This window comes from Denticeps clupeoides, chromosome 7 (genome assembly GCF_900700375.1).
Source record: "Denticeps clupeoides chromosome 7, fDenClu1.1, whole genome shotgun sequence".
NCBI classification, from domain to species: Eukaryota; Metazoa; Chordata; class Actinopteri; order Clupeiformes; family Denticipitidae; genus Denticeps; species Denticeps clupeoides.
The window spans coordinates 9,296,597-9,427,403 of record NC_041713.1 but is presented as its reverse complement, the minus strand read 5'-3'; the positions used below and the strand labels follow the sequence as shown (position 1 = coordinate 9,427,403).

At 46.5% G+C, this 130,807-nt stretch overlaps 11 protein-coding genes across 17 annotated transcripts; all 11 read left to right on the top strand.

Moving 5' to 3' along the window:
• Positions 1 to 6,660: 6,660 nt before the first annotated feature.
• LOC114793421 (homeobox protein Hox-B13a-like) lies at positions 6,661 to 7,752 on the top strand. Its single transcript, XM_028985163.1, has 2 exons — positions 6,661 to 7,327; positions 7,505 to 7,752. Exons 1-2 carry the CDS (start codon positions 6,661 to 6,663, stop codon positions 7,750 to 7,752), a joined length of 915 nt encoding a protein of 304 aa, XP_028840996.1.
• Positions 7,753 to 30,826: 23,074 nt separating this feature from the next.
• Positions 30,827 to 32,434, top strand: LOC114793793 (homeobox protein Hox-D9-like; the record flags this gene model as incomplete). The annotated part of the gene is made up of 2 exons (XM_028985924.1): positions 30,827 to 30,923; positions 31,813 to 32,434. Coding segments are annotated over 2 exons (345 nt in total), but the record flags the coding sequence as incomplete, so codon positions are not given.
• Positions 32,435 to 36,392: 3,958 nt separating this feature from the next.
• On the top strand, positions 36,393 to 40,403 carry hoxb9a (homeobox B9a). The gene is made up of 2 exons (XM_028985172.1): positions 36,393 to 37,032; positions 39,472 to 40,403. Exons 1-2 carry the CDS (start codon positions 36,519 to 36,521, stop codon positions 39,705 to 39,707), a joined length of 750 nt encoding a protein of 249 aa, XP_028841005.1. The 5' UTR covers positions 36,393 to 36,518; the 3' UTR covers positions 39,708 to 40,403.
• A 5,394-nt stretch (positions 40,404 to 45,797) lies between these two features.
• On the top strand, positions 45,798 to 47,553 carry hoxb8a (homeobox B8a). Of its 2 annotated transcripts, none has more exons than XM_028985174.1 (2): positions 45,798 to 46,687; positions 47,240 to 47,553. In XM_028985174.1, the coding sequence occupies exons 1-2, from the start codon at positions 46,282 to 46,284 to the stop codon at positions 47,551 to 47,553; spliced, it is 720 nt and encodes a 239-aa protein (XP_028841007.1). In that variant the 5' UTR covers positions 45,798 to 46,281. The 2 variants fall into 2 exon arrangements, with proteins under 2 accessions (XP_028841007.1, XP_028841006.1); XM_028985173.1 differs by having other exon boundaries at positions 47,237 to 47,553.
• Positions 47,554 to 49,168: 1,615 nt separating this feature from the next.
• Positions 49,169 to 52,418, top strand: hoxb7a (homeobox B7a). The gene is made up of 2 exons (XM_028985184.1): positions 49,169 to 50,022; positions 51,665 to 52,418. Exons 1-2 carry the CDS (start codon positions 49,713 to 49,715, stop codon positions 51,922 to 51,924), a joined length of 570 nt encoding a protein of 189 aa, XP_028841017.1. The 5' UTR covers positions 49,169 to 49,712; the 3' UTR covers positions 51,925 to 52,418.
• A 1,715-nt stretch (positions 52,419 to 54,133) lies between these two features.
• Positions 54,134 to 101,792, top strand: hoxb3a (homeobox B3a). Of its 5 annotated transcripts, none has more exons than XM_028985148.1 (5): positions 54,134 to 54,557; positions 80,176 to 80,430; positions 92,296 to 92,362; positions 98,073 to 98,673; positions 99,640 to 101,792. In XM_028985148.1, exons 4-5 carry the CDS (start codon positions 98,181 to 98,183, stop codon positions 100,401 to 100,403), a joined length of 1,257 nt encoding a protein of 418 aa, XP_028840981.1. In that variant the 5' UTR covers positions 54,134 to 54,557; positions 80,176 to 80,430; positions 92,296 to 92,362; positions 98,073 to 98,180; the 3' UTR covers positions 100,404 to 101,792. The 5 variants fall into 5 exon arrangements, with proteins under 5 accessions (XP_028840981.1, XP_028840979.1, XP_028840980.1 ...); XM_028985146.1 differs by having other exon boundaries at positions 80,173 to 80,430; XM_028985147.1 differs by lacking the exon at positions 54,134 to 54,557 and adding an exon at positions 66,570 to 66,691 and having other exon boundaries at positions 80,173 to 80,430.
• On the top strand, positions 56,929 to 61,636 carry hoxb6a (homeobox B6a). Its single transcript, XM_028985177.1, has 2 exons — positions 56,929 to 59,800; positions 60,685 to 61,636. Exons 1-2 carry the CDS (start codon positions 59,365 to 59,367, stop codon positions 60,945 to 60,947), a joined length of 699 nt encoding a protein of 232 aa, XP_028841010.1. The 5' UTR covers positions 56,929 to 59,364; the 3' UTR covers positions 60,948 to 61,636.
• hoxb5a (homeobox B5a) lies at positions 61,628 to 65,756 on the top strand. Of its 2 annotated transcripts, none has more exons than XM_028985170.1 (2): positions 61,628 to 63,633; positions 64,511 to 65,756. In XM_028985170.1, exons 1-2 carry the CDS (start codon positions 63,045 to 63,047, stop codon positions 64,756 to 64,758), a joined length of 837 nt encoding a protein of 278 aa, XP_028841003.1. In that variant the 5' UTR covers positions 61,628 to 63,044; the 3' UTR covers positions 64,759 to 65,756. The 2 variants fall into 2 exon arrangements, with proteins under 2 accessions (XP_028841003.1, XP_028841004.1); XM_028985171.1 differs by having other exon boundaries at positions 61,766 to 63,627.
• Positions 75,495 to 77,812, top strand: hoxb4a (homeobox B4a). Its single transcript, XM_028985175.1, has 2 exons — positions 75,495 to 76,138; positions 76,947 to 77,812. Exons 1-2 carry the CDS (start codon positions 75,727 to 75,729, stop codon positions 77,243 to 77,245), a joined length of 711 nt encoding a protein of 236 aa, XP_028841008.1. The 5' UTR covers positions 75,495 to 75,726; the 3' UTR covers positions 77,246 to 77,812.
• A 2,146-nt stretch (positions 101,793 to 103,938) lies between the features above and the next one.
• On the top strand, positions 103,939 to 107,078 carry hoxb2a (homeobox B2a). Its single transcript, XM_028985156.1, has 2 exons — positions 103,939 to 104,837; positions 105,655 to 107,078. Exons 1-2 carry the CDS (start codon positions 104,417 to 104,419, stop codon positions 106,362 to 106,364), a joined length of 1,131 nt encoding a protein of 376 aa, XP_028840989.1. The 5' UTR covers positions 103,939 to 104,416; the 3' UTR covers positions 106,365 to 107,078.
• A 9,214-nt stretch (positions 107,079 to 116,292) lies between these two features.
• Positions 116,293 to 118,431, top strand: hoxb1a (homeobox B1a). The gene is made up of 2 exons (XM_028985193.1): positions 116,293 to 116,974; positions 117,393 to 118,431. The coding sequence occupies exons 1-2, from the start codon at positions 116,339 to 116,341 to the stop codon at positions 117,717 to 117,719; spliced, it is 963 nt and encodes a 320-aa protein (XP_028841026.1). The 5' UTR covers positions 116,293 to 116,338; the 3' UTR covers positions 117,720 to 118,431.
• Positions 118,432 to 130,807: the final 12,376 nt, after the last annotated feature.

Sequence of the window (130,807 nt, the reverse complement as noted above, 5' to 3'; positions counted from 1 at the left end):
CTTAGCAGGAAAAGAGGCTGCAACATGTCCAGGTCGGCAAGTATACCAAGAACATATTTAATGAAGGCCAGATGAAGGCCAGCTTTTAAACATGAGGGATTTTTTTTTCCTTCGAAATGATGTCATTCAGGCCTAATTAAAAGTCAGCATGCCCTGCAACACACACCACTGACTCGGTTTATGGGCGTGTTATGCTTTATGCAAATCATTAGCAGAGAGAGGTGAGTGACAGTTACTGAAACTGAGGCAAAGTGTGGCATCAGTACTGAAATGTGTTGTGATTGCTTCGAGGAAACCGGGCCACTTGGCATGCAGTGGGATGGCGAAGGCTGAAACAAGGACAGCGTTGTCACCGGTAAACAAGGTCACCTGTATGAGGTACCAGTATAGAACCTGCGCTCATGGCTTTTGGGGCTGTCTCTGTTGTCTGGAAGCGTAGTTTGTTCATTTAACGACGCTTGGCGGCCGTCCCCGGACCTCTGCCTGGCCTGGGCCAGATGTACGTTACAGGTCGAAGGTTTGGCCTCACTAATCTGTGGCGGTTTTAGAGACTAAGATGGCGGCCAATCCCATGCAGGAAATATATTTAGTATTTTTTGTAGCAGGAGAAAGTGAAGTATGTTTGATGAATCTGTTTCTTCAAAGTCGCATCTTTTATGAATGCTTCATGAATGCTGTGTTCACTAATGTCATCTGCACAAGCCGCTTCATGTGCACGCTTTGCACGTATGAGGTCCCACGTTCAATCCCTGGTATCTCTATGACTACCCATTAGCGTAGCAGTCTCTTAATATTTTGGGGCAGTGGTGGCCTAGTGGTTAAGGAAGCGGACCCGCTAGGACAGAACAATAATACACTCCAGCACTTTCAATCACTTCAGGACTCCAGAATCTTGCACTAATTTTTTTACTTTACTTTCACTTTACACATTTGCACACCTTCAGCCTACCTGTTACCAATATTTTATATTAAAAACATAAAGGTGTAATATTTGGTTATATATGGTTATATAATATATGTTTGCAATATTTGCATATTGGTTCACTGTATACTTGCAATATTTGCAATATTGAGGTCTATAGCAGTCGCTAAATCATTTCACTGCATATCATACCATTTATGACTGTGTATGTGACAAACAAAATTTGATTCGAATTTGTAATCACTGAGCAAAGCGCCGTCCCCACACACCACTCCCCTGGGCGCCTGTCACGGCTGCCCACTGCTCGCCAAGGGTGATGGTTAAAAGCAGAGGACACATTTCATTGTGTCACCGCGTATGCTGTGCTGCAGTGTTTCACAATCACTTCACTTTCATGAGAAGCTCATTAACATGAGAAAATGAGTAAGAAGGTGTTCGGCGTAAACCTTCGTTGTCTAACATGAGACGGTGGTAAGAAGACAAGACTGTGAGATGCTGCCATCACAGCAAATCCTCTTTTTTTGCCCTTTTTTTGTTTATTAGCCCTGTGTCTTCAGTCTTGATGTAAAAAAAAAAATCCAATGCCCGTAAATGAGCAGGTGTGCCCAGACTGGTGCCTTGTAGTGCACACACACGTACGCGCAGCAACACACCCCAGTAACCGCATGCGAGTTATTTTGGACTGGGACGGTGGCTGGTCATGGTGCACAGGGGCCAGCCTGACTGGAAATGCTGACACTACCTGCTGCATGCCCCTCATGGCCCCCGGGGACCGAAGCAGGGCTCTGCGGTCATTCACAGCGGCACTACTGTATGCCGGGTCCTGTCTGGGGTCCGCCTGCTCACACAGAACAGTACAGCGCATCTGGTGCGGCACGAACTGCTTCCTTAACAGCCGCTATAGGGTGTGAAAAGGTTGCCGTGTCGGTGATAACATGAAGCGTCTCATTTTAATTTATTTATGCTGAGTAGCAATGAGAGGAGTTCGTCCTCATTTTTCTTGTGATTCATAAACTTGTGCCAAAGCTGAACATCCGTTAAGTGAGAACAACGTGAAAACGATGGAGAGGAAATCTGACCTTTAGTCCTTTGGTGCTGACAGGACTTTACATTACGAAAAAACTCACTGCATTAGTTTTCATAGTTTTTTCCATGGGCAAATTAGGAACTATTCAATGTCCAAAATAAAAATAAAACCAATGCAAATTTTTGGAACACACTGTACATACGATGCCCACTTATAAGTTATTATGAGCATTCAGGCAATATTTTAAAAAGCCAACCTTTCAGCTGCAATCTTTCTCTCTGTCAGAATATTGTTCCGAAAAACCGTGCCACGGATTTCCACCCTATACTGTACTTGTAATAGCAGGTTAAGTTAATAAATTCTAATAAAACCAGTACAGTGACATTTTTCCGAGTGTGTAGGTGGGGTCCAAATAGGATTTTAACCTAACTTTTGGGGGGGGTTTTCATTCTTTTTTTTCGAGCATCCCCCACAACAACAAAAAAAAACAAAACAAAACAGATTTTTCGTCATTTGAGACCCTCACACTATGCACGTAAACGTGCAAACATCGCGGTGCCACGGTTTTGGGAGATTATAACGACCGCGGCATCGTGTTTTAGTGATGAGATCCGAATTTGCCCCCCAGAACATCTCCGGGCACGGAGCCACCCGCCTTTAACGGGGCGCTTGGGTTACAGGTAATTATTTTGTTACCTGCCCGGACTCCTGCCGCTGCCTTCGTAAACGCCTTTTATGACGCGCATGCGCAGTCTCGCCGACGACGGTTCTGCGCCAAAGCAGGCTGGGCTTATATCAAAAATAACGATATGAAGTTGAAAGCTTGTCTGATGCAAGTCTCATCAGTCAAGCCCGAGGACAAAAATGCACGAATTTGTCCTATTTCATTCGGATTATAGTTGCCGAATAAGAAATGTGACGCTTGTCAACTATCAATCGTTACACGAAATTGAAGAATTAAACAATTGCGATTAACCACTTTATGTCTAAATAAATGAACCACTTACTGTGTAAATAAAATAATAAAAGACGCAAACTGCCCGTTGGGTTAAACCGTCCACGCAAGTTTCCTCCTCTTCAATTACCAATCGACCGTGTTCACCGAACTCCACGCGAAACCTGAAGAAACCGAGTCCGCACCAGACCAAACACCCCACGCGATCATCCCGGTTCGAAAGCAGAAAGCAACTCGGTACAGCGTTCGACTGAGTCTCCGGAGATTTAGACTTCTGACATTTGAATAATTATTGGCAGGAAAACTTGATTAGATTCGCCGCGCACCTGGACACGTGTCCAATATTTCAAAATCGCTCACACACGCACACACATATATATATTCATAATATATATTTATAATATATTCCTATGCGTTGGATACCTGCCATTTAAAAGAATTATACCTCACAAAGATCGAAAAGTCATTATTACAAAAATACGTGTTGTTTCACTTTAACGTTCCATAAAGATCTATTCTATGCTGCAGAAAATGCACATGATAATATAAAATAAATATGGCGACTGCGAAAGACTTTTTTTGTAGTGCAGAGTTGTAATGCAGACTTATTTGCTTGCTGAGGAAAATAAAAAAAGTTTTTAATGTCCCCAGCGGGCTGTCGCAACATCATGCTGCCGGAGCGACAACCGGGCCACCAGAAGGACATTTTTTTAAATCTCGCTGTTCGGCGTGAGAATCGACGAGAGGACGCGCATTGATCGCGAGCTGATCAGAATTTACGAAGAGGGGGACTTTTTATTGCAACGCTGGCCCGAAACTCGTCACTTCATTATTACAATGAAATGATTTCATTTCTTCTCGCTATTTCTGGACGAAGACTGTGCGCTCTCATGAACAGGACGTCCGGCACCGTGACCTGTTCGTTTTGAATCCCTCCGACGGCGCGTCCCCAAAAGCTGCTCCGCGTTTACAAGGCGGTATTTTACGGGGAGAGGGTCCGACACACAACAACCACAAAATTAAGCTGTTGTTTCGCGCCTTGAAGTATTTACGCACGCCGCCGCCCTCTTGGCTCGCTTTTTTTTGGCGTCTTTAGCTGCGCGGCGCGACGCGTTTGTAACTCCAGCAGGTTTATAACGCGGCGCGGTCACGACTGGGGCCAAGTTCAAGTGGCGCGGAGTGACTGGCAGCGCGCAATCAATAAATCGATCCGGGATCACCAAGCACATGAAAGGCAAACAGCATAAACCGCGCGGCGCACAAGGCCAAGGTCACCAGATAACAGGCACGGACAGCTCCTGTTTGGTCACAGTGACGCCGGTTCGTTCCCCGCAGACGCCAACGTCGGAGTCGTAAAGAAATCATTTATATAAGACAAAGCAACGTTTTACAAATGTTTTACATTTCGTGCATACATTTTAGGACTGATTAGCACAGACGCGTAAAACAACACACCCAAACACCCACCTGATTATGGATTATAATTCCGGTTCTAATTACAGAAACATCTAAAACCCAACTGGAATCATAATGTGAGGAAGATGTTTAACCCTTTATCTGTCGTTTTTTATAAAAAAAACAAAACAAAAAAGAACTGGAAATGCGCGTGTGCAACAGCTATTTTAAGTAATAAAGGAATGAAGGCCGTGGACTTTTCAGGATCCCTCTGAGCTCTCGGTGAATGATGATTGTATGTAAGCCAACTCACATGTAAATACATTATACACACTCTATATGACGTAGACACACGCACACACACACACAAGGTTGGGCCCGTGTGCCGTTAGTATAGTTTAGTAGTAGTTAGTAGTCTCAAGTGGAGAGGTGATGTTAGAACCTTCTGGAAGAGGGGAGGTGTGACTTGGTCCAGGAGAAAGGAGAGCGCAGGACTGACCTTTCCCGCATAACTCGAACACTCCCGGTCCTGTACCTGGTCTTGAACCCACGTCTCTCACACCGCCGCGCTACGCGCTCAGAGCCAGGATTTCCGCCACATCCGCATCGACGGTAACACTCACTCAACACAAACAAATAAAACTCACCCCCCCCTTCTTCTTTATTTTTTACTCCAGCCTTGCGACGAACCCGTAGCCCCGCTTTTCGTCCCGTGGATTGCGCCCCGCGCCGCGCCGTGGAAGTTGGGCCCGGACGTTTAACGAGCGGGCAGGAAGTTTCCCGGCATTTCCTGGGTACAGTAGCCTCGGCGGCGCGCTCATCCCCTCGTAACGCACAGGATTCTGGGGTCACGTGACCTCCGCCGTGCACGCAAGACGGCGGGGACGTTTTTATTTTTTTGAAAGCTATGATGTGTTCGAGCATTGGGAGACGAATCCTTGCAGATCACTTTTTTTTTTTATTTCCACGCGCTCACACGTGACTCTGTTCACCTCAAGGACCCGAAGAGATGACAGTGTTGTGGCCTTGAACTTGAGAGCGTTTGCTCAGGGTGGGACCCAACCGAGGCAGCGCGACTCATCAACAGCAGAGCCTTCTGGGAGGGCCAGACTCTCCGCTTTAAACTTGGCCTTGACCTTCAGGGCCCCGTCTGACCTGTGTGTATAAAGACAGCCCGTCTGGACTGGCTTTCGTGTGTGTGTGTGTGTGTGTGTGTGTGTGTGTGTGTGTGTGTTTTAACGAGGCGGGGAGGGATGGCATTGACACACCGGGAGAGAAAAGGTTCCTGCTTTCTTCTCTAAATATCTCCCACAGTCAGTTGTGTTCTGTTCCACGTTACAGCCTTCGCTTATCACTCACCCCCATAAAGACGCGCCGCGTTTATCCCGCACAGTTCAATTCACGCGAAATATGTTTCAATCTCGAACACTGCGACAAAAATAATAATAACAATAAATAAGAATAATAATAAATAAGCCTTTGTCCCACTTGAGGTGTTTGTGGACGAACTCCCACTTGGGTGACTCGGGTCTACCCTGAAAAAAGGTTTCAGGTCTTTCTAGACACTTTCATATGTTTTTTTCTCGTCAATATTTCAGAAAAAAATATCTAATTTAGATCTATATATGGTCAGGAACAGCAATTACATTTATAGATTGGCTTATAACACACATTTATTGTATCCTTACCTTTAGCGGATTTTTTAAAAGTACATCATTTTTGACAAACCCACGTCGAATGTGTGAAAAAATATCATTACAATTCTTTTTTACGGCTACGTAATTTTTTTTTAAGTCATGCATCTGGCCTGGACGGTTATTAGGGCTTTAAAAGTGTCTGAACTATAGAGAAATATTCCGATTTTAGACCACCTACGTAAATTTTCCAGGCCGAATCGCGTGTGCTGACTGACGCTCTTCACTTTCCCCTATTTATTGTTGCCCGAGCAATACAGAGAGAGAGAGAATCTGCTCCAAAAAAACTAGATAATAAAATGAAATATGTAAACTTTTTTAATTTTCAGTTTTTTTACATGAGTCCGGTCTACGTGATCCGTGGAAAGGTCTTGTTCTGTTGAAATATATTATCGACAATTTATTGATATAATAGTTTGTAACATATTATGAGCAACGAGGTCTTGTGCCTTCTCCTGGTGTCGGTACCGTCCGATTCTGCACCGATTCGCGTGTCCCTCCGTCCCGCTCGTCACGGTTTTCTGTTGTGCACGTCACGTGACCCGCGGCCCGCCCAATCGGATCGCGGCCCTGCGGATACAAGAGCGCTGCGTCAAAAGCGCCGTGGGATGTAACCGAGTGTCCGGCGCCGGACTCCGGGACTCTCCGCGGGCGCGCTCGGCGTGATATGACCACCTCCCTGGTCCTGAATCCTCGCTGGCCGGACACTGTGATGTTTGTGTATGAGAACAACCTGGATGAGCTGAACAAGAACATGGAGGGCTTGGTCGGGGGCGGCAATTTCGCGGCCAACCAGTGCAGGAACCTGATGGCCCACTCTGCCTTGGGGGGTCACCCCTCCGGCCTGGTCCACGGCTCCGGCTACTCCGCGGTGGACGTGCCCGGCTCGGCCTCCGGCGACGGCGGCAAGCAGTGCGCGCCCTGCCCGGCGGTCCCGCCGAGCTCCTCCACCGGCCCTCTACCCTACGGGTACTTCGGCAACGGCTACTACCCCTGCAGGATGGGGCGGGGCTCCCTCAAGTCCTGCACGCAGCCCGGGACGCTCAGCTACTCCGCGGAGAAGTACATGGACACGCCGGTCACGTCCGAAGAGTACCCGAGCCGGGCCAAGGAGTTCGCCTTCTACCACGGATACCCGAGCCCCTACCAGTCGATGGCGAGCTACCTGGACGTGTCGGTGGTGCAGACCCTGGGCTCGGCGGAGCCGCGCCACGACACCCTGCTGCCGATGGACGGCTACCAGCCGTGGGCGCTCACGAACGGCTGGGGCGGCCAGATGTACTGTTCCAAGGAGCAGAGCCAGGCTGGGCATCTGTGGAAGTCCGCGCTTGCAGGTATATATGTAAAAAAAAAAAATATATATATATATATATATACATACATATATAATAAAATAGATTAAAATGCATTTTTAAAAAGACAAAATTAATACAATACAAAATAATAATAATATGAGTGGACCACAGCAACGAAAGTTCTCGGCTTTTCATTGCTCCCCTCATTCGTTCCAGATGTGGTGGCCCACCAGCACGACGGCAGCTCCTTCCGCCGCAGCCGGAAGAAGAGGATACCGTACACGAAGGTGCAGCTGAAGGAGCTGGAGAAAGAGTACGCGGCCAACAAGTTCATCACCAAGGACAAGCGGAGGAAGATCTCGGCCGTCACCAACCTGTCCGAGAGGCAGATCACCATCTGGTTTCAGAACAGGAGGGTCAAGGAGAAGAAGTTCGTGGCAAAAGTGAAGAGCAGCGCGTCGTAGGCCGATTCCGATCCAGACTCTGTTGTCGTTTCCCCCCCCTTCTTCTTCGCCGTCTTCATCTTCCTCCGAGACTTAAAACTGAACGAAAGAAAAACGTCCACGTGGCGCCTTTTTTTTTTTTTTTTTTACCCCGTCCGGGAGTTTCGGGGCTCCGTCCTGCTCTCCGGCCCCACGCAGTCGCATTTACTAACATTAAAACATTTTTAAAAAGTGACCGTAGACGGATTCGGAATGTCCACGGGCGGCTTTTGTATATATACAGCATGTGCCTGCGCTTTTTACACGGACTCCACGGCATCCCAGTGTTAGACGTGTCAGTGTTGTTGTTGCTGCAGTAGTTTAGAATCTCTCTCTCTCCCCCTCTCTCTCTTTCTATCCATATATATAATATAAATATATATAAATATATATGACGCTGTCAATCGTATCCATCATTTGTCCGTAACGACTGTAAAACCCCATGGAAGCATAACGCCATGTTTAATAAATTGTTTTTAATCTCACGACGCTCGTTATGAAGTGCAATTAAAGAGAAGTCGGTTCACTTGTTTTTCTACGTTCCACAGATATGTTTTGTCAAAATTGAGCTGAATTGATTCTTCTGGAACATTCTGTTTTTTTTTACAACTGGTGTCTAAAATACGTTGTATTTGTACGACGTTGTTTTTACGTGCGTTAAGAAAGTCGAACGCGTTTCCTACTCGAACTCGGAAATGCGCGACGGCGACGTTTAACACCGCCACGGACAGGCTCTGAGACGCCGCGGTTCTTCGTCGATAATCCGGGTCGTTAGACGCGGGGAATGTGCCACGGACCCCAGTGTTGACCTTGACCTTGAGAGGCTCGCGCCGGCGTGACGTGGGGTGCTGCGCCTTTTCGTCCTTCGCCAGTGAGTGGGTAGCCATGTGCGCCGGGCGCGTTTTATCTCGGATGAAGAAACGGGGGCCGGTTCACGCTGGTGTCGCTCCGGGCGTCGCGGGGTGAAATTCTGTCACATCAGCACCCCCATCCTCGCTTTGTCCTTCAGGTCGAAGCCGGCGCGCCACCGACAACAGGCCGCAGTTTTCCAACCTGAATTCAGAACTTTTCTTTAGAAGCAGGGTGGACGTATGCGTCGCATACGTAAAGACGTCAACACGTCGATCGACGTAGGTCACAGTCGGGGTCTGCGTCTTAAAATTTGCCGCGCACGATAACTTAAAACAACACAAAATGCAGAAATGAACGGCGCTTCATAACGGCGCTTATAATACGTTGTACATCTGGGACCCTCGTTACATAAACCGACCCTCCGCGGGACAACGCGGGCCAGTAAAGTCTGGACGGCCTTCCTTCCACTTGTAGTTAACATTGAACTTGACAAAAGCGTCCTAACAAACGGCCCGTCTGCGCCGTGTTTACACTGAGATTTAATGGTACAGGCTCTCCAAAGACAGAAAGAAAGAAAGAAAGAAAGAAAGAAAGAAAGAAAGAAAGAAAGAAAGAAAGAAAGCGCGCAACAAGCGCCTCGTCCGGCAACACGACATAGATAGATAGATAGATAGATAGATAGATAGATAGATAGATAGATAGATAGATAGATAGATAGATAGATAGATAGATAGATAGATAGATAGATAAGAAAGACCATGTTTTTGCACCCTTGGCAACACCGCTATTCCAAACCACCACCAAACGAGCGGGTTTATTAAATACCTGATAAAATAAATCCTGTGTTTTTTTTGGTCGCGAAAAGGCGAGTTACGGGGTCAGTTTTGATGTTTTATTAAATGGATAATATGACGCGAAGACGTATCCGTTCGTACATAAATAAACAGTCCAATTGGGCAAAATAAAATATTGGGCTAAGCGCCCTGGCCGGCACGCGCACATTTCCCCGCGGCGTGGGGTGGTAGTAGCCTAGTGGGTAACACACTCGCCTATGAACAAGAAGACCCGGGTTCGAATCCCACTTACTACCATTGTGTCCCTGAGCAAGACACTTAACCCTAAATTGCTCCAGGGGGTGGACTGTCCCTGTAACTACTGATTGTAAGTCGCTCTGGATAAGGGCGTCTGCCAAATGCCTTAAATGTAATGTAAATGTAAATGCGTGGGCTCTGACGCGGATAAATCACGCCACGCTAACGCGCTGAGATCCGCGCCCTGCGCATCGGCGTTGAAATCTAAAGCACGTCTCCGTCTCCCAGTGCGCCTGGTCATGGGGGGTTTCGAGGTCTGTCCCTCAAGTTCACGTCCAGCAGACCCTGCTGCACCACCCCTCCCCCTCCAAACACACACATACAAACACACACACACACACACACACACACACATCCGCTGTGCGGACCGCCCCTCACCCACGTCTGCGTTTCGGACAGTCCTTTGTTACTCAGAGGACTTTGCAGTTGAACTTGAGACATCTTGTAAACAATAAGTAGTCTGGCCTCTGTCTGGACGGATGGTGGTGGTCAATGGACCTGCGGCGAGAAGGAAGAAGAGGGAACGACCCCCAGACTCCCACGCACGCGGCCCCCAACGTTGCGAACCAATTCATTTTACTCTTTTACATCTGCTCAATGTAAACAGTCACCATAGGTTATTTTATTAACGGTCAATATGAAGACAAAAAACTGATAGCATGCCATCTAATACAAACTTAAAACAATTTAAAACACGGCATATTTACATGCTTTGCATCAATATGTACAATATTGGAAAATATTCAGGCTGCTTATAAATATGTACATCACAATGTCTTTGGAATTCCCTAGAATTAGAAATATTAGTATATATCCATAAATATCCAACACTAGGACTAACACTAACTATATGTATAGTTGTATATATAGTTGTTTGTGCAGAAAATTTGTTTTTGAAGACTGTTAGAGAAGATTAATATGGAAATATTGCTGCACCTTTGTCTACAGGCCGGTGAACGACATCTGCAGATCAGTCGGTTCAACGCGGCTACGGTACCACGGGGCTGGGGACCTTCGGCCACCCGTTCGATGCAGCGCGGTAATTATTAATTAAGGAAACGGAATGGCAGCAGAAAAAAAATTACTACAAATTAATAAAGTTACAAAATTATTCAGAATAATTAACCAATCCACACCAATAACACAATAAAGACCTACACAAACTAGGCTTCGTGTCGAGATACAATCATTCAATATATGATCGAATACGGTTAATAATGTAAATAAGATGCATTTGTCCAGTGTTTATCATTTAAGCCACCATGACACCATTTAGAGTTCTGAGCAGAAGTTTTAGTCATGAAACCGATTTTTTCATCTTCCCAACAGCAACTCTGAAATAGTCCAAGAAAAGACGGAATTGTAAAAAAAAAGAAAGCACAATTTAATAATGGCGATCATTTCATGTTGCTATGTAGAGACGGAAATGGGACCAAAAAAAAAAAGGTCCGCGACGAACATTTTCGGCAAATCAGTCTTTGACCACGTTTACAGATCTGCTCACTGGCCTGTATTGGTGCCCAGTGCTGAATACATGAGCCAGAGGGACCCAGTGAGGATCGAGGTGCGTGTGGGGGGGGACACCGACTTGGACCCACCTGAGAAGAAAACCCAAACCAAAGCGTTGTTGAGAAGACCGCGCCAGTAAAATCACCAAAACTATTGGCAGGCGAACGCACAAGTCATGTGTGAAATTTTACGGGCCGCTACAGTTATGCCGACCTTATAAATGGAACCAGTGTTTTTTATATATATATTTCTTGAAATAATGAACGCACCGATTGCGCGCTGCGTGTTCGGATGAGCGGCTGGCCGCGTCCCGACGTCTGTGGGTGTGGCCCGTGGGTGACAACCCCCCCCCCTCCCCTCCAAACACCTGGACGCGCGGTGGATGTGCTCCAGATGTGTCGCGCCCGTGGGCTCATGCGCCCCGGTGCCCTCCGCGAGACAAAGGCGAGGCCGGAGTCGGGGCTCAATTGACCCCAAGGCCCGCACCGTGACGTGGGTGGTTTCTCGACACCTCCACCTTCGAGCACGAGCCCCTCGGGCCACGACTGGAGGGTCGCCGGGCGCGCAGGGCGACGGCGAAGGTCGCAGCCTGTGTCGGCGTCGCCGACCCAGATGAGTTCGTTTCTGGAGGGAGACCGACTCGGCCAACGTGAAACTGATGCGTATAAATAATCTTATAAATAAAAAAAGGCCGTGCAATCTACATGAATACCAAACTAGATTTTATTGTTAAAAATAAAGTGCGCATAAGTGTACACTGCACTTTATGTACATTCTCTATAGGATTTAGATTTTTTGGCCAAGTTATTGTACTGCACATTGTTCATCTTTACATACTTATAGACCTATGTACGTTCATACATATATTTATACTCGGTATATAAATGTATTTATTTATAAACAGTATAAACATATTTCATCCTTACACATTGTGGTTGTTTTTTGTTGTTTTCTTCTACTCTGTACATGAGAGACACCATCTACCGGAATCAAAGTCATTGGCCAATAAACACGATTCTGATTCTGTTGTACACAATTATTTTTTAAATGACAAAAGTTACCATAACAACTTTAAAGCTTTAAATAGTGGTCTGTAATAATAATAATTATTGTTATTCTGATGTAATAATAATAATAAGAATAATAATTAACATTGTGTTTTTAATGTACAACTCGACTACCAGCATTAAATATGAACATGCAGGTATTTTTGTTCATCACGTGACGGTGGGTATCTGTGCTTTTTAAATGCACGTTTTCGTTAATTAAGATATTTAAACGCGCGCATGATGCAGCCTGTAAAGCGGTTGTATGAAAAAAAATGTAATTGCTCTGTTTGATATGAATCCATCACGCCAGCCCTCACTTGGGGGGTTGGGTTCATAATCCGTGGAAAGTCGCTCGTGCGCCACCATCTGTCGACACGCCGACATTACACTGCATGGAATGCTGAGGACTGAAGAATGAATTTAAAATCAGACTTGAGAATAATTCGCACGAAACAGGGATGTGTGGGGACTTTAGATGTGTGTGTGTGTGTGTGTGTGTGTGTGTGTGTGAGACCTTTAGGCCTCTCACAGACTGGGGCAAATTCGGACCGTTTTACCCTTCGCCGAACAACAAGGTCACTCCGGATCTCAGAGACAAGCCGGATTTTTACGACCCCGAAAAGCCGGCGGTCTCTCAGTGACGACACCAGGCTGGTTTTACAGGAAGTCCCTTTATTGAACGGTTCTCGCTCTGATAGGCACCTGGGACTCAGGGCGTGTGTTCCCCAACTTAATTGTCTGTTGGCGGCAATAAAAAGTCGCTGAAATACACAACAATAAAAGACCTGAGCCATGCCCAGCGGTAAAGCCTGCTTGCCCGGTTTCATATAGAAATGAAATGGGAATGAAGGGGTGCTGGAAATTGCTTGGCCTGGCCGAGAGATCCTCCTATTGTGCTGAGGTGACGATTTCTTTTAACAAACGCGAGTGAAGCAAAAAGTCTGAAATGATGACTCCATGCGTTCAGAATCAGTTTGTTTGTGGGTTGAATATATTTAAAAACGGTGTGTGTATGTGTGTGTATATCTCTTACAGCGCATATTCACTGTAAACTGGTCCTCTATCATAATTCACCAGTTTAGTAAATGAAAACGGTATTTAAACATTCTTCAGGCAGCTTACTGGTTACCAGGTTGGAATTTTTTTTTTCGAATTTAAAGAGGTTTTAGCGCTTACGTCAGAGTCACGTGTACGGAAACAACTCCTGGCCATCTGGGTAAAGAAGATCTAGAAATAAGAGCAGCGACTATTCGTTGTGAATTCATATGTAGTGACGGACTGTAAATCTGAAGAGTTGAAAAGGAAGCATCTTTATTTTTCTGTCTTGGTTGTCTTAGGTTGTCAAAGGACAAGCACATTTCTAAAACCAAATATGTTGAGTGGACATCGTCGAGCTTGGATATTTTATAGTCTTGAGTTTTATTTAAATTTGACAATTGGACATTGTCGCCATCTAGCGTACTAGGGCAGGTAGAACAAACAGTTGTGTGTGTAATTACAACACTCCTGTAGTCTGCTTCTGGTTTTTGCCTTTTTCTGAATAAAAAAAGTTATTTTTGACTTTGTGGAAGAAAAACTTAGACAAAGTGTCTAATAATCAAATTTTCAAGATAATTGTTGTTAAAGCGTTCATAAAATGAATCGATTTAATACGAATCAGTTGGATCCAAATTTAATCTTAAAATTAAATAAAGGTCAAAGGTTATAAAAGTAATTTACAAAGCCAAGATCCTGCATTGTTTAAATCATTGGTCAGCCAAAGTGCGGGATGTTTCAGAAATGATTATCATTTTATTATTACTGAACTTCAAAAATCTAAATCTAAATCAAAAATCAAAACTAATAGTTTATATATATAAACACTGACCTATAAACATCTGCCCTTGCTAGTATGTGGAGACTAGGCTGTGTGGAAAGGTTGAGGTGCGTCTTCACCTCGACTATGAGCCTTTACCACCATCTAGTGGACAATATTGGTAGTACACTGCTGGCAGAAAAAAAATAAACGAAGGGTATATTAGTTAAACTTAAATGTGTTGCAAAAGGTTTGCTGAGTGATATGTGCACCTTCTCTGTCATCACTCATTACACTGCAAACAGTGGGCTCAGATTCAAGAGGACACCTTGTTTATACAGTGTCACAAAAAAATGAGTACACACTTCACATTCTTGTAAATATTTTATTAAATTCTTTATTGGGACAATATTAAAGACAAAGACACTTTGACACAACGTAAAGTAGCCTGTGTACAGCTTGTATAACAGTGTACATTGGCTGTCCCCTCAAAATAACTAAACACAGACATTAAGACCATTCGACACACACTGCAACAATGTTGTCCCAGAAAGACACGTCTTCTAAATATTATGCAACAGAAAACCCACAAACAGTTTGCTGAAGACATAGAGAACCAAGGACATGGATTGAATGGATTCCATGCCCTGTGGTCTGAGGAGACCAAGATAAATTTAGTTGGTTCAGAGCGTATGTGGCGGCAACCAGGTGAGGAGAACAAAGACAAGTGTGCCTTGCCTACAGTAGAGCTTGGTTGTGGGAGTGTCATGGTTTGGGGGCTGCATGAGTGCTGAATATGAATAACAACATATTCTGTGACACACTGAAGCAGAGCATGATCCCCTCCCTTTGGAAACTGGGCTGCAGGGCAGAATGCAACCTTGTCTGCAGACGACGCACTCGACCCTCTCCCACCTCGACAAAAAAGACACCTACTCCAGAATGCTGTTTATCGACTTCAGCTCAGCATTCAATACTGTCATCCCTCAGAAGCTTGTAATGGAGTTGGACCTGCTGGGAATAAGCTCTCCACTCTGCAGCTGGATCTCGGACTTCCTAACAGACATACCTCAGTTTGTGTCTATAGGAAATAACACCTCCAAGGTGAGTTACTACCATTGTGTCCCTGAGCAAGACACTCAACCCTAAGTTGCTCCAGGGGGACTGTCCTTGCAACTCCTGACTGTAAGTTGCTATGGATAAGGGCGTCTGATAAATGCTGTAAATGTAAATGTAAAGGTGGAGCAGCACAAGGTCTTCTAACATCCACCAGCACCGTCATGTTGCCTTGGAGGAGGATTCAAGTGGAAACCTGTGGAAATCTAGTAAACTTGGTTGCCACACAAAAAATTGACACTATGGGCACAATTTGGACATTTTCACCAGTGGTTTGGACCTTAATGACAGCAAATCTGCTTTACATTGTTTCAAAGTGTCATGTCAGTCATGTCCTAAGGAAAGATAAAATAAAATACCTATCCACAACCGTGATCCATGTAATTCTAAGAAAGTCAAATTATTCCGATTATCCATCAGCGACTGCTGCGTCAGATACAAGCAACATCTTCTATACCCCCTTTAATGGTTCATACATTTCATGCAACTGTAAAAGCCTCTTGAAGGGATCAAATATTCCTGCCAGCCAAGGGGAATTTGTGTAAAGCCCAGATGGCAGACTGGATGTAATTCTAGGTGAGGTGCTGCTAATGTAAAAAAAAAAAAAAAAAAAAAACGTGCTCATGATTTGCGATCTTACTATAAATCTCGCAATACTTTAGTGCATCCCATATGAAAAACATCAGCCAACGTCTCAATGTTCTGTCGTCCCGCTGAGCTGAATCTCCAGAGATTTGCAGGCCTCACCCCATCAATCACAAAAAGAGCAAGAATGCTGGTTCTGTGAAACCTTTTACTTAAACGAGTTTGAACAATAAAAAAAAAGCATAAAAGCTTCTATATGAAGATTTCATGTTTGTTTCCCATAAGTGTTTCAAATATAAAAACAGCTCCTCTAATGTCATTTTTGTGCTGATGCCCTCTGCTGGATCCATCTGTTTGCTGCCTGGTGTCTGTCTACAGTCATTTTCTGAATAGTGTCACCTTTTCCCACAATTCTTGAGGGCTGCAGAGTGGTGCAGCGACTAGTGCCGTGCCCTCACACCTCCAGGGCTGAAGTTTTAATTCAAGGAGGTTGCCCCCCCCCCCCCCCCCCCCCCCCCCCCCCCCCCCCCCCCTGTAGGTGGCTGTAGGTGTGAGGGTGAGAGCGAATGGAATGTGTGACCTGTGGTGGCTTGTTGGTCCCACCATGTGGGTCCCTGCCCTGTATCCAGCATCCCGCGATGAGCTCCGCACTTTGACCCACTGCAGATTAAATGGCTCTTGAAACTGAGCAAGTGTTTTGTTAATGAAATGTTTTTTTTTTTTTTTCAACAGATCCCAGATGTGCATGACAAGGTTTTTATATGCGTTGACACACAGGCAGGCTTCTTTACTAAAGTGTCTACATCGCCATATGGTGTTCATTTCAGCTCAAAAGGGAAAAATCTAAAATCCAATGTTATAAATACATAGGCTTTGTGAGAGCAATGGCACTTGCCTAGACCCAGACTGAATAGTAGAATAGTAGAGTAGGGGGCAGGATACTTGTCCTGGCCCTTAAATTGTCAACAGGATCATTCCGCCCTCCTTTTTGGAACCAAGGCTGACCCACATGACTAATTCTGTAGAAAAAGACTTGCTGTAGAGGATCCATGCAGCAGCAGGTCCACAGATCGGAGTATCAGAGAGTCTCTGATGGTCAGATGAGGCGGAGCTTGGCCAGCATGAAAGTGAAAGTGAAGTGATTGTCATTGGGAAACACTGCAGCACAGCACACGATGACACAACGTCAACCTTCTGATTACGGGGCTGCTTCCAACACTGCCACAAGTATGACATCTCAGTTCCTCTGGAACATTTAATGTCCTTCACTCATGTGAATGATAAGATTTTGTCCTACTACAAAAATACTAAATAGGGCTCTTGCATTGGTTTCTTCAAAATGGTTTGATCTTAGTCTCCATAACCGGCTCAAAGTAGGTGTGTCAAAACCGTTGACTGCTAGTGCACATCTGGAATACTCTGGCTAAACATCACTTGCATATCAATAATTGCAGACATTTCCGAGACAAATTCAGAATTTGCTCTCTTAAAACAATATCTAAAGTTCTAACAGTTGTTTTATAGATCTTTGCACAGATCAGCAAACCATGTTACAGGTTTTCCTACTCTCCATAAGTTTTGTTTTAATGTCTGCCCTCCAGTTGTGAAAATGAAAGAAGATGCAACTTTCATGACTTTCAAAGAAACTTTAAGCAACAAATAATCTCAGGCCAATAACAGACATTTAAGGTTGTGACTGATTGGTGTAATGTAATATAGTATTTATTAGTACATAATAATTTACAGATATAGATTTGACATGTGATCCCACATTTACATGTTCTGTGTGTAGAATCAAAAAGCAAATGTTCTACTGTGGTTTTGAGCCATCTTATTGGGTTATGTGACAGAAAAGAAAATCTTTGAACCCACTGAGAACTGAAATGTGTTTGTATAGTCTTGTGTTATTCTAGCGTAGTTCAATTTTTTTCATCACCATGACAGGAAAAGTCAATACAGATAAAAAATTATTGTGTTCACATATCCAGCCCTACTAGAGCCAACAGTGTTGTTATGTTGTCCACGTAAACTCAGCAAAATCCATGCAGTTCAGCAAACTCTTGGTCATGAAACAAATCAGCTGATTCAAACGTGATTTCATTATCATGGTTCCAGTTCATTATGCAAGTGGGCACAACTTTCTTTGTATTTCGGATCTTCCCAATGTTTTTTTTAATTTGCTACGCTTTTTGTGTTGAGGTCAAACATGAAGTACTTGATGAAGAATTTTACAAAAGCTAGAATGTGTAATATTGTGAAAAAGTTATTTGCATGAAATGCACATATTATTTACATGTAAATGGTTTACAAAAGCAAACAGTAAATGCCCAAACACTTTGTTGAACTGTGCTTAAATGTGATTTGTCATACTGCATTAGTTCTTTTTTCACAACCACTCCATAAACACACATTCTTTAGGTGAATAAATACGTTTGTAACGGTAAACATGGAAAAATGTAAAAAACGGATTTCATAGAGCCCTATATAAAGTTTACCCATCATTATTATTTTATAAAATTCTGGAAAAAAACAACATATGAATGCCTCATTCCAGTAACACTTCTGTAACTGTACGAGTATACTATAATTTATCTAATATCCCTTTGTACACACAAACAGTTTTATGCCAGATGGGTTGGCTGTAAAAATCCTGATACATTTATCATAATTAAAATATACATTGTAAAAATTATGTTACCTAATTTATTTATCCATATCTATACAGTGGTTGGGAAAAATCTGGGTCCATCTAGACTGTCAGTGTTGTTTAAGAACTGGGCAGTGGTGGCCTAGCGGTTAAGGAAGCGGCCCCGTATTCAGAAGGTTGCTGGTTCGAATCCTGATCCGCCAAGGTGCCACTGAGGTGCCACTGAGCAAAGCACCGTCCCCACACACTGCTCCCTGGGCGCCTGTCATGGCTGCCCACTGTTCACTCAGGGTGATGGGTTAAATGCAGAGGACAAATTTCACTGTGTGCACCATGTGCTGTGCTGCTGTGTATCACATGTGACAATCACTTCACTTTAATCACTTTAACTTAAGAATGTTTCTTTCATGTTACATTACCATGACACTTCACACACACACACACTATTGTTCACTTCTGTCACCATCCATAACTATATACACGTGATATACACCGTCTATGGGAGCGAATGCATTAGTAGAGCTGTCGTCTTGAAGCGTGGTTGAACGTGCTTAGAACCCCGTCCAAATATGGCAGTGGAATCGATGCATGCGGAGCGCTTGAATGTGACCATCAACTGTTTCTGTGGTCATCACTAAAAGCCATTTCATTAGCTGCTCATTAACATTATCATACACAGCAAAAGAGCCCTGCTTTGGAGGGCCTCAACTCTTAAACTTCTTTCTATTCTTATCATTTGTTACTTGTGTGTACACATTATAATGCGTGTTATTTCATAATCCTGTGCCTTCCTATATATATATGTGTGTGTGTGTGTGTGTGTGTGTGTGTGTGTACACTGCTCCAGGAAAAAAAAAAACACAGTGTAAGTCCAAGTCAGTCACACTTCTGTGAAATCAAACTGTCCACTTAAGAAGCAACACTGATTGACAATTAATTTCACATGCAGTTGTGCAAATGGAATAGACAACAGGTGGAACTTGGATGACCAAATAATTGTTCTACATAAATGATCACATATGTGTATAATAAAAAATATTTTTACAAAATGGTAGTATTATATGATATGGCAAGTCGTGTATGGACAATGATGTACAGAACAGGGGAATATTTATTCATTTTTATTCCGAAGGTTTTTGGTTTTAAGCGATTCCTTTTTTTTGACAAGCATTTTCCATCAGGGGGAGGCAACTTTGGAGGCAGACACAGTGGCATCGGAAAAGGGAGACAGCGAAGAAAGGTGTCATGATCCAGTCCGAAAGGGGTTACTCCGGTCCGGGATCTGGAGTTTCACTGTTGTCCTGTGTAATGTTCCCTAATAGTTTTCACCTGTGTCAAATGTATAAAGCTGCCCTGTTCGTTTCTGTTCGGCGTCAGGTCTTTGAAGTTATGTTCCATGTTCACCAGCATCTCTGATGTCTCCCCTGTCTTGTGCAACACCATTAAACCCCGGTTTTGTGATGTCATGTCGTCTTCTCGTCACCTCTTCGTCCTCCTACCGTGCACCTGCCTCGTCATGCCAACATGGTTGTGACAAAAGGCACCCTTCAGCAATGTTGAACTCATCCAGTGTTAAAAAGGGGACGTCATGTTGTAGCACAGCTAACACTGCTCCTACTGGCACAGTGGCAACCAAATGTTGCGGCATGAAATATGTTCTGTTCCATCTGGTCTCCTCTTCTTGCATTAGCGTCATTTTCTCCATCCCCAGATGAAGCTGCACTTGTGTAAGCTTCTCCTGTAAAGATACAAATAAGTAGGCCATTAAATCACTGCAGTAGGGACACAGACAAACTATTTGTGTTCTTATGTAATTGGAATAAAGGGAAAGAGCATAACTTAGCACTGGTGCTGCTTCTAAAGTAGCCAACCAGCTTCCTTGTTTTGGCCCGGATGCCAATGAGCACAGGGTGTTGGTCAAGAGCCTTCTTCGCAATCAGATTAAACGTGTGTGTGCAATGCAAATATGATGCTTCAGCTCTCTCACACAGGCAACCACAATCAGTGACCATACATGTCACCTTATTAGTGATTCCCCATTCCTCCATCAGGGAAGCTTTCACACAAGCTATATTTTCTGCAGTGTGTGATTGGGGGAATGCCTGCACTCCCAACAGCACTGAACTGAGCGTGGTTTTCTCACCCACAAAATGGCATGTTACAGCCAGGTAGGCATCCATGTTGTGGATGTCCGCATGTCAGACGTAAGTTTAACAGCAGCCACCTTTTCCACTTTAGCTATAGCCTTCTCCTTGCCTGACTCATACTCGGCCTCCACCAAGGCCTTCAGAACCTAAAAGAGTAAGTAAAGTAAAGTAAAGTGAAGTGATTGTCACATGTGATACACAGCACACGGTGCACACAGTGAAATTTGTCCTCTGCATTTATCCCATCACCCTGAGTGAACAGTGGGCAGCCATGACAGGACAGTGCTTTGCTCAGTGGCACCTCAGTGGCACCTTGGCGGATCGGGATTCGAACCGGGGCCGCTTCATTAACCGCTAGGCCACCACAAATATATAGTGCTGAATTGTGAGCCGTACAATAAAGTACTCATGTCTTTCATGCATCCAACCATACACACCTGCCTTGTAGGGAGAACATAATAGGGATCCAGTCTGGAAACAAATTTCCTGAATCCAATATACTGAAGGGCTGTTTATCCTTCACTATCATACAGACAAGGGCTTTATCCAGCTTTATGGCTGAGAATAAATACAATGTCTGTTACCTGTTTTTTTTGCACAATAATCAAAAGTCAACATGGACAAATTGTGCATTTGTAATATTGGAATTACGGTACATAGCGTAACATCACTGCATGAGACGGAGTCTACAACCCGCACAAGTGGCTCAGGAAGTGCAGCTCATCCAGGATGAAGGTTTGCTGTGTCTTTAAGTGTAGTGACCAGAGCATGGAGGCACTACTAGAATACAGGCCAGTACATCTGGAGACATCATGGAGAATGTTCTGCTGCCTGCAACATTCTCAACACTTTGGGTCAGTAATGGTGTGGGGTGGCATTTCTTTGAGGGCTGCACAGCCCTCCATGTGCTCACCAGAGGTAAACTTGACTCTTATGCTGGTGCAGTTCAAGAGAATTCTAGACCTCATGTGGCTGGAGTGTCAGCAGTTCCTGCAAGTCTCGCTCCATCAACCAACACCACATTGCACCACAGACTGTCCAGGAGTTGGTAGATACTTAAGTCCAGGTATGGGAGGAGATCCCTCAGCCACCTCTGCCAGACCATCAGCCTCCTCATCAGGAGCATGCCCAGACATTGCAGGGAGGTCATACAGGCACGTATAGGTCACATACACTACTGAATCTCATTTTGACTTGTTTTAAGGACAATACATTAACGTTGAATCAGCCTGAAGTGTGTTTTTCCACATTCATTTTTAGTGTGACTCCAAATCCAGACATCCATGACTTAATTAATTTAATTTCCATCAATTATTTTTGTGTGATTTTGTTGTCAGCACATGTAAAAATCAAAGTATTTCATTAGAATATTTTATTAATTCAGATCTAGGATGTCTTATTCTTGTGTTCCCTTTATTTGTGTATGTGTGTGTGTGTGTGTAGGGGGGGGGGGGGGGGGGGGGGGGGGGGGGGGGGGGGTAATGAGTAACATGTAACAGTTAATTTAAAAAAATGAATTACAGTTAAGATGCAAAAATTTTAACTACATCTAAATTTTGTAAACAAAAACTTGCTTATATATTTAATAATTGTGGTGAAGCAGGAGTGACATTTGTGTCAACCAGCAACCACTCAACGCCTATAAATATGCCTATATATGAGGCAGTGGTGGCCTAGCAGGTAAGGAAGTGGACTCGTAATCGTTAGGTTGTGGGTTCCAATCCCAAACCGCCAAGGTGCCACTGAAGTGATACTTCCACACGCTGCTCCCCGGGCGCCTGTCATGGCTGACCACTGCTCACCAAGGGTGATGGGTTAGAAGCAGAGGACACATTTTCATTGTGTGCGATTCACTTTCATAAAAATCTCTGTGAAGTTGACATTTGAACGTGACGAGCTGCCCGCCCTGAAATCGAACCTGTCTGTTCCTATGTTGGAGTTGGTCTGTTTGAGTGCGGTATCCTGCTACAGAAACGTTAGATTGCAAAACGTATGGTTGCAGTAAAACTCTGCCGAAACATAGAATAGCTCGATCCGCACGGACAAGGTGAAACACACACAAAATACCCAAAATGGATCATGGCATTGGACAACAAGAGAAAATCAGGTTTAACATTATTTTCTTTTTTTGTGGACACACTGCATTTAAGGATTTTTGCAGCAACAAATGACCTATAAATGTACCCTACATGAACACCATAGTTTCCTGCAATATGATTAAGATCAAACAGGTTTGCAGTAAAAAACTAAAGTTTTGACATGAGAATATTTAAGTACATTTGGCGTTAATGTGCACAGTAATCTGGTACATCAAGTACAACCAATTGGATCAGTCCATTTCTCAGAGCTGCCAACACATCTGTGTGTCTTCACACACTCTCCAATTCCTCAAAATCTATTTTATCTGTCTGATCTGGCTGCCCATTGAGTCAGGCCAAACACGATTGATCGATCAATTATGCCTTACACATGGCAGGCAGAGAGGTGTTCCCTCCTGTACACACTCCTCAATGAAGTGAATTGATTGTCATTGCGATACAAAGCAGCACAGCACATGGTGCACACAGTGAAATGTGTCCTCTGCTTTTAACCCATCACCCTTAGTGAGCAGTGGGCAGCCATGAAAGGCGCCCGGGGAGCAGTGTGTGGGGACGGTGCTTTGCTCAGTGGCACTTGTCGGCAGCTGTAGAAGCTGTGACTGGAAGTGGGATCAATCGGAAATTTAGGGGGAGGGAAAAAAAAAAAAAGAGGAGGGAGAAGAATGTTTTCGAAGTGTTGAAGATGAGTATTCCAAACAGGTTTGAAAATATGCAGGCCAATATGAAAGTGAAGTGATTGTCACACTTGATACACAGCAGCACAGCACACAGTGCACACAGTGAAATTTGTCCTCTGCATTTAACCCATCACCCTGAGTGAACAGTGGGCAGCCATGACAGGCACCCGGGGAGCAGTGTGTGGGGACGGTGCTTTTTTCAGTGGCACCTCAGTGGCACCTTGGCAGATCGGGATTCGAACCAGCAACCTTCTGATTACGGGGCCGCTTCCTTAACCACTAGGCCACCACTGCCCCAATATGTGGTATAGTCGTGTTCTCAAATTTACCCTGGTACCCTGGCGGATCGGGATTCGAACCGGCAACCAGGCCACCACTGCCCAATAGAAACATGCTGTATTACATATGTTTTGCAATTCAAAGCTGTAAGAAGTTGCTAATTGTCGGCTCCATGGTGTAATGGTTAAAATGGGTGGTAGTAGCCTAGTGGGTAACACACTCGTCTATGAACCAGAAGACCCAGGTTTAAATCTCACCTACTATCACTGTGTCCCTGAGCAAGACACTTAACCCTGAGTGGCTCCAGGGGGACTGTCCCTGTAACTACTGATTGTAAGTCACTCTGGATAAGAGTGTCTCATAAATTCTGTAAATGTAAAATTAACAGCAAAAGCTTTTTTTTTTTTTAACAGTAAAAGGTTTTTGGAAAAGATCTCTGGAAAAGTTGGCAGCACTGGTTTCTTTCGAATAAAGTCACTTCTATCACACTATCGACAGTGAAGACACGAAAACGCACGAAATTAGACGTCTGTAGGTAAGACGCGCCGATCGCCCCCGTGCGTCTTGGAGACGTGTGGGCGCAGACAGGGGTGCGTTTCCTTAAGTCTTTACACACATTCCTCTTCGCCCATGTTAGTCAACGCTGAATCCGCGGTCACCGTCAGGTCTTAGTCCGTCTCCGTCGCCGCCGCGACATCCATCCCCTGCTGCAACGTGTCTCTCCAAACTCGTCCACACCGCGCCCTCCAGCCGGAACGTGTGGGACGGGGAGCGCTCGGCCACGACCGGGGGTCTCGGGAGGGACGTGCTGCATAAGTCCTGGCGTCCCAGCACGCTCAGCATCGCCGCCACTTTCCGAAATGTCCACGTGTTTCCGAAAGTAGCTGACATTCCGACAGATCTCTTTATTCTAACGCGTTTTCATTGCGCAGTGTACACGTGCTCTCCGGTTAGCTCTCGGGTTACAGCGCCACCAATCGGCCTGGCGTGTAAATAAAAATGTAAAACAAACTATCCAGTCAGCAAGACCAAAAACTCTCTGGGACAACTTCCTATGTACGTGAAAACTCTGTGTTGATAGACAGCATTACAATGATGTCAATAAAGAACATCGTGTGGAATATGGTTGAATTTTACACATCCCTTGACATCTTTAAGTGAAGTGATTGTCACATGTGATACACAGCAGCACAGCACACAGTGCACACAGTGAAATTTGTCCTCTGCATTTAACCCATCACCCTGAGTGAGCAGTGGGCAGCCATGACAGGCACCCAGGGAGCACGGGGACGGTGGGGACGGTGCTTTGCTCAGTGGCACCTTGGCAGATCGGGATTCGAACCTGCAACCTTCTGATTACTGGGGCGCTTCCTTAACCGCTAGGCCACCACTGTCTACTACCTGGAGTGATGTGTGAACTGACATCAGCTTCCATGCCCTCTGCATGCCGCGTGTGCCTCATGTAGTATGGCTTCCATAAAGTGAAGAAGGAAATGAAACATGTGCTGTTGTTTAGTTAATAGTTATTAATGTACATTGCTACAGCATCCGATTAACTGTACACAGTGTTCTTTGATGTTTGATGAGCATGGGAAAGCATTTGCAATACTGAATTCCCTCTGATGTGACATCAAGTGATCTTCTTAGCCATATGGACTAAGTGTTGAGGGGAGACAGAATCTGTAGTACGATGGTACGAGGGGTACGATGCTCATGGGACTTCACTCTCGTCACACAATTGGGTTCAGACAAGTTGTTCCTAAAAAATGTTTCTGCTCCCACTTGACTCTCCATCTTAACTCCTTTAACAACCCGTAATCAAATCCCAAACCGCCAAGGTGCCACTGAGTAAAGCATCATCCCCACCCACTGCTCCCCGGGCGCCTGTCATGGCTGCCCACTGCTCACCAAGGGTGAAAGTAGAGGACACAGTAAAAGGGGACACAGTGGTAGTAAGTGAGGGTTGAACCTGGGTCTTCTGGTTCATAGGCGAGTGTGTGTCCCCCACTAGGCTACCAATACTCATGTGTGTAGTCTTTCATCAAGACACAATTCTGATGATGAAAATGGATTGCTATTATTTGGAAACAGAATTCTTCATATTTTGTTATGTCATTAAGCAACTGCAGCAGAAGCTTCCACACATGCTATTTCTTTTTCCTCTCACAGTTCTCACAAAAAAGAGGGTTAGGAAGAGGAAGATGGTCTAAATTATTTTTTATTCTTTTTAATTAGGAGGCTCATGCTCATGAATCATTAAAGTGTTTTTGAAAGGTGACTGTCTTATGGGTTATGATCCAAAAACAAAGTATTATCTCAAATAGTTGAAAGCAAATAGTTCCCTCAGTTAAATTTAAGATAAGCTCAGAGAATAATTTTATTCGTCCTACAAGTTGTTATTTATACTTTTTGTGTTGTTTTTCATGTTGGCAGATCCATATTCCATGTTGCTGCAGTAATCATTTCTAGTAAGTGAATAATAAAGGGAAATATGAAGGCATGTATCTTTGCTCTTACACCTTAATGAGCATCTCTCTACTAAAATGTTAAGACTAGAAAGCAGTGGCATTTAAATGGATGCAGCAGCATTTACATGCATGCTATTTGTATTTGCATGCATTGCACATTATCCAGATAATAAGTAAGTGCTGCAGCAAGGTTCAGGTGATGATTTTTCTCCGCTGGCCTTCTACCTGCATTAACATGTCGATGAGGGCATTCTTTTCAAAGTACACAGTGATCAGAAAATCAGAAAACTTTAATTACTGCCACAGCACACAAGGACACAGAAAGAGACAAAACACAGAGACACAATAAAAAAAAAAAAAAGGTCTAAATGAACACATTTAGAAGACTGTTGCACCTCATAGCAAATAATGTAGTTTTTCCACACAATTATAGTTTTAACCGATAATAAATAAATGTACCGCAGAAGCAGCAGGCTATTGCACAGATTTTTGTGCGTGACTGAATGAGGAGTTGTAGAGTTTAATGGCGGGGGGGAAGGAAGGATCTTCTGTGGCGGTCAGTGGAGCACTTTAAGCTGGTTAGTCTATGGCTAAAAGAAAAAGAATGGCTTTTCACAAGGTGAGCTACAAGTCTGGACAACGTTCATCAGTCGTGCTCCCTGTCGCGCGACTGTCATGGCTGCCCACTGCTCCCCAAGGGTGATGGTTAAAAGCAGGGGACACATTTCTGCAGTGTATAACAATGACAATCACTTCACTTTCATTTTCAAAAATTTAAAGGTAAAATGAACACGTCAGCCTCCCTGGGACTCACATTCAGGTCTACACAGCCACTTCATGTAGCTTCAGCATTAATTATTGACTCGCTGATTACTATCCAAAAATTAACACAGCAATTAACTACATTTACAGCATTTATCAGACGCCCTTATCCAGAGCCACTTACAATCAGTAGTTAAAGGGACAGTCCCCCCCTGGACTTAGGGTTAAGTGTCTTGCTCAGGGACACAGTGGTAGTAAGTGGGATTTGAGACAAGTGTCGTCTTTTGGGATGATGCCATAATATATAAGGCAGTGTCCACCATAAACAGTGAACCTGCACTACTTTAAATATACGAGCACCAGCAGGATTAGAAACACATGAAGCAGTATGAAATATGCACTGGTCCGGCTTTAACCCACTGCACCACGGACTGACAGAGTTCTCTTCTGAGCTTCACGAGTACAAAGACGACTTTAACTCCCTGTTTTCCAGCTTCTTGCATTCCATAGGAACACACCCAATTTTTACTTAACACGCATTTTAGGTCACGTCACCAAAAAAAGTCGGAGACGTCTTGAAGGGACTGATGGTTGATAATCTGCTGAGAAGCAACATCCCTGTTTGAGTTGTAATGAATACGTTATTCTGTGTAATGTTTAATTAAATAAATATGGATTCTTTATACTATAAACAGGAACAAAGGGCCGCCCGATCTTTTGAAACGTATTGCATGTATGTGGGGATTCATACTGCGCTACACACACACACACACACACACACACACACACCTTTTCACACTGTGTTTTTCCTCCTCAAAGATGCGAAAGGACGACTGAAATTAGATTTGAAACTGGACTGATTCCATGACCCTTCTGTGTTCGTGTGCACGTTGGCCTCAGTGTGACGGGCGAGGCCCAGGAGGATTTATAGGAAGCATGTGAACTTGTAATTGTTTGCAGGACGGGTTCTGGTGGCTGTCCCAAGTGGTGTCAGACACTCAGCCATTAATTTCATCCCGCCACGTTTGATGTTGACTTGCATTAGTGTACCAAACCTGGAATGCTTTGATACGACCTCCGCATGAGCTGCATCTGCAGCGTGTAATAATGTCATTGTGCCCATGCTGCAGGGAGACAGTGCTCCGATTCAGTACTCTCTGCTTGAGGATTTTGCAGCATTAGGTTAGGCCTAATGAACGCGTTTGTTCTTCGCTGCGAGATGGCGAGATGAGGAAACGGCGCCGGAAATGAACAGTATTTCCCCCGAAACAAGATGAGTTCATCTGCTGTGCACATTCAGAGTTGTGAATGTTCAAAGTTTTCGTCGTTTTGGAGCAGCCAGCAGCTCTTTAAAACAGCGACACGAGACACAATGCGGGCTTTGGAGGGAAAGATTCCAGGGGCATGGCATCGAGAATCCCTTTCTGCAGTAAAACTTTATTGCAACCGAAGGGGGCTTCGTCGTCATGGCTACGGTTATACGAGCTTGACTTAGATGGTCCGACCCCGGCGATTCTGTTTGTCATTATGGCGAAAGGAATGCGAGGAATATTCGTTCGTACAGCCAGGACCACAGCTTCATCCCGCAGATGTTTCAACGGCGTGACGGCAGATTCGCGGCGACAACTGTGTCGCAGGGCGCGCGGAAGACCTCAGGCCTGACGTCAGGTACGAACGGTCCAGCTGTTAATGAACACGATTTCACGGACACGGGGGATTGCACGTTGGTCATTATCTTGGGGAGATGGAAAAGGATAATTTGCTTGGAGAAATCGTAACTCGCGTGAACTAGAAGATTTACTTTAAATCACAGAATCGGCGCACGTGGAACAGTTTGATCCGTTTGAGCTTCTCAGCTTCTGAAATTGTATCTCGTAAGATGCGTCCTTGCTTGTTTGAAAAGTTCCGTTTTGGATAGAATTTAGTAAACCATCGTTTGTTTTATTGTTAGAATTTTAGTTATGTAGCTTTAATATGTCCGTGCGTCGGGAGGTAAACGCTCCGTATTTGTTGCTTAAAAATATACTAATGTAGAAACTAAATAATAAAAAAATCACTCGAATTTTTTGTTTGGTTACACATCCGAAATCGGAATCATTCAGGATTTGATTACTTTTACTATTTTACTGTAATTTTCATCTGTACATTTTTGTGATGCTGATGTTTTTTATTTAAAGGAAAATAATTTAATTCAATTTAAAAGCACGAATGTCCATTTAGAGCATTTCGTTTAAGTTGAACAAAACATTGTTGATCACTAATGAAATTAAATAAACGAAATAATAAAATATACACATGTAGCCACTGAAATTTTTTGCAGCTGATATTTAATCTTAAATAAGATAGTTTAAATGAGTATTGGCGAGTAAATCGGTTCGGATTGTCGGCGGCAAAGATTTGACTTTCAACGTGGATTTGGTTCAGCCGCAGCCATCACGTGGCTCACAGCGACACCTGGGGGTGACGGAGGGGATGCAATTCGACAGCAAACTTTCAATTTAGCTGATATTTCTTAAAATTCAAGAATGTATCCCCGAATACGAAACAGTCCAGATAATTATACAAAATTAAGTAAAAATCGGCATGACTGGGAGCAATAGAGCGTTTTTTAATGGTCTTTTTAGGACATATTTACGTTTTCCGCAATTTCACTCAAAATGTTACATTTCTCACAAAGGTTTATAAATGCTTAGTAGATTAGACCACGACATGTTCCTGCCTTCAAATTCAGTGACGAAACCAACGAAATACAAAAAAAATATGTACAGGCTGTGAAAAAAAAAACCCCGCAGTGCGTATATTAAGAGAATTCTATCGTATAATAAACCTCAATCACACTGAAAAAGTTTTTTTTTTCACGTAAAACGAGCTCGCATTCGATTGATTATCAGCGGAATAGTGTTGTTCAATGTAGTTTAAAATATTGGAAACCCCACACGGGGTTTCTTAAATTAAAGAGAATTTTTTTCACATCTTGTACATTTGCACAATGTAAAATATCAAAGTAAAACGCTAGAATAGCATCGGCGTGAACGTGAACGAGGAATATCGGGGTGACGTCATGTGTGTTTCGTTTTAGATTTCTCTGCCACAGTTTTTTTTTTTGTATTTTATCCATCTCGGGTCGGCTTGGCAATTACCGTTTTTAATTGAATCCGACAAAACCAAATGCGTCCTGCATGGGTGACATTTGACTTCGGCTTGTGCGCTTTTGTCTGATATTTTTGGTAAAGGATGCATTTGGACGTTATATTATATCGGGCCTATAGTCAAGCAAGCCTGCATTGCGCAACAGAATTAGAAAAAAAACGACAAGAGATGAACTAGTCACGGAACGTAAAAAAAAATGTGTCGAAATCATTTAAAGCGGATCGAGTAATTCCACGTGCGTGTTAGTGGCTTAGTGGGTTTTGTGAGCACGGACTTGCTGTGTCGGGAGCGCCGGAGCCTGGCGCCGCATGGGGAGGAGCTTGCCCGTGAACCCCGCGCGCCATTGGGCTCCTTTCACAGGAAGCAGCCAGCGGACGCTGCGGTGGTCGGATGGTGACAGCGACCCCCTCGTCCTCGTCAAAACATGCCCGGCAATGTCGTGCCCTGAAACCTCCGCCTTCGCCGCGTTCGCCGACGGGGTTCCCCCCGACCCGTGCGGACGCGTCCAGAACCCTTGGCTGTCCCCGTCCGGCCGCGACCCGAATTTCCTCCAGGCGAGCTGGCCCGAGCCGCCGCACTTGAACCCCGTCCAGGTGGACGCTTTCGGCGGCCCCTCCTCTTTCCATCTGGACTCGGACGCGCTCTTCCTGTCGCTGCCGGAGGTTCCGGTTCTCGCCGGTCCCGAGAATGGCGGCGGGGCTCCGTTTCGGGGTCATTTCCGCGAGGAGCCGCCCTGCACGGGTTTCCTCGCCCCCGCCGGATGTGACAGTCCGGACGTGTCCCCGGCCCGCGCGCTCACGGGCGGTGGCACCGGAAATCCAAAAGCACGGGGAGACACCAACCGAACCGACACCGAAGACTCGGACCCGAGCCCCGAGAACCAGGAGACACAGGAGCCCCTCGCCGAACTTCTGCAGGAGGCACAAGGTGGGTGAGTAAAAATCGAGGGACGTCTGGAGAGCGAGACACGCGCAGCGTGGAACAATAAATCGACACGGTTCGATACGCGCAGCCACACGGCCACGTCTGAAAAGATGAGAAGGACGGAAGGAAGTCGCGCGATTGTCGCCTTATATTGGGGATATAAAATCCCGCCACGACTGTTGCGTTTTATGCCTTTACGACGCGCACTAAAAGGCGGCTTCACAATGCTGTCCGGAAGCAGACATGTCCTGTCCAACAAAACGAAGAGGGGGGCAGAGAGAGAGAGAGAGAGAGACATTTTTATACCTTACAAACATTTCCGACCTCGGCTGTATTCCAGCAGACTGAAATCGATATTTTATCAATTGGCCACAACTAGCTTGGTCAGTGTTGTCCCATTTTTTATTCATATCGTAACGTTAATTTAAGCGCGCGCAGAGTCACGACGTCACCGTGCGTGAAAGTAATTTTAAGCGCAAAGGCTCTTGGTTTAAAGTCATTTGAAATTATTTTTTGTGACGTTCAATTTAATGGAAAGTGGGATTCTCTCCTCTCTCTCTCTCACACACACACACACACACACACACACACACACTCAGCACTGAATTATGAACAAATGCAGCTCAGGATCTACCTTTCAGTGGCAGATATGGACAGTTTCGTTTACAGAGCTGCATTTTCCACGTCATGTATATTCGTCCGTGTCTGTTTTTGCGTGGTCGTGGCGGTAAAGGTTCTGACTCCACATAGCGTAAATGATACTGTTGGTGCATTTCTTTCTTCCTCGGGTTGGAGTGATTATTATTTCCCGTCATAAAAAGATAAATGGCGCTCTGCTCGTGGTGAAACGAACCGCTCTCTCTCTCTCTCTCTCTCTCTCTCCCCTTCCCAGTGGGAGAAGACGCGGCTCCGTGGCTGTGCGCCCGGGCGGGCAGGAAGAAGCGCTGCCCCTACACCAAACACCAGACCCTGGAGCTGGAGAAGGAGTTCCTGTTCAGTATGTACCTGACTCGAGAGCGCCGCCTCGAGATCAGCCGCAGCGTCGACCTCACCGACCGCCAGGTCAAGATCTGGTTCCAGAACCGCCGGATGAAGCTGAAGAGGATGGCGAGGGAGAGGAGGACGCGCTTTCCCGCCTGACGGGATGTCGCGGGCCACGACCGAGCCGACCTGCTGCTTCTACTTCACAGCGATTGGCCCTGACGCGCGAAACCGCGCTGCGCGTTTTAAAACGCAAAATTCAATTTTGTTCAATTATTTCCCCGTCAGATTTACGGTTTCCAGAAGGTCGCCAGCTCCTCCTCCTCCTCCAACTTTCGGGGACATTTTTTTTTGATAAAAGGACTTGTCACGTGAGCACTATTTTATTTATTATTTAAGATGCATGGATGTGTAACAGAATGTCGTTTTTTATCGTATTATTACTGGAACAACTGAAGGTTGAAGCACAAATAGTGAAAAAAAAAAGTCAAATAAAACGTGAATATTTTGTAAAGCTTGTTTTGCGTGGCGCAGAGAGGAAGCATCATCCACGAGGAAACGTGTCGGTTCCCATCTTGCTGGAAACAGAATGAGAATTGGAGACCTGTTTTTCAATAAAGTAACAAATGTGCTTCAGACAGAAATTAACGTTTGGGAACGTTGCGCATTTTATTCTGTTCTTTTTGATTTATTTAACAAACATTTGAATATACCGGAAGTTTAAAGTTATAATTGGTATACTGTGGAAAAGAAAAGAAGGAAAAAAAGAATGGATGTCACGAGAAGCCTTTGAAATAAACGCATTTGGCTGCTGACGACAGGAAGATGAAAGATGGAAGATGGAAGATGAAAGATGAGATGTGAAAATCGTTGGCGGCAGTGGTGGTAATAGCAGGAGCCGAAAGTCAACGTTCACCCCGCAATTCCGAACGCCAACGCCTTTGTGCGCTTCGCGACCCCTGCCAACCGTCTGGCCTTCCGGGCCTACCGTGGGGGGTGGGGGGTCGGGGGTACCTTTGATACCCGATGTGACGTTATACAACCGATCAACGCAACACTTGTGTTGTATGTATTTCTACACTGAACACCGTTACGCTCCTGCTCGGTTTTCGCCGCCTGCGCCGTCCTGCCTGGATCTTGTGCTGCTCCAACTCGGCCTTTTCTCGTACTTTCACGCCACAAAGCAGCAGCAAGCACGCCGTGTTGAAACCATATTTCATAACCCGGCACGACGGGGGATCTGGAGGGTCCGGCGCAGCGTCTTCGACGGGGAAAATGTAAGAATAATAATTGTCTTTGTGCATCTGCTCCTGGGCCAGGAGGACGGAGCTGTTCGGTAATTTAGGTAGTTTCAAGTTGTTGGCCTGGAGTTTGAAATCGCAGGAACCTGAAACTGCCTGAGTTACTCCAGTGAAAAGCGCCCCCGCCCTCCCTCTGGGATCCACGCCGGACTGGGATCTGGTGAGGACCAGCTCTGGAAAAAGGTTTGTTCCCACCGTGATGCGTAATTCTCGACAGGTTCGTTCTCCCTGTCGAGCGGCGCGCATCTTAATCACTTCGACGGCCGGAGAGGCGAAGTCCCACGTTCCACGTTCCACGTTCCACGCACCGCTCCCTGGTAGTAAATTAGCACGCCGAGGACAAGGCGGCGCTGTTGTTATTCCCCTTTACTTCTTGAACTCGACGTTCCGGGCGCGGTTCTGGTTTTGTATATTGCACATTGCCCGTCTCAGACCATTTCCCCTGCGACACCCCAAACCGAGAGCGCACCCACACTTTCTCCACCGTGGAAAAAATGGGGGAAAAGTGAACTGTTTACGTGTTTTTATTGTGCATCTGCGCATATTAAAACCAAAACACAACATCACGGCCGAAGACCAATGCATTAAATACGAACACACCGCAGGCCGGATATTCTGATATCGTTTTTTCCGGTGAAGGTTGAGCTTCTGACATTGACATTAACTTTAGTTGTTGGGGTTTTTTTTCGTTGGATTTTAAGACTCTAAAAGCCTCGGTACCAACCAGGACCTCGTCTAAAACCTCAAAGAATATCTGACACGATTCAAAACGACTGATTTCGGGCTTGAGGTTAATTCGTTAATAACTCGACAGCCTCCCGATACTGAAAGGAAGGTCCAGGTATTCAATCAGAAATTTTATTTAGCAAAACAATGTCATATGTAACAAAACCAATAATAATAATAGTCATAACAATAAGAGCAAAAATACAAGAGGTTCTTATAAAACATTCATGTACAGTCCGGTGTAGCAGGATCCGACTGTAAGACGCTTTCAAGGGAGTCTGATAAATTCCATAAATGTAAATGTAAAAATCTTTGTTTTCCAGTTTTTCGGAAGGCGCGACAATAATTTACACGGGCAAGCAAATGCATCCATGCAAATATGCAGCAGTTAAAAACATTTAGTTTTTTATTAAACGGGATTATCGCGACGCCACGTGACAGTTACTTTTCGCTACTTGGCGTTTCATCTTCTGTCCTTACGGGATGTGTGAAGCAGAACCAGTTCTTTTTCCCCGGGAAACACACTTTAGGCCACAACAATGAATTTATGTTGGTCGGCTGGCGTCGTAAACTCGGGCCTTTTTGTACGCTGACAGCTGTATGGAAGCGAATATAAGGCCCTTCCCTGGGTTCGGAGAGCCGGTCCCACGCGCAGATGCGCACCTCGTTTCCAGAACATTCGAGAAGAGGGGACAGTCAGCCTGAACGAAGACGACACGAGGACATCACTCAATACTTTTACACACATATTCTATATATACATAAATGTATATTCCAACTGCTGACAGTTTTAACAATGCACCTGAAACATTATTCCACCGTTTGGAATACGTTGCCTATAGTTGATCAGAATTGGGCCAAATAAACCTGAGATTTGTCAAACCGAGGGCCTGTATGATTTATATAAAAAATGGCATTGAAATCATTAAAATATTTTCATATATGACATGACAATTATATGAACATACATATATATAATTTCAATCAGCTTTTGGGGTGAGTTGTGTAATTCGGTAATTGCTCGGTGTATGTGATTCTGTCCCCCGAGATCCTGCCCGGTCTGGAAGTGTTTTCCAGGCTGCTGAATACTTTTGGTCGGGATAATTGTAACGAGCGTCGCAGGCTGGATAATTTCAAGCCTTCTTTTTTGCGGCCCAGGCGACATTCCTGCAGAGTTTGTTGCAGAGATGCTTCTCATTACGCAATTGGCACGGTTTGCTCCTTGTTAATTGGGTGTGGCGAGTAAAATGATAACTGGCAGTGGAAAGGGTGCCGTGAAAAAGTGCGTGAGAAGTGCAACTAAGCGCTAGTGGGCTGATAACGGTGAAAACCTAGATAAATTCGGCTCGTGTTGCGTAAAAAAAAAAAGGTGCGTTGGCCATTCCCTTGATGAGACCATAAAAAGATAATCGTTGGGATCGAAAGGGAGGGGAAGGGGGTAGGCCGGCCACGTTCGCTGTGGACAGGGGTTCTGTAAGAAGTAACGGGCTTCTGTCTGCACCCCTGGCAGCACGACGTGGTGCGTCGATGTCTGTCCCCATATGACAAAAAAAAATAAAATAAATAAAGCCTGCATAAGAGCCCCATTTCGTTCCTATCGCTTCGCGCCGCGCACGCTGCTCGGAGAAGTCGATGGGAGGAAAAGCTACAGCCGAGTCGTTTACGGTCCCCGCCACAGGCAGTATATCAGGTCTATAAAAATCAAAGCTGCCTGATGTAGTACTTTATTGTAGTATTAAATGACCCACTCAAAAAAAAAAGGGAGCCCTCGCACTTCCTTCCAGAAACACGAGGGATTGTCGCCCGCCGGTGTTTAATGCTCTCGTTAAGCAGAAAATAAACACGCGAGAGTTAATTTCCCCAATAGGGGACTATTTTACCTCGCCGCTCCTTCCGCCGAGCCGTGCTTCGGTGACGTAGGGGGGGAGAGAACGATCTTGACCTGCGAATAAAATATCACATGACACAACGGCGGTTTATTAACATGGGAAGTATTCTGCAGTAAAGTTTTGATGGAGCGCGGCGAAGATGTGTTTATTCGTGAGCCTTTAAACTCGCGTTTAATTCGTAAGAGGGGTGAAGGGGGCGGAAAAAAAAACGGGGGTTGGGGGGCTTCTTTATTGCTATGACGTGGTAACACAGGGGGCTATGTGTCAAACTATCGGAGGAAAATCATGCGTTGTTCACGCGTTTAATGTTCTCACGTGGCCCGCAAGGTAGCGCCGAAAGTCGTGCGTAATTCACGCGCGGCTTTCGTGGGCCGGAATTTTCCTCGTTAAAGTCACGCCGCGATTATTGCACGTTTAATAAAAGAAAAGACAGAGAAAACGAAGAGCGGAAAATATTGGGTCGCGCCAGAGGAGGAGAGCGCCGCGCAACCCCTCTCGGCGGATTGATTTACGCCCAATTGACGCTTTATCAGGCTCGTGAAAAAAGTCTGACCAATCATTTCGCTGGAAGCTCACAACACAGCAGCCCGGCTCTACTTGGCGAGCGAGTTGAGAGGAGTAGCTCCCGGGGAAAAAAAAAACCCACTTCTGGCGCACAGCGTTTTCCCTTCAATGACCCGCGCGCCGTATAATGTCCGAGAATGTCTGTTTCTGGAACCCTGAGCAGCTATTATGTCGACTCCATCATAGGCCACGAGAGCGAAGATCCGACCTCGGCACGGTTCTCCAGCGTGCAGTACTCCAGTCCCCGGCAGCCCGGACCCGGCGAGCACCCCGAGTTTCCTTCCTGTAGCTTCCAGCCCAAACCGCCGGTCTTCAGCTCGTCCTGGAGCCCCTTCAGCCCCCATGCGTCCAACAGCTTGCCCACGGTGTACCATCCGTACATCCCGGCGCAGCCCGTGCCTTCCACGGACACCCGATACCTCCGCAGCTGGCTGGACTGCGCTCCGCGAGCCACGGAGTCCATGCCCGGCCAGGGGCAGGTCAAGATGGAGCCGCTTCTGGGACACCTCGGGGAGCCCCCCAAAATCGGCGGACACGAGTACATTCTGGAGTCCTCCGCGGCGCGGGACGTGAATTCCGGCCAGGGCTCGGGGTTCGAAGACAATAAAGACATTTGCGAAGGTAGCGAGGACAAAGAGGGGCCAGATCAAAGTAAGTTATAAAAGGAGGAAGTGGACAGTGTGTAAAGCGTTTAATGCTGTAATAAAACGACGAGAAGAACAACAACGGCGCTCAAAACGTGGCGAGTGTGCGCGGCGCGACGTGGATCTGCGAATGTTTACACTGCTTGTAAATTAATAATTCGGAATGCTGCTTGTAGACTGATCGGTTATGTACGTATAGCACTATATCTATCTATCTATCTATCTATCTATCTATCTATCTATCTATCTATCTATCTATCTATCTATCTATCTATCTATCTATCTATCTATCTATCTATCTATCTAGAAATACAGCATATAGATCGTGTTTTTTTTTTTTTTTTTTTTTACTACAGTTCAGTATAACGTTGCTACCCAAGCTGCTCACACCAGCGTCTATTTCTGTACCAAAAAAAAAAAAAAAAAAATCCGCGTTCAGCCCCCAGGTCTGGCTCCGCGGCGAGATGTTTTCCAATCTCCACGCAGCGTGATTTGTATTTAAAGAATAAAAAAAAAAACGTGCATGCACTTATGAAAACACATCACTCTTTCGGCTGGGTGGGTTAATGAAAGGAGAACACACGTCTCCCGTGGGTGGGGGATAAAATGACGGTGGTGGAAAGAAATCATATTGCGCTTTTTTTTTTTTTTTTTGAGGGGTTTTCCTCTTTGAGCGCCGCAGAATAAATCTGCAGGCGACTCCCGGGGAGACGCGCGTTTCTGGCCGAGACGAAGACTTATCGTCGGGATGTTCGTCATGGAGCCCGGGCGCTCCGGTGTCCGCGGTGGAGCGTGGGAGACCAGGAATGGTCCAGAGGGTTTTTTTACGTTTATAAACGGGCTTTGAGCTTCGGATGATTCATCGGACCTTCGGACCGGGCCAGACTGGGTCCTTATTCACAGACGCGTCTCACACAAAAGCTGCCGTGTGAAGCGGGAAAAAAAAAATCTCCATCCGCGCGGTTCAAGGACAAGAACATCACAAGCTGACAAAAAATAAACCCCGCCACAGGAAATAAATAAATACATTTAAATTGAATTTGCCCGTAGAGATAATGAAGCGAACATTGATTTGGTATCCGCGAGATGGGCTGAACACCCCCCCCCCCCCTCCTCTAATGCACCGTGCGCAACAGAAATCCCCTTTGTGTTGCCCTGGGCGGCATTCCAGAATAAACTACAGGAGGAGGCAATGAAGTTGGGAATTTGTGCGCTCTTTGTGCTCGCAGCGGCCCGCGAGAGGGAGAAAGTTATTGCTCTTGAAGTTTATTAAGTTATAAGAGGAGCCAACATCCCCATTAATTGTCGTATGTGGGCTCGCTGGGACAGCAAGGCGGGGAGAGAGAGCGAGAAGGAGATAGAGAGAGAGAGAGAGAGAGAGAGAGAGAGGGGTGAAAGAAAAGATAAAATACGACTGAGTCGTAACGCGGAGCAATAACCCTCCTGTTAATATGGAAGCTCAATTTCTGCGAGCGTTAAGGTGACGCTTCCGAGAGACGTCCCACGGTGGTGTCGCCCTGTCCCACTCGGTTTGGATCCCTTTACTGAATCTCAGAAGGGCCTCTGCACGTCACGTTTCTCGTCGGGGAAGCTCGTGTAGACACTTGATGTTGGTGTTGAAGAGCCTGTCTCGAGGCGTGGGGCGATAGGGTTTCCACGCGCCGCGCGCCTTTTCTCTTCCGGCCTTGGCCATAGCCTCCAGAACATTTCGTCTGAGTGATGGTGGCTTTCAGGAGCGGGAACAAAAGTCTCCTTTTTGCTCTGATAAATAGGGTTTTATGATTAAACCTCCCCACAGCACACAAAAAAACCCCCGTATTCAACACCAACCGTTGCGCTTTAAAATCGAATCGAAGTCGTTTAATAAAACCATACATCACTCTTATCGAACCATATTTCATCTCCAAAACCCCCAAACAGTTCATATTTCTTGTGGTTCGTGGACGCAGGTTCCGTGGAGGGATTTTTTTTTTTTGGTAGGGAGAGAAAATGAAAAGCGTGCGTAATATCGCTTAATTGCATTCGCATGGAAGTTGGTGAGTTATAGTCGAGCGGGTGGCGTGGCCATAATTGGCACCTTCTGACAGATACTTGGACGAGGCCGTAAAAAACAAGGAACCTCATCACATTTATAGATTTGTTTTCCCGTGCAGCAGCGAGTCTGAGGCATCGTCCCGGCGGCCTCGTCTGGCCGTGACTGTCCCGCTCGAAGTACAGTTGGTGGCCTCTGGTCGCGTCCATGTCACGCACGGGGTAAAGAAACAAGCTGGACATCTACGTTAGTGTCACGAAACGGAGCGTTTTCTGATGGTGTTGGGAGGCCGTGGGTCCGGAGGTGGACTGATTTACCTCCTTCTTCACCTACCCAGCGGCCGAGTATTTATCTACCTCTCTCCCTCTCTCTCTCTCTCTCTCTTTCTATTCTTTTTTCTGATTATTTTTACAGACGACCCGTCGGCTAACTGGCTCCATGCCCGGTCGTCGCGGAAAAAGCGCTGCCCGTACACCAAGTACCAAACCCTGGAGCTGGAGAAGGAGTTCCTCTTCAACATGTACCTCACGAGGGACCGGAGGCACGAGGTGGCCCGACTGCTGAACTTGACGGAGCGACAAGTGAAAATATGGTTCCAGAACAGACGCATGAAAATGAAGAAAATGAACAAGGATCAACCGAAGGAGTAGAGAGGGATGCTTCTTTACGCATGCAAACACACACACCCACACACACACACACATACACACCCACACACGCAGCTTGTACGCAGAGAGTCTGTCCCAGTTTGTACAACAGCTCTCCGGTCTCAGAACCAGAGTGACGTTAGACCCGGCCTCTCGTGCAGAATTTTACTCTTATTACTTATTTATTACTTGACGCACTGCGCCAGCGCTTCGCTAGAGCAGGCCTGGAGTGTGTGTGTGTGTGTGTGTGTGTGTGTGTGTGTGTGTGTGTGTGTGTGTGTGTTTTTTTTACGAGTTGTCGGGCGCGGAGCGCGTTCGCCGCCTGCGTTTTACTCATCTTTTACTTCTCAAGTCATTCCTTTCTAACATAAGCCCCCCCCCTCTTTTTTTCGTGACGTTTTAAATTTAGACGTACAACGACGTCAACGAATAGGTTAGGCCCTATTTAAAAATATACATGTTTTGACTATATTTAATTGCCTCTCCCCGTTAGATGACGTTGGTTTTAATCATAGATGTACTTGTGTGTAGTGTTTCTTCACAAATTAACTTTCTAATTGGCATAATGAGTCTACAGGGGTTTAATTAAATACATTGTTCTTCTCGTTTTTTATTATTATTACGAAAGTACGTGGGAGGCCTATTACATTGTTGTTGTTTTTTAAAATCATGTATCATATTATTAAATACTCACTGTAAGGATTCTGAAAACGGTATTAAAATGATGTTTTTTTTTTTGTTTTTTAAGTTAAATCCCAGGCTATAGATGTTGTCCTCTTGTTTTTTTTTTTTTTAATTTTACTTCGCCCGTCGGATTGAGGTTACACGTGTGAGCAGCCCTGCTTCTAGACGTTTCTCTCAGCGTCCTGCGAACCATTTAGATACGTAATACGTTCTGGACCATTCCTTCATTCGCCAAAGTCTCCCTAATCGCGCTGAATGTGCCAGTATCCCATGAAGTATTATTCATTTTTTTGTAAGTAAATGTAAAACATGCGAATAGGGTAAACGTTAGTTTAGACACTTCATAGCATGCTTCTTATGCGGCGCTTTCTTTCTCAACTGTCCTAGCTGTCCTATAAAAAAAAGTCCCCTCTCGCAATTCAAATTGAGTTTTTTTTTTGTATGGAATGCGTTTTTTAATAATCCCCAAAGTGCGGGTTTTGGGGAGACGAGCCTCTTACTTGAATGAGCAGGTAGAACTAACCTTTGAACTGTTTGCTTTTGTTTACATGTCCTTGTCCTGAATGCTTTGAGACTTTGAGAAATGCATCGTCCAATAAAATGTGTTTTTTTTTCCCCATTACGGTTATTATTTTATTCTTTTGCACGATGTGAGCCTGCTGCTTCCTCTGTGTTCTATTCTGAGGGACTGTGGACCTTCTCCCACGCAGGCCTTCAGCCAGTAACACCTTCCCTTCACTACAGGCTTCGCACGTCGCTCCTTCCTCCGGCGTTCGGTTTCTTTTTGGCGACAACTGGACCCTCTTTGTTGTAAATGTTTTAAAGACCCCCCCCCCCCCCCCCTGCTGTAAACCAGTCTACGTCCAGTTCTGAACTCCATGCATTTTGTAACGTCTCTCCTGTCACTGCTGATGCTGGACTCGTATTAAACGTTTACACAGAAACGTGTCTGAAGACGTCGTCTTTTCTTGCGACATCCGGCTCCTGCGTGAACAGCGCGTGGAGCACACGACCAATTTCTATTTCGACCCACATTTAAAGTCGTGTCGCATCCATCTCGCCATGTTTTATGTCCCCGTGCCGTTTGAGGACACATATTTGCAGCAGGCCGCTAGAGAGCAATGCGTGTGATGTTCCGTTTTTTTTTTTTTTTTTTAACAAGGGACATGTGTCTCAAATATGCTCCCTCCGCGTCCGGAATCGCACATGTACACACATGTGCGCGTCAGGAGACGCTGGCCGGGTTCTCCCGAAGACGCCATCTCTTCGTGACACTCACAGAAAATTATTCTACACGTATAAATAATAATCAGAAGAGAAACGGGGAGCCGCGGCCTGAGGTAAGACGCGCCGGAGACTCCGCTGGGATGACGGGACGGCCACTGGTCTGTTCCCGGCCGGCCGTAACTGGCCCTCGATGCATTTTCTTTCTCTCCCCCCCCTCTCTCATTCATACTTGCCTGGTGAATTATTTAAACGTAAAATCGCCAGATGTGCGATATTGTGCAAGCTTGGGCGTCCAAGGTCTGCCGTTTTAATTCAACTTAATTGATTTCTTTTATTAGCGTCTTATTGGCGAACCGTTAATTGACCATCAGAATCGAAGACTCCGTCATTCTGTCCCATTTCCCACGTTCGGCCCCTTTCTTACACCATTATTTTGAGCCTTTCGGAGAGGAAGAGGATATGAGGTCTCGCTGAAGAGGTGGGGATGGGAAGTCGACTGTCATAAAAAAGAGAAAAGAAAATTCAACGCGGTGCGCTGCAATAAAAGGGGATATAACGGCAATAAAAGTTTATAGGGTATAAATTTCTGAAGGTTAGAACCTAAACGGCTGTAAAACAAACATTGAAATCGGGTGGAAAAAATTGGGAATAATAATAATTAAAAAGAAGAAGAAGAAGAAGAAGAAATTCCCTTGATTTCCGCGCGGAACGTTTCGTCGCGCTGCGCGCCGTCCTTTCCTGCATTTGTCGTTTATTGTCGGCAGCATTTGTTGTTTAGGCTGCAGATTCCTCGCGAAGCTGGGGGTGGGGCGGGGGGATCCGCGCTTCCAGATGACCGGCCCCGCGGTCCAGTTTGTTCGACGCCTCCCTTTGTTCCATTTCCGAGCGCGCCCTCGGTGCCTTATAGCGGGCCATAAAACGTCACAAAAAGCATTTCTGGCGAGACGTCTGGGATGAGCGGCCTTAATCTGTTTACAACCCTGCAGCCAGGCGCTGCAACCCCCCCACCCACCCAGAAGATCAGATTGGGTTGTCCTGGGATCAGATACAATGGCTGGTTGCCACAGAGCAGTTTCCTTTTATCCCTTTAAACAGAAATTTACCATCTTTTGCGCGTTTTTTTTTAAACCAATCGTCACGTTAAACGCGTGGCCTGCTACTGCAATAATTATGAAATGTTTCGACGGATAACAAGGCTATTAAAAAAATTACTTTGAATGAAATAAATCTGCAATGCTATCATTTCTGGTGATCCTTTTTTTTTCATCGGATTTCAAGGGAAATGTGAGGTTCGTGTCTATATATATTCACGAGTTACAGAACTTATTTGCTTTACTGAGACGGTTCCATTTCACGCATATTTAAAAATGTCGACAGCAGGTAGCAAGTCCTCGTTTGATTGATTCAGTGGACTCAGTGCAGTAACAACCTCATGATAAATCCAACACACACAACCACATCCCAAAAGTGTCCTAAAATAAAAAAGTCTTCGCGAATAATAAATTATTTGTGTGCAAAGCGCGATGCCATTTCACGCTAGTTTAGGAATGAAGTCGGCCTGCCTCAACATAATCGATGAAGGTATTTCAAGTAAAGCGTGTATATTTAGATATTTATTACCTTCTGCGGCTGCTCGAGGCCTACAGTGGTCCTGCTGTAAACTGTGGGCGAGAATAAAAATAAATTCTCTTAAAAAATGCTGCAACATGTATAGTTAATTTGTGTTTCGTTTGCCAATCGTGGCGCAATCTTTTATTTATTCCATTTATTTTAATTACAGATTAAAGTCAAAACGCGCGTAAGGTCCAAGAATCCTGCGAAAATAAGGCGACGGCAGAACAAAAAACTGAATCCAATCCTCATTCAAGCTCAATGTCTATAGATTTTATAAAATACATTTATATTTTGTATATCATATATTTTTCTGCATGTGTAAATACATATTCTGCATCCCTCTAGTTTAGTTTATATTGTCCTATTTCTAGCTGTTTGATATTATTTTTTATTTCCATTTACATTTACTAGATTGCTCCAAGTAAAAATAAATGTGAGTTATAACTTGTGTTTCCGTTAAATGTTTAATTAAATGTACGTTCAAACGTTTAATGAATAAAGGTATTCCGGAAATTAATGTTTTGTGTATATGTGTTGTATTGGGAATGTATTTATGAATAAATAAGATAACAGTGCTTTTTTATCTTACAAGTCCCCCAATGAATTAGTCGCAATTTCACCAAACCTTTAATTCCATCAAACTTCATTAATTTACCTTGGTAAATAATTCGTGCCCTGGCGTTGCCCTCCTCAGGCACCGCTTGCAGTTTCCACTATTGGCCGCTTGATGGCACTGCTGCTCCACCAAAGAGAGGCGCTTCCCGCCGCCGCTCTCCCGTACACTTGACTACCGAGGCTGGAGCGGAAAGGCCCAGGCCGCGGACCGCTGGTGTAATATCTCAGAGTGGAAAATGTGCAGATATTTTCCTTGAATTTCCTTGTCTTTCCTCTGAAAGGGAAAAAGAAACTAAATATATAGACCCATATTTAAAAATCTCTCTCTCTCTCTCTCTCTCTCTCTCTATATATATATATATATATATATATATCAGACGACATACTTATGTTCCGAAAAGGTTTACTGTAATTTTGAACTTGCGTCGTTAATCCTCGCGGCGCTCGTGATTTACAGTTACCTCGATATAAGACATTAGCGAACACGCTAAACGACGCAGTTAATGCGACAGTCTGCATGCTGGGAACCTACTTTATTTTCACTAATTACGCTCAACAAAATTGTGTTTCGTGGCGCAGAAATAAAGAAAATTACAAAAGGAAACGTGAGTACGACTATTTACACCGGCCCGGTATTCAAGCACAGACACACACACACACACACACACACACATCATAGCGGCAGTAAACATTTTATTTATTAACAGAATTTTGGTGCAGATAAAAAAAATATATATAGAATGAAAATGACATTTCAGCAGGCAAGGGTGACCAAACATTGGAAAACTTTCATTAATAATTAGAGCGTGATGCTTTGGGATCCCCCCCCCCCGGTCTGAGGAACACAGCATTCCCCGTCCCCTTAATCTCTTCTCTTCATGGCGACGTGCGTGATTCCTGAATTTCCTGAGCCCGTCCCCACCGCCACCGCCACCATCATTCCATAAACAAAAGGGGGAAACTGCATTATTAAAAAAAATAAAAGTCATGTTTAAAATATTTATAGCCACTCAATTTAACTTCTACTTCGCCGGACTGGGGATCCCTCTCCACACCTCATTTTAATGGGATTTTTAAAAAAGAAATTGCGCACTAATTTTCGGAACGTTTTCTTTCTCCTCGTTGCAACGTTACAACTTTTGTGGGAAAAAAAGGGAACTGGGGAGGTGGGGGGGGGTCACAATTAAATAGTTGGATAATTCCGGCTCGGGTGAAATAGCTCCGAGTGAGGCGTTTACGGCCCTGGTTCGTGGAACCTCGTAAAATCCTAACAGCTTTTTTGATGCACGATGTAAACAACAAACAGCCCCCGCGTTTATGGCGTTTTATAGTTTGTTAAAGCGTTTACAGCCATTTTCTCCATTAAGCCAGACGCCGCCGCCGCCGCCATCCCCTTCACCAAAAAGCCGCGAGATTATTAAAACGTTAAATACGGCATCCCGCTTTACCTCGAACCTCCCACCTCCAAAGACTTTTTTTTGAGTAGCTGGTCGAGAGCAGCAATTACACATTTATTGGACTTGTTTAAAAAAAAAAACTGAGAGCAATTAAGTTCCCGGTTTGGCCGCGCGACCCCGACATTTTCGGAGTGGGGGACCCCACCTCGTTACAACCGAGAAATTAACGAGGAAAAAAGCGCATCCCTCCTGGACGCCTGCGAGCCACATCCCCAAAATCAATCTTTGGAAAGGGTGGCACGGCGTGAAGTGGGTGAGAGAGTGTGTGTGTCTGCGTGTATATGTGTGTGTGTGTGTGTGTGGGGGGGAAGGGGGGGGGGGGGCATTCGGGTTTGATCCGATGCAAAGCGGCAGATTTCTCATTAACTTCCCCGCTTGAATATATTAATGCGCATATTCTCCCTTCCTCTCTCCCGACCCCCCCCCCCAACCATCCTACCCCTCGCTCGCCACCCCCCCACCCACCCCCTCTCCTTTTCATTCCCTCACTCCTTCCACATCAGTAGCGCGCAGAGCGGTGTCCGTGCTGCGGGGACGCGGGAAGCCAATGGGACGAGGACGCGGTAATAGATGCAAATTGTTGTGAGAAACAGACGCGGCGAAATATGAAACAACTCATTTGCGGCGGAGTAAATCACGGGAAACGGGTGGCGAAGTGGCAGCGCGCGCCGGAACTGTGATGCGGGGGACCTGGTTCCGTGGACGCGCGTTTTTTTCTCTCGCTCCCCTCCTCGCCGAACCTTGAATGACTGAAGGGTGTCGCGGAAGAGTAGAACCCCCAAAAAACACCACCACCACCAACAATCAACAACAACAACAACAACAAAACCCACGCAGCCTCCGCCGTGGGAGCTTTTTTCTCTCTCTCTCTCTCTCTTTCTCTCGCTTTTTTTTGATGCCCTACCCATAATTCTCCTCGATTTCGCGCGAGCCGAGTCCATTCAAAAGCCCCACGACATCCCCAGCAGCGGCGGCGGAAGATGAGCTCTTATTTCGTCAACTCGCTCTTCTCCAAGTACAAGAGCGGGGACTCGCTGCGCCCGAACTACTACGAGTGCGGCTTCGGACAGGACCTGGGCACCCGACCCACGGTGGTGTACGGACCCGGCGCGGGGACCACGTTCCAGCATGGCCCGCAGATCCAGGAGTTCTACCACCACGGCGCGCCCTACCAGCAGAGCCCGTGCGCCGTGACGTGCCACGCCGAGCCCGCCAACTTCTACGGCTACGACGCGCTGCAGCGCCAGACGCTGTTCGGCGGCCAGGACGCGGACCTGGTGCAGTACGGCGACTGCAAGCTGGCGACGGGCGGCGTCGGCGACGAGTCCGAGGGCACCGAGCAGAGCCCGTCGCCCACGCAGCTCTTCCCGTGGATGCGGCCGCAAGGTAAGCCGGAGCGCTTCCGATCCGAGCGTTTAAAACAAGAAAGAAAAAAAAACTTTCCACGGAGAGCAAACGAGGGCAATTTAGCCGATTTCCTGCACAACAGAAGGTTTTTTATTTTTATGGTTTTATGGGGGTCCCCCCCACCTACCACCCCCCACCCCGCCGAAAAAGAAAAAAAAAAAACAACTTGTGAATCGCTTTACAGTTTAACGAGCCCGCGTCCTCCTCCCGGCCGCCGTGCGCCGATCCCCCGAACTTCTCACCCCGGTCACACGTTTTTTACTGCCACGTCGGGGCTTATTTCGCGACAAAGTGGCCGCTTTTACACAGATTGCGACTTTTATGGCCCCGACTCGGGACGCTTCTGGGCTGCGTGTGTGTGGCGTGTGTGTGTGAGTGTGTGTGTTGTGTGTTTACAGTGTTTACATGTCCATAGAAATATGAACAACAACAAGCACAACAGGAGAGAATAGCTGCAGGGCAGGTTCTGGACGGGTTCTGTTTGTTTGGTGAACGTTCCTCTGAAACGCGCCTGCCTCTCTTTGCCAGTAGCTGCCGGACGGAGGCGAGGCCGCCAGACCTACAGCCGCTACCAGACCCTGGAGCTGGAGAAGGAGTTCCTCTTCAACCCCTACCTGACCCGCAAGCGGCGCATCGAGGTGTCGCACGCCCTCGGACTGACCGAACGGCAGGTGAAGATCTGGTTCCAGAACCGGCGCATGAAGTGGAAAAAGGAGAACAACAAGGACAAGTTCCCCAGCAGCAAGTCGGAGCAGGAGGAGATCGAGAAGGAGAAGCGCGAGAAGGAGCAGGGCGTCGGGGAGCCGGCTTCCGGCGACAGCGGCGACAAGGCGAAGCAGATGTGAAGGGGGGGGGGGGCAATCAGAACCGTTACGAGGGGGGGGGGGGGGGGCAGGGAGCGAGAAAAAGGGGAAGAAGAAAGGAAACGTGACAATGATGGGGAAGAGGGGGGCAGAAAAGGAGGTGGCGAGCGGGGGTAACAAGTCCTCGAGTCCTTCTGCCCCGCCGCTTGGCAATCAACGAGGAGCCCACAGACTATTCCTGACAGACAATGAGTGAGAAAGAGGTGTCGTGGACTTGGGACACGAGAAGCATTTCTACTTTTTAAACGACGCTCGGAAGAAGAAGGGGAGAGGTGGGGTGGGGTGGGGGGGAAAGGAGAAGAAGGTGAAGTAAACGATCAGTGTGTAAAGTAGCTTCCGTAATTTGTGGAACAATTATCGTGCAAATGAAAAAAACAGAGAAGTAATTAATAACATTTCTATTGTTAGAATATTGTCATTAACTATTATTACCTTGGCAGCTGTATAGTTTTAAGTTAAAATGGTGCACTTTTTACTGTCTTCATTTCTATGTTCTGATAACGTAGCAAATAATGAATTCCAACAACATGAAACTGCCTATTTATGCCATAGGTTCTTTCTCTCTCTCTCTCTCTCTCTATTTGACACTTTTGTCCTATTTTAGTTTCTTTTCGACTTGATGTTTTGTCTTCTTCCTTTCTGTAGGGTGAGCATGCGCACAGTTTAGGAAAAAATGTGTCTTTAACAAAAAAGGAAAAAAAAGAAGAAGAGAAGAATCATTAGGATGTCATGTGACCCCTCTTTTAACTGTGAAACAGAATGTGTACTGTACTCGTGAATTAGTTTATGGGGACTCGATGTTATGTTATGTTTTGTTATTCTTTTTTTTTTATTTTTATTCATCACTTTTTTTTCTGTTGTCTAAAAAAAAACGACGTCGGCGGGAATAAAAGGGGGACACAATAAAGTTTACAAGCGAGAACCCACGATGTGGATGTGTGGTGGCCTCTGGTTCATTTCCTCTCAAGGTGCGGCTGCGGGGGGACCAAACTGGCCCTGTCTTTACACTGGGGCTCTGGGGCTCGTATTGGGGTCCACGCCATCGGTGTTAAAGTTTGGACGATGTGCTGAGTGGGTGTGCAGACGTCGTGATGGACACCTTCCCATGTTTAAATATCTTTGACGTCCGAGACGCCTCGTCAACGCCGTCCACGCTTGTCTCGTTTCTCCATCATCTGTCGCTTCAAGTGACATTTAGTGGCGGTGAACACGACAGAACCCGGGCCAACGGCACCACGGAATTTCGCACCGTCCATGGTGTCCAAATGAATCGCACATGAATATAATTTGTCCCTAATATTTATGGGACCTGCACATCGGATGAGTTGCTCAATTTGTATAATATATGCACATACATGCATAATAAAATACTAATAATAATAGTAATAAAGACTAATTACGCCCCCCCTTTACCAGTCTTTAGAGAAAACAGTTCTGAAACAGGAGCAGAATGAGACATTATGTCCCTCCACTCATTATAACTTTCGCGTTTCGTGTCATCCAAAGCCCACGAAGGGTCATTGTCCACCGTCCGAACCCCCCCCCCCCCCCTCTCCACACACACACACACACACACACACACACACACACACCGTCCACACAGGGTCGGACAGGGGCACAGCACGCCAGACACCGCGGCGGGAGGACTCGGAGGACGTCAGGAGGGAAATCGAGTTTACCGGGCAGGCAGACGGTAACATTACACCCGCGCAGATCCGATCACGACGAGATAACGGGCGGGTTATAAAAAACAAAAACACGAGATTTTTTACTCCGGGCCTGGACATCAGCTGGTTTCCTGGCAACGTCTGGCAGCAATTCGATCGCTTTCTCTCTCCCTCCTCACCGAGTTCTTGTCTGTTTCTTTTGTCACAAACCGAACAATTCCAGGTATTTCGAATGGACGTTCAGTTGCGTGGACTTTTTTTTTGTTCCAGTGGGAAGTCTCTCCTTCATTGGACGCGCGGCCGTCACGTGCCCCCCGTCACGTGCCCCCCGAGGAAAACGGGCAGATTTTTTTTTTCTGGTGTAAATCTAGACTGTAATTCTGTAATATATCACAGGACCTCGTAAAAAAAAAAAAAAAAAAAAAAAAAAAAGCGACACTGAAACCTCCCGGCCTACAAATCACCGCGTAAACGATGAGTTCGTTGTACTACGCGAACGCGCTGTTTTCCAAATATCAGGCGGCCGCGTCGGTCTTCCCGAGCGGAGTCCTGCCCGACCAAACTTCCTGCAGCTACGGTCCGGTGTCCGGCGGCGCCTGCTCGTCCTCCTCCTCCTCCTCCCTGTACGGTAACGGCTACGGACAGCTGGACGCGCCCTGCTCCCCCTTCGACCGCCGGAGCCTGGCGCTGATGCGCGGCGGCGGCGGCGGCGGCGGCGGAGGCGGTGGAGCGGACGAACCGGGCGAGGAGAGCCTGCGCGTTTTCCCGTGGATGAGGAGCGCAGGTCGGTGAAAATGAGCGTGGGAATGCGGTGTGTGTTTGTTGTTGCTGGTGGTCTGTGTGTGTGTGTGTGTGTGTGTGTGTGTGTGTGTGTGTGTGTGGGTGGGTGGGGGGGTTAAACTTCCTGAACTCTCCTCACCAGCGCGTCACTTTTATTGGAATCTCCATAAAGCCATAATTTAGGGCGTTCAACTTTATTATCCTGTATTGTGTTGTGAGTCTGGGAGAGAGCGAGGGAGAGTGAGTGAGTGTGTGTGTGTGTGTGTGTGTGTGTAGGGGTACATGTAAAACGAGCCTTAAGCGGAGAAAAATGAAGCCCATGTTTTCTGTCGGAATGTTTCTCCCAGTAATCGCCGTGCGATCCGGTTCATAATAATGGCCTTTACGCGCCAAATATGGCAAGTTGAGGTTGCGATTTTTAAATTATTATTATTATTTACCTCTGTCCTATTTTTCTGGGGACGTTTTGTTGCATAATCGACGTGGCTCGGATTCTTGGGAAGGATATTTATATCTGCGTGAGGGGCTGCGCAACCCTGCGCATGTTTGACGTTTTTTTTCCCTTGTTTTCACAGTTGGACTTTTTGTCGCATCGCCGTCGCTTGTCAGCGTCCCCTCCCCTCATCCTCGGAAACGACGTGTTGCGACGTTCGCTCTTAATGATTTTCCTTTTCTGGGGACCCTATCCGTCACTTGTCAACCTGCGGACGCAGGATCGCGGCCCCCACGTCGCCGAAACGGATCCGGCCCAATTAGCCGCTTCCCACAGACGTTCCACCGGCCCCCCTCCATTAATATTCAGGCGCGCCCGCGCTCCGGTTGCGTGTCTCCGTGTCACCGTGAGAGATGAGTACGGCGGGAGCGGAAACGCGAGGCCTCTCGGTTAAAACGTTTTCGACACGAGCACGTAACAGCTCGCTCCGTGCGACTGGGGTCTCCGAAAGACGCACGTCGCCAGGATGCGACCTCGGGTAGTAAAAGGTCGGGTGTCCGGGCCTGTAGGCACCCCGACAGCGGTGGCTTCTCACGGTTCTTTTTTCACTACAATTTTACCGCATCGGAGACCACGTCATGTAATGAAAAAATAAATAAATTAACGAATTGTATTTGATAGATAAATGACCGATTTCAAAACGCGAAGTGAGTGAAGGTGCAACCAGGTTTATAGTCAAAATAGATCTGTTACACATGAATGTAAATTTGTGTAAAAAAATTGACATGCACCCGTTTGAATTACCCGAACACGTGAAATCATATCAATCACAAAAAGTGCAAAAAAAAAAGAAAAAAAAAAGAAGATTTTAAGCGACCAAGTGGATTCAGTCTACGAAAAAAATTGTTTTTATTTATAATTACCAGTATTTGCTGACAAACGTTTAAAAATTCACTTATGCGAAAAAGAAATAATGATGTTCACTTGTTTTACCGGTATGGAAATATATTCAGAATATTTCATGCTTTTCCTCGTGCATGTCAAACCCACCCCGTATTTTATTTTTTTATTAAACAGAAAGAATCAGACGCTACAAAACGCACTGCCTGATTATGAATAACTATCCAATTAGGTGTAATGTATGAATAATAAGTCCGAATAATAACTCGTCAAGGTTTTTACTCTTTCCCACCCACCCCCCTGCGCGTCGCAGGTGCGGACCGGAAGCGGGGCCGCCAGACGTACACGCGCTTCCAGACGCTGGAGCTGGAGAAGGAGTTCCACTTCAACCGCTACCTGACGCGGCGGCGGCGCGTCGAGATCGCGCACGCGCTCTGCCTCACCGAGCGCCAGATCAAGATCTGGTTCCAGAACCGGCGCATGAAGTGGAAGAAGGAGAACAAGACGCTGGAGGCCGGGTCCCCGAAGGCCGACCTCCCCGCCGGCGAGGACGAAGAGGAGGAAGACGAGTAGCGGCGACCTTCGCTCCGCGGCCCCAACAACCCAGATACTACCGATCTACTAAAACACTGTTACGCCAACATGGAGTCTCTGCCACTCCGATCGCATCAATGTGTAAAAAGTAACTCACTTGTATTAAAAAAGGAAAACCTGTATAAATATTACAATTCATGGTTTGGATTGCAATGCATTTATATATATTTTTTGCATGTATGTCTGTTGTATTTTATTTTTGGAAAACAAGCACTGGTGTTTGAATCACGGACTTAAAAAAAAAAAACGCCTCTCTTAATAACAACAACAAAAAAAAAATGTTACGTGCTGATCCACAGTAATCTAACTGTTGCTATAATGTTCGCTTCGGAGGTGTACATTTTTGTTCAGTTCTTTTACTGCCCGATTGTATAACAATGTTGTCTCTCTTCGTGTACAGTGGACCACAAGATGCCCGTTAAAAACGACACGGTATTACCGTCGGCGTCAATAAAACTGTGAGCAGAAAACGACACCTTGGTTTCCTACCATTATTATTATTTATGTCGTTTTATTTAAGACGTCGTGTATTGTTCTGTGTCTGAGGAATTTGTTTCTCTTTTTGCTGGATAAATCATTCGGCCAAGTCGAAATATGACACAGGTATGTAAACACCGGTTTTCGATTGACAAAACGATGTACTAAACGACAGAAATATTACACGGACACTTTTCACCCTGGCGAATAGACTGCAAACTATTTATTTTAAATAAAGAACATTAAGAAGATTGCGCCTGGATCGAAAACGGAAACAGTCGGCCAGTAAGTGCAATAAAAAAAATATTAACATTGACTTGGTGCTAATTGTATGGCTGTATTCTTAAATAAGAGATCTTAAAACAAAAGGTTGTACCAGTATTATCCATAATCGGAGAAATAACACACCGACATTAACGACAGTAATAATATTAGTTAATATGGTGGGATTTTTCACGTCACGTGATTGGACGAGCTTGAGATCTAAATAACAGCCAAGATGCCTTTTTGTTTTAAAAGAGGTGAAAAGAAGTCGTCCGGACGTCGCGGCGTTTTTACTGCCTCGCTGGCGAGCCGGAAGGCCGCAGTAAAAGTAAAAAAAAGGAGTAGAAAAGGCGCCCTGTCCTCACCGGAGGTGCTCTTTTCAGCGCGGGTTACATTTTAACCCGTTCCCCGGTGCTCCCCTGTCTGGTTCCTTGGTCGTCGCCACCAGTCGCGTCCCCACCTTTTCCTCAGATCGGAGTCGACCTGCAATGCGGACTCTGGTTGTCGCATTGCGATTTTTCTCTTTCAAAATGTATTTTCATGCGTTGTTTTTCTGTTATGTTGTTATTGATAGTTGATAATATTACCATGTTCTTGTCGATGCTGTTATTAGTAGAAGTAGCAGGAGCAGAAGCAGTATTATACTCTTTGTATTATTTACTCAGTGGTGAATTGTCGTATTTAATGTTTTAATCTCGTGGAATATGAGATTTTGATATATGAGCATAAGCCCCTCTTGAACAGTAAATCGAAAGTAAAAAAAATATAAACTATAAACCCCCGAATTACGCGTCCGATGAAACCCGTCGGGCCTACGCCGTTTCGGACCCGAATAAGGGCGGCGTTGACGAAATGGGTGAAAACGTTTTCTTTCTCGGTTCGCATGAATTTGTATTCTAAAATTTCCTGCGAAGTGTGTTCGTGTCGAATGAGGAAAATACGTACATACACATATCGTGTGACAAAAACAATCGGTGCAACGTTGTTTACAAAAATGGCGAATGAATTTCGTGTCAGTCTTTATATCGAGACAGACATCATTTTGATTTTTCCCCCCTCTTCTGGTAGGCAGGATGGCGTTGTGGGTAAAACCAGCGTGCATGACACGAAAGCAACGAAAATCGTGTCGGCTTCGGTCCCCAAGTCACCCGGGCGACAAAACGCCGCGAAACGGTCCGAAATCTTACTTGCGGGACCGGGAGGAATCGTCCTCGTCTCCCCAGCTTTTGTTGGGGGAAAGATGGCGACCGAGAAAAAGCTCTGCTGCTAAAGCAGTCACGAAGAAATGCAATAAATTCCTTGTTGTTTTATGAAAATTTACAACTTTGTGATAGAACTTTATGACTGCCTGGGTCCTGGGATTGGCCGAGGATGGTCATGTGGATGGGTAACCGTGAACATGAACTTTTTATGATTTCCCAAGTGGTTATATTGCAGCATTCTTTTGGCCGCCGCACCTTCTGTAGCTACGCTGCGCTCCTTCGAGGTCCCGAGCTTTGAAAGGGGCATATGAATATTAATAATAATAATCCGTACGATAGCTCGTGTTTTTTTTTTCTTTCTTCCGTTCCGCTTAGAGAACCGAGCACGGGAACAACAGTCTCCTCGCTCTCTGGCTATGCTAATGCGGCTGCCGGTGACTGGGAATTCCGCTGCGATGGAGACGATATTCTGGACGATCGTTTAGCTTTTATTTATTTTTTTAAATATATATGTATATGTATATTTTGGTTTTTGACCTTCGACTAATGAAACCGACGGGGGAACTTCCGCGAGCTCGTGGCGGGACCGGGAGAAAAAAGAGACCGCCCGTCCACCGGAGGAGCGGGGCTCGAGCTGTCCAGGCGCCCGGAGACGGATTATCAACAGAGGTAAGGCTCGGCTGTCACTCCGCTGCGTTCCTCGAAACCGAGCGCCGTTACGCGGGCTGGTCGGTAACGCGCGCGCGCTACACGTTCCTTTATTCAAATACGCAGCCGCAATAATTATACGGACGCTCTGGTGCACATGCGCAGAGACGACTTTTACCCTCGAATGTAGCCTTTCGGACGCAGGACGGTGAGTTTTTGTGATAAATGTCACCGGACGTCGGTGACGGTAACGGGAGCGCCGCTCTCCAGCCGCACCGCGCGGAATGCCGGTTCAAGGCGCGAGCGCGGCGATGCGACATTCCCGCAGCCGAGTGCGACGCAGCCAGCCCCACCCCAGCCCGTTCTACATGCCGGCCTGTACGTTTGGGGGGGGGAGGGAGGGGAATGTTGCGTATTTCTGACGCGCCTCCCCAGTAGCGATGAGCGCGCGCATCTCCCGGTCTAAAACCTTACAAAAAAAGGTGGCCTTTTTTATTCAGCCGTCGTATGTCGTCCGGACAGATGGGTAACAACCACGCCGGTTCAGCCCGCGGCCCGGTTTATTGCGCGCTCGCACCCTTTGGCGTCCATTTGCCGCGTTTGCGCCACTAGACACTGACACCTAACGGGGTTTTGACGCGCGCGGAAGGACCGTTCACCTCCAATCCTGAAAGCCGACATGTGATGGTGACATGTGGATGAAGTGTGACGTTCTGAAAATGTAATCCTGCCCGAGTCAAGGCGTGTAACTTGCAGCAAGATGACATTTTTAATATACTGTTATTATGGAATTTTACATAGTTACACACCATGCAGTGTTGGTTGTTACTGATGTCTATCTATCTATCTATCTATCTATCTATCTATCTATCTATCTATCTATCTATCTATCTATCTATCTATCTATCTATCTATCTATCTATCTATCTGTCTGTCTGTCTGTCTGTGTAAAGGATGTGGGTTATTGATCATTGCGTGTTTGAGGAGAAAAGCCACGACAGTGCTCTGCAGTTCTCTGTGTAGCGTGGCGTGGCGTGGCGTGGTGAGATGGGGGGGTTGTTGTCTCATCTGGGCTCTTTCCTCGCTCTTTGCTGCCATCTAGCGGCGACGCGCCCTCAACGGCAGCTGCGCAGTGGCTCGCGCGTCGGCGCACCTTGTGGCAGGGTCGGTCACGCGCTCATCTATCCATTTACTTCATTAGGACGCGGGTGCGTGGATGCGAGCTGTGTGTTTTTGTGACCTCACTTCGGCATCTTTCTGCCTCCTCTCGCTTGAAAGATTGCGTTCTGAAACATTGGCAGGAAAAAAGTGTGTTTTTTTGTGTGTGGAGAATAGAACTGGGTAGGTGGACGTGTGAATTGGATCCGCGCGGGCTGTGGTGGGAGATAACAGGAAGGCTGGGAGGGGCGGGCTGCCCGGCGGCAGTGAAATGTAAAAGAATGCAGAGGTTGTAAATTCTCGTGGCTGCTGTGGGCGCGCTTTGAAGTGCCTGCGTTTGGAAGAGATTTGTGACACGCACGCACACACACACACACACACACACACACACACACACGCACAGTGCCGCAGCTCGGCTGATTCTGTTCGTCCCGTGTTTCCCGCAGCACATGACCGCTCCAAGGTTACTGCATTTTTGCGTGGAGTGAAGCGAGGCCTTTGTGTCGAATCCGGTGCGCGCTCGCTCTGTTTCAAGGCAACACACACACACACACACACACACATACACCGACTACGAAACAATGCGAAATGAACCACACAACAGTAATTTTTATGGTTTAATTGAAATGTACATTCGAGCCACATATTTATGGCTCATAAATAAATACGCTGGACGGAGCAAAACCTCAGGGCGAGTTTTCCCCCACTTTGCATAATAAGATGGAGTTAGAGAAGAGCTTTTATTTCCTTTTTTCTTTTCTTTTTTTACATATAGTTATTAAAAACAAAAGACAAAACAAAATACAGCAGAACCGTACACATATATATGCATGTATTAAAACAAGTTATCATTTTTAACACGTGTACATATGTTCTTGACATTTTTTAAAAACACGAGGAGAGGAGAGCAGGAGGTCGCCTGGGCGCGGAAAGTTAGGAGGGGACACGATCGCGGCAGGTAACGTCCTGGCGACCCCGCTCTGCTTAAAATGAAAAAAAAAAAACAGTGAAGGTCGAATTGCGGGACCAGCAGCGACTATAAATATTTTAAAAGTACGGGGCTGTACCCCCAAGGAAAAATGCTTTCCGCGGGGCTGGACGCAGGTCTACTCGGATAATAATTTTGGTTTTATTATTTTATATATATATATATATATATATATGTGTGTGTGTGTGTGTGTGTGTGTGTGTGTGTGTGATTGTCCAAAATGTAATGGCATCATTTTTCTTATCTTCTCTCTTGCGTTAAATGTGTTGGTTAAATTTACATGATCACATTTTCCCCTAAAAGATGCATAAACATACACATAGTTACGCAGACTTTAGACAGTTGATTATTTTCAGTTATACTACGCATATTCTATTTTCTATATGTGTTATATTTTATGACCTATTATGTACATTTATTATATTTATGGTATGTTGTAAATCTGCTGGATGTAAATGGTCCTTTAATTCTATTCGTCTTGGTGACGAGAACGTGGTTCTCTTTTTTTCGAAGAACGCTGAAACTGAAACCACGAACCATGAATGAGATCAATGTTTTTTAAAAAAACTACATTAAAAATAATCAGCAGCGTGTTGCGCATGATCATATGTATAACTGTACAATATTTATTAACAGTGGAAACGACAGACGCGTCATTACACCGTTGAACGTCTGAACTGCGCCACGATATTTTTGCGCACAGAAAAATTACATTTAATTCCACATTTCTAAACGTTGTGAAGCAAATGACATATTTATTAAGGATATTAACATAGGGGATTTTTAACTGAGCCAACTTCCTGGGAAGGGTGAAGGAACAGATTTTGGTACTTACACGGGCCTACATTAGAGAGTTAGATGGAAACGTTAGCGTTACGCCTGTAAAAATCGGCTGGCGCGCGTTTCCACACCAGGACTCCTCCTCCTCCGAAACCGAAGTGTCTCTTGCTGGGATTTCCGGCCGGTTTTCCTCCCCTCGTATGGCGACCGAGTCTCCCGTGGGCGATCCCACTGCTGTCCATCGTGCAGCATTCATTGGCAGCTGGGCAGGTTCCGGACGGTTCAGTCTGAAACGCAGAACCAGCAACGTTAGACACAGCATGGTTAGCCGGGGATGACGCACATTTTATTCTGGCTACTGCGATGTCAGAACGCACAAAGTCCGACCCACTGTCAAAAAAAACAAAAACAAAAGCCAATAAATTATTAACGCGCGCCTCTGCGGTTAAATATGGCGTCTTCCAGGAGCAGGAGAGTCGCTGCCTCCTTTCCGCTCCGGAGGGAGGGGAACGCGGCACTGTTTGCCGGCGCAAAAAGGAAACACGGCGTCCCGGTCATTTTCTGGAGGAAGCCGACCTGACGGTACAACGCAGCGGGCGCGGCGCTCTCCTCAACCACTTGTTCCATTTCCATTTACAGCATTTACCATTTTCTGGAGGAAGCCGACCTGACGGTACAACGCAGCGGGCGCGGCGCTCTCCTCAACCACTTGTTCCATTTCCATTTACAGCATTTACCATTACCATTGCCATTTACCATTGCCATTTACCATTTACTTGTTACTCGCGGTGCCATCAAGCCGCAGCGTGCGCAAGAGCTCGTTTGTTAAAAACGAAAAAGGTGGAAAGAAAACACACACACACACACACACACACACACACACACACACACAACAGGTGAAGACCGTAAAAGCACCGAGGTAAAAAAAAACAAAAAAAAAACGTTACTCCTCTTAACGACGTTGCCAGGCCGTAATTTTTGCATGCGCGCGACCAAGAGAGAGCGAGAGAGGGAGAGGGAGAGGGAGAGAGAGACAGACTGACAGGAAGCATGTCGTACAGGCACGCACGACATGGGCCCTCCAAAAGTGACACAGTGTCTCGCGACGAGCGTTTTACGCATTGCCCCGACTCACCACGAGAGCGTGGCGGATTATTAGCCGTCATAATTGTTGCTCTGGTCACGAGCTCGCCGGTAATAACGCGCATCCCGAACAACAAAATGCGTTTTTTATTGATTTTCTAAATAATAATAATAATAGAATCATGACATATTATAAGGATACATTTCGCGTGATATTGCAGTCCGACACTTCATTTTATGTGTAATTTCGCTTTGTAATTTATGACATTATGTAGAATAATAAATAAGATAAGATACAGGTCGGGATTTTGTCCCGAGATTACCGGACAGCTCGTGCGCCAAAACCCAGAGGGAGCGAGCGTGGACGTATTCAATTTAGGGCTCTTACACTTCAATATAATGTGTGTTGTGAAATCTCTCTGGAAGAAGAGAGGAGATGTGGCGTGTAAAACACACGCGCACACACACACACACACACACACACACACACACGCACAGACAGAGAGAGAGAGAGAGAGAGAGGGAGGGAGAGCGAGAAAGCGCGAGCGCATATTTCGCTCTTGCGATGGGGTCCCCCGGCGCACGCAATCACAGCCTCCCTCAAGGGTGCCGTTCGCAGGCGAGGGCGCTCGCGATTGGTCAGCGTCGGGTCAGATGGTACAGTTTCCCTCTGTCCCGCACTGGCACATAGCCACCCAGCACCCCCCCCCCCCTTCTCTCCAACTAAAACCCAATCTCCGATAAACTACTAATAGCTAAACCACTTGGACTATAAAACACAACAAATCATAAACCAAGGAAACGCGCCGTGGCCTCCCGATGAGTTCCTATTTCGTAAACTCCACGTTCCCCGTGACTCTGGCCGGAGGACAGGAGTCGTTCTTGGGCCAGATCCCGTTATATTCCTCCGGATACAGTGATCCGTTAAGACACTACCCCGGCGCCGCCGCCTATGGAGCCACCGGCGCGCAGGAGAAGGCGTACCCGTCCTCCTTCTACCAGCAGGCGGGCGGCGCGTACGGACGCGCGGGCGCCGCCGGAGCCTGCGACTACGCGGCGGCCGCCGCCTTCTACCGGGACAAGGAGCCGGCGTGCGCGCTCGCCAGCATAGACGAGCACTCGCTGGTGCTCAGCCAGGACCACCGCAAGGCGGACTGCACGGGCTCCGGGAAGGGCTTGTTCGCCGACGGGGGCGAGGAGCAGAAGCCGCCCGCGCCCGTGTACCCGTGGATGCAGAGGATGAACTCGTGCAACGGTGAGTCTCCGGTTGGTTTCTTCTTTAAAAAAAAAAAAAAAAAAAAAAAAAAACGCCTCGGTGGGCTTTTCACGCGGCGTCGCGCAGAGCCGGAAGCTCTTATTGACGAAAAAAGAAAATAATGTACGAGACGATAGAACAAGTCGGCGAGGAAACTCGTGTTTGTCTCGTCTCGGGACTAGACGACGACTTTTAATTGTCGAGAGGCTCGTATCTGTCAGGGCGACGCGGGGCAGCGACGATCATCCCTCTTATCGCAGTGAAAAGAGAGAGAAATGGCCCGCATTGTTGTTTTGACGCGTCAAAAAAAAAAAAAAAAACGATCATACGACTGTAGTGCCATCATGGCGACGTGGGGGAATAAACCGACTTTACTGTACCGCCCCAGAACACGGAAATTATGAATGAGGAAATGAGAAATCCCTTTTTGCCGGACTTTTGATAACTTTTTTTAAAAAATAAGGGGGTGGGGGTGCTATAGCTGGGAAAAGGAGAGGGGATCATGTCCCTCTGCGGACGGATGGGCGCGTTAAACCGACGTTTTGTTTTTCCGCCGGAGGGTTAAAAACACACTCATATCATCCGATGTCACACTCCCGAGCCGCAGCCGTCCGGGGCGGATTTATGTTGGGGGATATGAAATGTGAAAAATAATAATTAAAAAAGGCGGGGAGGGGTGAATAGGGGGGTTCTACCCCACCCTTCTCGGGGACGCGTGTTTACTTCCTGTTGTCCAGTTTTTAAAACTCATGCCCTCCTCGGGGCTCAACAGATTCGAATCATCGAGATTCACCCACATTCGAGTCATGGGGTCAAACTCGATTTTTTGTTGTTGCTGTTGTTATTCGTCTGATTTTGAATCCTTCTCGTTATTTTTCGGACAGGAGCTTTCGGGAACCCCGGCCGCAGGGGTCGTCAGACGTACACCCGCTACCAGACGCTGGAGCTGGAGAAGGAGTTTCACTTTAACAGGTACCTGACCCGGAGGCGCCGAATCGAGATAGCGCACGCCCTGTGCCTGACAGAACGCCAGATCAAAATCTGGTTCCAGAACCGCAGGATGAAGTGGAAAAAGGAGAACAAACTCATCAACTCCTCACAAGGGAACGACAAGGAGGAGGAGGAGGAAGAGAAGAGGACAGAGTAAACAAACGGCGGAAACAGACAGACAGACAGACAGACAAACAAACAAACAAACATGGGCGGAGGAAATAGCGTAGCGGGCTTATGAATTCTTGTCTTTATTAAAAAAAAAAGAAGAAGGAAGACTTCTCCCCCCTCTCTCCACACACACTTTCCCCTTCATCTGTCAAAGTCGACGCAGGTGAACGTTGTGTTGTTCAATTCGTTGTAGCATTCCAGATATATTCACTTAACTTTGCATATTTAATGATTGCTGTCGTTTTTATGTTATATCTCTTTTTTTATATATATAAAAAGTTCGAAAACAAACAAAAAAAAGTGTTTTTTTGAACATATGAAATATCCGTGCTCATATTTAAGATGTATAAGAAATGAAAGGAAACTCGTGTAGCCTATTTTCTTTTAATATAGCTGAGACCATGACGTTGTTCTGAAGTGCATTGATGCGCAAAAAAAAAAAAAAGAGAATTGCCCAAACTGGAGAAAAGTTTTTGTATGTGTATTTTCCATTGTAGTTTTTTTTGTTGTTGTTCGTCATACACATGCATTTAACAGAGAAACAATAAAAGAACGCTGACTCAGTCTTACTCCGAACTCCGTGTTTTCTTCCCCTCGGGTTTACAGTCGCGCACCTGCATGCAGGCTGCTGGAGGTTTAAAAAAAAAAAAAAAAAAAAAAACCCGCACGGAACCCTGGTGTCGGTCGGCGTTCCGTTCTCCCGCGGCGCGGACGCGCGTCGTGCCAGGCTCTATTTTGGGGACTCCGGACACCGGGGGAACGGAAGGGAGGGGAGCGGCTTTAATAAATGGCTGGAGGAGAAAGTTGACCCACCTCGACCGGACATTTGGCCGCGGGCGCTGAATGACCGACGGTTCAGCCTCTCAGGTCCCTTTCTCAGGTGGCCGCGGTCTGCGGCGCGATCCACGCGCAACCGCTGACGCGCGCCGCGGAATAATTACACGCACAACTGTATAAACATGCCAGCACGTGACAATAACGCGCTAACAAATTATGCCCAGACACAGCAGGAGGATTCCTATCACACGTATCGATCAACATCCAAACCACGAAAGCGTTACACTTCTAGTTCCTGCTCCTTTAATGAATATTCCTCACCATGTAACACTTTTTATACGCGAAATTTCCTGTTTCTGAATCCACAAGTTCGGATCCGAGAGATCCAAAATCCCGGCTAGTTCAACGATAGCCTTGTAACAAAATGTGAAGGCGCACTTCAGTAAGGGATGATAAACGAACAGGTTGTGGAACACGTATGTCGACCTGAACTTGAAATAAGGGAAAACGGGGAAACAATGCAAACGTCTTCATTGTAGGCATCTTGTTTATTTATTTTTTTTATCACTGTGGCTTCATTTAACAGATATTTATGTGTGAAATGAAATAAGATGAGCTGACCGGAAGGTAGAAGCACTAATAATGTACTGTAACGTTCTATGTACCGCTGTCTTTTATACGGTAGCATTACGCATTCTAGCTACACATTTTGGAACCAGAAGTTACCAGTCGTGACCATACTGCCATACCGGCTTTTTTCTCGGAAAAATGAATAACGGGGTATTTTGCTCTTCCCTTCCATCTTGTGGGTCGATGGGGACGCCAATAAGCATCATTTAACAACACCGCGATCGCAACAAGCGATAGCGACCTTAATGGGGTATACAAATCATTTTTATCTTAGTAGTAAAGGCGTAGGTTAAGAGGATGTTTGAAAAAAAAAAAACTCGACGCAAGGTCCTTCTTCCCTGCAATAAATTATTTTCCCAGTAGGTGACGCTGTCTGCCAACGCGCAGCTCTGCCCCGCAGTTGGGAGGCGCACGTCGGCTCGGGTCTAACGACTCCCATCTCGTCATCATTTGTAACCATAGAGCATGAATTACCTCTTGAAGTCATCAGTGAGAATTTACGACTGGTCAACAAAAGCACGTGATTCCCAAACGCACCCCCACCCCCATATTTGGCCGCATACATAGCAAAAACGAAGTACAGTGCATTGCTATAATTCATTAATACATCATAAATCGTGAAGCACAGCGTTATAACGACCAAGATCTACAAATCAAGCCCTCTAAAACAACCTAAATGAGCTCTTACTTTGTAAACTCGTTCTCAGGGCGCTACCCAAATGGCCCCGACTATCAGTTACTAAATTATGGAACTAGCAGCAGCGCTATGAACGCCTCGTACAGGGACTCCGGCACCATGCATTCAGGGTCTTACGGCTACAACTACAATGGGATGGACCTAACCGTCAATCGCTCAACCAGCACTGGCCACTTTGGGGCGGTCGGGGACAACTCCCGGGGCTTCCCGTCGCCGAGCCCGGAGACGCGATTCCGGCAGCCGTCGAGCTGCTCGCTGGCGTCCCCGGAGCCGCTGCCGTGCGCCAACAGCGAGAGCCTGGGACCCAAAAGCTCGCCGCCGCCGCCCTTGGACCAGAGCGCCGTCGCCGTCGCCGTCGCCGCGGCCGCCGGCGCGCATTTCACGGAGATCGACGAGGCCAGCGCCTCCTCCGAGACCGAGGAGGGCGGCCACAGAGCCGGCAACCCCGCTCCGCGGACGCAGCAGAAGCAGGAGTCCACAGCCACGTCCACCAGCTCGGCGTCGAGCGACGGCCAGGCGCCGCAGATCTTCCCCTGGATGCGGAAGCTGCACATTAGCCATGGTACACGTGCGTTCCTTTCTTATATTCGTGCCCGTTTCTTGCCATTTTAAGTGTGCGTGTGTGTGTGTGCGTGCGTGTTATTTTTTTTGCCGTCGCAGAACAGCTCCGTCTTTTAGTTTATTGGCGAGAAAAAAACACACGGGACGCTCCATTTCGCAACCCCCGCCCCGACCTTTCCTTTATTTTACATTCCCGGGAATAAAAGCAGCCATAAATCTCGCAGGGCGCGGAGCGTCGCGAAACGCAGGGGCGAGTGGAAGGGACAGCTGGGTGGGCGAGGGACAGGGCAGCGAGGCAGGGAAGTTACGCTCGCTTTTCTCGGCAAAGGCGTCTTTTTTTGTGTGTCTGTTTTATTGCGTGGTGGGGGTAAGACTTGATTACTGCTGGGGGAGAGAAAGCGGGGCAATAAAAAAAAAAAAAAAAACTCGGGGTGGGAGAGAACGCAGGAAACAAAAACATCGCGTCCCGCCACCTCCTGGGTTTATAAGTTAGGCGACACGAAAAACGGCAAAAGGGCGACGTTTGGGGACTGGAGGAGGGTGGGCGGAGGGAGGGGGGGTGCGAAACTGTAAAACTTTGCTTTTTTTAATAGTCGTAAAAAAAATAAATAAAAATGGGTCTGGGAGAGAGGACGTGAGTCCCGGAAAACGTAAGGTCCACGGGTGTCCGCGTCCAGGCTGTGCGTAAAAAGGTGCGGCTCGTTCACTGCGTGCTTGGATCTGGATGTGTGTCATATGTCGATACAATATTTGTTCAGAAAAAAATTATATGTGTATATATATATATATGGATAGCCTGGGAGTGATGTTCTGATGATTCTTTGTTCTAACGCTGCGGTTTTTTTATTTTTAATTATTTATTTTTTTGCCCCATGCTGTTTTAGACATGACGGGACCGGACGGCAAAAGGGCCCGAACTGCGTACACCCGGTACCAGACGCTAGAGCTGGAGAAGGAGTTCCATTTCAATAGGTACCTCACCCGGAGGAGGAGGATAGAGATAGCCCACGCGCTGTGCCTCTCGGAGCGGCAGATTAAGATCTGGTTCCAGAACCGCAGGATGAAGTGGAAAAAGGACAATAAGCTGAAGAGCATGAGCCTGGCCACCGCTGGCAGCGCCTTCCAGCCGTAGCCGTGGCACGAATTCGGAGTGAGGAGGAGTATTATAGGATAAAAAAAAATTATAAAAAAAAAAAAAAATTAGTCCCCCAAAACACATATACACGAGTACTGTACAGCGCGGCACCTTTCAGCATGTTGTTGATGTTCTAGACAATTAAACTCCTACTGTGGTACTGCTATAAGAAATAAAAGTTAGTGTCCTTATGCTGTTGTTTTAATACTATGGTGACTATTATTTTGAGAGGAACATAAAAAAATGATGTTAATAACGATAATACGGAAGAAGAAAAAAGAAGCTACCCAGTGCCGCCTGTTGTTCTTGTTCTAAATATTCTGTTTCTGTGTTCAGTGCGATGTCGAGGCTTTTTGGAAAAGTTAGCATGTGAACTCCTAAATGTTATAACTTATTTACGAACTATATCCAGTGTATACGTTGTTTCATTTCCTTGTTCTTTTATTTGGGTTTTACGGCTTAGAATAAAAGGCTCTGGCCCGACATGAAGTAAAGCTTTAGTATAGCCTAGTGATACCTTCACTGCCTCCGCAGGAGCCTCGGTGTGTTCCATGCTTCTCTTCATCTTTCAAAGACACTTTTTTTGCTCACATTGACCTTTGGAAGGGTTCTTTCTGTCGTGATGTTTCATTTTTTTGGTCGTTGGTTTGTTTTCTTGAGGTTTTCGGAGGGTAAAAGTTGTAAATAGACCTCACTAGATTCCATTTTCCGTCCATACGTGTGTATAGTTATATGAAAAAAAGAATTGTAATTGTATATTACTGGACCGTTGTTATGTTCCAAAAAGGGATGTAAATATTAGACATTTTCAATGTGACCAATTGGCTATTTGTATTGGGCAGAGTGAATGACAGCCGCGAGGAAGCTGAACGACACTAAAAAGTCACGTCATGCTGGACTGCCTGTAAGCATTCTGCCAATACGCTTTTTGTATTTGTTTGTAGCGTAACTTGGAGTAAAAAAAAAATCAAATAATAAAGTTCCTCATATTCAGACCACAGGGCTCACACTCATTCTGTTCTCGCCGCTCGCACCTGGCAGGAGGAGGGGGGGGGGACAAACAGCGCAAAAGTCCTCACTAACTTTTCCTGGCCTCTCCAAAAAAAAAAAAAAAACAGCACCGACAGTCGCACTTCGACGGCGGCCAGCTGCCGGTCTCTCGATCGGGGTGTATAGCAGGCCCCAAAAAAAGCACGACCGAACCACGCGCCCTTCGTCACCGTACGCACTATCCACACACGTACCTGACCACATGCGACGAAAAAACGTCGCCAACACGGCAAAACCTACTCTCTAAACTATCCTGCGCACTAAGTATAATAATAATAATAATAATAATAATAATAATAATGAAAAAATGAAATGCCGGAAAAGGTCGTTTTTAAGGTCTATTCGGTGTGCGCGTAATTGCGGGTAAACAAGCAGCGAACTTTCAGACTTACCGTGGTATTTGGCTAGGGGTCTAAAGGACTTTTTGGGAGCCCGGGGAGAGGTCCCGCCACACGGCCGGCTTGTCTGTGCCGCCCGGACGCCTCCGTTCAGCAATTTTGCGTTTCCCTTTGAGCAAACTATGCCAAAAGTAGCTATGACATTTACATGTCAAACGGATGAGCATTTTATCTTGAAGTTAGATCGTAAAAATCGCCCAGGCCACAGACAGATACCCCTTACTGGCTCTTAAAAGTCACGTGGGGTCCATAAAGTTAGTTTTATGGTTTTGGGGAGTTGACAATGTACTATATATTTCACATTGTAGAATGCAAGTGACGGTTTAACTGCTTCGAGGGGATTCTAAAGGGTCAGTTGCGCTGGGGAGAGCATTCTGGTGGGCCACTGCAGTGCCAGCATCTGCTCCGCACCGCCTCGCCTCTCTGGTTCTACCCGTTTCGAGACGGATATGTGGACTATATGGACCGTGCGCGCGCGCAAAGTAAGTCGTGGGTTTGGGCACGTCGCGGGCGCCGAGGTCACCTTTCGTGCGTTCTGCGCGGGCTCTGCTCTCTTTATTACAAGTTAACGTGTGAGCGGTGTGGAAAAATCCGTACCTGGGGGGCGTGTGTTTGGGAGTTTTGTGGAAGCGCCGTGGCTCAAGACAAAAGAAAGTTTCCAAAAAGTTTACCTGCTTCCTCTAAAACGCGTGCCTTGCGCAAATGTGGAGGTAATCGAGTCGAGTCGAAGGTCTTCAGTATTCTGCTTCAGGGCTGCTATTTTACTAATGTAAAAAAATACGTGCTTTTCTGTATAAAAATACATTGATATATATATATATTTTACTGACGTGGAAATGAACTCGACTTGAATGAAATATTTGTTTCACGTGCCACTTCAGGAACATTATACAAATATCTGAGAGCAGATAACCTCATTTTTAAGCATTTAACATATTTTACTTGTCTAGATTGAATTCGATGATAAACCCCGTGGAAGGTTGTGCGTCATTATTCTGCACGTTTCTTTTGTGGAGTGTTGCCTCGTTGGGCGTTTTTACGCTCAGAATTTCATGAGAAAAATTGTATTCACAACACGCAGTGCCACTTTCATATGTGTTAACATTATTAAGCCATCTCCCCTTTTCTCTCTCTCTCGCTATATATATTCCATTTTCACCATTTTCTCTCTCTCTCACTCTCTCACACACACACACACACACACGCCTGCAAACAATGCGCCACCGAACCGTTTGCTCTTTCTCCGCCCAAGTATTTTCCAGAGGAAATGTATGAATGACACACTGGCTATAGGACAATTCTCCACATTTTTCCCCACGTGAGCACAGACAAAGACACCTAAAATAGCCCGACGAAGGGGCGCACGGCCTCCTTCTATCGTTTCACGAAATCCCATTTCTAAACTGTTTAATTTCTGTGTCACCGCGGACTCTTGCATGTCGGCCCCTCTCAGTTCGGAACTGTATATCATTATATCGCGCTCAGCAGCGGCAGCCTCTTAAACACGCCGCCCTGCCCTCGGTAGCTGTCCAGCAATAAGAGGCTCCGTCTGTTACCGTCGCGGCTGTTAACGTCACAAAGGTCTTTCATTTTTACTCGCCACATGGTTAAAAAGGGATTTTTATTTAACTATAATAAAACAGGTCCTTCACGATCTATAAATGACACGACCCCCCCCCCCCCCCCACACACACACACCCCCACCCCCTCAAGTAAATTCCCTGAATTTATGAATATGTGACACAGCTACTTTGAGGAGGGAAGGTGCAATTTTTGCTTGCAATATTCATTCATTGCGAACACGTTAAACGGAATTTCCATGTACCGTGTTAGTATCGGATTTTCTTCATACGTTTTAGGTAAATTCTCGGGTGGTGTCAGCGTGAACTACCAGGAAGTGGCGGCGTGAACCTTGAGCAAGTCGCGATAGGCCGTGTTCGGAGTGGAATGAATAGCTGCTCGTGAGATTGTCCTTCTTCTAGCCGCGCCTTTTTGCGCATGTGGGGGCAGAACGAGGAAGTTTAAAGGCTGTAAACAGGAAAGCAGGTCCCCCTGGTCTCAAGGAGACGCGAGGGCTTCCATTTCATTTTTCATCACCCCCCTTCCCCAACTGATACGATGAGAAAGACCCCCCCCCCCCCACACACACACACACACACACACACACACGCACACCTCCGTTGATAAGGAACTGCTACCCGACTTTACTGTGCTCACGGTTCCTTCCCCGAAAAACCAGCCTCTGCCTGTCCTTTACATCACACGGAGATTAAAGGAGCTTAAAATGTTTAGTTGTGTGCTGGAGTATCTAAGATACAGCGCTTTTAGTTGGAGGTGTGTGTGTGTGTGTGTGTGTGTGTGTGTGTGTGTCTTAGCCTGGGTGTGTTGGGATGATTGTTCGTCTCAGTTTACTGAAGAGAATACGTGGCCAGCTTGTGCGCTGTCAATTCTGACAAAATACGCATAGATAGATAGATAGATAGATAGATAGATAGATAGATAGATAGATAGATAGATAGATAGATAGATAGATAGATCATAATCTATATAAATCTATAATTCAGCGCCTTGTTCTGTGTCTCAGTGATGCCAAAGCTAAATACGAATCTCAACTCTCGCCGACCTCCTCCGTTTTTTTTTTACGTGCTCCCATTTCTAACGTTTAAATTGTCATTTTAACCGCGTAATGCGTTTTGCATATTGATAGGGGTAATGCGCGCACATCTCTCATCCATAATGCATGGGCGCGGGATCATCCAGAGGTCAGCAGACGAGCACCGCTAGCGTCGGCGCAGGCGCGCGACACTGCAGCGGGGTGCCCCCCCCCCTCATTCTCTCTCTCCCTCTCTCTTTTTTTCCCGAAAAGGTGAAAAGGGGGTCGAACGAGATTGTGTTTATTTTCCTCCTTCTTTCCTCCTTTGCATCCGAATCGCATGTACGCGTAACGCCGGCGCGGTCGGTCAAAGAAAACATCCTCGATCCGAGAGCGGCGCGCTCCCGCGCGTGCCGTCGTTTATCGGTCACAATCGGCGATTTCAGCGACATTTGAAATACGCCGACACCGTTTCACTGTAATAAAAGCGCGGGCCTGCTCTTCTTCCCGGAAAAACGATTTAGCCAGGTTGAAATTGTCTGCTTTCTTCACGCTGTTTCGGTGTATGAAAATGAAGTAGTCAAACTTCAGAAAATAAAACAATTATTATGAAACGCTAAATACTAAAATTACGCACAGCATAAGTAACTGTTCGATGCCTATTCATAAAAGAGTCCCAACAAAAAAAATAACAACAGCAGTTTAACTAATTTAAGGGACATTTTTTATGATAAATAATAAAAATAAAAACGATAACATAAATGAACAGCAATAATAGTATGTTAAATAATGTGTTCAAATGGATTAATACGGAGCTTTGTGCGAATTTTCGTTATGCGTGGTAATAAAATATATATATATTGTTTTTAAAAACTGCAATAACTTTTCAGTTTCTCACAGCCTTTGTGCTCAGGCAGGGCTCCATTAAATGTACGTCATTTTTTCTTTATTTTTTCGATGAATGTTTTTTTCAGATTGGCTCTCGGTAGTAAATAGAAAAGAATTAGTAATTGCCAAACAATCGTATGCTTAATCACATTGCAAAGACTTAACGAATTCTATCGACAATTATTATCGTGTTGTTTTTTTTTCTTTTTGCTTGGTGTTGAACAGTTGCGAGCTCTTTTTGAGAAGCTGCACCGCCCGCGCCTCGCCAGCAGAGCCCGCCTTAGACCATTTCACAGCTCGAGCAGATCCACTCTGCCTTCACCGGAGAGCGAAAACCCGGCGGTCCGTGGACAAAAGCGGCGTGTTGACCGTCTCCCCCTCGTACCGAAACGATTACGCGCGTAACAATTCTACATTTTAAACTCAAACCCGAGACGACGGAAACGGAGAAGCTCGTTTCGTCCTCCGCGACCGGCTCGTGTTCGTAAACCGAAGAGCCAAATAGTCACTGGCGTTGTTCTGGACGAATCACCCCCCCCCCCACCTCCGTTCCCTTTTTCCGCCATCTGCACGTATTCCCCGAAGCGCGCGAAGGCGGACCCGTCCTCGTTAGAGCGGCTTCGTGGCCTCGCGGGGTCACGAAGTTGAGGGGTCAAAAGTTTACGTCGTGCGTGACTCGGCTGTTGCCTGTCGACTGTAGACCGATTCCTGGACGTCAACGGCGAAGTGGGAGAGAGAGGAGGGGAGGGGCCGAGAGGAGAGGGGAGTGACGGGCCGCAGGGATGGGAGAAGTGATAGCGAGAGGAGAGAGAGGGCTGACCTTCGTGCAGAAAAAAAAGAAGAAGAAGAACCCATTCTCTCTAGCGTGAGGCTGAGAAAAATGGCCGCGCGGAGTAAAGCAGGTGGAAATGTTGCGTAAACGCCTCACTTTTTTATTATTAATACAAACGTTACGTTTTCCTTTTTGAGGAAGAATAAATACGCTTTCACTTCGAAATGAACGCACAATACATATAGACTACGGGACGTGTTCTGCACACACTTCTTTAAATTAGAGTTCGAAGCCAACAAGGAGTTTTTTGCCCTTTCTAACGCACGATGACGCACGTCGTGAAAAAGAAAATCGTATCGAAGCTTCGGAAAGGCGGCTTCTGCTTAAAACAGCACCGACTCCGTGGAATCTTTGTTCCCATCGCAACTGTACAGCAGTCTCACGACGTTTCACAAACATGAAGTGTAAAGTTCAAGCATTTTATATATTTTGAGACAATGATTTAAAGGATCAGACCATTTTAGTAAAAAAATCGCTTTACGATCCCGAGCAACGAACCCTACTCCAGTTGAGGTTTATGAAATACCCCCAAATAAATTCAGAACCTTAAAGGACAAATTTCCCTCCTAGGTCAGCTTACAGATATTACAACATCGTCTTTGTGAAACGAAGACAAAACCGAGTCTGACGGGGTTGACCTGACGTCGTTCTGAGCGTGAATGCTGAATTTTAACACGAAAATTCATAACGACGTGGTTGGCAGGATTATTTTGCAAAATAAATTCAGAGAAAATAAGGAAAAAGGAGTCTAAAGTGCGTGAGTGCTCAGTAATTGTATTAGAAAACGCGTCCCTATTGGGGTTCAGGCAGAGTTCACTGAATTAATTTCAATTCCATTGCAAGGCCCGCGGTTGCCTGGCAGTGCACTGTCGTGCATTTTAATATCTGGACATCAGCCGGGGTTTAAATCGTTATAAGAAGGAAATATATAAAAAAAAAAAACACACAAAAGCTCAAAATTGTAGAATGTTGTAAAAAAAAAAGATATAGACAAACGTCCTTTTAAAAGGCACGATATGCCCAGGTCAGTTCAACTGTTTTTAATTTTATTACTGTGGAAAAAAAACTCGTATTATAGGATTTAAAGAGGAAAAAAACGATTTACTTTCTGCCCGCACTTTCATTCGTGTGGATTTCTTCTTTAATTGTTATTATTGAGATTTTATTTGTCCCACAAAAGAACCTGAAGAGAACGCCTTCTGCATGAGCTGCTCGGCGTTGTGAATGAAGCCCCCCTTTTCTTTTCTTCTCTCCCCGAAGCCATTTTTCTTCAAAGTAATGACCTGGGCACAATTCGACGTGACCGCGCGCGGCTATACACGTTTTGCGAGTGGGAGAGACCCGGACTCGGGGTGAACCGGCGGTCAGCGCGTCTAACAAATATTAAAATGTCCGGGACTCCCGACACGCCTCGCTGTTTAACAAAGAGCGCGAGATTAATACGAAAAAACGTGACGCGTCCCGCGACAAAATGCCGCGAAGCGCCGGCCGCGTTGGCGGTTCGAGGTTCGCTTTTTTGTCGCCTTTTTTTGGTTATTTAGGTTTTAAATGATTTTAAAAAAAGGGTGTGTAGGATTGGAAAGGGTCGCGTCAGGCGGTGTCCTATACTCCTCCTTGTCGTATTTTTTTTTTTTTTGGTTTGCAAGAGCGCCACGGCCGATGAAGCGGATCTCGTGCTTTCCTAAAAGTCGCGTCGTTGTTAATATTATTTATTTAAACGTAATTTATTTCGGTTCTGCCTGTTACGGTGAGCGCCGCGCGCTGCTCGGAGATTGGCTCGCATCCCTCCCGGAAGGTCTCGTGTCCGCCTGGCCATTGTCGCCGAGGTTGTCGGAGCAGAACTGGAGCGGATCCGCGGAAGTGGAGAGCAGTTTTCACGCGCGAAGGTATCACGGCGAGGTCACCGTGGCGGGCTGAACCTGTGGCGCTGGAGAAGGGGGGCCGGAGGGGCTCGGGGCGCCGCGCTAGGGGAACAAGAGAAGTGGGTTCTGGGGGAGAGACCCCGCCACGAACCGGAGCGACGAGCGGGACGGGACGCTCCGCGCGAGAAGTAAGTAGCGACTCCGGCGCTTCATTTACATACGGCGATCTCCGGCAGGTGCGCGCCTGGGCGGACCACGTGCTCGCGCTGCGCAGTGGGTCCGCGGGTGCCCTCCTCCTCCCACCCCAACAGTCCCGAGTGCCAGTCCGGACCCCGCGGTGTCGGTCGTGGTCGGTGCCGCCGCGCGCCGGACGCCCGTCGATGTGCCCATTAACCCCATCACGGGGCAGATGGCGGTTTAGATGGGGTGGTCGCTGGGGTGAAGGCGAGGTCGGGGACTCCGGGGGGTGAAAGGGTTAGAGTGGGCAGCGGGGCTGAACTTTCTCTCGCTATTGAACCGCACCAGCAAACCTTAGAGCAACATTTTAAACATTCGAAACGTCACAGTAACATTATAATAACATTTCCCAAACATTTCAGCATTTTACATTTGATTAAACGCGTCTGGGTGTTTTTGAACACCGACACTGTTCCATTCAATGCAAATCTATTTGAATCTGGGAGCTTGCAGTGAAAACAAGTGAATAAAATCCCCACATTGTACCGAAATTTGTAGGCCGAACGAAGCACTCGATCTAACGCTAGGGGTGCTGCGGATATTACTGATATATTACTGATACAGAGACAAAACGATTAAATGAAAAAAAAATGATTTAATATCGTTTTCAGTTTCAAGGGTTAACGGTTTTTATTGTGCGTTTTATTGGTTGTTTTGTGTGTGTGTTTTATTTTTTGCTTGTAAATATTTATGATGCGTCATTCGCTGCTATTTTTAGAACAAAGGAAGCCACACCATATAGGGACTCGTTATTGTCGTTGTTACAGTGCTACAAAAGAATAACGTTCTAAAAACCGAAACGAAATTTGATAGAAAATTGATGGGAATTTGTTTTCATCTGGTTCTGATAGATCTGATAGAAAGTTGATATTGAATATTTGCTCGCAAGACGTTTTTAGCTTAATCGAATGAGTCATGTGATCAAACAACGTATTTAATAAAATATTTATTTATAACCTCTAACACGTTGACATTTCAGCCATTCAAACCCACGGGCTGCACCCAATTTTGCCTTTTTTTTCTCGTTTTATGCCCCCCAGTTGCATGAATTCATTCATTCATGTGTCTCTGGTGGCTTTTTTGGAATACTTGCGCGGTTTGAGCATTAAAGCGAAATATTATTGTCGTTATTTCACATCCAGCACTTTCACAATTTTATGAACATTTTTGATTCTCTTCTCGATTTGACTTCATTATCTCTGATCAAGGGTCCCCCGTTTATATCAGTCGCTTGTTATTTTGCGCCACCTTCCTGTTACTCTACGTCGATGTGTGTCGTGTGTGCGTATTTATTTCTTTATTTACCTCATTTGACGCATCGGTTCCTTATCGAGCGTATTTTTGAATTCAGCGTTCTCAAGCTCTCGGCGTGTAATCCAGCGGCCGAACTGGAGGTTCTTCCCGTCGTTTTAAAGTGGACTCGACCGTTCCACGGAGCTGGTGTGAAATGGCCGTAAATGTTTGTTTTGGTGTTGCGAGAACGTGAGAAGGTCTTTCTTGTGTTTATTCCTGTGCGCGTGTTTTATGGTTTTATGCCCCTTTCGGAAATGTGTTCCGTTTGACCAGCGTTGGAAAGCCAGATGCGAAGTGGAATGACCTGCCATAAAACACACACACACACACACACACACACACACACACACACACACACACACACACGCACACACACTCACACTTTCTTTCAGCTTCTGTTAAGGCCTTCACCTCATTTCAGGCTTCTGCGTTTAGAGTTAACCCTTTTTTTAAAAGTACAATTTTGATTTTGGTTTTGACATGACTGATACCCCTGAACAAGCAAATGTCTAGAAAATGGGGACCTGAGCACTTTATCGTTCTTCTTTATCGTTTGGTCACCCAATAATAGACAATAAGTAATAAATGAATCGCGTTTCGGGGCGCCGAGCAGCCTCCTGGAAGCTCTCTGACCTCCTGCCCGCGGGCCTCCCCCCAGACAATGGCCGTGCACTTGAGGGGAAGGTCGCACCTCGACCCGACCGTCCAGGTGAGCCGGTCCGGAGGAGATACCTGTCATCTATATATACCCTGTAGATCCGGATTTGTGTGAAACGACACACGGTCACAAATTCGTGTCTAGGGGAGTATGTAGTTGACACAAACGCTACGCCAAGGAGGGGACGCGGCTCGTTCGCCGAAGTTTCGATTTTTCTACTCTTCCCTCTGCTACATCTCTACCTTCTCGAGTCATCTTTCACGTCCAGAGACGGAACCCCTGTTTCACGAGCTAAAAGAACGAAAGCTGCAGGTCTTTTTTAAATTATTCTTTTTTTTAAGCCGACACTTTATTAAAGAACATTCTCGCGTTTCCTGGCCGGGATTTCCAGGCTCGTTTGGGGACACGTCGCGGGCTTTTAGTCGCCGCGCAGGTGCGCAAAATCGTCGCGCGGACCGCCGACCTGCTTAAATTGCGCGGAGCCCTGGCCGTGATTTAGGGGGCTTCGTAACCTGAATTAGTTGATGAATTTTCTATCGATCTCGAACGAGCCCAGATCCATCTCTGACATCCGCGGCTTCTCGTGCGCGCGGGGGAGAGATCGCTGCATCACTTTCCCCGGAATTAAAAAAAAAAAGAAGAAAAGAAAGAGAGGAGAAAAAAAGAGGAGAGAACACGAATACCGAAATACCCCGAGAGGGTCTAGGGGCGGAATAGGTTGGGGAGGGGAGGGAGGGAGGCAAAGAAAGGAAGGAGGGGGGGGGCGTAAATCGCCCACGCGAGCATCTGGAGATAAAGCTTTTAAACGTCCGTGTTGTTGTTGTTGTTGTTGTTTTTGTTGTGATTTTTTTTTTTCACTCTCCAGCGCGCGCCGGTGTATGAAGGAAGAACAACAACTAAAAAAAAAAAAAAAACACGAGTATGAAAGATTCGCGTGTCGCCCTCCGCGCGCAGACTCCGGTCGGGACCCGCCGCGCTTAATCCCATTTCCTTATCCGGGAATCGCGAGGATCGACGCCATTGGCTCGCGCCGTCACATGGACCCTCAACTTTGTTCACTTGACAGAAAGTAGGAGGGTTCAGCGAAACAGGAAAAACGCGTACAGCGATAGATATAAATTTTCGTATATTTTGTGTGCAATTCAAAGAAATTAATGGCCATGAGTTCGTATTTGATCAACTCGAACTATGTGGACCCGAAGTTTCCACCCTGCGAGGAGTACTCCCAGAGCGACTACCTACCCAGTCACTCCCCGGACTACTACAGCGCGCAGCGGCAGGAGCCCGTCTTCGCGCACCAGCCCCTCTACCCGCCGTACTCGTCGTGCCAGGGTCCGGGGCAGCCCGCCGCCGCCGCGGCCGCGGTCGTGTCGCCGCGAGGTCACGTCCTGCCCGCCGCCGGACTCGCCACCCCCCTCCCGGAGCCGAGCCGTCACTGCGACTCCGCCAGCCCGAGCCCCCCGCCCGCCTGCGGCCAGAACCCGGTCGGCCAGAGCGCGTCGTCGGCCGGTTCGCGCAAGGACCCCGTGGTGTACCCGTGGATGAAGAAGGTGCACGTGAACATCGGTGAGTGGCTCGAACTCGCAGCGCCGCGGCCGGAGCGGCTCCCTCGGCGGAGATTTACGAGCGGCTGTTTGCGGGGCGATATAATTACACCCTCCATAAATTTTTACTGCGCTTCCATCGCCGAGCGCCTTCTCCCGGAGACCTCGCGCGGAGCCCCCCCCCCCTTTTCCCCGCGAAATTTCCCCGCACGCGAGTGGGGAAGTTTTATGCCGCCCGTAATTCGAGTCTAAGTAGCCGTGCGTGGATTAAAAACTCGCACTCCGTCTCCGTCGCCTCCCTCGCTGTCCGAGTAAAGAGACTGGGGGAGAGGGAGTGTGTGGACGTGTGTGAGAGAAGTTTTTATGGGGGCTGAAAGATTCATATTTATGGAGGGCACCGTAAAACGCTAATGGTTTAGGCAAACAGTGTAACTCGACTGGGGAGAGGAGGGGGGTGGGAGCGTCGAGCTGTAATAATCCTGCAATAATCGCCGCGCGCGCCACTTATAGCCCCATTTCGAACCGGATAATTAAAGTAATAACGATAATATTATTCATATAGTGCTTTAAAAAAAAATTCTGACGACATCTATTTCGCTCAATATGCGTTCACGGTCCGTATGTCGGCGGTGGAGACTGTATTGCCCTGGTTATTACGGGTTATTACGGGTCAGCCCCGAGTTCAGGCCATTGTTGGCCGCGCCGTTGTGCTGCCGGGACAATGCGCGTCGCGCTCATTGTCCGTTTCTGAAGGCTGTGGGGTTCTCCTGGGGTCCGTGGTCGGTTATACAGTAACCCGTCCTTTCTTCTCTCTCCCACCCCTTCCACAGTCAGCCCGAACTATTCAGGGGGAGAGCCCAAGCGCTCGCGCACAGCCTACACGCGACAGCAAGTCCTCGAGCTGGAGAAGGAGTTCCACTACAACCGCTACCTGACCCGCAGGCGCAGGGTGGAGATCGCGCACACCCTGTGCCTGTCCGAGCGCCAGATCAAGATCTGGTTCCAGAACCGGCGCATGAAGTGGAAGAAGGACCACAAGCTGCCCAACACGAAGATCCGGTCCGGCTGCTCCGCCAGCACAAACCCGAGCGCCCCCCAGAACCGGAGCAGCGGACCCCCGAGCCTATAGCCGCCCCCCTCCCTCCCCACCAACCCCTCCACGCACCCACCCAGACACCCAACCGTACCCAGATACACACGCACTTTTCTTTGGAAACCTCTGGAAGGATCCACGTTTCTCTGGCGGAGCGCCCCCCCCCCCTCCTCCTCGCAGTCTCCTTTAATTCACGTACAAAATGTTGCACTAGGAGGGGGGGGGGGTCGGGGGGTCAAGGAATGAACAACGTTTAAAAACGAGACTGAATAAGAGAAGAAGAGGCGACGAGGAGGACGAGGACTCCCGGCAGAAACATTTCCACAGACGTCTTCCCCTCTCCGTCCGGCTCCCTCTCTTTTTTTCAGCCGCTCTGCCTCCCTCCATCAGAACAGAAGGCGGCGGATAGTTTTCAGATTTGGTGAAGATGGATCCGCGCTTCATCTTTAATCACGCCAAACTCGGCCCCATTTGTCATGTTTACTCTGCGGTACAAAGGATGAACCGTGGGCCTGGCCATTACCTCGACGTCGCGCGCTCTGCTTAATAAATGAGTCTCCTGGTTTCTATCTGCCTCTTCCTCAGCAAAAAAAAAAAAAAAAACTCGAACCACTCGAACATCCAACCGAACATGCATATCCAAATATGAAGTTTTCTTTATACAGAATGAGTGTTTTGCTTGTTGGGTTTTATTTTTTTATTTTATTTTATTGAGGCCTAGGCTTCATAAGCGGTGATGCCAACAGGACTGAGAATGATTGTGAGTTTTTTTTTTGTTTTTAACTATTTATCATTGGCCCATCCCCTGCATTTCAATATGTGGATTCATGTATTTGAAACTAAACCGGGGAACGGGCGTCATTATTTTTATTATTATTATTATAAATCTATTACAGTTGAACTGAGCTGGACATGCACCCCAGAGACATAATATCCGGTACAGAGATAAAAAAAAACCATTACATTTTAGCACTGCATCAGTAAGAATTACCTCAATTATGTTTTTTTCCTCCGTTGTATTTTATTTTGTATTCTATGAAGTGATAGATTTGACTTACATGACGAATATCTGCAATAAGTACTTATTCATTTCGTATAAAGTGAAATGCAATGTAAGTCAGCGTCAGACGGCTTGTATAGAGAGAGAGAGAGAGAGAGAGAGAGAGAGAATAGGTGCGTATATTTGCATGACTGAATTACACAATATTTTTTAAAAAAACTTTCTTTTTAGCCCATTACTGGCACATAAACTCGCGCACATACCTCCCCGTCTCTGTCACCCCCTTTCTGCCTCTCTCTGTCCCTTTCCTCTGTCTTTTCACCCTGTGCCATTTGGCTATTTTACTGCCTTCTGTGTCTTTCTTTTTCTTTTCTTTTACATTCCAAAGATCAGTCCTGACGCTGATAAATATCAGAAATGTATATTTTTCCCAGCTTTGTATGTCTCCAGCTTCCTTTCCCTATTCACCCTTTGCTCTGTCTATCTTGTTACTTGTAAATAGCTATAGAAATTTAATAAACGGCGGAAAAAACAGCATCTCTTTTAAATTTTTTCTCCCCCTGAGTGTCCTGTCCTTCTGTCCAGCGACGACCCGTCCCGCGTCACAGAGGGGAAAACGGCCGGTGATCCACGCCGAACCGTTCTTGTTCGTCCGCGTGTGATTTGGTTTCTTTTTCATATCTATTTTCTATTTTTTTTTTTTTAATTCGTAGCCCGTAAAACTCGCTCCGTGATTTATATCGTGCGGCCGTGAGTAATCCCGGTACATTACGCCTTGTAATCTCGTTTTAAATCACGGAGCCCTTTCGTATCCCTCCCCTCTCTCTGGTTAATTTTACGGTGCCCGCGCCCGCTGCTTGGTGGTGCATAGGAGAAAATAAAAAAGGCGCGAGTTTTATAATAATATATATTAAAAAAATGTTAAATAGTTTCTAGGCTCGTAATGCTTTAATGAGTCCTAATATTTTTTCAAAACTGTTTTTTTCTTTCTCTTACCGGTGCGCTGTGTAAGTGTGTGTGTGTGTGTGTGTGTTTTTATATATATTACAAAAGAGCAGGCCTGTGCCATAGCTCAAACCCTGACAACCAAATAGATAATCAAGAAGACAAATGGCTTCTTTTGGAAGGCGCGGCCCTTGTATTAATTTTCATTTTCTTTTCTTTGAGTGGGTATCGAAAAAATATAGAGCAGGAGAAAATAACATTCAGTTTTTTTGCCGGCGTTTGAACTTTAAATAAAAAAAATCGCGCCCCCCCAAATTGGTCTGGTAGCATTCCGTGGCACAATAGAACATTTTCTATTACTCGTCCCTTTGATACCGACGGAGCAGCCAACCGGCCCATAAATCTGTTTTCTGTCCTTTATTTTGTGAAATGCATCTGCAGAGTCGGGCCTTCGAGGCCTAAATTTCGTTTCGGTCAACATGCTCAGTCTACGATTTTTAAAAATTATATATATAATAATATATAATATATACACACACGGCGAAAACCGCGCTGCGACGTTAGATCCAGCTCTTCGCGTCCCAGCCGTGGATGTTTTAATCAAATATAGACAGATAATGTGACCTTCACTCTAAAACCATAACTGGAATAATAACACAAAAATATTTGGTGTTAAAACGTAGTGCTTTTATTCCGATTTATTTTGTGCGTGTGCAGTTGGAATCGTCGCTGGACGAAATAAAACCTTAGTAAAAAAAAAAAACAGTTTGCACGCGGCGTTTCATACATTGTGCACTCTGGAATCCCTTTCTTATCCCTAAAATAAATAAAAAGACCTTCTGTCACCCAGGGGTGAATAGGAAAGAGCAGATTTCTTAGAAGGGGCCGTAAGTTCATCGCCATTATTTGCGGACGGAGCCCCCAAGAAAAATGCGAGAATTATACAGAAAAATCATTAATCACCGCTTTTCTTTACACACTTCTTCTTCTTTTTCTTTTTTTTTCTATTGTCATTCAGCAGCGCGGACTGCACGGACCTTCTGCTGGGAGGGGAGTCGAGTCTTGGAGGACACTTGAAGATGCCCCCCCTTCACCCTCCCTGCTACCACCACGCCACCTTCTTTTTTCTGTTTTCTTGCGCCCAGAAAGTTTTTTTTTTCCTCCTCTTGTCGACCGGAGGAAAATCCAAATACGAACGAACAACAAAAACCAACCCACATAAAAAATGGCGACGCAAGTGCGAGTCTTCGCGGGACGCATCATGGCCGACGGCAAGGTAATGGCTCTTTACGTTTTGGTTGGTTTGGGTGGTGTTGGGGAAGGAGGGGGGGGGGGTTATGGCTTTATGACCCCGGGTGTCACAGCCGGCCACCAAATGGACGTTTGCTGTGGACGCAGATTGACTTTTATGGCTCTTCTTGATACAGAGGAACTTGTGGATTATTGGCTTGGAGTGTGTGCGTGTGTGTGTGTAGAGGGGCGCACGGCGGTGTTGCAATTTGCTGCTTGTCTACATATGTCTTCTTAATGTGTGTGTGAGGGAGAGAGAGAGAGAGAGAGACACTTGGGAGCGCCTATATTTAGACCGCGCTGACTCGAACCCCTCAGCTACTGTACCGATCATTCACACCCGACGCCGTTAATGGACGCGTTTAAATAAAGTTGGCGGCTTTAAATAAAGCCTCTCCGGCCGCCACCGGCTATTTACCGGCTCCGCGCTCACAGGTTGGGCCGCCGGAGGAGGAGAGAAGTTCATTAATAAACAACGGCGCCCCCCCCGCGGTCGTTGTGCTCTTCCGATACAGCGACCGCGTCTCGAATCAATATTTAAGCCTTAGCGCGTATCTGGAAGAAAGAAAGAAAGAAAGAAAGGTCACCGGTTCTGGCCACTGGTCATTGTCCCCTCTGTGGACCTGTGGGACTGGGCGGTAGGGGAGAAGCTCTGGTTTCTGCAGGGGAAGGAAATCGATGGTTGCAGCGAGCAGCAAAATGGCACCGGCCGGGTTCAACCAGGGGACACGAGATTTTTTTTTTTTTCTTTCTTTCTTTTTTTTTTTTCTTTCTTTGACCGATTAGGTCTGTTGAGAAGTCAGAGACTGACCCCCCCACCTCCCCTAAACCCTTGACCCGTCGCAGACCGGACACCGCTCCGCGTTACCTCCCCAGTCACAACACTGCGCCCGGGTCACTGTAACCTCGGGGCACCGTGGGGTGGACGCGCGGGAGCTTAACGAGAAGCGCGCGTCCCCGCCCACGCCGTTTTAACGGGGCCCTCGGACCGGTGCGCGCCGAGATTGACGACGCAATCGATTCTCCCGCCCCGACGCCGTGCGTGTCGGCCAACTCGCGACCCGCGGGCCCGTGAATACGATCCCCGCGTGGCGTCTTTTTTAGCCGGGACCTCGTGTCCACACCCGTCCTCCCTCTCCCTCCCTCTCTCTCCCTCTCTTTCTCACACAAACTGAAATGTGTCGGACGCGCCGGGCCGCTTGGCTCGACATTCCGAGGGCTGCTGGGAAATCCTGCCCGCTTCTGCTGTTCTGGCGCGCGCGCGCCGCTAATTGCGAAACAAATAGGCGGCGCGCTGAATGATGGGAGGTCGGTCGGCGCAGATATATGGGCAGCGCGCTCCCGAGGCTGTGGGCCAAAGATCGTTTTTTTTTCGTTTCTTTTTTTAAGTACAGACATATTAAATAAAGCCGAACGACCCCCAACCAAACACACACACACACACTCCCCTGGCAACACACGCCCCGCTGTCATTTTGCTGTTATGTACCTTAAGCAGGAGTTTTTGATGAGCCGACCATACCCAGAGTGTGTTTTATTACTGTAAACATCAGTGTAACACACACACACACACACACACACACACACACACACACACACACACACGCACACACTCACACACACATGGGTTTAAATTGTAGTAATCTTCTGTTGTGAAATTAATGACATTAGATTAGAGGCGAAAGGAATCGTTCCTAAATAAAATGAAATAATCTTATTTAATATCCAATAAGCGATAATTTTCTTTTTTTTTTGCAAATGCGCCTAATACCATAATTACTACTAAAAGCGCAAGTCTTCGGTTTATGTAAGGTTTTTTAAAGCTCTACCATAGTCGTTCGTGATGGGTTTCATAAAAGCGACGAGAAGAAACGTTCCGTCATGAAATGTTGCCATCACCAGTGCTTCTTTTTCACAACGGTAACATGTAACGTGTGTTATTATGCAGTTATTCTTCTTATTATTGTGATTATTATTATTATTATTACTGTTATTACACGTTATTCCGCTCTTTGTTTGGGGCGGGGTGACGGTTTGCGCGATCGGCGCCTTTTCCATCTTCGCCGAAGAGCGACGAGTGCGCCTCTGTTAGCTTAATATTTGACTTATCGTGCTGTAACGTTGCTGTTTACTCGCCATAAGGGGGGGGGGGGGGGTCACGGCGGCTCTCATTTGTGTTTTTTAAATGTGGGGAGATTATCAATGCTGCAGTCCGTGTTGGCGGTGATGATGGTGTGTGTTTAGTAAAGCCACACGTATTTACAATCCACCCTGCAAACGGTAATGCTGAACACACACACACACACACACACACGAGTGTGTACATGTGCACCCCCCCGCACGTTAAATGAAACGATCGTTTATTGAGAGGTTACGACCGCTTTCAGCGACTTTTGCGCCATTTTATTACACTTTGGGTAATAAAATGTTTCTGCGTGGGCAGGTGGAAATGAACGAATTTTTGCGTTACATGTTTGCCTTTCTGTCGGTCGGCGGGCATTTCAACCGAAGCCCATCGCGGCTTTTTGTTGGTTGCTTTAACTCCGGTTTACCTCATTTCGAAGTAAATGTTGCGTTATTTCCCTCTGTGCGTTATCCGCATAGGGGGCAAGGAAAGGGAACGCAATAACAATATTAATAATGATGATCATAAGTTTGTGATCATTGTTCGCTCGCGGAGACTCCGAGTCCCACCAAGAGCGCCTATTGTTTGACCTTCAGGAGTCTTCGCTCGACTTTGCTCTGACATCGCCCCAGGTCTATTGTTCTGCCTCCATGCAAAACCCACTATTGTTGCTAAGAGCTCTCGGCAGGGTCTCCACTCCCCATCCACTCCGCAGCCGCCTGCTACCTGCCTTAAAGTGGACTTTCTGGGGCTCGGAGGGAAGCCGGCTGCCACTTAAACCCAATAAAACCTCACTGTTCAAAAAAGCTGTTCCCCCCAAAACGCCAAGCTCTTTCACGAGCTTGGCGTTTTGGGGGGAACAGCTTTGTCCCGTTGCCGGTGCTCCCAGTGCACAGTGTCGAGCTTTATGGAGCGACGTCTCGTGCTGGTGTAATGATATCCATAACATGAGAAAAAAAAAAATAACATGCAACGATTCATTTTTGAAAATAATTTTTAATACAGATATATATATATATATATATTTCCCAAGTTTAATTCCCATCAGAAGCGTAAACTCGACAAAACGACGTTTACAATAAAGCCCACGTGCCTGTAAAATTCGGTTAAATTCAGCCTTCGCACTCGTAGCGAAATCGTAGTAAAAATGCAAAAAAAAAATTAAACCATAAAGAAAATTGAAAACCATAAAGAAATAGACTCGTTTTATACTCCCACACTGCGGACACTTACCCTGCAGCTCATAATTTAATAATTTTAATCGTCACTGCGCCGGGTAGTCGCCGCCGCGGATTTTATATACAGCGGATACACATCTGTGTCGTATTTATACAGAAATATGAATGAATTTTTGGAGTTATGAGCTCCTCTGTAGCGCTGGGTCAAAGTGGTCCCGCGAGCTCGCGAGGAGCGGGCGCACCCCCCCCCCCCTCCTCCTCCAACCCCCCTCCCCCGGTCACGTGATTCATTAAATAATTAATGCAGTGGTTGCAGAATAGATATGTATTCGTCAGGAATATCGCAGACATGGTCTCCCCGTGTCTGACGTGAAATTCAACTGTCCTTTTAAAAACAAGCCCCCGTAGGCGGAAGGGGGGAAAAAGCGAGGAAGAGGAGGAAAAAAAAAAAAAAAAACCCACACTCACGAAACAGTTTTCGCCGGACGGGAGCGCCGCGGCGCGTGGACACCGTGAGTATAGCGGAAGCGGGGGACGCCACTTCCACACGCACACGCGCGCGCGCGCGTACGCCGGTTCGCCTCGCCGTGCGCGTCCCGTTTGCGTTTCTGACGTGGTGGTAAATATCCATAATAATAATAATAATCATAATAACAATTACTATAATATACAGCTGCGGCGTTCATCTCCTCCATGCATTGTCACCTCGCGCGTTTTTCTCACCCCCCATTCCATTGTCTCGCGTGCAACCGTGACCATCCCACTCCACTCACATTTTCAACGTATGGATTTCTATATACGCACGTCTACATGCATATGCTGTTGTTTGGTGTGAATGTAGTCCACGTCCACGCTCCATCCTCCATCTTCTCCTCTCCTCAGCTACTTGTCTTGATTTATAGTGATATGTGTGGCAGCGGGGCTGCCATTGTGTGTTTGTGAGGGACTCGTGTTGTTTATGACCGTCCCCGCGATAAATCACCGCTCCCGGGGAGGACCGAGAAGACGTAAGAAACGTGACGGGCGACGCGGCGGTGCCGGGGCCGCCGAGAGGAGGGAGAGGTCTCCTCTTTCTGGGGGAGTCCTCCTCTCTCTCCCACCCACCCCTCCCCACGCCCGCCCCGAGTTGATGATCGCGGCCGATTTACGGGCAATGGATCAGCGGCTAATATGAAGGCTGAGTGGCTCCGGGTCTCGGGTTACCGTGTTAGCGCGCGGCTGCCGATTAAAGGGGAGGTTTGTTTGAACGTGGAGAGGCGGGAGAGCCTCGTCGCGTGGAAAGGTCGTGGAATGCGCCCGAGACCGCCGCGCCCGGGGTGTTTCTGGAGCACCTGTGCCCAGTTCCTCGCTGCGGAAGGAGGGGATCTGCTTTTTTAAAATTCCTCCTCGGGGCTGAATAGATCTTCCTCGAGAAGAACCGGCCTTGCTGAAGCGCTTTAGCACCGATACGCGCGCGCTTTGGAACCGGAGCTTCCTCTTCTTCTTCTTCTTTTGGTGTGGTTTGTTAAACGCACGCAGAACGGACGCGAGTGTCCGGTTGGTCTGCTTTTCGGGGGTCTTCACCTGAGCTTGGACGGTGTGTGAGCCAGGCGTGGGTGTGTGTGCGTGTGCGTGTGTGTCTAGGAGCAGGGGGTGTTACGCACAGGTAGCGAAACCACACCAGAAAAAAACGATTCGACACGAGGGTGATACTTGGAAAAAAACAACATTTTATTTAATGTATTTTAATCCTCTCATAACGTGATTATCATGTATCACGTGCGCACCCATGATAACAATAATAAGAACGATAATGATAGGAATAAAACAGCAATTGCTCGTCGAGCCTTTGGACGGAGTGCACAGGAACCCCGGGCCGCGTTATTTACAGTGACTCGCCCCCCCCCCCGCCGCCTCGGGAGCGTAAACCTTTGTGCAGGAAAATTAGAGCAACTCCGCGGCTCCCATCAAATATTAATGGACGCGGCGGCGAGGGGCAGCGCTCCCGAAGCGCATAATTCCGGCGGGCTCCTCCATAGCCGGGCGCGGTGTCAAAAACAATATCCGAGCTCGTTTCTGTGGACGTGAGGGGGGTGGGGGAGGCGAGTCTCGCGCAGAGGATCATACTCTGGAAAAAAAAAAACAAAAAAAAAAACAGACATTTCATCTTGTTTCGTCATTTTGCGACAGAGCCGACCTTTCATTCGCGAAGGGTCACGTTGGTATAAGCCACGATATCACCATACCCACGGGTGAAAAGCATCAACAAACACACCAAAATAGCGTCAAATAATAATAATATTAATAACAGTTTTGATAACAATAATGCGAAAAACAACGATCACGTGGTATTAGTAGCTGAACTGTCTAGTGGCAACGTGATGGAATCCTCGAGTTAAACTGTAATATTTCCCCCCCATTTCCCTGTAATACAGAGCATGCATATTAACCCCATCATCGTCTTTTCTCGAGTTTAATTCAACAGACCGTGCTGGTTTTCCAGTCCCACGGAGCTGTACTATAATGCGTGGCAGCCATGTTGTGTCCCTCCGTGGGACGAGAAAACCGCGTTTTTAGCTTCTGGAGATCCACCTGGTTTTATTGCCTAAAGGCCGTGATGAATTGGCGGACAGCTAAACAAACAGCGCGTCCATGTGTTCAGAACATCACAGCGGTTCAAATGAGCACGAGAAAATGTAGGGGAAAAATACCTTTATATATCTAGGCGTGAATATATTCTGCATTGTAACGGGTCCGGTTTTTAGCCATAGCATCAAGAGGGAAATAAAATAAATAAATAAATTACGCAAATAACGAAGTCATAAAATGAAACAACGCGGCCAGCAACTAGAGAACAATTAGCCAAGAATCTGAACAATTGCGCCTCGAACGCAGGAACAAGCAAAGACGCGAACGGTCTGTAGCTGTGCAAGATCCACGGACAAAAACGTCCAACTAAAACGTGGGCCGCGTAGCCTCGGGCCGAATCCGAAAAAAAAAAACTAAAACTAAAAATAATAATTACTAAAAAAAAAAAACAATTAACAAAACTTTATCTGTAGGCTCGCCATTGGTCCCCCATGCTCGGCGTGGCGCGCGCGCCCGATTGCGAATAAATCGATACGAAAGGCCCGGCCTAATTTATTACGGGCCGACTGGTAGAGCTTGAAAAATGAGCGTGGAAATGGTGTCCACGGGCTGCACCGGGGAACGTGGCGGGGGCCGATAAGAGTTTCCAGCCGGAAATGTTCCGCGGGATCCGCCGTCTCGTCTTCTTTCTTTCTTTCTTTCTCTCCTATTTTTACGCGCAGCCTCAGAATAGCGCGGATAGCATCGTCGCTCCTGAACTGCGATAATTGAAATTCTTCCCGTCTGACTGGCTTACCTGCGTGTGTGTGTGTGTGTGTGTGTGTGTGTGTAGGCGGCCGTGTGAGATTACGTTTTGCGTGGGTAGATTACACGCGCTCGCACTAAAAAAGGTCCATCGGACAAAACAAAGGGAAACAAAGAGGAGTGACTCCTTCCCTTAAAGTGCGACATCGTGTAGTGTGGGCGCAAACTAATCGACACAAAAAAGGCGCCGCTGGGCGGTTAAAATGAACTCCGTGACCGGAGCCGTGGACAGGAAATGGTCTCGGAATTTCGACGTTTTAAACGGTTCCGTGTTCGGGTTTAATCTCTGGTTGGAACAGAGTAATTGGGGGGGTGGGGGGTGGGAGTGAGGGGTGGCTCTCGATATGTAGTCGAACCGCAGGTCGCAGGTCGCGCCGCAAAACCTCACTGTTTGACCAGAAGAACCTTCTCCTCCCCGCGCGTCCCGTCAGCCTCGCCAAAACCCGCGTGGATTTTCTGCAGAAGGAGACGCCCGAGAAGATCGCAAAAAGCGCGGGGTTCGGCCGTGGAGAGGGGGGGGGTGACCCCGCCGAGTCCCAGTTTCCAACTTATGTCTACTCGATCGCTTATGACAACCCGTCCCGTCGGAATTCGCCCCCCCCCCCGGTTAAAAACGACACCGGGAAGGAGACGCGCGCGTATTAGTCCATGTGCGTCCTCGGCGTAAACTCCGGCGGCCGCGGCCCACGCTGGTCCCGGGGCCCGGGAGAAGTGCTGGAAATCAGGTAAGGCATCGAAGTGACGCCGGGCGCCGGACGCGTCCTGGTGTCTCAAGCAGCTCTGCCGACAAGTCATTAATTATCCGCGGTGTGACCCAGGCAGAGGCATCCTTGGGTGTGCCCGAGCTCGCCAAGTTTTTTCTCTCCCCCCTTTCCTCTACTTCTCTCTCTCTCTTTTTTTTTTTTTAGGTAACCCAGGTCTCTCCTTCCAGTCCCGGGTTCTCTTAAAAACAACGTTTAGGCCCCTCGGTAAACGTGTAGCTTTTTTTTTTTTTTTCTAAAAAAAAAAAAAAAAACCCCACGAAGTTTCGTGGAACTTTCGTGCCGGGCGAGTCGCATCTGAAAGGCTGGGTCCTTTGCTAGTCCGAGGTGTTAAAAGAAGATGCGTGGGTCCCGTGATTTACGACCACGCGCGAGAACAAACTGCCCGTTTGGAGACCGCAGGAATCCCAAAACGCGGCGCCTTATGTCAACTACAAGTGGCCCTTTGTTATTACGCGCTCAGCGCTTCCCGCGGAACAACTGGCTTCGGCCAAACGCCCCAAACGCACTGCACAAGTTGGGCCACGCCAGGTACGCCTGCCACATCTCACATCTCCAGCATTCTGGACGTTACTTCGCTGTATGTGCGCTACTTGGGACTCATGAATATCCGAGCTACCTATCAAAAAACAAAAAAAAAAACGAGTTGAGTTGATTTCAGGTCCTGTACACCGACTAATATGGATAGAGAGACAGAGAGAGAGGGAGAGAACAAGATTGCTTGTCAGGCGATCAGCGAAATCGTTGGATGGCTTCGAATTGAACCTGGCCGTTCTGCGCATGTGCCAAATTCTCCAAAGCGTCAGGGCCCGTGGGCTCCGCGCTCCACCAAGGCCGCCGTTTATATTCCATCATATTACCGATCACCATTACTCGTCAAAGAGCGGAGATGACTTTCCCGGGCAGATCGTTGCGTGGGCGACCAGTGGGTTCCCTGTAGACGCCAATATCCAAACACTGGACACTTATTAGTTGCTTCTTTCTTCATCTGCTCTGTTAAACGCTTTCAATGGGCCTACTCATATTTGGAGAGATTGGCAGTTTTTCTTTTTTTGGGTGGGACCCCCCCCCCCCCCCACGCACACACACCCCCGCCCCAGAGCAGAAGTTACTTTGACCTCACCCTCAAGCCTGACCATCTTCTCTTTGATAGCCTGTTAAAGATTAGCTCAAAGAGGGCAATGCGGCTCCTTAAAAATTAACTTGGCGCCCCCCTCCCCCCTCCCCACCCTACAAAAAAAGAGCTGATGGCGGCCGTTCTCAGTTCCTGCAGCTCTGGTTTTTTCAAACGCTGGTGGTGATGGGTTGTCAACTCCAGACCCCCCCCCCCCCTCCCCAGCCCCGTTTAATGCTGTAGGAATAACGGGATGGGACATTATGCATGACTTTTTAAACAAATTTACCCAGCGGCTCGTGGGTTGTGGGTATAGAAAAGGAGTCTTTTAGAAAAAAAAACAACAACAATGCAATAAAAAAGGTAGACGTGCACAGCGGCGCACAGGTAGCTGCGTTTTCCCTCCCTCACAATGCGCGCTGACAGGCAGCTCCGGTGGGATCGATAGCGCCATAACGCGCAGGTCAGCGAGGCTCAAATGAGAGTTTAATTGTAATCCGGAGATCTTTAGCGGAGGGCTATCTGCGTGGGTGTAAAAAAAAAAGACCACCCCCCACCCCAACCAACCCCTGTTCCCTCACCCCCCCCCCCCCCCCCCCCCCCCCCCCCCACGCACACACCCCACTCTCCCACCCTCCCGTTATCGCGCAGAGATTGGATGCAGAAGGGCCTGGCGTATCCACCGCTCAATCTCGGCGAGCGGCGGCGTTGAAAGTCCCGTGTCATCCGCGAGAATAAGAAAAGAAAAGGAGACGCGTCGTGGGCCTCGCCGCTCCGCGTCTCGACGGGGCTCATTTGCGTCGCGAGGCGCGAGGAATTTCGCCGAATGGACCCGATGAAAGCTCACCTTCGCATGGATAGCGGGAGAAAATAGAGGGTTCTCTTTTTTTTTTTTTTTTTAAACGCCTCTAGGCTGATGGGTGGCGCCCTGACGAATGGGCCAAAACTCAGAGTGGCGACAAAATCTGGAATATAACTAAACATACACAACAACAGCAACGACAAAAACTCCCCATCTTTTTTTTTTCTTCTCTTTTTCTCTCCTGACGATCAATCCCGGGACGAGGAGCGTCTGAATGAACTTTGTCGCGGTAGACGTTTTGACGTATGCGCGTCACGTGAACGCGCGCGCATTCGGGGGGCCGTTATTCTGGACGTGGAGCCGGGCCTTCTGAACCCACCGCCTCTGACCGCCCGGTAATTAGACAACAAATGGGGATAAAAGGCCCACGATGCAGCCACGCGGCCTCGCCGAGCGCCCGCAGGACCGGGATTAATTCATAAACACAAATCTATATAGATACGTAGACATGTGCCAGAAAAGCCCACGACATTAGACGGCAGGGATTCCACAGCGCCTCCGCCGATTGATCATTAATCCGGTGAGTTATTGCTCTTCGGCGCGAAAGGTCACTCGGCAAACCCGGCGCCAATCTGTCAAAAGCCGCCCGCGTCCACCGCGTCTCTTCCTCCCGCTCTGGTGTTTACAAGCCCCGTTTCCGCGCCACGCGGGGCCGTCCGGGCTTCCGTGGGAAGAACGCGCGTGCAGCGGCGGCGACCACCACAACAACAACAGAACAGAAAGATCTATTCGCATATTAATAACTGGCGGCCGGTGAAAGTTGGACCATACGCGGACGTTGCGGCGCTTCGCGTGCGCGTCACGACACTGACGCTTTTTTTTTGTCTCGTTTTCGGTTGAATCGTCGGGCTTCCATTAATATGCAGTTTTTTTTTTATTATTATCAATTATGCCGGAGACCCTTTGTTGCGAAGCCTTGCGGACGTCCGTGCCGTTCCCTCGAAATTGTCCTTCGATGGCCCGCGCGCTCGACGACGGGATTTTAGTCGCATTCGCGAGGAAAATTCCGTCGCCGATTTTAGCCTGGGTTTTTTTTCTTATTTTTATTATTTTTTTTTGTTCCCCCCTCCTCTCCCCCTCTCTCTCCTTCGTCCCCCCTGTGCAGCTCCGCGTCTCCATTCTCCCCGTTTTTCCCTGCTAAAATTGGCTCATCAGCTCTTCTACTAAGCGCTGCCTCCTCCCTTTGTTCTGTGCGTGCGGCGTGCCTGGCTGCGGGGGCTGGAGCGCCCTTCACTTTGTAGGTAACTTTAGGTCCGTCCAGTTAGACTCGGGGTCGCTGGCGCGACGTCAGTGCCGTTTTTTTCCTTTTAAATATAAATATATACATCTGAGAAAAAAAAAATCAATCTCCCAAAAAAAAAACTCGCCGCGTGGCTTTCAAAACAAGGCCGGGAACGGCGGGAATGGACGCGAGCCAGCGGCGTGCGTGAGTGCGGGGACGCAATAAATAACTTTTATGGCGCTATAGGCCGCAGAGTCGGGGAGGTCGGGGAATCCTCGTTTTGATTTATGTGTTTGGGGTAGCTGTCAGGAGCCAGCGAACGGGAGCGTCGAACGTTTTTATTCCACTTTTAATAAGCGCCGCTATGCAGACCAGCAAGGCCATTTGATTTCATTTCGACTCGGGCCCTCTCTACTGTATATATATATATATATATATATCCATTTTCGTCCACGGTGGCTCTCGTCTGGGATTAGGACGGCTTTTTTTAAACCCATCTTTTTCTCCCAAGGATGCCGCCGCGGCTATTTTATGGCTTTCTGCGCGACCGTCGCATTTCCTCGGCGTTTACTTTCGTTCATTTTCGATTTGTTTCGTTGAAAGGTTTCCTATCTGGAGATTTTGTGAGTTGTTTCATGCGTTTTCTCTGAACCTTTTGCCATTGTTTTTTTTAACACTATTTCTTAACGCAATTAGTAACAGCACATTCTCACGAATCGAACAAATAATTTTGAGCTCAATTGCAAATGCAACAATATGCCATGAATGGAATAATTTCTTTTATTTTATTTTTTCCCTCTTCCTCCAAAAACGCTGCTCATGTTTTTGAATGCGACCTAACGCAAGCGTAGGCCAACGAATGAAAAGCTTTAATTGCATTTCATGAATTGGGTGGAAATCGCAGACGCAGCTCGTTCCCCGCACAGCAGCGGGGCTCCACAGTAAGCGACGATCGGGGATTTTACGCGCGGATTTCGATAAACCTGGCCAGAGCGCCTCTTGGGGAATTTCCTTTTTCTTTTTTCGATGATTTTGGATTTTTCTTCCACCATACGTACGCAGAGTAATTTAAGGTTAACACTACCTGTCACTGGCGACCCACACTCGGATTTGCTTTTTTCCTTCGATTTGTCTGCTAGAGGTCGTACGCACTGTATTGAATTTTCGACGAGCCATTATGATTTCATCTTTCTCCCTTTCTTCTTCTCCTCCACCCAGCTCCCACTCTTTTTTTGGAAGCTCTATTCTCGCGTAAATTCAAGTGGAGACCAGCGACATCATCTCGGTAAGTCATCTGATTTAAATGATGATTTTTTTTTGGATTTTTATTATTTTGAAATTATTATTTATTGTGATTAAATCCCACAACGCAGCTCGTCATTTCCGTGTCGCGCACGGTGGAAATGTGAGGCGGGTCGGGCTGTCGGTGGCGCGCTGCTGGTGAATTGATTTGAACTGTGTCATAACCTTGCGCTGCGAGTCCATATGTATGGCGGAGGCACTAATGTCTTGATCTGACTGCTGGCGACCGCGGTCCACGCGGCTATTATTAACGAATTAAGATGGAGAGGGATTTAACGGCACGAATTCTGCTTCACACAAATGTGTGCGGGTCTCATTAATAGCATTATTTATGGTTCCACTGTTTTCATTGCTTCCTACTGGGAAACATGATTGGAAATGTGTGCATATATTTATTTATTCTGCATTTCTTGGGGATTGTATTGGTATTTGTGCCGGTTTCCTTGCATGTGACACTGATGACCTCGTATGATAATGATCATTTATTGCGTTTTTGCAGCAGTGTATGGTATTGTATGATTGCATGACAACTTGCAGACAACATTAGCCACCATTTTGTGAACTACTGAATCTATCTATCTATCTATCTATCTATCTATCTATCTATCTATCTATCTATCTATCTATCTATCTATCTATCTATCTATCTATCTATCTATCTATCTATCTATCTATCTATGAATTGAACAACTTATGAGATCATGAAAGAAAAACAGCTCTACACATCCCATTGCATTGTTTTTCCCCTGGAATTTAACACAGAATTTAAGTCCACTGTCCATCTGCGATGCAGTATCTCACTGTGAGATGGAAGACGAATTATCTCTGTATCCCTTTTTATCCCTCAAAATGATTCTTTCGGTGACAGATGATCCCACAAATTAATAATTTTTTTAAGTAAACTTTTCTATCTTAAACACATACACACACACACACACACACACACACACACACACACGCACATTCAATTCATTAAATTGAAGCCGTCACACACGCGTGGGATGGCATTTCTTCCTCCCCCGGCTCTTCTTGTAATTAGTAATCGTTTAGGTTGCTGTTTCTTAAATCCATTTCGCAAATGTTGCAAAAAAAAAACGTGGAACAAAGCAGCCTAAGAAAGAAAGGGGGCAAAAAAAAAAGTTGCAGACTCTTACATTTTTGCTCCCCGTCTCCCTCCTACACCGCTCGCGACGCGCTCTATTCAAGTAGCTACACGAAACGCGTCTTTTTTACGGTCCCCCGTTTACAGCTGTGGGGTGTGTGTGGCGGCGCTCGTAAATCTTGCGTGGAGCCCGCGCGTCCTGGATAATGGAACCTGAGCGGCCGTGGCAGGAGGGAGGACGGAGAGATGAGGAGTGGAAATAATATCTCCGCGTTATCCTTTCCATTTCGGTGTCTCGCGTCGATCGGCCTTTCGTCCTCGACGTGTTTGCTCCGTTCTGCGTTTTTTTTTTTGTTTTGGTCCCCAGAGAAAAAAAAAAATTAAGTAAATAAATAAAAGCAAAAATAACAATAATAATACAATTCTACCATTAAATAGCCTATAAGCGCTTACTTTCTGTTTTAATAAAAAAAAAAACAGTTTCTTCTTCTAAGAACTTGTGGCGGTGTCTCCTCTCGGAGTTGCTAAATATCACAGATTATCTTCTCTCTCACTCTCTCTGTTTTTTTTTTTTTTTTTTTTTTTTTTTTAACATTTGTTTTCACACCCCTCCCTCGGCCGGGAGTCCCGTCTGTTGTCTGTTTCCCTCTCCCTCCCTCCCTCCTCCTCCTCCTCCTCCTCCTCCTCCCCGCCCTTCCTCATTTCTGCGCATTAGTTATTACGCCGGCACCGGGCCCGTCGGTGATGAAATATTAACAACACCGACAGAGCGCCGCCGCTCGCGCCCCGAGCCAAACGCGGGCCGGCGGCGGGAAACACACTTCCTGGTAATTTAATACGCTCTACACCAGTCGGAGTGGGGTGGTTGGGGGGAAGGGGGGGGGGGGTCTCACAAAAAAATGCCACTCTCTCTCTCTCTCTCCCTCCTTTTCTCTTAATATTATTAGCATATCGCCCTGACACCGTATGTGGGACGGAAGTGAATAATAACGGTGTGAACGTGTACGCAATAACGGCTCGCTCGCGTAGGCCCCGGTCCCGTCCTGAGCGGCTGCAATTAGCGTCATTTTTCCACTGGTGACGCTGTGAGACGCGGACGAAGCGGCGCGCCTGGCGCTTCCAGCGCGCGCGCCCCGTTATTTCCCCACCGCCGCCGCCGCGGAGGGCCCGCCGCTGACAACACCGGTGCGGCTCGACCGAGAGAGGAGGGGAGGGGGGGAGAGAGAGCAACCGTAGTAGTAAAAAAAAAAAAAAAAAAAACACACACCGGCGGCCCACGATGCGACCGCCAGCCCGAGGTTCGGCGGGATCGGGGACGCCACGGGTCGCGCCGTGAGGAAGAAAGGGGGGAAATTCTGAGGCCATTGTTATCGGCGGGCAGGGCGTACCAGGGAGCTGCGCTGCCTGTCCATTCGCGGCGCCCCGCGCATACCTCCCATCTTTCATGCCAGACCGTCTCCCCCCCGCTCCCGAGCCGAGGGGATCCGACTCAGGCGCGGGGCAGCTGCTCGCCGAACGCCGGCGTCTCGGGCTCGTTGGCTGAGGATCGCCGCGCCAGGGGAAGGGGGGACGGAGGCTTTTTTTTTTTTTTTTATTTCCCCTTCTTCTTCTTTTCTTTTTTTTCTATCTCTCCCCTGCGTATCGATTACCGAAACGCGGCTGAGAGAAAAAAAAAATTACGAACACGATGCCTGCTGCTGGCGCGTCCCTCGTCGGAGGCTAAGGTAAGCCGCTCTGAAATAAGGCTATTGGTGTGTGAATGGCGGAGTGTGTGTGTGTCCCGGTGATTTATGACCGTATGACTCCAATCGTGGTTCAAGAAGAGTTCACAAAGCTTTCAGCTTCCATTCCACGCCGCGGCCCCCTCTGTAGCCTCGGAATATCCCATGTCCACGATTCGCGCGTTTCTTCCTATAGCTACATCTGTATATATATTACATTTTTTTTATTTGCGATGCGACGGGGAGGGGGGAGGAGATGGGGGGGGGGGGGGTGTTCATATTTTAACTGAGGGAGGGGGGGGGGTCTTCCTTCATATTTCCCTGGGCTTTGGTGGTCGGGACGCGCGTCTGGTTTACGAGCTTGAGGCTAACGCCGCCGAACGGCGCCCCGCTTTATTTTCGCCATTTGGTCGCTCAGGGGTTAATATTATTATTATTTAAAAATATAGATATATTAATTCACCCCCAGTTGTTATTTCGAGAAACGGGGTTAGCGGCGCGGCCTTAGCCGGCCTTCTCAGGGCCAAAACGACTGGACGACGTGGCCATGTGCGTTTACTTCGTGTGTTACGTGCGTAAAAGGCGGACTTGGCGTTCACTTAGATCTTGTTGATGTTGTTGTTGTTGACGATCTGGGGGTCTCTCCCTCTCTCTCTCTCCCTCTCTCTGTCTCTCTCCCTCCCTCCCTTTTCCCCTCCTTCCACATCCGCTCCAGACTATATAATTGCATTAGGGGCGAATCTATAGGAAAGTTAGTTATTGTGTTACCGTAACAAGCAGGGCCGGGACATTACGTGTTCCATTTAATGGCACCGCGATATGATTTAATATCAATTATTCCTGTCGGGTTTTTAACCCCTTCTCTCTCCCTCCCTCCCCCTCCACCCTCTCTCTCTCTCTCTCTCCTGGAACAATTCCTTGGAGTAAATAATTAGGATTCCGGCCGTCCGCTGGAAAGATAAATGAGCGACATTTGTGACGTGTTGAGAGTTGATGTCCAAAAGCTGTGGCTCAGGTTCCCCCGTCTTATAGAAAGCGAGAGACAGAGAGAGAGAGACGTTTAATTCATTCCCCAGCCTTATTTCACACATTATTCACTGGAATTGGAATATGCATCTTTATCTCGCTCTCTTATTTTCAACGTGCAGAACGTCAGCGCCCAGTTAACCACGTAACGACAGTGACAGCGGTCGAGTAAGAATAATTCATCTTCACTCTGTGGGCCTAGTTGAAGATTTAGCTTTTTTTGTTTGTTAATGTTTCAGAGACCCAAACGCTTTCCCCTCTCGTGGCCCGTCTTCCTATTAAAAAAAATACAATTACATGCATCAAAAAAGCTAAGGCTTTTATTGTACTCATAATTAGGCTTATGTTACCAAGATAATGTATTTATCATTGATTGGAGAATCACTCTGAACTTGAAATGCATGGAATTAAGGGCTCCCATTAAAACAAAGGGAAACAACAATGATAATGTGCATTACAATTTTTAAAAAAAATATCAAATATTCAGAATTACGTGCTACGGAAATACACGTTTCCTATTTGTTAGGTTATTTGACACGTTTGTTTTATGGCATTTAAAGTACGTCGTTTACAAGCCTCTTTTGATTTATGTGGGTGTTGAGTGTGTGTGTGTGTGTGTGTGTGTGTGTGTGAGAGGGTTTGGCTGCTAGCTGTCTGCTCAGCTAGCTTCTCGTGAAACGCTGCCAGGGTTCACGCCGACATTATAGATCACGGCGTGACGTATTCGCGTCTCTCTCTCTCTCCCTCTCTGGAGCTGCACATGTAGATCAAAGCCAGGTGCGCGCGGGTGTCCCCTCGGCGTGGCCTTCGTGACACCCCAGCAGTAGCCTTCACTCCGAGGGCCCAGGAGCCTTTTCCTGAGCAGGAGAACACGGATCTTCCGGCTCTTCTCCTCCCTTCTTCTCCTCTCTTCTCCTTTGTTCCGCGGAGGTCACAAGCAAAGTTCAGTGTCGGGGCTCCACCGCCGGTTTTTCTGGTTTTCAGTGTTGCCCAAATAAGTCGGTGTCAAACCAAAGAAAAAGCCTCCGGTCACACTAAGAAAGGAAAAAAAAAACCTTTTATCGTTTCTCATCCGCCTGTTTTCGTTTTCAAATCCTTATAATAGATAATTCACATTTAATTTCCAGTCGATAGTATCGTCCAAATTTCACATCGACTTCAAATCTATTTGTCGTTCATTACAAGTCATACATTTAGTTTAATGAACATATATTTTTATAGCATGGTAAGGCTAAGTTAGCATAGCATTTTTACATTAAAACAAATCATTTTAAAATAGCAAATCAATGGGCACGCGTGTTTATTTAGATTACATTGGTGAATATATAACAGTAAGAATATATGTATATTTTTGATAAAACATTTAACATTTTTTTTGCATGTTGTAGCAATCACAGTACAATGAAAAAAGAAATACACCCTTTCTGCGTCATTGGCTCCGACGAACCGATGAAACGTGATCGTTGCGTGAGTGCACGTCTCGTTTCATCGAAATTATTCGTTTCTGCGTGCGAAACACGGCGAGCGTGGGCAGAAATGCTCGCCGCGTCCTGGCGACGCCGATCGCCACGTTCGAGGGACAAAGACGTCGCGAGGCGCGGCGCTAAAGCCACTCGCATAATTCATATTCGTAGTAATTCATAGTTTAAAAAAAATAACAACATGGGTGCGGAATATGTAGGAGGGAGCTTGTTCTTGCGAGGGTAGCGTTGGAGTAAAACCCTGACGTAGCATCTGCGAGCCGTTTTTGTGGGAAGCGCTCTATTCATGTCATGGCGCCTTTCATTTCGTAAGATGGATTTATCCAGCGCCTCTCTTATTATGTGATTCTTGTAACCTTTCAGGTCAGCTTCCAAGTGGCCGTTGGGAAGAGACCGTCACGTGACATCTGGTGCCAATGTTCTTCCAGAAGGTCGTCAGGACCCTGGTAGCCGGTAACGCGACTTTTGGAAATGCAGAAAACGACCTACTACGACAACTCGACACTTTTTGGGGGTTACTCGTACCAGGGGGCCAACGGCTTCGGCTATGATGCACCTCAACCGGCGTTCCAGTCCTCGGCGCACCTCGATGGCGATTACCAGAGATCAGCGTGCTCGCTCCAGTCCGTTGGCAGCGCTGGCCAGCAGCAGCAGCAGCAGCAGCAGCATGCCAAGACGAAAGAGCTGAACGGGAGCTGCATGCGCCCCAGTCTGCCACCTGAACACCACCAGGCCCCCCAGGTCTCCCCTCCCCAGAACCCCGTCAACTCCACCAGCACTAATGCGGCGCAGCAGCCGGGCGGCAGTGGGAACAATGGCGGAGGGGGTCCGTCCAAAGCGGCGCCCAAGTCGTCCTCTCTGCCCCCGAACCCCGCCATGGCCAAGCAGATCTTCCCGTGGATGAAGGAGTCCAGGCAGAACACCAAGCAAAAAAACAGCTCCCCCAGCGCAAGTTCAGCTAACGGTGTGTGATTTTTACCCCCCCACCCCCACCCCCCTACCTTCACCCAACCTCCACCCCCCCCCACCTGCCCCATGTGCGCTGCAGACAGATGTTGGCCAGCGCTGGTTATGGCCTCCAGAGAGGAGACAATAGAGCTCGTGTCCGACATTCCTTATTTCTGCTGCTGATTGTTCGGTGGGAAATGAACAGAGGCGAGGTGTCCCGCTCGCCGCATTTTAATATTCGTCCCGGCTGGAACTAAACTCGCACACAAACGCGCCGCTTCCTTTGTTTATGTCTTTACCGGTTGATTCATTTCACCTTTTTTTTTTTTTTTTTTTTTTTTTTGCATATGGCAAGGACCTTGGGTAAAATAAATGCAAGTTCAGCCTTGGATTATGCCTCGAACGGTTGAAGTTGGTTGAAGCGAATGACATTTTCAGGGATACCAGTTTGGGGTTTTTTTTTTTCACCACAACAAATTAGCCTAAACCTCATCACGTTTTTCGCAAGAATGAAACCCTGGGCCCCACCGGTCCGTAATAGTTATGTTTTGTAAGTCCATATTGTCCACAGTAGCCCCTGTTTTTCAAAAGAGGATTGGCGGGCCCCACTAGGACAGAAGCAGGACACATCTTAAACATTGTAGGCCAAGTTACACATATAAGATGTCACAAATGCCATATATGTAAAGTAGAGTGGAATCTGGAGTATATTTTTTTTTATCAGGGCAGCGTTATTGGTTCATTGGGGGGCAAAGGGCGTCCTGTATAACCGTACGGCAGCTTCTGGCCGTGGGCACCAGTTATAATGCAATTTACATACACCCGGTCAACGCTGGGCCTCGCGTCACTTAATAACTGCCAAAGTTATGAAGCGTTGACGACCAATATCAGGGGGATAAGTTTTCGTTTGCCGGCTTTATTAGGGAACGATGCATTCAATTTCCCCGTGTAGTAATTATGTTTTATTTCATTCCCACCCCAGCGGAGAGCAGCAGTGGTGAGAAAAGCCCCCCGGGTTCGGCGGCCTCCAAGAGAGCGCGCACAGCCTACACCAGCGCTCAGCTTGTGGAGCTGGAGAAGGAGTTCCACTTCAACCGCTACCTCTGCCGGCCTCGCCGCGTGGAGATGGCCAACCTGCTCAACCTCAGCGAGCGGCAGATCAAGATCTGGTTCCAGAACCGGCGCATGAAGTACAAGAAAGATCAGAAGTCGAAAGGCATGGGCTCCTCCTCGGGCGGGCCGTCCCCGACCGGAAGCCCCCCCCTCCCCATGCAGTCCTCTGCGGGGTTCATGAACTCCATGCACTCAATGGCCAGCAGCTACGACGCCCCCTCGCCGCCATCTTTCAATAAACCCCACCCGAACGCGTACAGCATGCCGTCGGCCTACCAAAACCCAATGAAAGGCTGCCCCACGCAACAGAAGTACGGCAACACGGCACCTGAGTACGACCCGCACGGCCTACAGGGTAACAGCGGTAACTATGGAACTCCCAATATGCAAGGCAGCCCCGTGTATGTCGGGGGAAACTACGTGGACGCCATGCCCACCGCCGTGCCGTCCATGTACGGCCTCAATCACCTGCCACACCACCAGTCGGGCAACATGGACTACAACGGCGCCACGCAGATGTCGGCGAGCCAGCACCACGGACCGTGCGACCCCCACCCGACATACACGGATCTGTCGGCCCACCATCCTTCTCAGGGTAGAATCCAGGAAGCGCCCAAGTTAACACATCTGTAGCAGGTTTGGAACGAGTGAATTGACAAAATAAAATAAAGAACTAACCCATGGGGACGATGCAATGGGGCTGAAAAAGATGATCCAGTGGTTGCTTGTACTGTTCATGGCACGGAGGCGTTGTTGTCTGTCCATCAAAGACCTTTTATCACAATTATTCTCTTTTAAAAAAAAAATAAAATAAAATAAAAAAAAAACATTGTTTGCACATTAAATCCGCAAAAGGTCCCCAGTGACAGAGAAATAAATTTATAACAATAACCCAGACCTGCAGTGTGACCTGCTGTTACGTGACAGCAGGTTGTTTACCTCTTCAGCGTGAAAATCGATGCTGACGTCACGGCCCTCCACACGCGCGGTATCAATATCCGCCTCCATTACGCGCAGAAAAGCAGTATTAAACCCGGCGCAAGCCAACCACTGGATTCCTCTCGTTCATTTCCCCTTCTTTTTATTATTACTAATTCCCACATTACCTCTGATCAAAGAAACAAAGTACAAGTTCCACTAACCCAAAATGTTTGTTAAGGAGAACCGGCCAAACTTGTTTCTGGATTTTTAGAATATTGCTCTCCCCTTTTTGGAGGTTCCTCTCCCAACTTGTCATGGACAAAAACGCACGGGAAAAAAAAAGGTGTCTACTTTTCTTTTCTCTCCAAAAATCATCGGCACAGGGTAATAAAGGAGAAGTCCTCTCGGGAGGCGCTCCTCCTCCTCCTCCTCCTCCTCCTCCCCTTTTCTTGACTCCATGTAGTACTCCCAACTCGCTCCTCCCTCCCCCGTCCTTAGGGTTGACTTTACGGCGTAGCCATCACTAACGCGGAGAGCCCACATTTTCTCATGTCTTCGACTTAACTTGGAAACAGGGTATATATGAACAAAATGCGTGTCCGGGGAGCAGAATCCGGCTTCTGCTGTCCGGACATCATTGTTGCACTTAGAGTTTACATTTAAATGGTTAAGGAGATAAAAAACGAAGAAGAAGAAGAAGAAAAAAAATCTTATTTTGAGACGGAAGACCTCCAATCAGCGTCTTTCTATATGTGTGTTCAAGTGAACATTCATAAATATATATTTATTTGTTATAGCCAGTTTAAATACATTCTTTTTGTTTTCCTATTATTTATCCCCCATGTATTTATATCAAGAAAATGTACTTTTTTAGTATTTACCTGTTATAAATACCTTGTGTTCTTGTCATTGTAACAAGTTAATTTTTTAGTTCTTGTATTTTAGAGATAAGTAGTTTATGTTACCCTTGTACATAAGCAATGTCTTTACTTGTACTTGGGACGCGGGAGCGGAATCACACCGATCCTGCATAGTCGAGAGTTAGACGACGTATAGATAAAAACGACAAAAAAAAACCCCACAAAAAAAAAAAAAAAAACACAAAAAAAAAACTCCACAATTTTTGAGATCTTCCTTTGTCCTTTGTAGCTACTTTTATTTCTTATGGCAAGAGTTGTCTGTTGAACAATTCTTTAATAAAATGTTACGTTATTCATTTCCGCATTGGTTCTCTTCGACACACACACACACACACACACACACACACACACACACACACACACACACACACACACACACACACTCTCTCTCTCACACTTCCGCGAGCGTGACGTGGTCACGTGACACAGGCTCGCACGAAGCTAGCTTAGCCGCGGAGGGAGCTAGCAGGCGGGCCGACCTAGCTGGACGTTCCTTAAACTTGGTGTGGCTGTCGGTGGCCAAGTCTCCAAACGTAACGGGACAAACGGCGAGAGGTCGTGTCCATAAATCGTCGAAGAAGCTGCCGGACGGGACCTTTTTTTTTATTTTTAGGAACCACGAGCAATGGACTGTAGGCCGTAGGGTGAACACACCAAGGTTCCGAAGCGCAAGAACAAACGATATGGTTGTTATTATCACTTCATAAATATGAATAGTCGTGGGGCAATCGATAATCGGCAAAATACAGTCCAAAAAAAATTTTTTTTTAATCCCTTCCTTTATGTGCATCATTTAACCACTTTTCTCTTTGCACCACAATCGGCTATATTTACCACATAAAAAATATTGGTTCTCAAAATTCTACATTGTACAGATTAAATTGAATTAATCGTAACTCAAGTGAGATTCCACACAAATTTTAGCACTGGAAAAAACCCATGAAAGAACGTGATTGTGAAACAGAATAATAAGCAGATTAGGCGAAGACATCTAATAAAACGGCTTAAACACAATTAAACACAGTGAGCGACGTAAAGACAATATATATATTTTTTAATCGCTAATTTAAATATGTGATTTATTAACACGAGGACGTAATACAGACGTAGAGGGCGCAAACAAACCTAGACGTCGCCGCCACAGAAGAGAAATATTAAAGAAACGCGACGTGACAACATGTGACGAGATAGAACTGGTCCCGGTTTGGCGCAGTCGGCGGCGGCGATGTGACCTCCTCTCGGCTCGCCTCGGACCCCTTTGTGCTCGGCCTTTAAAAAGCCCAACACCTACGCAAATTCTCTGCTCTCGCTTGCGTTGTCAGTCGAAAAAAAAAAGCCCAAAAAGCTTATTCAATGGCAGCCCTGATAAAATAACATTTATAAAAATAAAAATAAAAAATCAGTGCTGTGCTCAGTCTAAAGGCGCGACGCGTAGAAACAGGAGCGCGGCCCGTTCACACGCCTTTTAACGTCGGCCTGTAGTTTTATTACTTTTTTTTTTTTTTGTGATCCTGGTCCTCGGCACAAAATAAAAAAAAAAACTGCTGAATGCGAGAAGGAAGAAAACGCTTCTCTTTGTTTTGCCCGCGCAGCGCAGGAAGGAGAAGACTTCTGGAGGGCTGCTGCTGTCAAGCCTTTTGGCCGAGAAAAGATTGATCACCGCTGTTATTTCGCGACTTCCATTCTAAAAATATCCAGAGGCTCTGGAGTTCCAGCTCGAAATCCTAACACGTCCATCGCATGCAATTCTTCCCATTTTTATTTATTTGACTGGTGTGTGGTTAATTAAATAATGTAATCATAAAAATAATTGGTACTTAATTGAATATATATATATATTCCATAGACCTATCTAATTAAGCAACGTTTAATTTTACACGTATGCATTTTTGCGATGCACGAAATCGACGTTTTAGCTACAAACATGCACTGACCTGTGTCTTCATTAGCAGCGGTCCGGTACATAAAATGTATATGTATATATAGATATACATATATACATATATATATATATACACACACATATATATGTATATGTATAAATAGCGATAATTAAAATATTGTACTGCAAACCTCCGATTTCACAGAGGTGATGTAAGAACCGCTAGTCAGCTGGACATTTATTTCCAGAAACATCTCTACGAGCTTCTATTTAACCACCTCGGGTGTCCGAGTCGGTGTCAAAACTTTCAAGATTAATGAGTCGGTGTCTGCACACTAGCCGCTCGCCATATTGAGGATGCGCCTTTTCTCCAACACCTCGTGTTGCCGAGCTGCATCACCGAGCGGCACCGGCACCAGCAGCGGTCTCGGGGTCTCCATTGTTCCCACGTGAAGGTTCCCCCCCAACCCCCCACCCCACCCCACCCTTCACTTAACCGCCCACGCGAAACAGTTATGACAGGACACATGGCCACCGAGCACTTTTATTTATTTATCGAAATTATGAAAGCACCCACCCACTCACCGACCACCACCACCCCCCCCTCCACACGCGGCACAAAACAATCCCGGCGTCCGCGCCGTAGTTTTGATCAATCGGTGAAAATAAGGCTTTCTTTTGCCACCAGGCCCCGCGATTCTATTGGCTGATTCGGTCATGTGACCAGGAATTGGCTGCAATTTCGCCCATAGTCTTCAGTTTAGCAGACCAAGGTCCCCATACGCTAGTAATATCACCAATATACACAATTATTAAAGCCCGCAAATACGCCATAGCGGGGCGAAAAACGCCTCTCGTTTTTGTTCCGGTTTTTTTCTTTCCTACTTTCGAGCTCGCCGTCCGCCGTGTAACCCGAAGGAGCTATGAATTTTGAATTTGAGAGGGAGATAGGGTTCATAAACAGCCAGCCTTCCCTCGCTGAGTGCCTGACGTCTTTCCCCGCTGTCCTGGAGTCATTTCAAACTTCATCAATCAAGGACTCGACAGTAATTCCTCCTCCTTTCGAGCAAACCATCCCCAGCTTGAGCCCTTGCACAAGCAACCAGGCGCGACCAAGGAGCCAAAAGCGAGCCGCCAACGGCCTCCAGCTCCGGACCCCGCAGCCCCGGCAGGGCCCGGCCCCGGCGGCGGGCGGCGGTCCGCTTGCGCACGAGTTCCCATGGATGAAGGAGAAGAAATCGTCGAAGAAGTGCCCCAAGCCGGGAGCCGCGACGGGACCCGCCGCCGCGTCCCCGACGCCCACGTCCTCCGGGTATGGAGCCGCGGCGCTGGAGTCGCCGACAGGTCCGTACTCGATAAGACGGTGCATGCCTCAGCCATGTTTCTCTCCTTTTTCGTCCTACCATGTTCCGTTCGTGACGGTCTCGTCGTGTCCGCTAGTGATGGTCTGTTACCAGTGCGAGGCGAGGATTGTGCGCAAAAGCGCGTAATGTTATTATGATGATTTTTTTTTTTTGGGTGCGTTCGCATTCCACCAGATGTATTTTTACGCATTTCGTGGACATGCAGATGTGCTGTAAGCAGACGGGTGCTGCTAGCTGTCCATGTTTCCAGTATTTTACCCCCCCCCCCTCTCTAAAACAAATCAGCAAACAGAAACGGGCTATAAATTCACCCCTCCTTTTAAAACAGATATAGACCGATTCATCATTTTTTTTGTGTGTTTGATCGTCTGCGAAACCGGGACGAAACGACACCGTGGTACCACACGCTGGACAGCGCGCACCGCTCCCCTTCCCCACGTCCGCTTAAAAAAAAAAAAAAAAAAATCCTCTCCTTTCCCTTCCCCGACGCAGACCGCAAATCTCGCCGTCGGTGCCCTCCTGGTGATGTACGTACAGAAGCCCGTCTCGGGGCTCGGGGTGGCCATGTTGGATGTCACCGTGTAATGCAGAGGCAGTGGGACAAAACAAAATATGGGGGCTCGGAGGGATAACGCGACGCTGGCGGACGCCGCATTGCACTGACACGAGGCGACGTCCAACCACTAGGGCAATGCTCCTTATTATTAATGTTTTGATTAATGTCCATTTTTAAATGGAATATTGTTGGACTCATTGTTTATATAGATATGTTTTTAATAACTGGCATGGTCTTGCAGAAGTCCAGGGCGGGCTGGACAATGGCAGCGGATCCCGGCGGCTGAGGACAGCCTACACTAACACGCAGCTCCTGGAGCTGGAGAAGGAGTTCCACTTCAACAAATACCTGTGCCGGCCACGGCGCGTGGAGATCGCCGCGCTGCTGGATCTAACGGAACGCCAGGTGAAGGTGTGGTTCCAGAACCGGCGGATGAAGCACAAGCGTCAAACGACGCACCGCCGGGAGGGCCAGGAGGGCGACCCCGGAGGGTACGACTCCCTGGAAAGCGCCGACGCCGCCTCGCCTTACTCGAGCCAGCCCCTGGAGGCGTCCGGCTCGGGCTCGGGCTCCGGCTCCGGTTCGGCGGCCTCCGAGCCCGAGACGTGCGCCTCGGCCGCCGCCTACACGAACAGCGCAGACAATGAGCAGCCCACGCCCGACGAGGAGCCGCCGAGCTCTCCCCCCTTCCCGACGCCCACCGCAGATAACCCCGCCACAATAGCAGAGGGCCGCGCATCTGGCGCCGAGCAGCCGTTCCCGGAGCCCCAGGACTCGGCCGCCCTCCCCGACCTCAACTTCTTTTCCGCGGAGTCCTGCCTGCACATTTCGGACGCGCTGTCGCCCAGCCTGCAGAGCAGCCTGGACAGCCCCGTCGATTTTTCCGAAGAGGACTTTGACTTGTTCACCAGTACTCTCTGTACTATAGATTTACAACATTTGCAGTTCTAACGGAGAGACAGACGGACAGACAGACAGAGAGCGAGAAAAAGAAATATTGCAAATTCAAGAACAAACGAAGAATGGCATCATTTTAGAATATTAAAGGCTTTTTTTTCACTGCAACATTCCTGCGAAATATATTCAATTTTATTTTCATTGGGTTTCGTTCTGAATTCAGTATTATTGCGGCACAGAGGGGTAACGGACACATGCTTGTTATTGCGCAGTATTATGAATTTCCTTTTTTTTTTTTTTAACAATCAAAATTTCGCCCGGATTCCCCTTCCCTGTCCAAATGTCAGGTATTTATCACCTTTTTAAATTTTAATGGGCTCAGTTCGTGCTTTATGTTTTTGGGGGAACCCCCCCTTCTTTTTTCAGTGAAGCTCAATCGATAAATTCTCAGGAACGGCATCAGACATTATAAGGGTAGCTGAACTGCTATTAGTAATTCTCTCCGGATGGGCAATGCCCCTCTTCGAAATTTTAGAATTAGTTTATTTATCGAGATTCTTTAATAGCAAATTTCAAAATTATTTATTGTACATTATTTTCATAGTTGGAATAAAATAAACAATCTTTATAAGATGGAGACAGTGTTTTCTGAATTTTGTAAATGGTCTTAATTATGCAATTCTACGTGAATTGGTGTATCAATACATTTGATGAATTAAATGTCCTTATTTGGGTCATGAAACTGAACTTGCCTTTATTTTAAGGTCACTCGCGAATTATAATAGTAATAAATATTCTTATTATTATTAGTCATTTTGGTATGTATTTTTGGACGTTTGACTGTATTTGGATATGGCTGCATGATAATTGAAGGCTTCGTCGTTGTCTGGATTTTTTTTTCGACTTCGTTGTACCCAGTTAATGGGTGACGGTTACCCCCCACCAGGGAACCCCTTTAATGGCGAGATTAGCCGTTAGCCACGAGCTAATGCGGAGGCGTTGCTGCTCGACCCCCCCCCCCATCCCGGCAGCGACGTTCCACGGAGCGGCTTCCTCCACGCACCACAGCGGAAAGGGGACGCGTCGGCGGGATTTGGGCACACGCAGCCCGCGCTGTTTCCACGTGGAGCGAGCAGCTGACCTGTCGCCGCTGGTTTCGCCGCTCGTCTGGATGTAAAATGGCGCTGAGAGCACAATGAAGGATATGAACAATACAGCGGCAGCCATTATGGGAGGCTTAGTTAACGGTCCTGGCTGGATCCTGAATATCCTGCAACGCAACGCTTTCGATTGAACAGTGAAATATTTTTTTATGATAATAGCAATGCTAATAATATCAACAATAACAGTGATATATAGATTGAGCAAAATTAAGGCAATCACTCAATTATTCCAAGTGGTAAAGCATCATGGTTAGATCACACAGTGGAACTGGTTGCTTTGAGTACTTTTGAACGGTGCACCACCTCAGCACTGGCAAATCTGAGCACACGTGCCCCAATGGAAGTAGCCCTGTGGTTTGGAGACCTGCTCATGGGCCAATACAGAGCCCATGCGCTGAAGAGAAGTTCAGTGCGGCGTTGTCCATGGTCACTTGGAGTCACTCATCGATGCACCTTTGGCAGTCATTCCAGGAGCCGCAGAGACATCTCATCAATAGCAGTCTCTGAGGTCCCTATCAGTGTGGCCAGTGGTGGCCTCGGCCACAGTCTGGGGACAAAGCAGTGACAGATGTGAATCAATTGAACATTCAAATGGCCATAGAGGTATACGGGGTTTGTTTCAATCAATTGCCATGCTTTAAAATGTAAAAAAAAAAAAAAGAATGAAAGGGAGACAGAAATTATTAGGATAAAGATAACTATAGATACATACTAGAATCTGAGATGTGTTCAATAATGGCATTGATACAGTTATGGGTAATAGTTCGGAGGTAGCACTGTTTTTCTTTTCTTCTTCTTGAGGTGTCATGCTTTGGCCCAGTTCCAGCTAGCCCATCGCTGCCTTGGACAGGTCCTGTTTGCTCTCCATTTCATTTGACCCATCACCTCCACTTCTAAACCCCTCTACCTGAGACAGAAGTGACACCTGTGCAACCATTCACTGTGCAGGAGATCAGATACGCTAACAATGGACCGTACATGGAACCCCGCTAAAGGCCAAGCCGAAATCTCAGTAAACAGCTCAGAAGCTCTTTGATGTGCCTCTCCACCTCAATAATTTGAGGCGTGGTGCCATGTCGACTTTTATCTTCTTCTTGCTGCTTTCCTTGGAGGGCTGCCAGTACCCACTGGGTGTTTATCAGCTCACTCTGCTCTCCAGCTCTCTGCCATACTTCAGAACTTGTTTATTTATTTTCCTGGGCAAGTTTTGACACTGCAACTCTTTTTAGAAGGCGGTGGCTGAAAGGGTGGGATGCAATTTCATCTCTCTCTCTTTTTCTTGATTCCCAGACTGTCGTGGGAGTCAGAGAGAGGATGTTTTAACACACACCATTATTCAGAGCACTTACAATTAGTAGTTACAGGGACAGTCCCCTCAGGGTTAAATGTCTCGCTCAGGGACACAACATTAATAAGTGTGATTTGAACCTGCGACTATGTGGTCTTCTGGCTTAGTTCGTGAGTGTCTTAGCCTGCTGCTACCACTAGGGCAGTGGTGGCCTAACGAGTAAGGAATTGGACCAGTAATCGGAAGGTTGCCGCTTTGAATCCCGAGCTGCCAAGGTGCCACTGAGGTGCCACTGAGCAAAGCACCGTCCCCACACACTGCTCCCCGGGCGCCTGTCATGGCTGCCCACTGCTCACCAAGGGTGATGGTTAAAAGCAGAGGACACGTTTCGTTGTGTCACCGTGTGCTGTGCTGCAGTGTATCACAATGACAATCATTTCACACTTTCTATATGCTGTATAAGCTTGGCAATGTTCAGTAGCACTTTGTTTCTATGCTAGAGTTGGACGCAGACGTATAAGTGTTGGTTTGAATTAAAGAGGGAAGGAGCAAGAAAAATTAATTCATCAATAATTTTCATTGTTTGTCTGAACATTCATAATTGTTTTATGAACATGTAAAGTTTTTCTTTTCTCCTATTGGGTTTGGATAAAATACAGCTTCAGATACTACTGATAATCTGTGTAGTTCTTATTTTCAGCACTAGAATGTATGCGGATGGAAAGCAAACTCGTTTGTATTAAAGTGAAAATGATGACGCTGAAACCACTTGTCTGTGTGAGAACAATTCACTGGACTTACTCACGCTTAAACAGAAATGTTGGCTGTTTCAGACCAAAATTTGATATTGCATAAGCTAGGTTAGTTTATGAGGTCAGTATAGGCTGTTCAGGACAACTAATTAATTAATATCACTAGTGATTATGGTTGGGATGAGTGGAACGGTCTGATCTCTTCATCGATGGTAACTTGAAAGCATGTTGTAAGTCGCTCTGGATAAGGGTGTCTGCCAAATGCCGTAAATATAAACGTCCTGCAGGATGAGCCTGGGAAACATTGGACCTGACCTTGCAGTATTCACAATGTGATAGTGATCATAATATAATTTTTTTAAATTGCACATGTAGTCACATTAAAGTGCAACAACTACTCTACATCATCTTTTCATTGCCAGCAGACTAGATCCCAGAAGTGCATTTACGTTTACAGCATTTGACAGAGGCCCTTATCCAGAGCGACTTACAATCAGTAGTTACAGGGACAGCCCCCCCCCCCCCCCTGGAGAAACTTAGGGTTAAGTGTCTTTCTCAGGGACACAATGGTAGTAAGCGGGATTTGAACCTGGGTCTTCTGGTTCATAGGCGAGTGTGTTACCCACTAGACTACTATGGTAATATGCTTTTAAAAGCCTTGCAATTTGCTTTATGATTAACAGTTAGACTACAACCCGTAGAGATGCGCATCAGCATGGGCCTTTGTTCTGGAAGCTGCTGTTTGTTGGTCCTGCACATTCACGTTGTCTGCAAGGTGAACTTTTCAGTCAACAACTTATTAAAAAACATCAAGCCAGCCTTCACCTCGTGTAACCCAGCTAATAAGTAATAGATCCAGTTTCAGTCCCCACATTCATTCCAGTGGGAGGAGAGTGGCACCGTAAAATTAAGTGCTGAGAAGGTACTCTTTCGCAGCTCGGGGCTAATGAAAGATAAAATCTAACACACCTCTGTCGAGCTGCTGAAACACACCAGATTTGAAACACCCCACGACACACACACACACACACACACACACCTGGGACAAGAAAAGTAAACATAATGAATCAAAAACTGTCATCAATTGATGAATGATTGAGCATCATGGTGATGCGGGGAGTCATGGCACTTTGATGTTTCGGCTGTAAATTAAAAATATGGAAAGGATTGCAAAACAATAACAATCTGTGTAATTATTATTACCACAATTATGGAGAATGGTCTTAAACAATTATTTATCACCATGTGACAGTGGCCCTTTGGCTAATAAGTTCTGCCAAGTAAAGCTTTGAACAGTTTATTTAAGTTAGACTGCTTTTTTGTGTTATACCGTACTCATCACATGCTAAAGTGCAAAAATTTTCAAAAAAGTTTTCAAAATAAATGTATTTCATGAATTTTATACAATCCTTTTTTGTCTTCCTTTCTTTTCCAGGATCTAAAAGCTAATTTAATAGTTTGCCTATAGCAGGGGAGAGGAGAGGTGGTAGATCATTTCTCTTATTGCCTATCACATTCCACAGTTTTCCGGAAGGCCAGGGCCCATATCCAGGAATACAGTAATGGCTGCAGCTCAGAATGTTATGTGATGCTGCTAAAAGCTCTGTGTACATGGCCAGGCTTTGGCCATGTTAATGTCGAAAGATTCAATAACCAAAAAGGCTCAATGGAATTGAACGTGTCCATTTGTCAGCAATAATGTGAAAGTGTTCAGGGGTTGCTATGCTGATTCTGATGGGTCCCCGGAAAGTAACAAAACACTTACGACACGTCCCCAAATGACATTGTGGAGCAAATTTTCAAGATTAACGACGTTGATCAGGCACCATGTCGTGCATAAATAATTGAATAAAAGTATTTTAATTATGTATCAAATAGCATATATGAAAATGCTTTATGTTTATTTGGAACATAGTTTTCATACACTTGGGACAAACATCCAACACCTTTTATTTGTCTTGATTGTTTATGTCCTGCAATACCCAGGTCAGCCAGGGGCAGTGCACGTGAGAGGAAAGGCTACTGGACACCTCGGATGAGAGGACAAGATTAGATGTCTTTATTACGTTAACAAAAATTCAAAGGCCATGTTTACAGAACCACTATCTAAATTCATTTTACTGGCAAATGTACAACTGACAAGTACACAAACTTATTTCCAGTAAAGTGATTATCTCTACAGCAAACATTCAGTGCTATGATGAAATAATCGCCGGAGCTAAATAATTTACATCTTATTTGGTGTGTCCATATCATCATGCTTTGTGTTTCTAAGGTCAGTGACTTTTTTTTTTTAAGGCCTGGCAGATTGATGAAGACCTTTCTGTCTCTTTAGCCATGGTGAGAATATCTATTTACATTTAGCTACGCCTGAGATAAAGCTAGAATGATTTGCACACATGGAAATATTAGCGTCCAAATCTGGCCAAAGTCCTCCATATTCACACAGAGAAATACCCTCCAACACTTCTGTGGTCAGCCATCTGGAATACCAGCACCAATACACCACCTTTATGAGTTTGCATGATATTTGCATTGGCGCTACATATACAGCAATCTTTTGAAGCAGGGTAATAAATTTGTTTAGTGGGAAGTCATTGACAGAATGACAGATGGACTGATAAGTGACTTACGGAGGTTACGGAGAACTTGTGATGAAGGTTGGCATTTTCATATTTGGATGTGGGATTCGTGCAAGATAGGCATCTAGGTTTGGCGGCAGGGATTGGCCTGTGCTATGTAAAGGATTGGACGTTGTACGGCATAAATTCACCAGTTAGGAGGATTGCCTTTGTTAGTCTTTGTAGAACGTTAGGCCAGGCCATCCCAATGCCACAGGATCAGCTTCACAGTGACTACAGGCAAGTGTCTACAGCTCTCTTCATACAGCACCATTCCTGTAAGATTCCTCCTAGCCTCATGTTTCTTTAGTAATTGAGCCTCTAGGACTTTCCCAAGTGTGCTTAGATGTTACAAAGATAATGAACGTGCAATAAAATTGTCATTTTGCTGCAATTTTCTTAAAAAATTCCTTTGTCATTTTCATTGTTCTTTGTAAAACATTGTGGTTGCTGCAGTCATAGTAATGGTAGCCCATATGTTTTCATCAGCAAACCACAAAGGCCAGTGCAAAACCTCTGTCTTCTGTTCACATGTTGTTTGCCCTTGTGTGGGCATGAGCTATGTGAATTTTTAACCATGATCTCATTATATTGTATTGTAGAACTCACATACCCAGTGATCTGATTAATGAAATCATTGTAATTTGCCAGTCGTTTGGTTCCTTTGTTCCTTCAGCTTGAAGCTCCTGTCTGCAACTGGTTACTCTTGCAGAAGTTTTTTTTAGATTTAATAATGACATATAATAGTGGGAATCCGAGTAACTTTTTTTTTTAGTAATGGAAGATAAGAAAGGACAACACTGCCCAAAATTACCTTTCCTGAACCTATATTAAAATAATGAAATATGAACACATATTATTTAGGTTACACTGATGCTGCATGAAATTTTTAAGAAGCTGGGTGAATCTACTTGCATATTTTAACCAAACCAGCGTTCTTACCCTTCAGAAAGATTATACTCATGCCTTTTATTTTGCATTGTCATTTGCATCTTTGTCCAAAGTGCCAATACATTTGGTGGCACACCGAATTGAGTAATTTTGGAATTAGTTGAGGAAACATCCAGACTGAAAAAGTTAAAGCGCTTTGAGGCTGACAGTGGCTATAAAACACTGTTTAAGTGCTGCTTTAATGAAGGTATGTGAAACTGAGACAATTGGCCATGGCCACATACCATACTTCTCAAAGAGACGTACAAGACAAATAGGCTAAAGCACCGGCTGAAATATCTGCTTTATGTGCAAAAAATGGTGGAATGATTTGCTACACTTGTGTTTGGAAGTATTAGAACCCATAGAACAGAATGTCTATGCAATGTGGGTTGTGTCATTGTCACGTCTACCGAACAGTTCCAGTATGTACTGGCCAAAATTTTTTATTGAAAAGATCCCAGGACACAGTACTTTACAAAAAGATCACACGTGTTGTATAAGTTGCTATTAAAGAATGCAAGAAAAGTAACACTCCACTTCTGATGTACACACCTATTCACGAATAATATGATTTTAATATTCCAGTATACAGGGCATGCCTCCAGCTGTGTCATTAAAAAATAACTTTCATACTACTAAATGTTCTCTCTACATACTACTAAAAGCTCTAGCTTCTAGCTCATCAAGCAGGTATAAACTGAATAGTTTGACAGGACTCCAAGCTTCACAAATGGATGCAGACGTCCTTCTGGTGAACCTTTAATTAAGTGTTTCCAAGTGAATTACTGCATTGCAGTATTGAGTCAGATGTCTTTATGTTAACAGATACGGAAACAAATCAATAATAAAATATGACATCCTCACATAGCTCCATTTAACCAGAGATTCTGTTGGAATGAGACAGGAAAGTGTTCCCTGGCAAAGTGATGTGACCCTTTTCTCGAGTTGTTCTTTGGCGACATTTTAACTGTGCATTGTGGGATGCACCAGTCACAAGGGATGTTCAGAAAAGAGCATCGGATTGCAAATATCTGCGTGATGATCATTACAGTCCAAACTGATAAACTAGAGCCTGGCAAACACCAGGTTTTTAGGACCATGGGGGTTTTTGCAGAATTATGCTAGCATTCTTCCCAGGCTAAAAAGCAACTGCTGAATGACATAGGGGCGTTACCGCGCACAAAAGCCGTTTTCTGATTGGCCAGTGTGAGTCCCCTCGTTACAGTGATTCCTGCTTTACTGCCATTTGCCACTAGGCGGATTGAGCAGCAGAATCCTGGTCGAATTTACCGATAGCAGACTACAGTTGGCATTGAATTGTTTTAATCTGTATTACATAGTACAAAACGCATTAACACAGATCACCAGTAACCTGCCACTTTTAAATTGATTAACAGATCTCGAACTAGCGAAACAGCGAATTTAAGCACAGCAACCTTTGTCACATTTCTTCCTGGCTTTTTGCTTATGATCGATTATAATAGGTTTGTTTCTACACACTCTTCCGATCAAAGCCAACTTCAGGCTACTTAGCGCCTCATACAACCTAATAGGACTCCAGCAGACCAATCGGCCAGAACGAAGGGTCTAAGGAAACATCGGACTTTCCACTTAAATTTCGTTATCAAGGACATTTACATTTTACATTTACAGCATTTATCAGACGCCCTTATCCAGAGCGACTTACAATCAGTAGTTACAGGGACAGTCTCCCTGGAGCAACTTAGGGTTAAGTGTCTTGCTCAGGGACACAATGGTAGTAAGTGGGATTCGAACCCGGGTCTTCTGGTTCATAGGCGAGTGTCTTACCCACTAGGCTACGACCACCCTTGACCACCCAAGGAGAAACAAAGTTTTAATGGAAAGAAAACAATACAGACGGCACTGAAATGTCAAATGCATTATCACAATTTCACATCGGTTGCTAATGAAACAGACATGCAATGACAACAATAACGACAACAACAACAATAATAAGTGGCATCGTGTTCTGTCGAGTTTCGTCGAGTGGGGTTAAGCGCTCGCCGCATGTCGCTCATTCGCAGCTCATGGCCTCATTTGCAAATTTGCAGGTCGGGGTCTGCTAATGGACTGATGCGCGCAAACACGTCCCCGTCCCCGCGACCATCCCTCTCCCGCAAGACACTCGGCCCGACAAGTTACAAATGGCCGTGGGCGTCTCATTGTCAGCCACTCGTGTCCGTCCCGTGTTCCGCGTGTCCCGCTTTCGGCGTGGGTTCCTTCATGAAGACGAGCCTCCTCCTCGGCCCTTTGTCGGCGCGATTAATAATTAGCCCCGGCCGCTTCCTTCCTTTCGCGCAGCCCGCCAACGCTTGTCACACTGTCCGTCGCCTGTCCGGTGACAAACTCCAGCCAGCGAGAGGTTTCATGCAAAACAAGAAAAGGAGCTGGTGAATATAACGCCACTTTGAAAAGTTTCCTCTATGATGTATATGCATAAATACTATTTATTGTACAAAGCATGCAGACACAAATAATATATGTATATTTCCACATTCTTCTCTGGGGTCCTGGGCTGGCAGAAGGCTTGCTGTCGGCTTAATTTTGTTTCTGTAACAGATCAGCTCACTGATTCGATTAAGCGGTTCGGGTTCCGGGGGGCTGAAGATGCGGCAGCGGCCCTCGCAGTTCCTGCGTTAAGCAGATTTCCAACTCATCAGAACCACAAAAAAAAAAAAAAAAAAAAAAAAAAAAGAAGGTCTGGATGAGAGAGGAAAGAAAGGATGAGGGGTATCTGTTCGGATAAAGTAGGGGTAAGTTGATGTTTCAGACATATTTAACAATTTGTAAAAAAATTTTTTAAAATAAAATAAAAAAAACTAAACTAAGTTTAAGACTTCGCTTTGCTTCTCTGTCTCTCTCTCTCTTTTTCTGGCTTTCTTCTCCGTTTGGGAAAGGCTTTCTTACACACCCTGACATATACTTGCTGCCATCAGATTGATGGGCCGGTTTGATTGAAGTGGCTTTGTCATGCAAATGCCAGGAAGGTGATGGATGGTCGCCGTGCGCTGACAAACTTCTGGACGTCCCTCCACCATTGGCGCCGTGACGGCTCACGTGACCAGCAGCTGAGGTGAAGCCTGCGTTATAGAGGAGCGCGGACCCGAACGCTCGGGGAGGTGAGGGGCTAATTTTTTTTTTTTTTTTTTTGTTCTTCCTCCTTCTCCTTCCGCATGACATACTGCCGAGAGGTTGCAGGGCAGGAGGAATCTCCCACAACGCAGGTTCTTCCCCACGTCACCCACGGCGCATGGACGATTCCAGGATGAACTCTTACTTGGAGTACGCGATCTGCAACCGGGCCGCGAACGTGTGCTCGCCCAAATCCGGATACCACCACTTGGACCAGGGCTTCTCGGGCCCGTACCAGGCCGGCTCGGCCGCGGCCGCGGAGAGCTACCACGCGACCGACGGGCGCCTCTTCCTGGGGCCCAGCGGCCCGCCGGTGGCGCCTCAACATCAGCACCAGAGCGGCGACTACGCGCATCACCAGCCGCAGACGCACCACGCGGCCATGTGCGCGCCCTACGGCGGCAACGCGGCCCCCGGCTACGGGACGCAGGCGTGCGCCGCCCAGGACTACGGGCATCACCAGTACTACGTCGGCCACGAGCAGGACGCCATGTACTACCAGCCGTCGGGCTTCAGCGCGCCCGGCGTCGGGCCCAACTACGGGACCCTGGCCGGAGCCTACTGCGGCGTGCAGGGGGCAGTGCCCTCCGCCCCGTACCAGCACCACGGATGCGAGGGCCAGGACCACCAGAGGGGATACTCGCAGGGCGCCTACGCCGACGTGTCGGCCTCGAGAGACAGCGAGGCCAGTTCGGACCAGAGGCCGCCCGGGAAAACGTTCGACTGGATGAAAGTGAAGAGAAACCCCCCCCAAAACAGGTGAGCACCCCATAACGACGGCGCACAGCATCCAGGCTGTCCTGGGCTGTCCTGCCTCTGGACACACGGGCGTTTCTTGCGGGGAAGCCCACGGAGAGTCAATCTCCCCTCCCCTCCCCCCCACCCCGTCAGCGCTAATGCGTCCAGCAGACGTGCTTTCCATCTCCGTAGGAAATGGCCGAGTTCTGTTATCTCCAACTGATCCCAGCGCGGCCCCCATTGTACTCCCAGGCTGTCCGTCCTCGCCCTCGCCACGAGTGAGGAGTGAAGCGGGGTCCGAGTGAATCAAAGCCAATGTGGTTTTCATTTACACGAATACATTCTACATCTGTAACCAACAAACACACGAGACGCACGGGCACATGTGACAATTACACACGACAGTTCTATAAATGCCATCGATTCTTTATTCCACAGCTAAAGTGGCCGAATACGGCCTGGGCCCACAGAACACCATCCGCACCAACTTCACCACCAAGCAGCTGACGGAGCTGGAGAAGGAGTTCCACTTCAGCAAGTACCTGACGCGCGCGCGCCGCGTGGAGATCGCGGCCACGCTGGAGCTGAACGAGACGCAGGTGAAGATCTGGTTCCAGAACCGGCGCATGAAGCAGAAGAAGCGCGAGAAGGAGGGCCTGGCCCCGACCTCGTCCTCCGCGGGCTCCACGAAGGACCTGGAGGACAACTCGGACCAGTCCAGCTCCGCGTCCCCCGGGGCGTCGCCGTGCTCGGAGACCTGAAGGGGCCACAAACCGCCAAAAAATAACACCCCCTTTTCTCTCTGTTTATATGCAATATATCTATTTTTCAAAATGTAGAATTTACATTTCGTGTCGGTGCGTCTTTTTTTTTATTTGATTCGCAATTCGGTTGAACAGGGTAGTTTACTGTGCCTATTTTAATTTCTGGAAATGCACTTTCTGCACGAATCTCCACGGGAGCTACAGGGAGCCTCATGGCATATTGTGAAATGTTTTGTCCTTCCGTTTTTATTTCTATGTGTTTGTACGTATTGGGCGTAGGCACTGCGTCGCAGACCAGGTTTTCTTAAAGAGTTCGCTGTTCTTTTGCTTCCTTGTGTTTGAAAGTTTCATTGAAACCCTTTGCACTACACGGTTACAGGGTATTTTGCAAGTCTGCATCTTCCATTTCCTGAAAGATGAGGATATTTTTATATATATTTTTTATGAAAGGTTTTTTTTTCGTATGCGATCAAACGTTTGCCAACAGTAAAGTTTAGATTGGAATTAGTAGAGTTAAAATGTATTTACATTCTTTTAAAATTTTGGAAAGCTATTTATCATATAGGTTGTAAAACCTACATCAGGGAAAACACGCACCTGTTTGTCTAAAATATTTCATTAAAAAAAAAATCATAAATCACTGATTCATTTCAGGGAATGTAGACATCTTAAATATATGAAATGTTCTCGTTTTTGTTTGAATGTACGAACCGTCGCGTGTTCTCAGACAGACTGAGTTTTATTAGTTAATGTCTGGGTGAAAAAAATTCTCGGGGCGGGGGATGTGTCCGATATTGATATTGTTTGATATCTACCTCGAATAAAGTCCAGTATTTTACACATCTGCTTGCTGTGTGTCGTTCTTAGTGCAGATTCGCCGGAGCCTTGCTGTGGCTCTGTTCGTCTGTTTAAGTGGTAATCAGGGAGATTGATTACCCGTGACGTCACGAATAGACACGTTCTGCCACCAGGAAGCGGGCGCATCGTTACATCCCGACCTTGATGTAAGAGTGTGTGTTTAAATTGGTCCAGGAGACGAAATAAAACACAAGAAGAAAACATCAATACTCGGGTTGCACTGCGTTATTTATCTATAGCTGTACATGTCCCAGCTTACACCTCTTTCACACATAAATATGCATAACTGCTCAGAAATATTGTTTAAATGAAAAAAAAGTAACTATAAAAAAATAACTGCATGAAGTGTTGTATGAATTCTTGAAAATTCTACAAACCCACGAATAACCTGTTGGTTGTGTTATGAAATGAAAGCTTCACTCGGACCCTTTTCGAAGCTTTACAGCTATTTTGATAAAAATAGACACTTGAGGCTGGACTGAGGTTCAGTCTGCTGCAGTGAGTTAATGTTATGCTAAATGAGACACCATCAACAAACACGGACAGACAGACAGACAAAAAGAATTACATCAGTACCCAGAGTTTAAAGTGATACCTCGTCCTATATAATCGATATAACGATAATTCATGTGTGAGCAGAGAATGAAAATCCTTATTTCGCAGACATATTTACACCATACACGTGCCATATACGGACATTTATTTCTGCGGGAGGTTGTGAGGAACCGCCGTGAAAGTTAAAATCCGAGCTGCCTCCTCCTCCCGCGACCATCTGTTGCTGCTACTCGGTCGCCCGTCCTGGACCCCCGCAAGACGCGCTTTGATCCTCCCGCCGCGTCCTGCCGTCATCCGGGAACTCCGGGATGGAAGGCGGGGAGAAGAACGCTGTCAGGCGAGGGTGACGCAGGGGTCACCGGCGGCGGCAGGGGGCTGTTGCTGAGGCCTGCGTGGAAACAGGACAGCAAGAGGTGGCTGGAAACCAGTCGCAGAGAAGGTGATTGATGGAAACGCGTTATGTCCCGTTTACACATACGTCCTACAGTGCCCATTCCAATAAGTTACTATTCAGGCACGTGCATTTTATTATTAGAGGTTTAACGCGAAAAGCCGTAAAGTGTTACAGTTTATGGGCGTCCATGAAACAGAAGCCAGTTTTGCGGCCTCGTATCTGCTCGCCATTGTCGCCAAAGCGCAGCCTCCTGAACTTGAGATGAGTTATGGGAGAGAAAACAGAAGTCGGGAGGGCTGGGCCGCCCGGATGAGATCACCCCGGAGGAATCTTACTCAATTCTTCCCACAGCTGGAGCGCGCGCAACCTGCGCGTAACGAACGCGTAACCACCTCCAAGGTCGTTATTCAGATATTTCTTTAAAAAAAAATTTTTTTTTAATTGTTTTTAATTCTAATGCCATTTTCAGCATCTCCGACCAGCAGGTGAGGACCTGTGAGCTGCGGGGTGACCGGAGGGTGACGACAGCAGGAGACGCGAGAGAGGGTGGGGGGTCCCGCGCTGTGGAGGAAGCGAGGTTCTCTCTCGCGGCCTCACCTCTTGCCCAAAGTTTATGCGGACTTGACAGTCGCATGTCATCCCTCGACCCTCCGAGGAACTGCTCCAATATTTACTCAGGCGGGTGGGGCTTGCCCAGGGCTCTGCCAGCCAGCCCTCTCCGGCCCGGGTTCAGCCGGAGTTCAGGCCCAAATTAATTCTGGAAGGGCGGGGGTCCGGCTGTCAGGAGCCGCGATGAGCTTCCATCTCACCGAGGTCAACCGCAGGTCTGCGCCCCGGAGCACATCTCGGGGGGCTTCACTTCGCCCCCTACGAATTCTACCGTGCTCTTATTTCTCAGCCGGACTTTACTTTTAAAAAATGTTAATTAAAATAATGCTAAATTGACATTAACCGCCTTCAAAAAGCGATTTCAGCACTGCGATCGCACATAAAATACCTATAAATACATGTATACTGTGGCACAGTACATAACTGGGCTCAAACATTAAATATTACAATTAAATAAAATAACAACATGCAACAGGACTGTCTGTACATAAAAACAGAATTTTTAAAATTATTTATTTGAACGGGAATAACTTTTTAGAACTTTTAAAAATCATTTGGAAGAAGTAAACACGTTTTGCTTTTAAAGGAATCGAACTTCTTATGAAATAAAATTCATACAGTTAGTTCATGTTTTATGCTGTGTGTGCATATGTATATATTTATTAATTATTAATACATACATACATAAACACTCCTTTCCTACTCTCATTTTCATACCGCACAAAACACAAACCTCGGTCTTATTGCTAAGCGTGCAGCGTACTGTTTTCAGTTATTTCTTATTAATAATTTCTACATGTGGCTTTTAACAGCGTTCGTATTTTAAACAATATTTATATATACAAAAATATATATACGTATATATTTAAAATCGCGTCATAGCGTACCAGCAGCTTATTGATGCCGCTTGTTGTAAATAGGAAGGCGTTTATTAATGACGTGTGTAATGCAGTTACTGCGAGATAAACTTTACGTACTATTTTCACAAAATAGTATTATTTTCATAAAATAATACACTGAATAAGTGCGATTACTTAACACGATAAAACCTTTATTTACATATTTCAATTTCCCCATGACAAAAAAAAGTATTAAAATAAATTATGAAAGTGGAATTTTTTTCTCTCGAAACAATAAGTCTATAGATCGAACAGTTAGATGCAACCCTTTTTTTTCTTTCAAATTCAAGCAAATGAATAAGCAAATATACTTCTCAGAAGTGTCAAGAACACGTTTCTTATTAAAGCCAGTTGCCTTAATATTGTGAACTGACTGGGGAAAAAAAGGGTCTCTTCCACACAATCCATCAAAACACGGGAGGAGAAAGGCTCTCTCAGCAGGCCGTCATGGTTCATACAGCCCAATATTTGAAGAAATGCGGCTGAACTCCGCACGACCCCGCTGGCCGAATCCTTCCCGTTTATTTAAACGTCTAAACTGAAATACATTTAAGCGCAAAGTCTGTGATTTATTTTTTCAATTCATTCGTTGCCTGTAACTGTGCATTTACCGTTAGCTTCGATGAAATGATTTCTTTTTTTTTTTTTTTTTTAGGAGAGAGCGAGAGAAACAGAAATAGCCCCATTTCTGCTTTCCATCACATTCTTGTGTGAATTCAGATCGAAAGGTTATCGCCAAGAATGTTTGAGTCCTGCGCTCTGGCCTGAAGAAGGCGAGAAAGGAACGCCGGTAAGGTACGTGCTCGGCCACGTGACACAGCGCTTATCTTAACAGCGTCCGTCCAAGTCTTAGGCCTCATCTCAAGCAAGTAGTAGACCCTGCGGAGCTCAAAAAGACATTTCAACAGATCACTTGTGTGGTTTTAACAAAATTTAATTTACGTGGGAATGTATGGGTATCGACTTATTTCAGTGTTCCTTGTTGATTTTATTCTAGTTGAAAATGTGTTATGATTCAAATGAAAGTTAAATGAAAGAAGCAAAAGAGAAACGAGAAATAAGAGAGGACAATAATGGTCATTCTCCTATGACCCCATGTCCTCATTCCAGGTGAGTTTACAGAAGACCAACCCAACTTCACCCCCCTCCCACACACACACACACACACACACACATGCACAACACACCTCCCATGGGTGCTGAATGAGGCCAGCACAATGACCATGTTTACCTCAAGCCAACACAGCATGTGGACACTTGTTCTTGTAGCCCAGAGAGGAAATTAACAGCTGAAAGCTGAGGAATAAAGAGCTCTCCGACCTCCCGGCACGACCGAGTCATGACCAGAACAATCAAACAAACCATAATGGCTTCTAATAGCTTGCTCTTAAAAAAAAAAACATCACATTACTGACTCCACAAAATAAATATTACATAATGATAATCATTCAGTAAATGTTCAAGTTATCTTTGATACCTAAAAAGTAAAAAACACACCATGGTTTAAATATTCTGTATTTCTCATGAAAGCTGAGTTTAGAAAAGTATTTACACACAAACAGGCAAACAAAAGAATAAAACTAAATTCTAACTGTCACACACATGACTTGATCCGTGGAAGTTCTTTGCATAATATTTACCAGTCTCGTCCAATCAGAACGCACCTCCTCTAGAAAGTCACTTTTCTAGTTTCATACAACACCTAATATGGTGGAGAGGAGTGAGCTGAGTTTGTGCTCCAATGTCCGTTGAACCAATAAGAACTTTAAAAAAAACTGTTGTCAAGTCGAGCAGATTTGTAGCATTTTATAAAATTTCATCACTGAACCCAAAATTTTGGTTAAGGAATATTTTTCCTTTTACACGCACACACACACACACACACACACAAACACACACACACACACACATACAGCTAATGTATGGAGAACTGAAACCGATCTGGATTCATCATGTTTCGCCGAGCTATCAACACACAATGAATCCTACACCAGATATCATACACCGTATGGTTGTTGTAGCAACACCAGAGCTGTGTGTGCGTGTCAGTTCACATGCAGTTTATTTTTAATGAGATTAGACACGTGAGTGTGTGTAGAATTGTGTGGAACCGTGCAGTTCGTGACCCGTGTGAATCTACCACACAAATGCACTCCAGTTTTCCCCACGGCCTGTCCACCAAGCTGCCCCATACGTGGGAGTGTGGGTGGGACGATGGGGGGTCTGGGTCACATCAAGTGCATGTGATCAAACCCGGCACAGCACCTCCTCGTGTTCGCCGTGGAGAGGACGAGGGACGCGGCGAAACCGAATCGCATGGGGAGAGAAAAGGCGAGAGGTTACGATCTGTAGGGGGTGGATAGCATGTCATTTACACCCACCCTCCGTCCTTTTGAGACTCTGATGTCCGTCCTCCCCTCTTTTCCTCTCCTCCTCGTTCTTGTCTTTCTCATTCCCTTCTTCATCGGCCAAGAATAACACCAGGTCTCGGCTGTCACTCTCCTGTCGACCCCTTGCTGTCCAACTGTCCTCACGCTCATTTTTAACACACGGAATGGAATGAAGGGCCTGGGTCAACATGTGAAATCACTAACACACTCAGCGCTCTGTGTGTGTGGAGTAGCATTTCATCCAGGCTTGGCAAAATATATATTTATCATGCAAGGCGACCACTTGAGCTCTACAGCCCTGTTTCATCTAGGTTGAATGAAAAACACGTATCTCCAACTTTTTTCATTATATCCTTATGTGGGATTACGCCACTGTCTGCAACTGTCCATTTAAAAAAGAGCAGATTCTTAGCACTCTCTATTTTTGGGGGTAATTTTTCAGATATTTGGTTTCCGAGAGTGACAATATGTAAATATTTACCTGGTAGCGGTTACTGAGTGCTTTGGTGTGTGCAGCAGGGGAAAGACAAAGCAGAAGAACCATCACATAAGACAGGAAGGACAGGAAGAGAGAGACAGAGATCAGATTCCTCCTGAGGGGTTACAGCGAGGTGAAAGTAGCAGGGGGCAAGTCCCAGGAAGGGGTCGCTGAGGGGTCAACGAAGGCTGAGTGTTACCTCTCTCACCTCCCTCCCTCTTGCCTTTATCTTTACCTCCCACACACTCCCCACAATCATCCACACCCACCTCAGCCAGCCCATGCCCAGAAGCAGAGCCTGTACCTGGTCTTGGTTGGGGCGGTTTGCGTGGGTTGGACATACCACAGGCTGCCTCATGGGTGAGTGACCTGGCATGTCCACCTCCAGAGGCTTGTAACCCATCAGAATCTGTCAGGAACCCCAGCAGGAGGTCAGGGAGTTGGGCAAGAGGGGTTAAGGGGAGGGGCTGGGTGGTTTTGAGATTTTTTTGGGGGCAGGTCTTGACTCGGTACCCCAATAAGGAAGAAGCTGGTGACACAGCAACTCTCTTCACCATCATCGACGTGAAAAGCACGATTGCATTGAAAGTTTGCCACTGCAAGCCAAACTATCTTTTCTTATCTTTTTGAGGTCATAGCCAGGCCATGCTTAATGACCTTTGAACTCTACCTCTCTCAGATTCCACCTCCGAGAGAGATACACCAGCGCTGCTCCCAGCATTGTCCCACAGCGTCACCTCAGTGTTGAAATATCTTGACACCAGTGAGAGAACACAGGAGACACATCAAAAAAGGGTTCTGTTGGGAACATGCACACGCCTGCACGCTCGAAAAATATCTGGAACGGGTCAACCTCAATCATGGTTTTAGTGTAAACTGACATAACGTTGTTCCTGAGAGACCTGTCTTCGAAATATAGCACCAAATCTAACCAAAAACCTGCTGACTCGGGCCAGTGTTTTCAATCTGGAGCTAAGCGCAGAGCTTTGGGTTTAATGTGGGGCTGGTTCCTTAATGTAAGGTCAGAAGAAAGATCTGAAATAGTAGTTATCTGTATCTCAAAGAAAAGTTACTATGTTAATTCCCAGATATCTAACAAATCCATTTACAGCATTTATTAGACATTGACTGCATTTATTAGACGCCCGTATCCAGAGCGACTTACAATCAGTAGTTACAGGGACAGTCCCCCTGGAGTAACTTAGGGTTAAGTGTCTTGCTCAGGGACACAATGGTAGTAAGTGGGATTTGAACCTGGGTCTTCTGGTTCATAGGCGAGTTTGTTACCCACTAACTACCATTTTTGTTGACCTGTAATTACGATGGTCCTTTATAAAGTTAAAAAGGGGACTGATATGTGTTATAGGGGACTGCATTCTGATTTTGTGTTATTAAAACCACACTAGCAAACTTTATTAAAGACTGGGTGTCTTTCTTATGTATGTAAACCACAAGGACATCTTTGACCTTACACAAGTGAACAATGCCCATTCTCAGTGAATAGTGCTGTGCTTGCGAGTACTGCTCCCAGTTGTAAAGATCAAGGTTCACTTGGTCCTGAATTAAATGTGTTGGGTACTAAGTTCAGTAAGACAAGACCGTCGGGCCCCCAAGCACTCTGACACCTCACTGGGGCTAAACATGCCACTTCAAAGGCCACCATTTTCTCACCCCTCTTTCGTGCCAAACTGCCCTCTCCTCTTTCTGCTACACACCCCAACAGAGCATGGAGGTGACAGGTGACACCTCAGCCATATGGGGACAATGGCATGTCCTTTTTCTGAGCCAATGTCATCCAGCAATGTTTGCTATTTAGGTGTCAGAAAACATGGCCGACAGCTGCTTTCTTTCTGTTTTCTCTCTCTTGTTCGTGATCCCTTGGATTTTTTCATGCTTCATAATTATCACAGATCATTTTTTCTTTCTTAATTGTCCGTTCCTCCATCTCCTCCATAGACTTCATCTCCCAAGGATTTCAATTCAAGACTCATCACTGTCACTACAAAAACCAGGTCAAACGCTGTCAGTGCAATTAATGAAGCAATTAACCATGAAACTAATGGAGCCCCTAAAATTTACATATTCTGCAAATATGTAAATGGTTAAGGGAAGGAAATCTTTCTCTCTCATTCGCCCAATCCCTCTGCCTCACCACCCCTCATCGATCCCGCTGTATCCACTTTTCTCCAACTGTGCTGCCATTAAAATGGTGAGGTGGTGGGAGTTATGACCTGGTCTCTGGACAGAGTAAATCACCAGACCTAAAAAGTGGGGCTGGAGGGAGGATAGATTCGTCTCTGCTGGGCTCCTCATAATAAATCAAGGAGCATAATTAGGAGTAAAGAGAGGCTTAAGTGGGACCATTGGGCTGATGGATACAGGTCTTCCCAGGCTGGACCTCCTGGGCCTGGAGATGTTTATGAGCCAAGCTGATGTGGGAGAACCCCAGTGACAGGGAAGAGGAAGTGATGGCCGAATGTGCATGTGTGAGAGAGACAGACTGTGAGAAAGAGAGAAGGAGTGGGTGATCTGTCACTCTCCCTGGTCTACCTGTGTCTTATAGTACAACCCCATGTTTGACTTGCAGATAGCTAAAGGCCTATTCAAACAGATAGGTGGATTAGAGATTGTAGCTAATCCTCTTAAACTGTGTCAGTGTTATGCCAGCATGACCAGTCATTGTTTTGCATCAAATTCAAAGAAACAGGAAGTTAGCAGCACAGTGTAAACAAATGTACTAGTAAACAAGACACAGCGCCAACTTATTTACAATGGCACAGGTCCTCTAGTCTCTGCTTGAGGGAAGGTCTCTCAAATGATGTTTCCTCGTTTGGTGTTTTGATGATTGGGCTTAGATCTGCTCACTGAAGCTCATATCGTGCAACGTAGGGCTTTTTCTCACCCATCAGCCATTCTGAGAAGCCCATGCCTTGTGGATTGGGACACCTTGGAAGAAAAAATGTGCTTGATCCCCTGGTCAGTAATGTAATTTTGGTTGTGTTTAGTTATTTAGTCAAGTGTTCTGTTTGTTGTTCTAAGATATTGTGATTACACTGTAATCGTTCCATCATAGCACAAAGGTGATCACTCAATGAACAACAATCCTCAGCATTATCATAATAAAAGAAACAGATGAAGGGAAGTGAAGGTGCAGTGATTGTCATTGTGAAACACTGCAGCACAGCACATGGTGACATGATGAAATGTGTCCTCTGCTTTTAACCATCACCCTTAGTGAGCAGTGGGTATCCATGCCAGGCGCCCGGGGAGCAGTGTGTCCGCTTTGCTCAGTTGCACCTTGATTCGAACTGGCAAATTTCTGATTGTGGGGCCGCTTCCTTGCCCCTATATACTGCCCAGATGCATAAAATATGTTGATTTAAATGAATGTGTTTTTGCATGTTTATAATTCATAGAATTGTATGAAGGTACTCTTGTAAATCTTAAGATGGTGGATTTGTCTGTCTAACGTGTATCTAATTACAGAGGACAGAACATAAAAGAGTGATGCCTGATGATGGATAATGAGCAGCATTCCGTAAAACAGCAGACTGACAGCAGACCATGTGACAGCCTGTCTGTGAGTGAGGCTTAGTGAGGTGAGTGTGTTGGCAGCTTAGAGTCTTTGTGTGCATTTTGAGGAGAGGCCAGGTTTGTTCTGCCAGGTAACACCTTCTGCAATGAACAGGCCCTCCTCCTTCTCCGCTTCATCCATGAACGTGTTGATCCTTTGAACCCCACGTCTGCATTAACCTATACATTGAATTGCACATGTATGTGCACTATGGATCGTCCTTCTGAATGAAGAGGAAAAAATCTCCATACTTTCATGCAAATATATTGCGTGTCTGTTTATATTATAACAGACACATAAAAACAGGACAAGGTGCCAGACAAAAGTTTGTAATTGTATTTTGTATTACCTATTACCTCCAGAACTAAAAGTAGGGTACGATTAGAACCCCAGAGCCTCTTCTATCTAATGCTCCACCACAGCCAGACCTCGACCAAACTCTTTGACCCCTCTCACCCTCCCTGCTGTCCCCTCAAGCCCTGCCAGCCACTGGCCCAGCAGTGTCCAGCCCACACAACCTGTCCAGGTGAGCCCTGTGGTGCACTTCTGTCTTTAGGGAATGCCCAGTTTCATTAATCATGCCTGAAGACACATTCCGGCCAGTCGCCTGTGAGGTGTGCAGCCCACGGTGCAGAGCAGCTCACAATTAGCATCTTAGCTGCTGCTTGCATTGTCGGGAAAATTATTAACTCACCGCAATATTCCTATGAGAAAATAACATTTCGTATTTTCTTCATCTCATGTTCCAAGCCTGCAAAAACTGCAACGAAAGGTATAGAAAAACAGTGTCTACAACAACTTTTTAAAAGATATTTGCATGACATCCCACCCCTTGTATTATTTTTAAACAAAGAAACAAAATGCTGCTTTTGAAAAAAAATACTTATACGGTTACATTATAAACATATAAAATATAGTAAAGTCTATATTAACATAGTATTTACTCCAAATGCTATCATTTCTGAAGGTGTATTCAGTGAATTGACATTTACTTGTGAAATCCCGTTCAGTGTGCAGCCATGATAAGGCAAGGGGTGATTATTTTGAATAAATTGTTGTTACATTAAAATTTAACACCCCAGTTAAATTAGTATTTCTAGTATTTGTAGTGTTTTCTTGTAATACAATACTTGTAGTAGTATGGAAATGCGTGATGAGGTAAATAAGATTTAATGCACAGGACACTCTCACCAACCAATCACAGTAAATCTACGGCATTATTACAAATGAAAGTGAGAAAAGAAGTGCTGGGCAGGTTGTTAATTCTCGTCTGAGGGCATGATGTGTGACTTACATTATTGTTGCTCCTTCCCACACTCTGCATCATGCACCAAGCAGTGCTGTTTCTATTTTTTTCAAATTATCAGCCAGTCTGTAGTCTTCTGGAGTCGTGTGTGTGTGTGTGTGTGTGTGTGTGTGTGTGTGTGTGTGAATTATAGATAGATCTTTCGCTCGATGCCTCTCGACATCCGTTATGCTGTCCTGTCCTCTTGCCAGGCATCAGGGAGGCACGATAGCAGCTCTTTAGAGTGAAGCCTGTTCCTCTCACTGCTCAAAGGCTTCATTACCGACGCCTGCGCAACAGTTGTTGCTTTAATTACTCCAAAAGCTGATTTCAATCAGTCCAGTGATGAGCAAGACGAAGCCGTCCAAGCCCTCGGCAGGCAGACTTGCGTTCAGCCACAGGCCAGCTGTTGCCATTGCTGGGCCCATCCATTTTTTCCTTGCAGCATTTGGAGAACATGCACAGCAGAAGACTGATGTCTTAATCACAGTTTGTCTGATTACGTCTGTGAACGGGGTCCAGCACTGACGTGAAAGAGCTTGATTAAAAACGCTTAAAATTTTCTTTTCTTTTCTTTCCCCCCTTTTTAAGAAAATAAATAATTCGTATTTTGGAGATGCTTGTGTTGCATGTTGCACGCTCCTTGCTATCTTTGTGGGCTACATGTGGTCCTTCGCCTGCGTGTATATGTGCATTTGTATAACTTATGCACATTCAGAAATGTCTGCACTGATTTGTTGGCTCGTGTTTACCGGTGTGTGTGCACGGCCGCTAATGGCTGTTTTGGATTTTAATCGTAGCGTATACAGGACTGAGTGTGTGTGTGTGTGTGTGTGTGACCGAGAGAGAAACACAGTGTGTTTATGTGTGCCCATTGGCGTGTATACATGTGCTTGGATATCTGCTTTCTTCAGGGAGCGTTAGTGTGTTTTTTTTGGTGGGGGGGGGGGGCAGCCTGGGACGCAGATGTGATCTGGTGTGAAGAACAAGTCTGACTGCCAGGAGAACCGGACCTGGCACTCACCAACAGCAAGAGATTTGATCCTTGGGGTGGCTGGGGGGAGACACTTACACGTTTTGTGTCTCACAAGAGAAGCCCCATTCCCCATCCATAAATTACGCAAAGAGAATCTTATTAGTTCACCTCATAAAAAAGGCACCATTTTACAGCCACCTCTGGTCCCCTGGTGAGAATCACAGACACTCTGATTTTTTCTTTTCTTTTTGGCCTTGTGAAACTCAAACCTTCACACAAGCAAAGACACAAAATCACAGCCACCCCCTCCGATGGAGAATCTCTTTCCTTGGCTCACCAGATTGTCGAGTGCCACACAGAGCGATTGTGGTTTTGTTTGACTTGTTAGAATGAATGGAGAGAACCAGGAAAAAAGGGTGGGGGACCTATGTAATGGTGATGTTTTCATGGGTTTTGGAGCGGGGCGGGTAACTGCCTGTCCAGGTTGGACCCAAGCTGTGGGCTTTGTTGCCTGCTTCGGACAACAGGCCTGGGGCCCTGGGCCTGTCCTGAGCCCCCTCTGGCCCTGTCACCCTGCCTGTTATTGATGGGACAGCCAGGCAAAGGAGTCCTCCCATGGACGACAGGTTTCCCCATCCTCCCCCGGTGTCTGCTGGCCACTGGGACCCCCCTTCTTCCTGAAATGAATAAGGCACAGCTGGGAGAGGACTGTCCACTGATAGAAGGGACCGTAGCTGTGTATGGGCTAGAAGGGGTGAGTGGATGCAGATTTTAATGCCATCAGGGTCTATTCTGTCGTGTGACAGGCCCGTAAGAACTGAAAAAAGACAAGCCCCGCCCCTACCCTCCTGCACCAGTGTCTCTGTTACAGTGTTTTGACATAGGGTTAGGGACATTGTCCTCTTTACAGTGGACTGAAAAGCTTAAAGTAGGTCTCAGTTGCCGTATTTGGACCAGAAACTAAAAGGAATATTTTAGAAAAAAAGTCCCTCTGAGGACATGCCGACACGACAGTGAATCGGTGACATTACTTAACTACACATCCTCTCCTTAACAGGTGGCATGGA

Excerpts from the sequence above, each read along its gene's own strand:
- hoxb6a (XM_028985177.1), top strand. The coding sequence starts at position 59,365 with ATGAGTTCCTATTTCGTAAACTCCACGTTCCCCGTGACTCTGGCCGGA. Across the intron at positions 59,801-60,684 it reads GAGGATGAACTCGTGCAACG|GAGCTTTCGGGAACCCCGGC; the intron begins GTGAGTCTCCGG and ends TTTTTCGGACAG.
- hoxb5a (XM_028985170.1), top strand. The coding sequence starts at position 63,045 with ATGAGCTCTTACTTTGTAAACTCGTTCTCAGGGCGCTACCCAAATGGC. Across the intron at positions 63,634-64,510 it reads GCACATTAGCCATGGTACAC|ACATGACGGGACCGGACGGC; the intron begins GTGCGTTCCTTT and ends ATGCTGTTTTAG.
- hoxb4a (XM_028985175.1), top strand. The coding sequence starts at position 75,727 with ATGGCCATGAGTTCGTATTTGATCAACTCGAACTATGTGGACCCGAAG. Across the intron at positions 76,139-76,946 it reads GAAGGTGCACGTGAACATCG|TCAGCCCGAACTATTCAGGG; the intron begins GTGAGTGGCTCG and ends CCCCTTCCACAG.
- hoxb3a (XM_028985148.1), top strand. The coding sequence starts at position 98,181 with ATGCAGAAAACGACCTACTACGACAACTCGACACTTTTTGGGGGTTAC. Across the intron at positions 98,674-99,639 it reads CAGCGCAAGTTCAGCTAACG|CGGAGAGCAGCAGTGGTGAG; the intron begins GTGTGTGATTTT and ends TTCCCACCCCAG.
- LOC114793421 (XM_028985163.1), top strand. The coding sequence starts at position 6,661 with ATGACCACCTCCCTGGTCCTGAATCCTCGCTGGCCGGACACTGTGATG. Across the intron at positions 7,328-7,504 it reads GTGGAAGTCCGCGCTTGCAG|ATGTGGTGGCCCACCAGCAC; the intron begins GTATATATGTAA and ends CATTCGTTCCAG.
- hoxb9a (XM_028985172.1), top strand. The coding sequence starts at position 36,519 with ATGTCTGTTTCTGGAACCCTGAGCAGCTATTATGTCGACTCCATCATA. Across the intron at positions 37,033-39,471 it reads CAAAGAGGGGCCAGATCAAA|ACGACCCGTCGGCTAACTGG; the intron begins GTAAGTTATAAA and ends TTATTTTTACAG.
- hoxb1a (XM_028985193.1), top strand. The coding sequence starts at position 116,339 with ATGGACGATTCCAGGATGAACTCTTACTTGGAGTACGCGATCTGCAAC. Across the intron at positions 116,975-117,392 it reads TGAAGAGAAACCCCCCCCAA|ACAGCTAAAGTGGCCGAATA; the intron begins AACAGGTGAGCA and ends ATTCTTTATTCC.
- hoxb8a (XM_028985173.1), top strand. The coding sequence starts at position 46,282 with ATGAGCTCTTATTTCGTCAACTCGCTCTTCTCCAAGTACAAGAGCGGG. Across the intron at positions 46,688-47,236 it reads CCCGTGGATGCGGCCGCAAG|TAGCTGCCGGACGGAGGCGA; the intron begins GTAAGCCGGAGC and ends TCTCTTTGCCAG.
- hoxb7a (XM_028985184.1), top strand. The coding sequence starts at position 49,713 with ATGAGTTCGTTGTACTACGCGAACGCGCTGTTTTCCAAATATCAGGCG. Across the intron at positions 50,023-51,664 it reads CCCGTGGATGAGGAGCGCAG|GTGCGGACCGGAAGCGGGGC; the intron begins GTCGGTGAAAAT and ends TGCGCGTCGCAG.
- hoxb2a (XM_028985156.1), top strand. The coding sequence starts at position 104,417 with ATGAATTTTGAATTTGAGAGGGAGATAGGGTTCATAAACAGCCAGCCT. Across the intron at positions 104,838-105,654 it reads GGCGCTGGAGTCGCCGACAG|AAGTCCAGGGCGGGCTGGAC; the intron begins GTCCGTACTCGA and ends ATGGTCTTGCAG.